Below are 144179 nucleotides of genomic sequence, written 5' to 3' on the forward strand. Positions count from 1 at the left end.
TGTTAATGGCTACTTAAAAGGGATAGATACCATCTGCTATATAGTAATAAATAATGTGATTAACAGGGGCACTCGTAAGTACAGGGGTGTAACTGGCTGAACAGGACTTCACAGAGTTGGATGTGAGAGTCACATGATCAATGAATCTCCCAGCCAATCGCTATAAATATTGGGATGAGACCAGTGGGTTCCATCTGTAAGTGCAATATGTTCTGTATACTTGTCTTTTCTGTACAGTCATCCCTTTCTCTTTTCACTCACATGCTCTAAAAGCGACAAAACATTTGTATTCCGCCTCTCTGAAGCAGCCTGAGCGTAGCTTTGAGAAGGATTGCAGACTTGCAACATTTAGTACACTATGAATTGGTCATGCATGGCCCTTTTCCAAAGCCTGGACCGTATCGAACGTGAAGAACGAAAAGCAAAGAATTACAATGTTTCAGCCAGAGGAAAGAAGGCAGAGAGAGGATAGAAAGAAGTTACTTTCTACATAAATACTTTGTTTCAAACTTTTCCTGATGTTCTAGGCAAAAATGTCACGTTTTGCAGTTAGTCGTGTTTGTCAATATGTAATGTGTGTTTTATTTATTATTCATCAAGTTAATAATTTGATTATGGCGCAAGGAAACAAAGTTTGATAAAAAATAGAATTTAGAATTAATGGCACAGGAGGAAGAAATCTTTGTATAGAGAAGCTGATAATCGTCTTGAATTAAGTAGTGTAGAAGAAGACGATATATTTAACAAAACAAATAGCTCAGAAAGTGACCAGCTCTGGAATGAGCAGGAAGTATGTTATATTTATAGGTAATATGAAATACTATTAATTCATACAATGTTAATTCATGGAGACAGCTGCACTTTAAGCAAATTAACTTCAAGAAACCGTTATCTGTATAACACAACTTACACAGACATACTGGACACATGAGAATAGCCAATAAGATCACTACGCTATAAAATCACAACGAAGCAATGACATTACTGTCATCTGTCTTCAATTATCCATATTCCGATCACCCTATTTCTACACAATGTAATACTGTAATGAGCTGTCATATAGTATCTGGACAGTGTTATTAATCAATGTCAAAGTCACATTTATCATATAAAAGGTCATTAAATGCAGACACCAGTACAAGAAAAAAATCAAATGAATACAAACGTATTCATAAATACATATTCATATTCGTAACCAAACAGTAATCTTCTTTCCTGAATACACTAATGAATAAAGTAATCAGTGGGAGGGGTCAAGCTACAACCAGCCAATGAGAAGTGGTTAGCTGGTGCTGCTTATCATCATAATCATCATCATTGCGTCTTGTTGCACCAGGGCCTCCAGTACACACAAGGGGTAGGTCCGCTGATAGGTATATGTACATGTCTGCATCCAGGTGTACTGCAGTAGCAAATATGTGACAACGCTCTTACCGTACTGGCATACGCTTGTCCGCCCACCTTGTCACTCCCCTGTTCTTCCTCTCTAAGGGTAGGATGCGACTCAATCTGCATACATACTGTCGAATCTAAATCAGATTGTTCCCCTGTAAGTGTCAGTTTATCAGTTATGAGCTCATCAGCTGGAGAGAATTAAATACACTCCATAGTTCGCGTGTACAATTAGCTCTGCTTTATTAGTTACAAGTCCATATCTATATAGCAAAAATCACGTATTACTGAAAACTACGCCCCAAAAGGTTTTAACCACTCATGCTTCCTCTACACAGATGTTGATACATTCTGCCATTTTCACACAGGAATACTCCCCAGGGGGGAGTTGGTTTATCTCCTGTTTCTGCTATATTCAAGGTCATGGCCAGTTTATTGCAAATAATGAATTACTATTACAAACTAGCTGTATCTAATCTGTATTTAAGCTATAAGAGAACAAAATGGCTATAAGGCAACAAGATGGCGTCAGCTTAGCAAAATCACATTTCTCAATACGTATATATTTTTTATGGGGGTGCACATGTGCAAATGACTGTAAATAAATGACTGCAATTAAAGTAAAAAAAGAACATCTTGTTGCATAGAGGCCAAGTACAGGCTGGTGTTGTGTTTCTGTGTTTTAATGCTAGTAAGGACCAATGAATGTGCGTGTCACATGTTTGATATGAATTAGTTACTGGTATATTTATTAGTGCTTGGAGCACCCTCTAGGTTTCCCCGATGCATTAAACCGTAACTCTGCAGCACCACTAGTAACAGTGGCAGTGGGCGTGGTTTAACGTGTCACTCTTATTTACAGGCATTCTACTAGCAATAAAATACTAGTAACATGAATAGAATTAGTCCCAGTGGGTATGAGACTGAAGCGAGAAACACACATCTCTTTTGTAAAAAAATTGTTTTGCTATAAATAATGTCCCTCCCACAGTGGCACCGAGAGGGGGGTGGCAGTTAAAAAGTACCCAGGTCCAAGTCTCCACTTCGGTGGCGGCGACCAAGGCTTCTATCCGCAGCCCCGTCAGAGCCGGAGGAGAGTGACTGTGGGACGAACAGCTTCCTTCTCTCTGCTTATAACAGAAAGAGAACATGATCTCCTGGACCCAGAGATGTTATAGGCTGTATGTTTAAAGTGATATCAGTGACTGTAATGTGATAGGTTGCTTAATAGCCTATCATTTTTCAATGGATCTGACTCACTAAAGAACATAAATGGCGATACATGCCGTATTTTGCGTAAAATCACTTTGCACATGCTCAGAACCGGACTATACACCAGAGAGCAACATCAAAGTCATCTTCAAGCGCAAAAGGACCCTTACTACAGCCTATGATTTTATGGGTCGAGCAGGGGGGACTGGGCCTATGCACGTAGTCAATATACAGTAGCGGCGTACCAAGCTGGAGCGCACACCAGAACATGTGATTCAACTTTGGCATCTCTCAGGTAAGTTTTTTTCTGTCCTATCGCTTGCACCCGCTACAGGTCAGGTGTCAGCGCTAATTACTAGTGTTGACGGCTGTGTATACATGCTAGAACATGTGTTTGCAATCAAGAGCAACTATGCAAATAACTGGTGATGATGATTATGATAATAATGTATTTTAAGTACAGTAGCCAATAAGACCATCATAATCAATGTTTTGGAGTGAAAAAAAAATATATTTTTAAATCATTTTGTCGTTAAAACTATATTATTAACAGGTGACAATCATTGAATACTTTTATTTTTTTTTCTGTACGTTCTTTTGGGACTTTATATTCCACAGATGTATTGGACGTATCCTGCAGTGTGTTGTCTGTCAGAACAGAGCGCCCGCGCATGCGCAGCAGCTCCGTTTCGGCAGCGCTGTCCTATACAGCAGCCGTGGCGCTGTCAAAAAAGCGTCCGCGGCAGTGCTGTATTCAATACAGCAACACCGTGGACGCTTCTTTGACAGCGCCGCGGCTGCTGTATAGGGCAGTGCCGCTATGGTGGGCACTAAGTTAGCGCAGGGGGGGTTTCTGGAGACTCAGAAACCCCCCATGCGTGCGCCACTGTATATACAATGTTTATTTTTATTGTTCTTTCTCTAGTTTTGCAGTCACATACACATCTTCCTTTCTTAATTACATTTCTTGACATGTATCGTTTTCAATTACCAGACCACATGCATTGCAATTCCGATAAACAATAACAGACCAGTTAATGCTGATACCTTTTTAGTTTCCAATAGGATTGTTTAATAATGTTCATTACAAAAAGCTAATTACTGCTCTCTAATAAAAAGAGAAACAACAACAACAATTCTTAGTAACACAAGATGTATTTGATGTTATGTTATAAGTGACTACCATGAATTGTAAGATCGGGACCAAATCTGAGGTAGGACGAGGGTGACCTTGACAAGGTCAAAAGAAGCCATTCCTCCCCTGGCACGTACTGTATGGTTCTCAAGATTTTAAACTCTACTTACGAAAATAGCCAGTTATTTTCCTCACTCCGACAAGTGATTAGACAACTGCGAAATAAAAAAATAAATAAAAAAAGCTTCAATGTTTCATTAGCAGGAGATATAAAACTGCAACTACACTACAGGCAGCTCTTCAGAATAATTAATTTTGATGAAGCTATATAAAATCGGATCTGAAACAAGGCAGCTCCCTATTATATCCATTCCAAGAACGTTTTCTATCAGAACCACTAATTAACGTCTACCATTGGAAAACCAGCTTGTTTCCTTTTCTTAAAGCAAAAGGAACAATGGTGAATGTAAAAAATAAAATACTTGTCTTTATTTAATCCTGGCTTTTATGTTCCATAAACTATAGTATAACTGAACTGAGAGTTAAATTTCCTTGTCTGTCTTTTAAAAGAAGATTGAACGGGTTCTTTCATAACTCTCTGAATACCAACTGAGGACCGCGGTCTTCGCCGTTACCATTTCCTACACATTTATAGTCTTTCTTTCAAATCTTCCAAGCGGTTTAATTGTTGGAATATGTCTGACGGATTTCCTCTCAGTTAGAGGTATGCAAATCAGCTGTATTTCAAAAGAAAACCCAATATTTGAAATAGAAGTAGAAAAAGATTTTGTATATATTAGTAAGGAAATAGATAAAAAAAAAAAAAAAAAAAATTAAAAAAAAAAAAAAGAAGTTTTAAGGTTATAATAATGTGTTCTAGATTATTGTTATTTGTCCAATTGTATGACGTCAACACATTCTGCGGTCTTGTATAAGCAGGGAAAAACACATTGCACGTACAGGGCCTGATTTATAAAGCAACGTGAATGTCGATATGTGCCGTATTGGACATAAAATCGATCTGCACATGACAGGGACTAACTAGACAACCAGAGAACGCAGCAACGACCAATTCAAGTTTGAGCGCAAAGGACACTCACTACAGGGGTGGAACAGAGCAGGGACTGGGCGTATGCATGTAGTCAATGTACAGTAAGGGCTTCCCAAGCTCGAGCAGAAACCTTTATGGACTTCTCCATATGATTTAGGAGTTGTGGTGTGGCCCTGAGGATCCCATCCCGCTAAAACATCTAAGGTCTTCCTTTTCAGGATGTGGGAGTGCAGGGCAGAAGATTTTGTACTAGGGGTTAGAAAGCTCCTCAGAACCCATGGTAAAAGCCTTGCAGTAAAGGGGTTCAGAAGTCCCTTGCCTCTGATGGTTGGAGGAGCCCCTCCTCTTTAGAGGAGGTCCTGAGCTTCCGCACGCCTGTGCACTTTTTATGTTTGCACTTTTGTATTTTTTCTTTTTTTTGCACTGGGTGATTGATAGCACCATGTTAGTCTATCAATAGGTAAACTTAAAAATCTTTTTCTGGAAGAAATTGGACAAGGGGTGCAGAACAATTCCAGCGTGAATTTTTTTTTTGACTGAGCCAAAGGTTGGGGCCATGTACACACATTACTAGTTATTTATTTATCTACCTCTTGTCTTGCTTAAAACGTCATTTGTTTATTTTTGTGGGAGTTTTTTTTAACTATGGATTGTGAGGGTGCGTTACACTATTATAGGCTCTGAGTCCCCAAGATCATTGGGAGTTGGCATGGTCCACCGGATCTCACCTACCCGATCTTCCTGAAGCTCCTCCATGATAGGCTGAAATTCATGATTCATGATTCATAATCTCTTGAGGCTGGCTTGAATCGACTGCACCTTGAGCATTTTTTGCATCATATAACATTTTTGGGTACATGTGCAGGAAAGCACCAATCCTGGGATTTTAAGCTAAAAAAAAATATTTTCAGAGAGGAGTCCAACAACCCCTGCCCCCCAAAGAGCTATCTGTTCTCAGACATCAGGGACAAAATGACCTTTTGATGCCCACTCCTCACTTGAGGAGTGGGACTCATTGACCACACTGCAGTCCACTTTTCGTGTTTTTGCACTTTTTGGTTTACTGGGTTTTCAAAAGCACAATCCCAGCTTTCAATTGAATAAAAATTGTCCTCAAAGGACTTTGACCGCCCTCTAATGGATAGGCTGCCCTGATTTGAAGGGACAGAGGTTGGTTACCAGGAAGCTCCATGGAGGACAAGGGTCTTAGAATTTGTCTCTGAGGCCAGAGGTGCTCTGTGTGCCCAAGCAGGTACAGACATCTAGAACCTGCTGACCTTGTAGAAGCACTGAACCGTTGGCACTAATGGGTCTGACGTATAGACTTTTTCTTTCCTTTTTTCTGGCCTTTTTGTCCCAACAGTAATCGTTTTTATAATTTATCTGAATATCTGGGACTTTCAAACCAGTGAATTATTTACTTTTTCACTATAGCATTTTCTTTATAATTTTCTGTTTCTTTGTCACGTTTGGTTGGGGATGAGGATAGGACCCCTTCTCCATAAGTTGTTGAAGGCTCCCTAGCTTAGAGAAGAGATGAATAATAATGTCCCTCAGCTGACCTTGGAAAAAATGTCCCAACCTGGCCTTGAGGCCAAGGTGGGCCACTGACGCTTGCCTCTTGATGGGTCCTGTAGCTCTAGGGTTCAGAAGCACAAGAAGCCACCCACTCTTGTCAAAGTGGGGCCCCAGGAGTCCCTTCGGTTTTAGGTGATGGAGAGTAAAAAAAGACCTTCCTCTTTTCAAAGACTTAGCACAAACTTTTTTAAGCAGTTTTGCACTGGGTAACTGATAGCACCCACCTTGGGCTTTCCAAAAAAACAAAAAAACAGATCTGTTTCTGGGTGGATGTTCTGTGTTAGCAAAAGCCTGTGGGTTAAATGCATTAACCTGATCTGATCACTGATATGAGACTTTTGGCTTTAATAAAATCGCCGTCTTGAATACACCCATCAAAATGGCTATAAATCGTTGATTTGATGAATAGGTTAATACATTTGCTCTCGTGTCTTACTCCAAAAGCCCAGTGATGGGGGCTGCGACTCAAAACGCCTACTTATAATTTATTTGGAAACAGAGAAGAGAAAACTAGTTTAGACATACCTGGAATATACATAAATATTATGCGTTGGCTAACAACGTCAATGTGTGACCTTCATTTGAGTTGAACGCTAAGAATGGTTTGAATTCATGTGCTCACTGATTTGTTTATTATCTTAAAATTTATATTGTTTTACACTGTTTGTTTTTTTTACCGGTTTTGCAGCTATATACAAGTTGGAGATTTAATTTGGAAGAATAAATTTAGCTTCTTCACAGATTCACAGATTCACTCACCTCTTATAAATTGATTACATGTGTCAGTATCAGTGGACTTTCTGCAATTGTGTTTTATTGATGACACTTTATAGAAAGGGATAGAAATCATCTCTTCCACAAGCACTAGGTAGATATCCTCCATTGAATCGCTGATCAGATAGAACGGCTTACTGTCAATTACTGCTTCCAAGAGCTGACCTTTCCACTTCCTGATGACAGAATAACAAACTCACCAAATAACACAGCCCAGAGTGCGTGTTGAAAACACGCGTGTCATATCTGCACATCGGGTATTTTCTGGTTAGTGGCTAGAATGGAATACATTTACAATATGTCTAATTAAAGTTCTATTTTACATAACAATGGAACTCTGGAGGGGGAGTTTGTTAAGATGTAATACGTTAAAACACACAAATAAATATATGTTAATTAAATCCTTGTATTTGGTTTATATTCCACCAGTGCCTTACAAAAAGAAACAGCATTGCATTTGCATGACCGGTAATGTATCATCCTTGAAAAGAAACGTTACTTAACCGTTCCTAGTAGGATGACAGGATTTCAATTGTTCTTTTCTGAAAAATGATTCATGATAAATAAATGTATGTGCCTCTAATATTTGTTTACACTGAGGGTAGTTACTGCAGTTACTTAGATTATGAATATAATATTTAGTTAACCACTTAATGACTGGAGGGGTTATAAGAATAAAAAATGATTTAATATTTTCTAGGAAATGTTTTTTCTATGCTTAGTCAATCCAAACACATTTTATATTGTTAACTTTACATAGGAAAAATGGACAATAAGACACTTTTTCATGATGGTTCCTAGGAAACTACTTTTAGGTAAATAATTTATTATCAATCTGCGCATTCTGCAAGTCTCAAATATTTGGCGACTTTGCAGGGCAATGTCTTTACAGGCAAGTGTTGCAGATTCTGTGTAGCTGACCACAGTCACTTGGTCCATTCAACATGTTCAAATTAAATCACGCAAGTTTATAGACCATGGCCACAGAAGAAGTGTACAACCTTTACTACTTTCTGAAGTCTTAATCCACAACTACTGTCTGTCACTTGCCCTGAAATTTGCCAACCGTACACATGACTTAAGGATAAAGACATAAGAGAGGCATTGGCTACCATTGCCTGGACGGGAGAGAGTTAGCAGGGGCAAACGCAGGATATGTAGAGGGGGGGTTCCACACCACACCGCCAGTGGGCGTGACCAGCATACACGGGGGCGTAGCTATAATTTTAGACAGTGCTTGGCTGCTCTCCAACTCTTCCTATCCCCATAATATACATGGACAATGCTGCGTGCACTACTATTAGGTGTATGCAGCTCTCTCCTTTCAAGCAGAGCCGTGTGAAGCGGGGGCAGGGTCCAGACACCTCAATTATACAGTGCCCAAGGCTTGGTGGGGGGTTTCCAGGCACCAGGAACCCCTTCCCCCCCTCAGTTTGCCTATGCTTAGGGCACATTCACATAGGCGGTTATCCTGCGCTGCGATTTGTTTCAGTCACATGACTGTTTGGAAAAATACTTGATGTAGCATAGATAGAAAAAAAATCTTCCAAAATCTATCTTTGCTCCATTAAACATTCTCCTCGTGTTACCCAGAATCTCCATGTCAATAACCTTTGTGATTGGCATAGAATCTTGTGATTAGACAACTTTAAACTCCTATCACAGCTTAATTCTTTGCTGTTCAATGCCAGTCAAGCGGCGTGCAATCAGAGGGGCAATGAGTGCCCCGTGTAAATGTACCCCAAGACTACTAAATCCAGAATCCAGTCAACTTTTTACTTTTCTGGCACTATATAGGCTCATAGGCAAACCAAGGCTCCTAGCGCCTGGAACCCCCCTCCAAGCCTCACACTGTATAATTGAGGTGGCTGGACCCTGCCCCTGCTTCACACGGCTCTGCTCGAAAAGAGCACACAGCATTGCCCATGTATACACACACAGTGGCCTAGTGGTTAGCACTTCTGCCTCACAGCACTGGGGTCATGAGTTCGATTCTCCACCATGGCCTTATTTGTGTGGAGTTTATATGTTCTCCCCGTGTTTGCGTGGGTTTCCTCCGGGTGCTCCGGTTTCCTCCCATACTCCAAAAACATACTGCTAGGTTAATTGGCTGCTATCAAAAATTGACCCTAGTCTCTGTCTGTCTGTCTCCCTGTCTGTCTATCTCCCTCTTTGTCTACTTTGTCTATCTGTGTCTGTGTGAGTGTGTCTCTATATTAGTGAATTTAGACTGTAAGCTCCAATGGGGCAGGGACTGATGTGAATGAGTTCTCTGTATAGCGCTGCGGAATTAGTGGCGCTATATAAATAATTGATGATGATGATATTATGGGGATAGGAAGAGTTGGAGAGCAGCCAACCACTCTCTAAAATTATAGCCACGCCCCCATGCATGCTGGTCACGCCCACTGGCGGCGTGGTGTGGAAACCCCTCTCTATACATATCCTGCGTTTGCCCCTTTTTATGTTTGGAAAACGCTCATAATGTGGGTGCTTCTGGTGGGCACAGAATTAAATACAGCAGGACCCTAATTTAGAGCTAGACATAAATCCAGATAAAGGTGCATATTTGTACCTGGAGAAACTATGTTGCAGTTTGTGTATACAGGGAAACTCCTGGCTGCTTCTCTGTGTAATACAAATATCCGGCTTCATTTTAACGCTGTGATTTAAATTTGAGCTACAATATGCCCTCTCACCCCTAAATCTAAATCTGTCCACAAGTTTTAAATATACCCTCATCCTGAAGCATCGCATGGCCTTGCCAAGGTACAAATAAGTCCCTTCTAGTTGAATTTACTTTAAACGAGGCCTGGCAGCGCGCAAAGATCACTTTTTACACCTTATATACTTTCTTCTAATTATTTTGTTCTCAGAAATCCAAACCTCAGCATCTTACCAATTCCCGGCCTTCAAGTGGCATTTAATTCTGCCGAGCTTCATCCATCAACGTCACTGTCACGGGCGTCCCAGTGTCAGGTGTGAGCCTCGTTTAAGTTTAACCCTTCTTAAATGAATTGCATTAGAGGCTGGATGCAAATGAGCCACGGGCAGACATATATATGCGTATTGCCTTGTCACGCTGCGCTTAATGTCGCTCCCCGTCCCCGTCTCTGGGCACTGACACTGTAGATGCGAGGTGACACTTTCAGGTCACGGACGCAAGTGATAAGTGTGTCGTTAGTCCTCTGAGAGCCTGGTAATGTGCTGGAACAGTCTGTACCTGCTCATCATTTCCAACCTAAACCAGGGTACTGTGTAAGAATAGGGGAACAAGGCGCAAATGTAGGAAGCAAGGGTACACCGTAAAGATTAGTGCCTACTGAACTAAATAACATACTTGTAATAATGGATGACTTTGGATGTAGCTAAATCTTTCCAGTATGATGTGTACTCTAGTAGTCTCCATTTTTTTAGACAACTGACATGCTATGATTTATCATTTTAGCTTTTTGTCCTATAATATATTACTTTCACTTTATATAGTGTTTTAGATCTGTGGGTTTGGCTGTCTGTGGATGTGTGAAGGAGGAGAAGTACTGAGATACACATTGGGGCCTGATGGAGACTTGGCCACAATTGAGCCCCAAATGGCGGGCCCAATCTGCGTTCTTTAAAATAAGCCGCATGAGCGACCACATGCAAGGCTACAACTTTAGAGACGTGGCGGTCGGCAACAGTAACTTGTGCGCTTGGTTTATGCCAGGAGCACGTCATATACATTGACGTCCTACTTATATAAATGTTTTTAACAATTTATATAATGTGCAACAAACGCATTCACTAATAGGCATTTAAAAAAAACTGCTACAATCTCTACAGTACATCAGAAACGACTTCCTGTCCCCGGGCAAGTGCAGAATCACGCAAATCTACATGGCCTTCCATGCATGCACCCACTTTTCAGGGCACGCAGAGAGCGATTTAACGCATGATACGCTACACACACTGCCATATTACTCACTCTGCAACAGGCCCATTAATTTTAAAAACGTCCATCGCTTTTTTGTTTTACTTTCCCAAACTGGTTAATGGTAAATCAGTAGTTTACAGTGCAGGGTAAACGTGTGAAAGTGTAAAGTATGCGATACATTGGTTATACATTGCTTGGCATCGAAAATGAGCTATATGGTCAGAATGCAATTTCGAAAAACGTGCTGATTCGGCGATAGCGGTATCCTTGTCAATTCGTTGTAGCCAAATTATTTCTACTGAATTTGCCGGAAGCAGCCAAATGTTGGCTGCAGAATGATCGTTAAATCAAATTACCCAGTAAAAACTTCTAAACTAAGCTTCTCCCAGATATGCTGGTATGTATATCAATGGCAACTGTGTATGTGTAACAAAGGCACCGAGATCAAGTGAGCGGTGAGCAGTAGTCAATGTGGAAATGTAGAAGCCGTGGTATATAAAATGTAAGTGACTGTAATGTGATAGGGTTACAATGTAGCAGTAGTAGAAGTGGCAACATGACCCTGTATGCCCCCCACTTCCACCACTATATATATATATATATATATATATATATATATATATATATATATATATAATATAAGTGACTGTAGTGTGACAGTGTTACAATGTAGCAGTAGTAGAACCAGCAGTATGATATACCCTGTATACCCCCCACTTCCACCACTCTGTATATATATATATAATATAAGTGACTGTAATGTGACAGTGTTACAATGTAGCAGTAGTAGAACCAGCGGTATGATATACCCTGTATACCCCCCACTTCCACCACTCTGTATATATATATATATATATATAATATAAGTGACTGTAATGTGACAGTGTTACAATGTAGCAGTAGTAGAACCAGCGGTATGATATACCCTGTATACCCCCCACTTCCACCACTCTGTATATATATATATAATATAAGTGACTGTAATGTGACAGTGTTACAATGTAGCAGTAGTAGAACCAGCGGTATGATATACCCTGTATACCCCCCACTTCCACCACTCTGTATATATATATATAATATAAGTGACTGTAATGTGACAGTGTTACAATGTAGCAGTAGTAGAACCAGCGGTATGATATACCCTGTATACCCCCCACTTCCACCACTGGTTATGAAAAAAACATAGACATTGATGGAACAATAGTTACATTTTCATACACATTTCACACAAAACTTATTTTACTGGTTTAAACAAAATATTTTTTTTAACAAGTATGCAGTACAAAAATGCTATTACTACTATTGCTACTACTAATAGTAATAATAATAATAATAATAATAATAATAATAATAATTTGTATAATTTTGAAAAAAAGAACAGAAAACATATTTTTAAAGATATTTTGGAATTGTTCAATTTTCATCTGTGAATCACTGAAATTCGTGGAAATTCGGAAACTCTTTTGTCTAAAACAATAATGGATTTTTTTGTAGCAGTTCATATTTTACTTAGAAAACGTTTCTCATTATAAAAGATTTACATGTATGTTAGAAGCAAAGCAGGGTCCATGGGAAGAACAAGTTTGTTTTTCAGATAAGTCCTATTTCAGTTCTGTTTTATTTGGGAGATTTATTATGATATATTATGGTGCGTTTTCTTCTTATTTCTGTACACCTCATAATCCTTTGTAGAACGGCTATAGAGTGAAAGTATCTCCCACATTTCCCTTTCTATGAGTCTGTAGAGAGCAGAGCCGCTAGTAACGTTGCCTAATCAGAGTCAATTACACTTTTTTTTTCTCTAATCAAGTGAAATTATGGGGAACTTTTTGAAGTAAGATAAATGGCTTTCCTGGCTCTATGTGTCCCACAGCATCAATGCGTATTTAAAGTTTCCAAATCTAAGACTTTTCTCGTCTCCTTCAGTTTTGTATCGTCGAGGTTAACTGAGGACAGAGCAGTTAAGCTCTTTATTGATTTTCTCATAGACCAGTAGTAGCTTAATCAATGCTGGAAGCTATAAAGGGTTAACGTGGTGACTGATTATTCTGATATTTGATTTATGGTCACGTGGGCGCTCATCAGGCTGAGACATCTCTTTTCTGTTTCTAGTTTGCAATAATATTGTGTCTTGTGCATAATTTTTTTAAGGACCAGTAAATCTTACTAATAGCGGGGCCGCTATTATATCACTGCAACACAGATATCTGGTTCCTCGACAGCCCCCCTGAAATTGCAAGTTCGGGTTACTGTGAATTAATAACTCGTGATATTAAAGCTGTCAACCAAGTGTTTCGTTTAATTTTGTCAAGAATAAAATGCAAAGAGTAAATAAAAAGTGATCGTTAGTTGCTAATAAATGCTCCAGTAAGTATGTTCAGTCACTGATGATTCTAGGGCCCCATCTTTCTGATAAGAAAAATAGAATAAACAAACGTTAAACAAACAACAAAAAGTACTCAACACCCCTGCAGTGGTCCGAGCGAGAAGCGGAGTTATGTCGCAGTTATCTAGCTTTTGTTAACCAGAAAAACAAGGGTCCTAGAAATCACTTACATATAAGGTATAAATATGATTTTTATGACTTTTTACTGGTACACTACTGATAAGAAGCTTGCACATGTGCAGTAAGGTATAAACATGATTTGTATGACTTTTTACTTGGTACACTACTGATAAGAAGCTTGCACATGTGCAGTAAGCTCAGAAACAATGCCCTACTAAAGTATGTGATATGTGGAGACATCTCTGGTTTTGCCTTCATTATATAAGCTTTGTGAAATACCTTTGTTATATAAGTGTTCAAATTAATACACACATGAAAGTTCAAAACATCAAAATGGAGTCCAGCAGCCATTTTGTTACTCCTACCACAATCCATCCTCACTTTCATGGGTGTATTATGTAAGTAGGTACTTGGTAGAGTTCACAAGGCACTCTTTTCATAGGTAACACTTTTCAGTTTGTTACAAGACTTGGAGAAACACACTTTTATACATACGTAAATGGATAAACAGATAATAAGGATTCCACTGAACCAACCTCCTATTCCAGTAAACCAATTATCCTGGCCTTGATGTTTGCTGGCAAAATTTGTTTTCAACTCCTCAATTTCATGCATTTGCGGATTTATAACTCTTTCATCAGTCAGGATCATCAGTGTCATTGGTGTAAAATGGACAGCTCTGTACACAAAGCTAGGGGTACTACCATAGTGTATGTATATGGCAGTAAACATGCTAAAGTACAATTTCCATATACTCCACAGGGGAGCCATTTAAATGCCCCTTTTCCACACACATAATATACACCAGGTGGTAATATATATGGTAGGTTGTACAGTTTTTGCACATTATGTTTAACATATGTGTATATTTTTCCAGTCTCATGTAAGATCACATTTCATTTTAATGCATGGCAAAGAAAGTCTCAGGGGTATATTTACTAAACTGCGGGTTTGAAAAAGTGGAGATGTTGCCTATAGCAACCAGTCGGATTCTAGTTATCATTTATTTAGTACATTCTACAACATGACAGCTAGAATCTGATTGGTTGCTATAGGCAACATCTCCACTTTTTCAAACCCGCAGATTAGTAAATCTAGCCCTCAGTCTCGTTCAAAGTCAGTATCTCCGCAGTCGTCAGACAGTTATGCATTTAGACGAGTGCATCACTAGTCCCTGATGTACATCAGCCTAGTCCCTGATGTAGTAAGGCACCGTAAGGGATAAACAGGCTCGAGATCCACATAAAGGACTTCAACCTTCTCAACAGTTCATGCTGAAAAAGGGAAGAGAAAATAGGGTGAGTCTCAACATCTATTACTACATAACAAATGTCCTATAGTTGTAATTTCCCATTTCTCTCTCAATGTGTTTGCCATGCAGCAAAATCCACTCCTTTACTCCTGATACCTATAATCCTGCTAAAGTAACAATATACATTTACTTTACATGTACTGCAAATCTCTGGTTCTAATACTTTGTATATTACTTTAAATATTTCTTCGAAACAATTTGGCAACAAAATGGTCTCTTAAGATATCATTGGTAAACAATAAATTATACAAAAAGGTAAAAACAAAACAAAAAATTGCCATAAGGGCCATTTCTGACATCTGTCTCACATGAAACATGGAAACATTAGACATTATCCACATGCTCCCGGCTAGTTCAGAACCACCGGTATTATCCCACCGCACTAGGGAATGAAGTCTTATATTTGCCAGTTTGCATAAACCAACAAACATTTTCAGCAGTGTCCTACAATTAGTAAATACTGAATATATATAAATATTTTGTGTTTGCTTGTGAATCCCACATGACCTCCCTGTGTGTTCTTCTTCATAGTGAGACTATATTATTTATATTTTTTTTTCTCCTATATTTATTTAGTCTATTTAATCCTGGTCACGGGAAATAAATACATAGTCCACCGTCATATCAAGTGCAAACGGTAGAGGTAGTATTTTTTAATTGAACCAATATTTTCGAGACTGGAAGGAACCAGTATCATCAGTGAGGCTTTTGTGCCTCATGTCTCAACAAAATGCCTCCGCTGAGTATAGGCATGCTTGGCAACTTGTTGTAGTTGGCGTCCCGGAGCTTCCGGGGGGAGGTGGGCGTGCGGGGGGGCGGGGACCCAAAAATTGCGTCATTTCGGAACCCTGTGATGTAATGACGCAAACGTGTCATTTTACAGCAGGACGGGGCAGGGCCAAATGCAGCGAATACTGGAGAATCGCGGCATTTTGGACCTAATTCTAGGATTGCGGGAGATTGCCACACACTCCCGGGAGTCCGGGAGATCCACCACGAATCCGGGAGTCTCCCGAAAATTCTGGGAGAGTTTGCAAGTATGAGTATAGGTGAGAGATGCACTTTAATTACAGCAGTCTCTGAGTTTTAATTGTGATGGCTTAGATCATTGAAATTTCTATCTTATAAAGACTAATAGGGGAATTACCTGTGTGCAATGTGCAGAGGGACTGGTGTGATATGCATCAGCCAGAGGTTTTTATATGCAGCAAGCCCTAACCAAGCTCTATAAAAGGATTCACAGACTGACGCCTTCTGTTCGGTGTCCTGCCGAGAGTTGAATGGCCTAGAAGATGTGCTTAGCTAAGCTAGGACACCAACCTGGCTGTTTAGATAGGAAACAAACGGCTTCTTCCCTGAATACAAGCTATTATGCTCACTCAGACAGAACATTTAAACATACAAGTGTGTCAGCTTCTGCCACTCCTGTCCTCTTCCCTAAATTGATGGTGATTAAGCATACCTGGGGATCGATTTATCCAACTGCGCGGAGATTCTCTACGTACAGGAATTCATTGGATAAATTGGTCCGGGGGTAATATATGGTCTGCAGGTGACATAATGCATTCAAATAATGTCTCCCAACTCTGCAATCGATGCAGAAAGGAATTATGATATGTCTGATCTGCTCCTGCTGTAGTTGTGGCCAAGACTGGTACAGATTGGGGAGTTTGTTTTTCGGGTATATGGAATGTTTTTGAAAAGTTTAGACATGAAAAGGTAATAAAGGGAAAATAGCTAAAATAGAGTGAACAGGGCACTGGTACAGGATAATTATTTGCTTTGTAAAACAATGTTGCAAAGGCATCATCTTACCATATGAAATGAAGCTGCTTTATGTCTGAGAGTTACTTTGTTTAAAAGTTTTAAAAGTAAAGCCAAACAAGTATAATACCAGAGTTCTAGTGGGGATAGGCTGTTTTATATATTGGTAACATGAGAACTCTATTAAAATGTGATTTTGCTAATCAGAGCTGTCTTAATGCATGGGCACACTGGGAAGCTGCCCGGGGGCCCCACGAGAGTAGGGGCCCCATAGCCTTGTCAACTTTTCGGTTTATTATTCCGGGAGATTTATTCAGAACCTTAAAACCCTCTTTATTAATAACTTTTAGGTGGACTAATCACCTCAGTATCAGCTGTTATCTGTACATGCAAACTTGATGTTGTGAATTCATATCTTGACCTTTGACAAAAACAACATATATGTACTAACTGTACATAAGTGAGACAAAATCAACACACGTCATTTTTTGAAGCAATTTTTGAAGCAATTGTCTGCAAAGAAATTTTGCAAATGTTTGTGTTGAACACTTAAATAATAATAAACAATTCATAGTAATTTCACACAGTGCCATCTCCGTCTGTATGATTTACCAACTGAGTACCATTGATATGTTGAATTTCTTATTTTTCAACTTCAAGGATCATGTTATATTGTCCAAACGTTTGTGTGGATGAATCTCTGCTGTACAGGATGTTTGTTAATGTTTAAACACTGATTTTGTTGGAGGTACCAATAAATATGAGCTTGATTTTATCGATAATTTACATTTTTATTCCTGAGAGTGGTAGTGTAAGTAGGGCCCCAGTGCACTGCTTTGCCTGGAGAACCTATAGTCAAGTGTTATAAAAAGCATCACTGGCATACTTGTGAACTTTGGCAAGGACTCCTCCGGGAGATCAAGGGGAAGTGGGCGTGTTGGGGGCGGGGCCCGATGGAGCACATCATTTGATTGCACCCCCAAAACATCAATCACTGTTTCTAGCCAATTACAGCAGGGGGCGTGGGCCATGATGCGTGATTCATAACCTAAGCCCCACCCCCTACCACTTTACTATTGTGGCGATTAGGAACCGGGAGGTTGCCTCGCTCTCCTGGGAGTCTGGGAGGACTCCCGGACTTTCCAGGAGATTAGGCAACTATGATCATTGGACTTGAACATACAGACAATAATATTCACAGATGATATACTGGGACTTTGGCTTGTTAATGACTTTACTCTGAAGTTTATTGTCCTTTTGAAGTGTCTCTGTGGAGTACAGTTTAAACATCCCTCTAACTTTTAACATGGTCTCTGTGAGACTATACATATGTGAAGCACTTGGCATGCTGACCAAAGCCCATCCTGCACTGATGAGTCCGAACAAGGATGAAGCAAGTTGTCTTTGGGTGAATATTTTGCATTCTTGATAAACCTTTTCTAAAAAATTGTTGGATAAAACATTGACTCACAGTGCTGCTCAGTAAATGGTATTTCCCAAGGCTCTATTCACCTTTTGCATTTGATTATTGACATACTGCCCTAGGGAATGTAAATTAAAAATTTCTCATTTGAAATCTATCCCGTCATTCTCATTATTTTAGTAATAATCAACATTAACTTAATATGATTAATATAGGGCAGGGACAGATGTGAATGAGTTCTCTGTACAGCGCTGCGGAATCAGTGGCGCTATATAAATAAATGGTGATGATGATGATGATGATAATATAATAAGAGTGATTATGTGAGTTTAATATGATATGTAGCTTTCATGTATGTAAGGTGTGTATGTTTCTATGTGATTATAAAATATCACTATATCTACTGCCAGTAAATTCTTTAAGTAGTAATAGCGAATCTAATTCTTTATCTCTCTGCTTAGTACATAGTTGACAGGTCCACCTTAAATCATATTAATGTATGACACACTTAGCATATAGCGAGCGTATACATTGTCTAACCTGTTTGTTCTTTGTTACATTGTAACATTGCTTAGGGAATGGCAGATTTCATACAAAGTCTCCAAATTGATCTTTCCCTGTCCTGATACAATGATCTCTGGAAGAATATAGCAGGAATTGATTAGATGTCATGGGCTGGGGGAGACAGCTCCGTCTTGTGAAGAGGACATCAAAGTTTAAAATGAGATATGAGCACAGAACAAGTCTCAGCTGATTGGTGTTTGCTGCTGTCACAAAAAGTCACCTTCCACTACTGCAGATAATATGTATCATTTATACAGACATATAATTACATAAACACTTCCTAGAATATATGTTTGTTGCTTGCTCAGATATTGGGTGTATATGATAACACAGGCAAATGAGATCTATATTATTGGATATATCTTTATTATAACTTTAAAACCACTTTTATATTGCCACATAATCTTCCATTCACATGAGACTTGCATCACTGCTCTGTGCTGTTGGGGGACTATATTCTTTCCTCTAAATAAATTGTCTATTCCTCACATCATGTCACTGCCCCTGTTACATGCAGCCCTGTCCTCCCTGACACATCACTCATCTCCTGATATACTCTGTGCTGCTGGGGGCCCTGCTCCTTCCACTATATTACTCTCAGTCTGTGGCTTCCTGCTGCCTCCATTCCCCTCCTCACATCATCCCACTGTCCCTGTCACATGTAACCCTGTCCTCACTAACACATCACTCATCTCCTGATATACTCTGTGCTGCTGGGGGACCCTGCTCCTTTCACTATATAACTCTCAGTCTGTGGCTTCCTGCTGCCTCCATTCTCCTCCTCACATCATGTCACTGCCCCTGTCACATGCAGCCCTGTCCTCACTGACACATCACTCATCTCCTGTTATACTCTGTGCTGCTGGGGACCCAGCTCCTTCCACTATATAACTCTCAGTCTGTGGCTTCCTGCTGCCTCCATTCCCCTCCTCACATCATCCCACTGTCCCTGTCACATGTAACCCTGTCCTCACTAACACATCACTCATCTCCTGATATACTCTGTGCTGCTGGGGTACCCTGCTCCTTCCACTATCTAACTCTCAGTCTGTGGCTTCCTGCTGCCTCCATTCCCCTCCTCACATCATGTCACTGCTCCTGTCATATGCAGCCCTGTTCTCACTAATATATCACTCATCTCCTGATATACTCTGTGCTGCTGGGGGACCCTGCTCCTTCCACTATCTAACTCTCAGTCTGTGGCTTCCTGCTGCCTCCATTCCCCTCCTCACATCATGTCACTGTCCCTGTCACATGCAGCCCTGTCCTCACTAACACATCACTCATCTCCTGATATACTCTGTGCTGCTGGGGGACCCTGCTCCTTCCACTATCTAACTCTCAGTCTGTGGCTTCCTGCTGCCTCCATTCCCCTCCTCACATCATCCCACTGTCCCTGTCACATGCAGTTCTTTCCTCACTGGCACAATCACATGACTAGAAAGGTCACTGCCTTCCCTAATATCAGCTCACTCATCTACTGAAATTAAATTATCTGGTATGCCCAGCTACAGATTTGTTTGATTTCTAAACCCGGTCCCCCAGTTTACTTTAAAACAATCTTTGAGCCTCTGCAACGATTTCATGCTTCATGTGTTAAACACTTTTTTTGCATTGTTTTACAATACCATTCCATTCCATAATTCAATCAACATCGTGTGATGAATCCAATGTATCAAATGGATTAATATTATTATAATCTTTTATTTATAAGGTGCCACAAAGGGTCCGCAGCGCTGTACATGACATATACAGAAAGCAGTGATCAATAACATGATATATAAAGAACAAAATACAAAGACCGGACATAATGAATGAAGAAATATACAGATAACACGGTTATGTAGATCAAATTATATGAGGGACAGTGAGTGAGAGTGATGTAGTAATCAGCGGGAAGTATGACGGAGCTTAAGAAAACAGAGCTAGGGAAGCAGCCTAGAGGTACAGAGGGTGATGGGATCATAAAAGGAGAACACAAGGAAAGAGGGCCCAACTTACATCCTATAGGAAAGGGGGAGATACAAATAGGGTGGTACCGACTGGGGCAGAAAGCTGGGCCAAGGGAGTTAGGAGAAAGACTGATAGACTTGAATAAAGAATTGAGTCTTAAGGGCTTGAAGCCTTGGAGAGTAAATGCTAACCTGATGGAGCGTGGGAGATTGTTCCACAGCTAGGGAGCAGCCCGGGCAAAGTCCTGGAGGCAGGAGTGGGAAGAGGTGATCAGTGAAGCAGTGAGGCGGCGGTCATTGGCCGACTAGAGGGGGCGGTGATGAGTGTAGATAGAGTAGAGGTTGGAGATGTGGGGGAGGGGTGTTGATTGAGAGCTTTGAAGATGAGGGGGAGGAGTATAAACTTTATTATATAGGCCATGGGGAGCCAATGTAGGGACTGGTAGGGGGCAGCAGAGATAGGACCGAAAAATGAGGCAGCCAGCATTGAGGATTGACCTAAGTGGTACAAGATGAGGTCAGGAAGGCCAGAGAGAAGGAGGTTACAGTAGTCAAGGCGGGAGATTACAAGAGAGTGAATAAGAGTTTTGCTCATACTTGCCAACTCTCCCTGAAATAGGGGTGATCTCCCTCACTCCCTGAAGAGTCTGGCATTCTCCCTGATGCTGAGCCAGTACAAGACGTGGTTGGCTTCACCATCTGTGGCATGATGACACAGTTCAGAAATTGTGTCCTATGTCCATGTATTGATGCCTATGGAGGTGGCCATTTTCATGTAGACCAAGATATAATAAAAGACTGACAGGTAAGACAACATGACTTCAGTAATGGAGCCAGAAATGTAAAAGACACTTCAGTCTCTAGATTCATTAGATTCATTTTTTTTAAAGTATAGTTGCCTACGCTCCCGGAATGTCCGGGAGACTCCCGCATTTCTGGGAGACCTCCCGAGAGAGCAGGGCAACCTCCCGGTTCTCGCCCCTGCAATAGATAAGTGGCGGGAGGCAGGGCTTAATGAAGAAAATATTGCGTCATCTTAGTAAAAATGATGCGATTTGTCAAGCCCCGCCCCCGCACACCCACCTCCCCCGAAATCTCCCTGAAGTTCAACGAGGAAAAGTTGGCAAGTATGGTTTTGCTGGGTTCCGTGGGGAGAAGGCTGTATCTTGTATATATTCCTTATATCCATGAATAATTAAGTGTATGTAACTTTACCTTCACTGTTTGCAGTTTTTAGAATGTTATCATTATAAGGTTCCTAATATTCAGAAATAGAAAACGTTAGATCTCTATTATAAAACAGAACCACAGAATATTAATAGCAGATAAGCACACACTTCTGGGAAAACAAGGAAGCACAATAAGTTAAAGATGTCAAGTTTCTGAACGGTTTACAGGGGAGGCTTCTGGGGACAGTAAACCTTAATTCAATTATTTTACAGCACATTTTTGCATTCTGTGGCGTCTACATGTTATGCTGAAGTCAATCGATAAACCTTGATGAAATCCAAGTCTTATTTATCAATATAAGCCTGAAGCCAGAGAGTAGAGATTGTCTCATTGAACAGCTATTGTTATAAACATGAGATTGGAGCAAACAAATTGTCAAGGACTATGATATTTTTAAAAAAAAAAAAAATGGGGATTGAGAAATGTTCTTGAAAGGCAATGAATAGATATTATGATTTGAGAAAGTTATATAAGGATTTGCCATATAAATTTCTTTAAACGGTTGCAGACTGTTAGTCAGTAGGGAATACAAGGCAGAACAGGTATGACACACTGTATAATATTCACAATAACGATGAAGGCTCTTGGTGACAATGTTACCGTCCATGACATTGTCAAGTAGCAGCGCAATTGTTTATTTTTTATCTTGCTGGTGTTTTGAGCATTCTGACTAATGGGTTTCTGCATGAAAGCAGAGAAGAGCTAGATGTTGTCCTTATTTCATTTCTGCATTTCTTTCTATGTAAGTTTTCAGGCATAAGTAGATATTATCTGTAATTATCATTTTATAATTTTATTATTTTGTAATTTAACGTTTTTCCCTTTTGTTCCTATTTTTCATCTATTCCCCCCTTTCATAAATTGGAAAGAAAAATTAGCTTTTTGGAGCTAGATATTTGCTTTGTGGAAGGAGAGATTAGATAAAAAATAGGAACAAAATGGAAAAACTATATGTTAATTACAGTAAAGATCTGTCCTATAGATTGTAAGCTTGCGAGCAGGGTTCTCTGTCTGTCTGTATTACCCTGTATTGTCATATTAATGTTTGTTCCCAATTGTAAAGCGCTATGGAATTTGTTGGCGCTATATAAATAAATGCCAATGATACCTAATAGTTTAAGGATGACTCTAGTAACAGAATTTATGTCCTCCATAAATATAGTGACACTTGTTGTGGGAGAGAACCCAATTAAACTGCTTTGGAATGGTATAATCTACTGGTAGAAATAATTTCATAAATAACATATCAACTGCGGAGAAGAATTTTTATTCTTTACATAATTATGTTTAGCTTACTAATATATTATGTAATACGTTATAGATCGTTGCTGTCTGTGCATTGTATACTACTGTGAATTTCATGTAGGGCGCTGTAGCCCTTTTGTAGCGTCTTAGAAATAAAAGATAATAACAATAATTCATTTTCATTGTCAACTCCTTGAGGCCTCCGACAACTCAGAATAGAACAAAGACTATCTTACAGTTCGGTTTGGATCACTATTTAGGAAATTCGGTCAATAGCTCAATTTTTGAAAAATCCATTTAGCGATCTCTTATGTTCAAACATAAAAAAAGTAAATAAAAAATGTTTTTTTGGGGAAAATTATATAAATTCAGATGTATCAAATAGACTTTATTACTTTTCGGAAGCAGTCTTATTCCTCGGAAATGCTGCTGACCGAATCCCGAATTGAATCTGGATCCTTTTAAGTAAGTTCAAACTATGCTAAAATGAGGGGAAAAGCTTTGGTGCTAAGCTAAAATAAAGTGATAAAACAATTATACTTATTAGCTAGTTATACAGCTGGTTTGAAAGCAAAATGTTATTTTTTGTTTAAGGTTATTAGTATAATTGTAATTTGTATTGTTATTAGTTTGAAAGGTGCCACAGTGCTCCAAAGTGCTGGACAGCTGGGTAATACAAGATAAGTAAAGATTTAGGGCCTGATTCAGTAAGTTAAATCATAAGTTAAATACTGCCTATTTTTTCATGTAGCACATAAATATCAACTTTAAATGTCAGTGTACAAATAAGCTATCAAGTATTTGTGTGCTACATGAAAAAATAGGCAGTATTTAACTTATGTGCAAAACAGAATACTAATTTGCCCCCCTTGCATTGTAACATGGTTTTGTCCAGGAGACTGAAATAAGAAGTTTCTCAAGTTAAGATCCTTAATGAATCAGGCCCTTAGATAGTATTAAGAGTGTACCAGTGTGTGTACTATAGGTGGGTGTAGGGTAGGTGTGAGGGTGTGCCAGTGTGAGTAGAATAGGTGGGAGTAGGTTAGGTGTGAGGGTGTACCAGTGTGAGTAGTATAGGTGGTAGTAGGGTAGGTGTGAGGGTATACCAGTGTGAGTAGTATAGATGAGAGTAGGGTAGGTGTGAGGGTGTACCAGTGTGTGTACTATAGGTGGGTGTAGGGTAGGTGTGAGGGTGTGCCAGTGTGAGTAGAATAGGTGGGAGTAGGGTAGGTGTGAGGGTGTACCAGTGTGAGTAGTATAGGTGGGAGTAAGGTAGGTGTGAGGGTGCACCAGTATGAGTAGTATAGGTGGGAGTAGGGTAGGTGTGAGGGTGTACCAGTATGAGTAGTATAGATAGGAGTAGGTTAGGTGTGAGGGTGTACCAGTGTGAGTAGTATAGGTGGGAGTAGGGTAGGTGTGAGGGTGTACCAGTATGAGTAGTATAGGTGGGAGTAGGGTAGGTGTGAGGGTGTACCAGTGTGAGTAGTATAGGTGGGAGTAGGGTATTTGTGAGGTGTACCAGTATGAGTAGTATAGATAGGAGTAGGTTAGGTGTGAGGGTGTACCAGTGTGAGTAGTATAGGTGGGAGTAGGGTAGGTGTGAGGGTGTACCAGTATGAGTAGTATAGGTGGGAGTAGGGTAGGTGTGAGGGTGTACCAGTGTGAGTAGTATAGGTGGGAGTAGGGTAGGTGTGAGGGTGTACCAGTGTGAGTAGTATAGGTGGGAGTAGGGTAGGTGTGAGGTGTACCAGTGTGAGTAGTATAGGTGGGAGTAGGGTAGGTGTGAGGGTGTACCAGTGTGAGTAGTATAGGTGGGAGTAGGGTAGGTGTAAGGTGTACCAGTGTGAGTAGTATAGGTGAGAGTAGGGTAGGTGTGAGGGTGTACCAGTATGAGTAGTATAGGTGGGAGTAGGGTAGGTGTGAGGGTGTACCAGTGTGAGTAGTATAGGTGGGAGTAGGGTAGGTGTGAGGGTGTACCAGTATGAGTAGTATAGGTGGGAGTAGGGTAGGTGTGATGGTGTACCAGTATGAGTAGTATAGGTGGGAGTAGGGTAGGTGTGAGGGTGTACCAGTATGAGTAGTATAGATGGGAGTAGGGTAGGTGTGAGGGTGTACTAGTGTGAGTAGTATAGGTGGGAGTAGGGTAGGTGTGAGGGTGTACCAGTGTGAGTAGGGTAGGTGGGAGTAGGGTAGGTGTGAGGGTGTACCAGTGTGAGCAGTATAGGTGGGAGAAGGGTAGGTGTGAGGGTGTACTAGTGTGAGTAGTATAGGTGGGAGTAGGGTAGGTGTGATGGTGTACCAGTGTGAGTAGTATAGGTGGGAGTAGGGTAGGTGTGAGGGTGTACCTGTGCTTAAATGTTTCTGTCGAGTAGAAGGAACTACATCCCATGACAATGTGACACTCCACCAGGAGAGACTCCTTTCATTGATTTTCCATGTAATCAGAGGTGAAATGTGTGTGAATATCCCTCAATGTTTATTAGAGATGCATAAATATAATAATCTGCTGAATACTTATTCCTGTTACGAAAGAGTTTGCTGAAACCTGAACCAAATCTCAGTCAGATCACTTTAACCAATGTGATACAAACAGTAATTGTTACTTGCTACCTGTCAGTATATTTATGGCTCTGCAGCTACCAAGCATCTCTTGCAGTTATTGACAGCTAAAAAAAAAATCAGGATTTAAACTAGTGAAAAGTATCTGTTTAGTTGCAGACAAATAAGAGTCGTCCATTCTTTTTCTTTTATTCCTCTGTCGTTCATAGCCCCAGAGACTTGTGTTCAGCAGAAGCAACAAATTTAATTTAAATTGTTTTGATGCACTTGTGTCATTATGACATTTATTGAGTGCATTAGCAGAAGGGAATGCAGATAATTGCAGTGTTATTGGCTCAAGTCATCCACAGACTTCAGACTGTTCTCTACCTGCCCCAGGTATCCGCGTTCCCTTCATCTGACCTCAATGACCAGGATATTACTGGATACCGTTATTTAAATAATGGAAATCCCATTACCCAGCAATAGCCATTACACACTACCTGATATTTACAAATACAATTTATTCATTTGAATTTTCTGCCTTTGCCGGCGGAGCCTAATGAGAAAAAATTATATCCCAGTCTTGTATCACTTAACGACGAGTTTAGTGAAGCCTATTTACATGTAAATCAACATTTACCTGACTCTCACAATTACTCGGTGAGATAAAGCATAACATTGTACAGACAAGCGACGCGGCTAATGTAAAAATGTCTTGAGAAGCGACCAGACACGGATTTTCAATAAATATTCATTAAGGAAGAAGGCCAGACTTTTGTCTTTCTGCCCTTATCACGCTGGGTGACAGTAGGACATTAAGTAGCCAATGTCAAAGTGTATAGAAACCGTTCTCTTGCTTTACTCTTAAGCGGTAAACAAGGATGTGCCTATAGTGTTAAGGGAATTTAGTCTAATTTTCTCAATGCAAAGGTTCTTGACGCTGGTGGTAATGTTTACCACAAACAACATTTGCCATCTAAAGTACACACAACACGTATACAAATGTCCCGGCAGGAAGGTTACTATACGTTCTGGAAGCACCCTGAGTTTTAGACAACATATATGTTATGTATTTAGTTTTTAGATACCTATGATTTGGGTCAGAGCACCTATCACATTCATTTCCACAGAGGTTACATACGGACTTGTGGGAGATGAATTAATAGATACCAGAGTTATATCTAGATAATCAGAGCACTAGAATAGCATCACAGTAGTTTAGGTCCTGTTTATCCATGTGTAGGCGTTACCTGTCCGTCTGACCACTCCCACATGTAGGCGTTACCTGTCCGTTTGACCACTCCCACATGTAGGCGTTACCTGCCCGCCTGACCACTCCCACATGTAGGCGGTACCTGTCCGTCTGACCACTCCCACATGTAGTGGTTACCTGTCTGCCTGACCACTCCCACATGTAGGTGTTACCTGTCCACCTGACCACTCCCACATGTAGGCGTTACCTGCCCGTCTGACCACTCCCACATGTGGGCGTTACCTGCCCATCTGACCACTCCCACATGTAGGCGTTACCTGTCGTCGGACCACTCCCACATGCAGGCGTTACCTGCCCATCTGACCACTCCCATATGTAGGCGTTACCTGCCCATCTGACCACTCCCACATGTAGGCATTACCTGTCCACCTGACCACTCCCACTTTAATCTTGGCTTGGCTTCGGCGCAGGTTTTAAATCCTTCTAAGTCAGCTGCACGGTGGTCTTCGAAAGTGGTCTGGTCCGGTCACTTTAAATAGGTGTATAACGGCAAGTCTATGGTGTGGGGATAGGTGCTATATGTTTTATATCTGGTACATGTTTAATTGGCTGTTTTATGTTGCCTCTTCTTATTAGATCAAGATGCAACTTAGCTGGGTCCTCCCAAAAAATACATTAACAAGTGAATCATTTATAATCCTTTACTGATGACACAAAACAGAGCAGCTAGTTCAGGGATAATGCCCACAATCAATGCAATGTACAACAACAAACCAAGTGAACAGTGCTGTGTTTGTGTAATCAAACTAATAATTGTAAATAATATAAATAATAAAACGTAAGGTAAATTTATCCTAATGGAAGGTTTTAGAGCACAATCAAGGAATTGGCCTTAGATGCAAGAAAAACAAATGTATTATTTATTTTTGGTGGACACCTAAAGAACCAACATTTTCCAGATTTTGGTTGATGTCTTGAACCCCAGACTTTGGGAACATAGCTAGGTACTTAGATAGATAGATAGATAGATAGATAGATAGATAGATAGATAGATAGATATGAGATAAATAGATAGATAGATAGATAGATAGATAGATAGATATGAGATAAATAGATAGATAGATATGAGATAAATAGATAGATATGAGATAGATAGATATGAGATAGATAGATAGATAGATATGAGATATATAGATATGAGATAGATAGATAGACATAGATATGAGATAGATAGATAGATAGATAGATAGATAGATAGATAGATATATAGATATGAGATAGATATGAGATAGATAGATAGATAGATAGATAGATATGAGATAGATATGAGATAGATAGATAGATAGATAGATAGATAGATAGATAGATAGATATGAGATAGATATGAGATAGATAGACATAGATATGAGATAGATATATAGATAGATAGATATGAGATAGATAGATAGATAGATGTGAGATAGATAGACATAGATATGAGATAGATAGATAGATAGATAGACATAGATATGAGATAGATAGATAGATAGATAGATAGATAGATAGATAGATAGATAGATAGATAGATATGAGATAGATAGACATAGATATAGATAGATAGATAGATATGAGATAGATATGAGATAGATAGACATAGATATAGATATATAGATAGATAGATAGATAGATAGATATGATATAGATAGATAGATAGATATGAGATAAATAGATAGATAGATATGAGATAAATAGATAGATAGATATGAGATAGATAGATATGAGATAGATAGATAGATATGAGATATATAGATATGAGATAGATAGATAGATAGATAGATATGAGATAGATAGACATAGATATGAGATAGATAGATAGATAGATATGAGATAGATAGACATAGATATAGATAGATAGATAGATAGGTATGAGATAGATAGACATAGATATGAGATAGATAGATAGATAGATAGATAGATATGAGATAGATAGATAGATAGATAGATATGAGATAGATAGACATAGATATAGATAGATAGATAGATATGATATAGATAGATAGATATGAGATAGATAGACATAGATATGAGATAGATAGACATAGATATAGATAGATAGATATGAGATAGATAGACATAGATAGACATATATATGATATAGATAGATAGATAGATAGATATGAGATAGATAGACATAGATATGAGATAGATAGACATAGATATAGATAGATAGATATGAGATAGATAGACATAGATAGACATAGATATGAGATAGATAGATAAATAGATATGAGATAGATAGACATAGATATGAGATAGATAGATAGATAGATAGATATGAGATAGATAGATAGATATATGTCACGGGCACTAGGAGTCTTTACCCAGGGATCACCAGGTGGTAGGCTTACCAGAGCAATGTAGATGGTAATAGGGTACTCTGGTAGCTGGGTGATCACGGACCAGGAAGCAGCAGATGATGAGATGCTCAGGGAAGTCTATGACTAGCAGCACTGGTAATATGGAGGTAATAGTACACGAGGAACTGTAGGACAAGGACACGTAAAGGTAGTCAGTGGTCTGCGGTAGCAAGTTGTACCACTGCTATAGTGAGGAGGAATGTCCAACAGAAACGAGGAGGTGATGAGAGTCAGCGGTCTGCAGATAGCAAGTGGTACCGCTGTCTGAGTGAAGGAGTGGAATCCAAGTGGAGGTATCCGGGGAGTCAGTGGTCTGCGATAGCAAGTTGTACCACTGCTAGGTGAGAGGATACTGGAACAGGTGATACTGGAAACAGGGATCAGTGGTCTGCTACCAGCAAGTTGTACCACTGAATATATATGTGAGGAGGTGCACGGGGAGAGACTGCAACACAGGATATACACAGGCACCTTATATACGATCCACAGTAACATGCACAATATATATAAATGACTGAACAGGTCTGCAAATATAGAAAGTCTCTTGAAGTAGTCCAGCACAAGTTAACACAGTCAATGATGGCAATAGACTCAGCGGATAGTAGACTCCAGAGGAGAACCAACACAGTCCAGCAAGATATGCAATACACCAGCACAGTCAATGAGAAGTATGCATACCGTGGTTCAGAAGCAGGCAGTCAGATAGAAGTGCAGGGATACCTGAGCGGCAGGAGACCGGCTGGATGAGAAGTCCCAGGATAGCTGAGGCAGCGGTCAGTAGGTGCAGCGCACAGATAAGTAGACCAACAGGGACACGAATCCACAGGAATCAGTAACACGTGGAACTGGACTCAAGGAGGACCCAGGAGAGTGGAGATGATCCAGCAGAGGAGTAGTTGATGAGATATAAATCCAATGCTGACAGGAGGGTAGACCTGCGGGACACGTGAAGGCGTGGAGAGCGGATCAGCAGTAGATGGGTGATAGCGCGGTCAGCAGCAGCAGGACTCTGCGGTACACGGAGGTAACCAGTAGCAACCAATAGTTGTCAGTAGCGATGGAACACGGGAGAGCAGAGTAGACCAGGAGCTGTTGATCACAGAGAGTAGCAAATGGCAATGAGAGCAGCAGTCTCGAGGAAACACAGGAGAGCTGAGAAGGGACTGCAGTGCACAGGGGCAGCGGATAGGAATCAGCTAACTTGGCACGATGATGAACACAGGCGAGTTGTAGGCTGGAGGCTGTAGTGCACGGAAGCAGCGGATAGACATCAGCTAACAGTCACGATGATGAACACAGGCGAGTTGTAGGCTGGAGGCTGTAGTGCACGGAAGCAGCGGATAGACAACAGCTAACAGTCACGATAATGAACACAGGCGAGTTGTAGGCTGGAGGCTGTAGTGCACGGAGGCAGCGGATAGGAATCAGCTCACGGACTTGATGAGGAACAGGTGAGTGGATGTAAAGTAACGGTTGGAGTGCACAGAGGCAGCGGGTAGGAACCAGCAAACAGTCACAGTGAAATATAATAGCGTGATGTGGATTAGAGGACTGTAGTGCACGGAGGCAGCGGATAGGAATCAGCAAACAGTCACAATGATAAGTAATAGCGTTGAAGTGGTTTGGAAGACTGTAGTGCACGGAGGCAGCGGATAGGAATCAGCAAACAATCACGATGATACAGTTGATGGTAGAAGTGGTATGGGAACCACAGTAGTAGAAGTGGTTTGGAAACCACAGAGGTAGAAGTGGTTTGGAAACCACAGGAATCAGCAGCGCTGAAAACACGAGGAATACAGGAACACCTTCAGAGACTCATAGGAAATGAGACTCCAAGATCAGGCAACGTGGTGTTGACCACAGGTGCTTAATATAGGGAGTGTTGCCTGATCTGCCAATTGAGTTAAAGGGACATGCACTGAAGAATAGGAAAGGGCTGCGCATGCGCAGACCCTCAGGATGGAGGACGGCCACGGTTCCTAAATGTCCGGGAAGAGGCACTCACGGTCCGGTGAGTGACAATATATATGAGATAGATAGACATAGATATAGATAGATAGATAGATAGATATGAGATAGATAGACATAGATATAGATAGATAGATAGATAGATAGATAGATAGATATGAGATAGATAGTTATAGATATAGATAGATATGATATAGATAGATAGATAGATAGATAGATAGATAGATAGATAGATAGATAGATATGAAGCACAGAAACTAATGAGCTGAGAATCCAATGTTCCTAGTGATATCTTTCTGATTCCACGGTTGAGGAAGGAACAATGTTTAGCAGAATTGATGCCATCATTACACGCTCACATAGTAAGATCCTCATCGTACAGCTCCTACAGGTGAGTGTAATAAATGGTTTTACAGATGAGCTTTTAATGTCTTCTTCATATGGTCCAATAATGGATTAAGTAGGTTAATCGTGGTTAGATAATTATAATTCCTCAAGAATAATAGGATTGCTGCCACCAGTCTATAGTGTCACCCTGATGAGCTATTAACTGATATTAATGGAAAAACTGTATAATTACATGAACTGGCTGGTGACGAGAGAAGCCATCAGTAGGAAGACTTTCTGGACAATGTTAAAGAGAAAAAGATAAAATCTAATGCAGATTTAAGAAATTATGATATAGCAGCCAACATGTTTAAGGAAGAGTCCTACCCCAAACTTCGGATCTCATTACCCCTATCCAGTACCACCACCCCCTAGGGCTCCTATTGTCCAGCGACGTGATCTTCTCTCCTACTACTGGTTGTGTGGCTTAAAGAGGCAGGGGTGTTGACTTGTCCCTCTCTTTGGGCAAATGGCACATTCCTTTGAAAATGACCCATCTTAGTAGGAGAGAGGGCAATTGGAGCCCTTACGGTGGTCTGCTATAATGGGGTTTTGTGGTATGTAGAATTTATTGTTTTATTTTACCCGTCGGGGTTAGCCTTTAAGGGGAAATGTATATTGTTTCAAAGTAGAGATATTTATTTTACCGACGTACATTGTAAAATGCTTTTAATGCAAAAGATCATTGCACATTGTAATGGCCACTTACATGCCCTTGTGATGTTATGAAAGTCTTTCTTTAAGGACAACACTCATATTTATATTAAATTTCCATGGATGTGCAGAGCAAAATTCGTATCAAGTAACTTTTGCGCAGAGTAATAGATTGCAAGCTTGCGAGCAGCACTCTCTTGCTTCTTTGTCTGTCAGTCACTACCCAGTCTTGTTCTATGACTGCGTTCCATGGAATATGCTGACGTTATATAAATAAATTTAATATCCCTCATTGACAATTCTTTGTGGACATGCTCACAAGTGTCTCTCTATGTATTTTTGCATTACGGAACATGATATATAGGTTAGATAGCAATTCTTGCCCCAATCTTGTAAATGCTGTGAATTATGTACAGTTGTGCTACTTCATATCTTCTTATTTGACTCTAAGTTTCCATTTAGTACAGAAGAATAATATTTCTATTTAAGCCCTGGTAACAATCAGTATCTATGCTGGATTCCATGTACTGGTTAATACTGACAGTCTGTCGGATGGAAATGATCAGCGCAATGTTATCGAGCAGATGTTCTGTAGTACAATGTAATCTCCTTCCCATGTCAGTCTTTTTCCAGATGTCCAAAATATCCTGATGTTCAAATGGTTCTGGATTAACAGACTTTTGTAGAATCCGGAACTATTTTAATTCTCCCCAGACGCCCATCTTTATGGCTCCTGCACAAATCAACTTTCAATTGTGAAAGTTATTTCACCAGGAACTTTTTCTGTCAGTACAACGAATATGGAATGTGCAGATCAGGCCAAGAGACCAGCTGAGATATAATATGTGTTCACTTCAAATGTAACCTAGACATGAATATAAAACCAAAATAGAATGGAAGCACTTTTATCACTTTTACCAGGAATTACAATCAGGAACAGACTGTCAATGCATGCTGGGACTTGTAGTTAAAACACCACAGGTTGGCCATTGTACGCCATGTAAATGGTTGGACACATTATTTGAGAGACATGAACTAATCTATTTTGCGCTAAAGAAGAAAGTATTTGCCTGAAGGCAGATATGTTACAAATATACAAATAAATACTGGTATAAAATTGTGGTATATATTAGATGGAGGACCTCAGGGATGGAGGTTGTTGGGACTGGGCCACAAACGTACCTTCAAAGGCTGCACTCAGTCCTAAGCCTCCATTGTAGCAGCCCTGACTTCAAAAACATCTCTCAGACTAACATGCTAAATAGCCCGGCCAGGATGTTAATCAACCAGGCTAACATGCTAAAAAGCCCGGCCATTATGTTAATCAACACAGTCTGTAACCCAGTGGCGGTGGCAGTCATTATCATGATGCTGAAAACAACGACATTGCATAGCCCAACATGATCAGACCAAAGGTGTCATTGACAACGGGGTGGTAACAAGTCACAGCTTGAAAAGGAGACTTCAAACAGTTCCAACGAATGAAGATCCCGGCAGCCTACAATGACGTCAGTTTCAAGGGCCCCACTATGGTTTGTGCTGTTAACCAGAAAATGTAAGGAGGCACCGGTTGTACAATATTTTCTTTACAAAGCCTAAAACATCTTACAGCCGGCGCTTCCTTAAATTTTACCACTATTGCCACTCTGTCGTGAATGACACCTTCGGTCTCATCATGTCGGCCTATGCAATGTCGTCGTTTTCACCATCATGATAAGGTACCCAAACCCCAGTGGTTCTATGAAAAAAAGATAATGGAAAACCACCCATTAATCCTATATTTCCAAAACAAAGAGATTGTTAAAGGTTAAATAACCTAGACCATACTTGCCAGCTTTGACAGCAAGATCTCTGGGAGGGGGCTCCGTCTTGGCCACACGAATCGGGTTGTTAGGCCCCACCCCTCTGCTAAACTTTGGCCTATTACAGCAGGGGGCGGGGTCAGGATGATGTATTTAGCCCCGTCCCCACCCATATCACCAACAAAGAGAGCAGGGTGCGGAGTGTTTCCAGCTCTCCTGGGGTCCCGGACATTCTGGGGAGGAAACAACTATGACCTAAAGTTACAGTACGATCAGCAATTACAGCTAGACTATACAAGTTCCTATATAGAATTAGCTTCAGAAACAGAGTTATTTAAGAACTGCGGATCTAGGTATGACTTGCTCTGTACAAGGGATTGTTCATTGGCCAATTCAAGCAAAATAGGGACATTTCCAGGGACAGATCTTTAAAACCTGAGACTGTCTCTGGGAATTTGGGACTTTTGCAAGTTATGTATATAATGTTTATGTACATGGTATCTCCATATTAAATTATATTTTTGTATATTGAAATAAATTGAAATTGTAACACTTTGGTGAAAGGGGGATTTGCACTTACTCCTGCACGAGCCTCTAAACTCCTCGTCCTGGTTGACAATTTAAGTAAAATTTTCATGGAAACTATTGAAATATAGTGTTATGGGGAAAGAAGAATAACAATAATAATATTAATGATAATAATAATATTAATAACGCTGCCCGAGCACAGTCAGCTTGTGTTTGCATAATTGTGAATATTTGCAGACTGGGATACAAATGCATATATTGCACAGAAAGCCGTATTATGTGTGGGTGGTGGAGGGTAGGCACAAATATTGGATGATGGTGAATGGTAGCCAGCAATAGCGAACCGCTTGTGATTGGCTGCTTGCGAATGCTCTGCAGATGTTGAAAGCTGCTTTCTTCGCTGAATGTGCATATATTATCAGGTGGCTCAGTGGTTAGCACTTCTGCCTCACAGCACCGGGGTCATAAGTTTGATTCCCGACCATGGCCTTATTTGTGTGGAGTTTGCATGTTCTCCCCGTGTTTGTGTGGGTTTCCTCCGGGTGCTCCGGTTTCCTCCCACACTCCAAAAACATACTGGTAGGTTAATTGGCTGCTAACAAATTGACCCTAGTCTGTGTGTGTGAGTGTTAGGGAATTTAGACGGTAAGCTCCAATGGGGCAGGGACTGATGTGAGGGAGTTCTCTGTACAGCGCTGCGGAATTGGTGGCGCTATATAAAAAACTGCTGCTGATGATATTAGGCTATTCTGAGACAGGGGGTTGGTTCCCCTGTATTACAGAGGTTTTTGAAGACTTATTGATGCCTAATTTTGAAAACAAAGCAAATGGTTATAACATGTGCCTTAATATCCAACGTACTGGCCAGAAATCTTCAGTTCATTGATGTTGTTATTATTCATATTTATTTAGTTTTTGTTACACTTTCTTATCTATAGCTGCTTTTTTTCTTCCTTTCACATTTGTTTGTGATTTGGTGGCTACAGTTACGTGGCCATTTTAAATCCGTATATTAAACAGTCTTTAGTACATCCAGTTCTGACACCTTTAAGTAAAAATGAGATTGTCAGAGGTTAATTGCTTTAAATACTGATTACAAAGCACTCGGAGAAATCTTTATTTGAAGGAATAACCTCAGGTTAATACTCTGAGCTACTGACTTACAAACCTCCCTGTATCCCGCACACCAAATCTGTCCGCCGCGGTCTCCACCAGCATGGCGTATTAATCGCTTCTGATCGCTCCCGTGTATTAACCCTTGGATTCAGGATGTACTGCTGTGGATAATCCTGACATACAAAGCGTGGCTGTATCTGACGGACTGCTGTTGCTTTTGCTTGTAGAAATGCCAGTGCAAGTCAAAAGCTGTCACGTTTCACATGTGTTTGATGCTAGCGTTTGTTAATAGAATTTCGGAGGTCATTGGAAGACGTATTCTGCCACAATGCATTTATTTGCAGAATCTGAAAGTGAAAGGAAAGGCCCCAAAACCAGAATTCGATCGTGAAGAGAAGAGATTGTACAATATTTGTATACACTTCACTCATTTATTTCTTAAATACTCATTACATTCAGGATGTTCAAGTACATTTTTAATGCAACTTAACAGAACTTATTAGGTAGAGTTTCATAAAGTGCAAGTTCCCGTAAGGAGCGGCTACACCTGACTTTCTGATTGAAACAATTGTGCGACCACTGTTGCTACATACTTTCCCGGAATTTTCGGTAGGCTTCCAAATTTTGGGATTTGTCTCAGACTCTCGGAAGAGAAGGCACCCTCCTGGATCTGCGGGGAAGGCGGGGCTTAATGATAAGAATTGTGTCAACTCATGCAGCACAATGCCACAACATAAACAGTAGGCGGGGCTACGGTGACGCAATGGGTGACCACGCCCTCTCCCACCCATTCCTCCTGACCTACAAGAATCTAGAAGTTATCAAGTATGTTTTACTATTGCAAAGTGACTTGTGCTGATTCATATTGTAGGGCAGTGTAATGTATGTATGATGTTTGTATATACATACCATATGTAGTATTTGCAGAGTATGTATGTACATCTAATATAAATATTGTGCTTAAAGGCAAATTTGTAATACCTCTTTCGATATTCTGCCCTTGCCCCTGAGATTTGTAGTTCAAAGACATTCACGGGTTGGTTACTTGAATGAGAAGAACATGCAATATTATTACTGATCCACCCAATTAAATTCATTCTTCTGTGTATGATTAAAAGAGATGTCCACACAATGTAGCTTTTCTGCTCTCCAGTAGAAATCTAACAATATATACAAGTTCTCTCTAACCTATCTACTTTTGAGCTGGAGATTTCAGCAGACATGTATCAAGTATGTTTGCAGAGACAGTAGTTCGAGCCCCTACACCCTGATATTCATTGCACTAGTGCTTGCCAGGCAGATACCACGGTTGTGTTTAAATTGGATTTTGTATGGTTAATCATTTGAGATTATTGCCCACTTCCAAAAACCTTCCTGTACTCTCTATTTCAAATTAGTCCAAAAACTTTCAAGCCTAAACCCCAACAGCGATTTTGCAGTTGCTCAATTAAACTTTGTGCAATTAGTTGCTTGAGAAAATACAGTAAGAATGATTTTATGTAATTGATCACATGGGATTCGTTGTCCAGCAAAAACATAACAATGTCTCTATTACAACGAGCGTTTTCTCCCCAGGATCGGCTAGGATTTAAGCTCCACTTCTGACTTTTAGTTGTATGTAACTAATTACATAAGACACATTGCATGATCTGTAATCCACCGGTCTCTCTGGGACGAGCTGCACCGTTAAACATTTCCTTGTGTACCTGGTGGCAACTTATACAATTTCTCCCATGATTAATCTCATGGAGCCACTAAAAGTCGCAAGTCTGGCCTCCAGTAAGGCTGGCGTCTCTTGGCATCAGCAATTTAATTGTCTATCCCATTACACTGCACGGATGAGGTTAAATGAAGCTCACGCGAGGACATTAAATTGTGGCGTTGATCAGTAATTGTGATCACAGAGAATCAGAATCACATGTGTAGCTAACCACATTGGATACAATTAGTTACAAAAGGTTCCATCGGTGTTGTGTGATGAATCGTCTGTTCGTAAGTTGGAAGTAGAGAGGAGGCTTCACGTCAGACACTGATAAAAGATATAGTACAGCGAGGAAGGGTTTGACTTTGTCAGTCATGACAGCTGAGTTTGGAAGGATAACTCTAGGACAGAACTATAGTGAATGCAGGGGGTATGACTGCTATGGGGCCCGATGGCAGAGGGGCCCATATGCCCAGCCCCCAGCTCTCTGTGAAAGCCAAATATTTTAATTTCCATTTGTGAGTGCGCTCTTGTCAGGGAGGGTGTGCTGTTGGGAATACTGCCAGTGACTCTGCCCACAACTTCACCCACCCATACAGGAAATAATTCTGGACTTGCTCCCTGGCGCCCTCTCTGTTAGGAGACGGAGCTAAAATATAAAATATTTGCCGACGTGCATCCTAGTGGGTCTAGAAACTGGTGAGAGGGTTTTCGCTTAGGAACAATGTATACACCACCGGGGTAAGATGGTGTATTGGGTCGATTGATCATTAATAATGGAGATCACCGAGATGTCAGTGAAAGATGATGTGATAATTATGGGAAATGTCCATACTGCTGATGTGAGCTGGATCTAGCCATTGATAAATCAGCCGGCATCGGCCACATTCTGGATTGATGGCCGTGGGGCGTCTCTCAAGCAGTTAGTTTTGGAGCCAACACACAAGGAAGCGAGCTAGATATAATTCTCACATATAGAGACATAGGGGTATGTTTACTAAAATTTTGGGAATTTATGTGCAGTGTTGACAATTCCTGAAGACCAGGCTGCATGTGGATCTCATGTTTTTAAACAGCATGTTTTCAAACCGCCATCTTAATTCTTGAAATGGCAATTATACAAACAGTGCGGTGTATGAACCAATCAAACCGCCAGAAAAATGTCAGATGTTTTTAGTCCTGGGTCTGCATCCTGTCTGAGCTATGCTGTCTGTTAAAATAAAATAAAGGTAAATAAAACTACCTTCCATTTTTTTTTTAAAAGGCCAGATTACCCAGCATGTGGTTCAATGTTCTAAGGGGAGGCCTGAAAATACAAATGGGCCCCACACCTGAAACAGCACAGGACCTGTACCAGGATTAACATGTTCAAATATATTGCCCAGTTCCGTGGCACTACAAGTGTCAGCATGCACTGGTGCACTAGCCGCAAGACACTATTAATAAAATACGTCCTTTTTTTAAAATAATGAAATTATTATTGACGCCTTAAATAAAAGAATAGTATGACTCCATGAGTTTTATGTCAAATGTTTCTCTAATATATATTTTCCGAATATCTTCTTCTCTTCTTGTTCCAACATAATCTATTTGGGCATTAAAAAAAAACCCCACAAGACGGATCGCACGCTAGTGATTACCGGAACGCTATTAGTACATCTCTCTGGTGAGCACGCCTACTTACTAGCTGGCCAGCCAATCAGGAGGTCTCTTAGACATGATTGGCTAAGAATAGGTTTTAGAAGCAGGAGGGAGGGGGTGGTGTTATATTGTCGAATACCTTGTTCAGTTCTGAAGGCAATATCTCCAAAATGACATAAATAACATTAAAATCAGCAACAGTGATATAAAACAAGTTCAAATATAAAGTTATTCATCATCATCTATTTATTTATATAGCACCACTAATTCAGCAGCGGTGTACATAGAACTCTTTCACGTCAGTCCCTGCCCAATTGGAGCTTGCAATCTAAATCCCCTAACATACACAGACCGAGAGAGACTAAGAGCAGTTTAATGCCGGAGCACCCGGAGGAAACCCACGCAAACACGGGGAGAACATACAAACTCCACACAGATAAGGCCATGGTCGGGAATCGAACTCATGACCCCAGTGCTGTGAGGCAGAAGTGCTAACCACTGAGCCACTGTGCTGCCCAGTTATTAACAGAGTTGCATAAGGCGGTATTATAGCCTCAGAATGGCCACAGAGTTGGTAGAACAAATGTAAATCAATATATATATATAAAATCAACCACTGCTTATTTCACCTTCGAAAATGTTGTTGCGAAGAGTAAAAGATATGAAAATATGAACACAAGGATGATACATTATAGTCTGCAATTAAGGAGCCTGTTTTCAGGTACATTAAGCCTTAAAGCTTCTACACAGACTAAGCAGATCTCAAGGTCTAACTACTTCCACAGTCCATATATCCTTCAGTCCTTCATTCAAAACACGAGAACATTCATAATACGCAAGATCAACTCCTAAATTATTATTAATGTCTGCCAGGCGGAACATTTTTTTATTTACTTCCAAAGCCCCCACAAGAATATTATATTCATGCTGTACTTTTTGCAATATCCATCACGTTGTCGTAATAACGTACCACGCTCTAGATTCCCATGACCCATCTTCTCTGATATTTTGCTTCAGAAACGGATCTGTGAAGCATCAAAGCATTTTTGTAACCTACCCAAATATTTTGCAGTTTTGTCAGCGTTTTTCCCTCCGTCGATGAAGATGTGCAAAGCAGGATGTGTTAGAAGTGTGGAAATTCATTCATTTTTCAAAAGTATTTATTTTCGTTAAGTCAAGAAGAACGAGGAACTGGATTATCCCACCGGCCTTGATTGTTTCACCTGAAATAGATGCAATGCCCAGTGGAGATAATAGGATACGCAATAAATGAGATGAATACAATTCTGCATCCTTTCCTATCTGATTTAGTTGGAAATAACTAAGTTGGGAAAATGTATTATTGGAGCAACGGAGATTGGAGCAGAGTTGTCCTATGCATTTATAAGGCTTAATTTGCAGGCTGATTGTTTATTAAACTTGCTCCCTTCTCCTTTCTTATGAATTTGAAATCAGATAAAGGACCTAAATGGCTCTTCTTCTATTTCCAGTTAGCTAGCAGTGATTAAATTGTTATTTATAAAGGACTTTTTTCCTTCAACAGCAGAATAGTGATGTTTGTGAGATCTTTAGAGGCTGTTGAACTACAAATCTCAACATCGGGGGCAAAGGAAGAATTCAGGAAGGCAGAGCATTTAGTTAGAAACAATTCCGCCTATTGTATCGCACAATGTATACACATAGCTGGAATTCTCCGATCTGCATTTTCATCATCCTATTGAACAAATATAAGTACTGATATATTACCATGTACACAATATATATAAATGTTTACTCCTCAACATTTTTGCTTTATTTAATTTATTTTATTTTTAGGTTAGTTAACCACAGGCGTTAAATAAAAGATAGTGACACTGTATACAAAGCGAAATTGCACTTGACATGCTGGGCCTCATTCATCAAGAGGATACGTGCCATATTTGGCGTTAAATTTCACAGCACAGGGCCAGAAATGCACCATATGGAAGTGAACACAGGAACATCCAATTCATCTTTAAGCACAAAGAACATGAGTTCAATTCCCAACCATGGTCTGATCTGTGTGGAGTTTGTATGTTCTCCCCATGTTTGTGTGGGTTTCCTCCAGGTGCTCCAGTTTCCTCCCACAATCCAAAAACATACTGGTAGGTTAATTGGCTGATATCAAATTGACCCTAATCTGTCTGTTTGTCTCCCTGTCTGTGTGTGTTAGGATATTTAGACTGCAAGCTCCAATGGGGCAGGGACTGATGTGAGTGAGTTTGCCATTCGGAATGTTCGCAGCATAGTCACTCATAGATTTTTAATGTATCCAGCAGCACAGATTATTTCAGGATATGCCCTGTGCTGGTCATGTGATTTCATGTCTGTAATGAGGGAACATTGTCTATTCTATGAAACAAAGTTCTTACATCCATTGTGCTTCTTCTGAAAAAAAAATCATCTTCTTTGACCCTGCATCATATAACAGATGCAAATAAAAGGAAAATATTTAACTACAATTAGTCATATTACATCAATATTATATATTATCACTGTTAAATTTTTATTTGTCATAATTTTATGTCATCGTCAGCGCTGTACATTGAGGGGATTACGATTCAAATAAATTACATATAATGACTTGAAACAGAAGGGAAAGATGGCCCTGCCCAAAGGAGCTTGCAATCTATTGTACTATGTAACATCTACACACATGAATGGGAACATGGTGGGCAGCACGGTGGCTAAGTGGTTAGCACTTCTGCCTCACAGCACTGGGGTCATGAGTTCAATTCCCAACCATGGTCTTATCTATGTGGAGTTTGTATGTTCTCCCTGTGTTTGCATGGGTTTCCTCCAGGTGCTCCGGTTTCCTCCCACACTCCAAAACATACTGGTAGGTTAATTGGTTGCTATCAAAATTGACCCTAGTCTCTCTGTCTGTCTGTATGTGTGTTTTAGGGAATTTAGACTGTAAGCCCCAATGGGGCAGGGACTGATGTGAGTGAGTTCTCTGTACAGCGCTGCGGAATCAGTGGTGCTATATAAATAAATGATGATGATGTTGATGAATGTGCTTGACATATAGAGACTCAGGCCCTGAGTCATTAAGGAACTTAGGCAAGACATTTCTTACTTAAGTCTCCTGGACAAAACCATTTTAAAATGCAAGGGGTGCAAATTAGTTTTCTGTTTTGCACATACTGACTGTTTTTTCATGTAGCACACAAATACTTGATAGCTTATTTGTACACTGAAATTTAAAGTCGATATCTGTGTGCTACATGAAAAAACAGTCAGTATTTAACGTATGTGCAAAATAGAAAACTAATTTGCATCCCTTGCATTGTAACATGGTTTTGTCCAGGAAACTTAAGTAAGAAATTTCTTGCCTAAGTTCCTCAGTGCTCTCCTTGGCGTAAGTCAAGAACAATATGCCACGTAAATTTACTTAAGTTCTTTAATGAATCAGGCCCACAAGGATCATCCTAATTTCCCCAGTTTATTTGGAATACAGAGTGTGTGTAGTCCTGGCCATAAAATCCTATAATAATTCACCTCTGTCTTCTATATCCTCCCCTGGTCCAGATTAGATTGTAAGCTCCGGAGCCTCCTCCCCGACTGTCTCATTGTTATAAATGTATCTCTGCTTTATCGCTGTACTGCACAGCGCCACAGCACGTGTTGGCAACTTCTAAATAAATAATAGGACTGATAATAATGAACCGAGCTCATCTGTTTGTAACATCAGGGACACCTCAACCATCTCCACACAGACACAGCGTGTCCCGTCCGATGCTCGGAGAAAGCCTATAAAACATTTAAATTCCCAAGTCAGTAATACTAAATACTTAAAACAAGTACGGATAGACTCAGAGCTCTAAAGCGCTTCAACGTTGACAGGAAAATGTAGTATTGGCTCGGCGTTGCCAGTGCAAACATACAGTAGGAGTACATTTGCTTTGATAAAAACGTTTATCAGAGCGGCCGGGTGCATAAATTGGATTTATACATGAAGCCGGTGCCTCTGCAGAATGCAGATGTGTTTTAGGTGTAAGAAGCCACGTCCTATATTACATTGTCCCAACATTTCCCTCCCGCTTTGATCGGAGACTATTGTACATTTCAGATCTTGCCTGTAACGTGGTTATCTGCGCGCTCGTTGGCTGCCCGTCAAACCATCTACTTTCTGACGTGGTACGACAATGGCAATATGGGGCTGTGTAGTCTATTAACAAAATATATTATTAAAACATAAGGGGGTATTCAATTGTGCGTGAAGTGCCACCGACCATCGCAGCTGCACATATTTCTGGGCACAACAGCGAAGTTTTGTTAGCGCACCTATATGTGGTGCGAGGAGAAATTCATGATGTTACATTGGCGTGGAGTGCCTGCAAGACCGTTCCGGACTCCGCAGACAATTGAATGCTCTAACATTGTAGCGTTCCCCTATTTGAGTGGCAATGGAGAACTCCGCAAGTGGGGGGGGGGGGCAAGGTGGAAGTTAATGGTGGGACTTGTGTCAGAACACTCTGCCCGCGGCAGTTGGCTGATGCATATTGCGTTTTCATGCAGCGGTGGGTGGAGCCTGATGTTGCGATTGGTGTCCTCAAGCTGGGCTCAACCCACAGCGTCTTGATCTTGTCAGAATATAAACTACAAATTTAAGAGCAGGCAAACATGTTTTAAAATGTTTAAGAAAAAGTTATAAATTAATTAAACGTACATAGTATGTATGTTTAAAGCTAGGTTTCTGCTTTTTAAAAAAAAAAAAAAATGTGGTTATTACGCGCACACACTTTTACCCATTAATATTTGTGTTTGTAGTTACATTGCACTACTACAATGTTTTGTGACTCACAAATGTTAAAAAATATATAGTTAATAAAAAAAACGGAAATAGTGACAAAATGTAATTTCATGTAATAATTAAGGTTTCTAATATTTTTCTTTTTAGTTAAAATATACTTAATTGTGTTGCATGCAAAAAATACATTAGGCTTTTTAAAAGGTTGGGGAAAGCTTCAAAAAACAGGTATTATAAATAGATCCAAAGAATGTGTTTCACGGGTGGTTTTTGGTGGTAAAAGAAACACCTTGGGCTAGATTTACTAACCTGCGGTTTTGAAAAGTGGAGATGTTGCCTATAGCAACCAATCAGATTCTAGCTGTCATTTATTTAGTACAATCTGCAAAGTGAAATCTAGAATCTGATTGGTTGCTATAGGCAACATCTCCACTTTTCAAACCCGCAGGTTAGTAAATATACCTCAATGTGTCTATCTGGGGAGTTAAGTCAGCTTGTGTGATTTTGGAATGGATCTAAGTTCATAGAGACGCATCAAAAGTGCTTAAAAAATGTTTCTTAGATGCTGACAAAGTGCTTTTCTGTATTCATGGTCATGGGGTGCTGTTCAGGTATAAGCTTCATTTTACACACACAATAAATGCATCTAAATTCACATATTCAACTTGTTACAACATTTTTTTTTTTTAAAGAGTTTGTTTTTTTGGTAATAATTTCTTATGATATTATTCTACTAAGTAATCTCCAATCCACGTTGTCTTCCTTCCCCAAACAGCGCTGCTAATACAAACAGGCCATAATACTGTCTCATTAGCCTCTACACATAATCGTTTGTGTTATTTGAACTAATAGCAGTTTGGGTGTCGTCTGTTGTACAATATCTATGTTGGGACATCGCGTCGTGCTGTCATTCACCTAAAGTAGATTGTCAATTGCATTCTGGTATTACAGTTATTATCATTATAATTATTATTATTATTACCAGCCGTTTCGGTTTATAGAGCCCCGTCATGTTATGTAGCAATGGGGAAACATGTTACATTAAAATAGAATCAGACAATGAAACAAAGAGGCAATTACAGCCCTGCTGAAATGAGTTTACAGTCTACGGGCCTGATGCGGAGTTTATCAACACAAAAAGCCTTTTGGCCAAGGATCCGCCTCAGTCCGGTTCTCCGACGGAGACCTCTCTGCGCTTAGAGCGGTGGAACGGGGAAGCTAGTGGGCGAGCCTAGCAATGTACATGCTCTGCCGAGTTGCGAGCAGCCGCAGATAGGTCTCTAGGAGATGTGTATTTTGCGGGTGCTTTTTGCTGGTACAAAAATATGTAAAAAAAAAACAAAACTCAATTTTAAAAAAATAGGTGTAGACCCCCTCCTCACCATACAGCTTAACCAACCCCTGTGCTGTTTGTGGGGGGAGAAGCACCATTTTTTTTTCATTAATTCACCTGCTTTACAGAGCCGCAGTGACTGATACACTTAAGTGTATCATTCACTCCGTCCCCTAAGGCATATAAAGAGGTGTGTTTGTGCAATCTGCATAATATTCTAAAAGCTCCGTGCGACTTGGAATCCTCGGTAAATTACAGGCTGCAATCAGTTCTAAGACAGGGGCGCACGGAGCACTTTTAAGGGGGGGTTTCCCCTCCACCGAAAAAAAAAGCGAGAGAGGTGCCACGCCTGCGCAGCAGCTCAGTTTAAGCAGCACTGTACTATACAGCAGCCTCGGCGCTGTCAAAGAAGCGTATACAGCACCGCCGCGGATGCTTCTTTGACAGCGCCGCGACTGCTGTATAGTACAGTGCCGCTATATAGGGCAATTTTTTAGTGGAGGGGAGGGAAACCCCCCTGCTTGCACCACTGTAAGAGGAGTGACTGTACAAAGAGGGCAACGCAGATTTTAGCCTGCGCCACTGTTAGTGCAGGAAATATAACTTACTCTTGTGTCACAGTTAAAAACCAAAGCAAAATCTAACTGGGGTCCAAAGCATTCATGTTTATTTTCTTAAAACCCATGCTTCGTTGCCCAACACCCCCTCAAATAAATAATTACAGGTAAAAACTGATCAGTAAGAGACATCAACTAGCGGGCTGCTGCCTTCTATGCCTCACCCAAGAACAGCTCTGCATGGGCAAACTGAGGGAGGGTTTCCTAGTGCCTGGAAACCCCGCCCCCCCCCTCCAACCCTGGGACACTGTATAATTTAGTTGGCTGGACCCTGCCCCCGCGTCACACGGCTCTGCTTGAAAAGGGAGAGCTGCGTGCACCTAACAGTAGTCCACGCAGCATTGCCCATGTATATTATGGGGATAGAGTTGGAGAGCAGCCAACCACTGTCTAAAATTATAGCCACGTCCCTATGCATGCTGGTCACGCCCACTGGCGGCGTGGTGTGGAACCCCCCCCCCCCCTCTTCAAATCCTGCGCTTGCCCTGCTCTGCCTGACGCTTAACGTACCCCAGAAAAACATAATTACTATATACTGGCAATATCAAACGCATTACACAGTGCTGAACTTACATACACAATTTCCTTTACAAATGAATTGACACATTAGCTCTCTGATACTTTTATGTTACTTTTTTCCCCTATTAAGTCACTAATTATCATCCCCTGGTTTTCTCCTTTATGGAATTTCACTAGACCACCCTATCTTACATCTTAACGTTAAATAATACCTGCAAAATAGCTTTCCAATCGCCTGCAGCACAAATGAGTAGCATTTAAGGACAGATAATAATTTAGTGTAATCTATATTTCTGCGTTAACTATGTGTTTGCTGCAGTGGAGTACAGCGGGTAAATTGAGACAGCTTTTTGTTGAATATCTGGTACCGCATTATATGTCATTAGTCTTTTATGTGCATTCTTTTTGATGTTCTTTAAAAATCCTCCGATGTGTAAAGAATTGAGATTTTTTTTTCTCCTTCATTAGAACATAGGCAGGCAGGCCTTGCTGGAAATGGTACCAGCTCCCCAGATGTCATTATTATCCGTACGGCTTCAGCCAATGGCAGCCACAGAAAGATGTTGCAGCTGCGAGCCCTCGTCAAGCAGGAAGCCCGGCTCGCTGGGTACAAAACAATAAAACAAATTAGTGTAATTAGTTTCTTTGAAAAGACTCAGCCCCCTTTAAAGTAATAAGTTTAATTATATATTTACTGCCAGAAATGCTGTTTCTGCTCTTTTTGTGTTGAAATAAAAAGTCTACCTTGAACTTATAACCGTTTCCCTGCCGGAAGGAACCGGGCGATTTTTGATGCGCTGGTAACGAGAAAATTACGTTTAACAGAAATATTCACAGTTGAATAGTAGAAAGAAAAAAAAAGTTAAAAAATAATGAAGTTTGGGGTTCGTGGATAAATCCTGTCTCTTATATATACATATATGGATGTATGTTGGCACCCCCCCTATTGTCATTCAATTTCCACCACACTCCCCTGTATCATCATCACCATTTATTTATATATCGCCACTGATTCCACAGCGCTGTACAGAGATCTCATTCACATCAGTCCCTGCTCCATAGGAGCTTACAGTCTAAATTCCCTAACATACACGCACACACACACAGACACACAGACACACAGAGAGAGAGAGAGAGAGAGAGACTAAGGTCAATTTTGATAGCAGCTAATTAACCTACCAGTATGTTTTTGGAGTATGGGAGGAAACCGGAGCACCCGGAGGAAACCCACGCAATTACGGGGGGGGGGGGGGGGGGGGGAAACATACAAACGCCACACAGATAAGGCCATTGTCAGAAATTGAACTCAAGACCCCAGCGCTGTGAGGCAGAAGTGCTAACCACTGAGCCACCTTGCTGCCCAATAATTAAATACACACACATCCGCCCCATTGTCAGCCAATGAAGAATGGGATGTGCTTAATTTCAATGCTTGGCCAACTGTCCGTCCATAAGGGAGCACTTTGGGGAAAATAAAAACACGGAATGACATTACGTCACCCCCGAACCTTTGCGCTTTAGTGGTAGAGCCATCCCTGTATGTGAACTAACCTGTCTCAAAATGAGTGATGTCACTTGATTTTGCCTCAGCGTCTCTTTGGCGCCTACGGGATGTCAGAAAGATCACACAGATGCGCCAAAATAAATACAATGCAAAATGCGTGTGGTTAATGGATCATGGGCCTGACCAATGAGAATCTGGAGAGTTTCTGGTCACATGGTTGAATTGAGGAAGTCTGCGGTCAAAACATATGAGTGATATACAAATATGCTTCATTTGTACTGTTCACAGATTTTATTTAAAATGCATTTTGAGATTTTAGAATAACTTTGTTTGCTCAGAAAAGTAAAACCTGGATATGCCCAGAACTATGAACTTAAACTAATATCTGCTGTTGTCCAGTCGGCAGCTTTAGTGTATGTAACTATCTTGCAAATCCTGTAGTTCTTTAAGTAATCCATAGGCACAACAAGCAAACAGTTTTAGGGCTAGATTTACTAAACTGCGGGTTTGAAAAAGTGGGGATGTTGCCTATAGCAACCAATCAGATTCTAGCTTTCATTTATTTAGTACTTTCTACAAAATGACAGCTAGAATCTGATTGGTTGCTATAGGCAACATCCCCACTTTTTCAAACCCGCAGCTTAGTAAATATAGCCCTTAATGTTGAAACCTACTTAATGGAGTAAATTATAACACTATTTAAATATTAAAAAAATAGTTATTGCAAAAAAGAGAGACGCCCTCCTAGTATTTTCAAACAATCTCTGGTCAAGTAAATGATGCAAAATAGCCTGGTGCCAAGAGAATAATAAAAACAGGTCTATCTGAGGTTACACTTATAGGTGATTTGTGTTCTCTCCTGAATGTGTGGATGACATCTCCTTACAAACAGGGATGGACATGGGGAAAACTAACAAAACATATAGTATAGTAAGGTCATAATAAACGTTAGTGAGATACAAAGTAGGTAGTATGAGGACACCAAATAATTAATAAAACAGCTTATTTGAATTCTCGTCCACCGTGACGCTCAGTCCAATAGTTAATCCTACCCAATTCAAGAGATCAGAAAGGTGTCCACAGTGTAAACATAAACCAACGCGTTTCGCCTGTAAATAACCTTCCTCAAGGAGACTTTATGGAGTGGAGTTGTTTTGCTTGAGTGTCTTGTGCCATCGCTTCAATATTCTATTGCTGCACTATTTAAATACTATAAACATTTTGTAAATGTTATCAGATCTCTAGTAGACATTCCCTTTAACTAAAAAGTACACCTAGTATTAAGAGTGAAGACCAATTCTGTATTATGTCTGAAAACTAGTAATTCATGATAATGATATTATTGAATGTCTAAGAATAAGAAAAACATGTTAAGCTAGAACTATATAAATGTTATATTGTTAATGGCAACTGTAAAAAAAAATGATTTCTTTTCTCTTTTTGTCTTGTAGGTAAGTCTGATTCCTCTGTTCCTTTTCCATTGCGTCCCAGCAGACGGGTAAGAGTTAAGTTTGTCTCCTAATGCCATATTTACCGCAGCCCTAGCACCTACCAATCCACAGAATGGATATTAATAAGTCATTTACTGTATGATTCATTACATGCAATAAGCGGCAGAGGTGTTATTTCATTGGTAGAAATCTATCTTGCTTCTGCCACTTTCAAATGTCACAGCTGAGACGTCCACATGAAGGTTAATGCCAGCCAGGGAGTATGTATTTGTTTGGAAAAGATTAAAGGATATATAATGGCAAAGTAGGTCTCTCTGTTAACCTTTACAGGTCTAGCGCAGCGTTCACCTCATTCCATAAAATTCAAATGATCAGCAAAATATTGTATTTTAAAATGTTATGGATAATTGCATGCAGCGGGATGCTGGCATATATCTGATGTATTTCATAGCACCGTCTCTAGTATTGTGGCTGTAGTGATGACTGTGACCTGAAGGGGTCACTGTTAGCATTTGGCAGACCGAGCTTTGCTGCAGAACCGGAGATGTTTTCTGGTGGACTCTGGTGGTGAATTTGTTCTGCTGTGTGGTGTGATTGGGGCTTAAGAATCCCCCCCCCCCACGTCACCCTGCACTGGTGAATAGTGCAAATCTTGCACCCAAAGGCAAACTGAGGCAAATTTTTCAAAGACCAATTTTGAAAATTTTGCTCATCTGTGCTCCAGACTTAGGGGCCGATTCAATTCTGCCACGAATAGCACGGTTAGCAGTATTAGCGTTATTACGGTAGAACTGCACATAATTACCCTTAATACAGTAATTTCGACGCTGGATTTTTACTTGCGGTTCCCTGAGCCGCAAGATGAAATCCAAGTTAAAATTACCGCATTAACGGTAATACTGTTAACGCCACGTTATTTGCGGCAGAATTGAATCGTCCCCTAATGACATACTAAAGAGGTTGAACTCGGATCACTTGAGAAAATGTTTGTAACCAAATACATTGAAAAGTTCAATTAGGTCTTATTTAAGTAAAAATAAGATATTGGATGACTGTTTTTATCTGAATGACCCATTAGTATCTCTGTCAATGTAATGAGAGAGAATCTGTAGGAGAGATGCATAAACATTGGAGAGATGAAACGGGTCAATTCTGCTGTCAAAATTTGATGAATGAAAGTTATATAACGTTTGCACTAAAAATTCAACTGCAAAATCTTATCAAGTATCTGACAAAAGATAACAGGGGTGAGTTATGTGGAGATTTTGGTACTAAAGCTCAGAGATGTTTTTTTTAGTGCAGTAACCATTGTAGACCATCAATATAATCATTGTTATTATTATTTTTTGTGGAGGACAACAATGGGCACAATCTTCAATCCATCATTGCTCCCAGCGCAATCATTACAAGAGCACATTAATTGCTCAGTCAGACTTCTGCAGCAGATAGTTGTAACAGATGAAGGCTTTCTCTACCAGCTATATATCTATAGGAACTGTTCCATTAGTCTATGACCCCAAAGGGGGCGTGGTCTATCTGCAAGGGCACACATTTGCTAGGAACTGGGTTTTGAAAAATTAGGATTATTTTGCCCTGGTGTCGCTTTTCCTTACATTTTTGAGGTATGGAACGTTCTCACAGTATGGGCTATAGCTATGAAATAGAGGAAAGTCATATATCAAGCGAAGATAGGAGTTTTCACCACATTTAGATCTTCTCCCTATTTATGAAGCTCTATCGGCCAGTGATAGATATCTCCGGTGATTGCTATTGACGGATCTGGTAAGCTCTGTCCTGCTACTGCGATCTCAGGATGGTGATAGTCTAGGGGTACTATAAGGTAAAGAATGCTTCATTAGTAAAATAAAACATATTTCCTCTTTTTTTTTTTTTTTTTAAGTTATTTTTTTAAAAAAACCAAAACATTATTATTATTTTATTTGATCGAATCTGGAACTCAGGGGCAAACGCAGGATTTTAAATAAATAGATAGAGCTGCTGCGCATGCGGCCGCACATGCGCAGCAGCTCCATTTCGGCGATGCTGAATTGTACAGCAGCCGCGTTTCTGTCAAAGAAGCTTCCGCAGCAGTGCTGTATTGCAGCACAATACAGCACCGCCGCGGACACTTCATTGACAGCGCCGCGGGTGCTGTACAGTACAGTGCTGCTGTGTAGGGGCAATGTTTAGCGCCCGTTCGTTCGCAGAGGGGAGGGGTTTCTGGATAACCAGAAAACCCCCCCTGCGTGCGCCCCTGGAACTGGAATCCCAAATATAGACAAGATCCAGTGCAAGCCAGCTCACACATACACAGAGGTACCGTGCACGGACTTGGCGTTTGATAAGACGCCGCTGCCAAGCTGGTAGATCATTTCTTCCTAAATTGGGGGATAGAAGACTCCTCAATATCCCTATTGATAAACAGGGGTCTGTGTTGCGATATAAATGTGTTTACACTGTTTTCCGCAGCGCTCATCTGCGGTATCCGCGTCAGCGCCAGGAACATTGCGTTTGCACGGCCTTGTACGTCAAGGCATAAAAATAGAATAAATACCGGTTTCCTGGCTGCAAAAAGTGGTGTAAATAAAGCTCTCTGGTAAAGAGCAGATATTTTTCGTTTAAGGCACAAACACTTGACGGGTGAACAGGGATAATACCTGCGCCGCGATGACTCCTCATACACTCGTTGGCGTGGGCCGAGTGATTGCACCGAGGACACCCATTGATTCGCTGAGCGTACGGCTTAACCTTCTACTTGATGCTTCACTCTCAGAAAACAAAAAGCTGTGATCTGTGCATCAAGCCAAGAGAACGATTTTATTTTCTTTCTTTTCCCTGAGACGCATCCATTTACTTATTTCAGATCAGCTCTCTGTCGCTGACGGGACCTTGATGGAACTGATAGTCAGGAACCAGCCAGAAACGAGTTTGTGATGCGCTGACAAGCGGGAGAGAAACCGTTATCTCTGTCTTCTATTTACCACCAGAACAAAGATATTTTCTTCATATACATTTAAAAAAAAAAAAATTGGAAACATGGTGACATTATTATCAGCCAGACTTAAAAATGGAACAATAGTCCAGAGAAAGAAATCATAACCGACCTGAAATAAAACGCAGCTCATGTAAAACAATGTAAATATATCTTTGCTGTTGTATCTATCTTTTCCTCCTTTATTAGTCAGGAAGGACTAAGTCATATATTTGTAACTTTTTATTTACCATTTATCTGCAAGCGTACAGGTTGTCTGTCTTTATTAATTGTACACGTATCTATATTGTAATTAGAATCTGCTTTTATGGTACTTTTCCAAAACCAATGGGGGGTCTATGTATTAACGCAAACATGGTGTCACATTCTCACTCTTTCTACCGTATTTGATTCCTCTGCAGCTTTTGCGCACTTACTGAATATGTGTCGCTTTAAAAGGGGAGCACAACCCATATATATGACCAGGAGAGGGCTGGCAAATTTTAGCCCGGGGGGCAAGACTCCACTCAGTAGCTTATTTTAATGAAAAGAAAATGTAGGCAACCAGTGATCCAGCCCAAGGTAGCCCACTATGGGACCAGCCTGGGGAAGGGGTGGGGGGGCAGATGGAATTGGTTTTATTAAAGTTTAAGAGAAAATATACTGTTCTAAGTCATTCAGATTTTGACCTTTGGGAAAGAAGACTAGAAAATGTCAAGGTCAAGGAAAAGTTATGCTGTAGTCTCCCTCATTCATATTCTAACGCTGGTCCATAAAAAGGCTTAACATGTGTTAAAATGAAATGGTTAAATCAATCTATGTAAAAAGACAATACTTTTGTGCAGTTATGAGAAAGGACCGGTGGTGGGGGGGGGGGGGGGTAACTTTGAATTTTTATCCCTGAAACTTCAATTGCTGAAAATATATTTGTACTTAAACTACCAGAATTTCCACTGAATCTGTCTTACTTTCTATTTGCATAGGCTGTTTGTCACAAAGGCCCAGCCTGTCCCAGATACAGCAATCTGAGCAGCTGGCCGTGACTGGTGTTACCTTAGTCACTTGGCAATGAATACACCTTTTCTGCCACCACAAAGGATATATTATGGTGTCCTTACGTTCACCAAAACCACTTATTAATGTTTTACACTTAAATCATATACACATGTAGCATGAGCCTCCCTGGACTTCGTAAGTTCACAAAGAATCATGGAGAACACACTAGATTAACTGGTATTTAATCTGAAAAATGTTTCCAAGGCTTAATTACAAAAAGAGTTAATAACAAGACATACAATATGTTTGCACAAATAAGTTTCACAAATAGGAAATATTGAGACCTGGTGTGTAAGGGAACACAATTGAGAATATGGGACATTTCAGTCTTGATAGACCCCCTCATGAAAATGCACACATTATTGTCTAAGGCAGAAGATTTTAAACCTTTTTTCCACATAGCTCTCACCCTTCAGCTTTGGAGTTTAGCTGTCAATGAGGACAGAGTGATCTCCCAAATGTCACAGGGCTTTCGAAGCTAGCTAGGGATGTCCTGAGATCAGGAATATTCACAGGACCTTGAATTCTCACCTCTGCTCATTCTGCTTGGCTAGATGGTTTACAACTTTGGGGATTCAAACTCCTCAGATCCTTATCTATCCCAGGACTAGTTAGTTTCAAAAGACTTGCATAACTTCAAACTCATGTAATCTACGCGTTGAGATTACATTACAAGGTTACATAAATAGTCACATTGTCGTTAGGATGAAACAAAGTAACAATTTGCAGAGTGGGACTGTTTAAAAAAAAAGTCCTGCCACATTGCGGTCGCCCTCCCCACCACACTCATACTGGATTTAAAGCATGCTTGCCAACTCTCCCAGAATGTCTGGGAGACTCCAGAATTTCGGGTAGGTCTCCCGGACTCCCAGGACAGTAGGACATCCTCCCGCATCTACCCACTTCTGAGTGACGCCATTATGGCTCGGGGGCTGGGGGAAAAGTTTGCCGAGCCCCGTCCCCCACATGCCCACCTCTTCCCTCGGATCTCCCGGAAGCCAACATTCCAAAGTTGGCAAGTATGATTAAAAAGCAACCGTGAGGTGTATAAATCAGTGTTATGTGAGTGTACACTTGGGGCCAGAGGAAATTAGTTTATGGTAAGCAAGGTATTTACCAGACAACGTCTTTGTGCTGGATATAAGCAAGCTTAGGGAGCTTTTCTTGTTCACAATTTCCAGATCTTGTTCAGTTTAGTCATTTACATGTTATTTTGGCCGGTTTGGGACCAATTTAAAAACGACAAAACTGGTCATAATTTGGTCTACTAAAATTAAATTACATGTACGCATGTATTTCCATACATATGTGCGACATAATGGGCCACGTATACAGTTGAACGTAATTTCCATCTAAATCACTGGTGGAAATTGGACCAAAAATAAGACTCATATTACAGGGTTATGTTGAGCTGAACGCACCTAAGCTGAGCGTCATCGCTATCAGATCGTCAGAGTCTCAGTCTACAAACGTCGCATTTGCTCCACCACGTCCTTACCCCCTCCTTTCCCCATTCTGCCTCCTCAATTGTATGCAGCCAAAAGAGCTTAATGCGACTCAGTCGACATATGGCTGCAAATCAACTAGTTCTTTGTGATCACGCACAGAAATAAATAAGCGGATTATACGCTGAAAAAGTAATTTGCGCTTAACTCTCATTCAGTGCAATACATGACGAAATTGACAAGGCAGCCTCCATTTATATCATACCTCCCAAATTGTCTGTCGCCGGAGGCGGGACATGGGGAACGGCCAAGGGTAGCGACAGGAGAGTGGCCACATCACGACGGGTGGATAGTCACGTGCTATAAAGTTCTAGGCTGCCCATTACATACCTGCCTTTCCCCTAACAATCCCACCAGCGCCCTAAAATCGGGACTGTCCCCCTGAAATCGGGACAGTTGGGAGGTATGCTTATATTGTTAAATACCAAATGACATCAGCGGATCGAGATGTGTCGCACGAAACACAGCGTTTCACAATGCTGTTCTTCATTTCTCGGATCCACGGATATAAAACGTTTATTTCCCTCTTCAGAGTAATCTATGTGATTACAAAACTAATTAAACTTCCCAGGCAGTGTGCTTTCATTTGTCACCAAAATTCCCATCAATCCGGAAAAAATGGTTTATGTGTTCAATAAAAAAATAACAAACCAGCAAAAACAACACTACCTAGAGGATTTCATCTTATTATTTCTACATCTGCGATTTTAAACATATCAATTAAACCACTTAACCCCAACACTCAGACGTAATAACAAACTTTACGAAAAAGCTGCAGCTGAAAGTGTTGCCGGATTTAACTAAACACATTTATTCCAAATTGAAACTTTATTCATTGCTAGATGAGTGTAATCTGTGGATTCCGGGACGTGAGTACTCATGTCAGTCACATTCATTTTATCTCTATGATAATATTTATATATTTTTTTTATCCAAACAGATATTTTAATATCAGTAGCTTCATCTTAAATGAGTTTTCTACCTTCATTTTACTTGATTATTTGTTTGTAAATGCCTTGCTGCAACTTTTACTAAATATATTGCTTTATCTATGCAACTTCTGTGTCTTTTACTGGTATTTCCTTTCCTTGTTTGTGGTCAGTTCCATTCTTCTTATAAGTCTAGGACATGCACAGACCAACATATATATGCTTCTTAAAGTGACAGGTGTCTGTAAAAGTCCTTCAATTAGTCGACTGTTATAGGTTTTGCTTCCCGACCTTTGTGCTGTTGAACAATTGCATTACTGTTTCTGACATCTGCTGCCTGCCCTGACCTTAGTGCCTACTTTGACCTTGTTTTTTTTGCCTTCCGATTTTATATCGCTTCAGTCCGCTTGTGTATGACTTAGCCTACCTGACATGGATGTTATATTATTATTCCATTACTGTTGCTGACCTACGCTTTGTTCCTGAATCCTTGCTGCCTGCCCTGACCTTGTTTATTACTGTTACATTTATATTATCAGACAGAGCTGTTTATTTTCATTTCTGGATACAATTGTATCCAGTGCAGAGTGCACAGCAGACCTGAATTGTACCTATAACAATGGAAATATATAACTCTACCTAAAGTCACAACTATCACCTAGAGAGATTACGTAATCTATTTGGTAAAAGTTGCATGTGGGCATGTTCAAGCCAATGAATTTAAGTTATCTGAAAGTGCACAACCCCTTTAAAAGTAAATTATTTCCAACTTATAACCTGGATTTTTTTGCTACTTTATTTTGCCTACAAATTTTTGAGATTAGATCTGTGATATACCATATACGAAATATCAGACTGGTCAACACCAGCCACCGTGGCCAGATCTACGTCCACTTGGCCACACAATCCGATTGGATAGATCTGTCCGTCGCAAGGCTTCACAGTGAAAAACGGATCCTAATAGTTCTTTTAATACTGACAGACGTCCTCTCGTTATGAGGTCAACCTCCAAATGCATTTTCTCCCATTGCCCTTCAGAATTGAGGGTCATTTTAAGCTTTTTTATTATAAAACAACATTTTTTATTAAAATATATGTTTCAGAAAAGGACGTATCGTTGTTTAGTTCCCTTAGAAGGAGTTTGATAAAGCTAAGTAAGTCAAATTTTAAAATAATTATCCTTTTAAAGAAGCAGCCTACGTATGTAGAAACATTTTATTTTCTTAATAATTGCATGCAGCAGACCCTAAGGCTCTAGTGCAGAATTGCATCCAAAATGTGCAATTAAAATGTATGCCACAAAAATGGTGCATTTACGCAGTTGCTGCTGAGTGCGCTGCAGAAGCCGCAACCAGCACCAGATTATGACAGGAGGGGCAGGTGACACAAGGAATCCGGCCACGGAAAAAATGAGGCCCACTTCTAGGAAAAAGCAGCCCAGTAATGAAAGCATTGGAGTTTTTCCCAGAACCCTTGGCTGATGGGTATTGCGGTAATAAAGGTTTTAAGTGAAAGAATTGCATTTTCTTAGATGGCTACACTGGTACAGCCAAGCGCTGGCAGACATGAACCTCTTGTAGAACTACAAATACCAGCATACTTTGGGTTTGCCGTGTGACCAGCAATATTTTTATTTGGTACATTAGAATAATGTACAATGTATGGGCAGCACGGTGGTTAAGTGGTTAGCACTTCTGCCTCACAGCACTGGGGTCATGAGTTCAATTCCCGACCATGGCCTTATCTGTGAGGAGTTTGTATGTTCTCCCCGTGTTTGTGTGGGTTTCCTCTGGGTGCTCCGGTTTCCTCCCACACTCCAAAAACATACTAGTAGGTTAATTGTCTGTTATCAAAATTGACCCTAGTCTCTGTCTGTCTGTGTGTGTGTGTGTGTGTGTATGTTAAGGAATTTAGACTGTAAGCTCCAATGGGGCAGGGACTGATGTGAATGAGTTCTCTGTACAGCGCTGCGGAATTAGTGGCGCTATATAAATAAATGGTGATGATGATGATTAGAATAAGGGGCAATGTTGATCATTTATGATCAGTCCCATTGGCGCATGCATATTTTGCATTGAAGAGAAGTGTTAATCCTAACCACTACCGCCAGTATTTGATGAATCGTGGTCACAATGGATTTTTTTACCTCCCCAATAAGAGCCAATAAAAAAAAAAAAAAAAAATCCTTATTGCAGAAATAAACAACCTATTGATCATTTAAAGTTTGGAGACAACACGTGAGCGCCAGGTCTATAAATCTCTCTGCGTAGTTTTAGCGTGCACGGTAGAAGACGCGGTACCTTTCTGATTTCTTAGTCCTGTCTTCGCTGGAGATCATGGCTTGTGTGCGCCCGATGTTAGCTGTAATTTATAAGGCATACAGGAGCTGATAGCTTTCTGAAAGTGCATTTCTGATCGGTTATTTCTCAGACTCGCACACTGCATCTCTCTAACCTAGTTATCCGTTTTGTAGATAAAGACTTATAGCCGGCACTCACAGCCTAATGTGGTTATAAAGTATCACTACATATTATTTCCATTTCTTTGCTTAGCATAATCCCTCAGCGGAATGTGCTCTGTGGTCTCATAAACAACCTTTTGTAATATCAGGAAACCACCTCTCCGGTTATTTGTCAGAACTTTCGTTAGAGGGAAATGACTTTAAATGATGAGGAACTTTTTGTTTTCATTTCTCAATTTCAAATCAGTGAACTGTTTGCGTTGCATGAAATTTTAAAATTATCAGTGTGTAACGAATAAGTTGTCTAGCGGTGGATCTCGCATTAACTTTTACCTGAACGCCCTTATCAAGAGCTATCTTACCTAATAAATAAAGACACTTGTTTGGCAAAGAAAGGTCACAACATTTTATTGAAATTAGTAGGAGTTCAATTTCAGGTTATGCAGCAGAAGAGGTCAAGAAAAGTCTGCAGTGATATAACAGATATTTATTATTGATCGTAAATCAACTGCTGTGTGACACTATTGTGACCGCAACATCACATACACATCTCTACCAGGCCAGAGCTTGAATTTGAGCCGCGGTCCGCGGAGGTAATCTATATAATGCACCTCATCATCACCACGAAACGCGTTGGGTTTGCACCAGTAGATGGTCTGACTGGCACACATTAAGGTCCACGCCTGCCCTCTGCTCTTAATAGATGCCACCATGGAGTAGAAGCACGGCTAGATGTCTGTAGAGGCAGAAACATCTTTAAAAATTTAAAAGTCAGTTCAATGTCACTGAAACGCCCCCCTCCCTTCATTGCATTTTTGTTTTTCTCACCAATTGCTGTTCAATTGAGCCATTACTTATGTCTTATATCAGTCATGAGTGGAGACGATTTGAAGTAACCTCCAGCTTCAGTTGACTTTTCTCTTTCTCTCCCAATATATTGGACCAACATGTGTTTCTAATAACTCCTGTAAGAAAGGGGTGTGAGCAGATCTAGTGTGGGGTGAGCGGCAGATCTGGTACGATCGGAAATGTTTCATAGGCGGTGATGATCTAGGCTGCAAACACTTTTATTGTACAGGACAAGAACTGTCCGTTATCAGGAAGAGATGGAGATCGGAGCTATTCCTGATTTGCTCTAGAGCTTTTTACTTGAAACTTCAACCTGTTCGAGGAGGCTGAAATCAGTACTTTTCCAACTATTTCAAGTAAATCCCTTACGCACATCCGTATTCAACAAGAAGCGGATGTAAAGATACGTCTGGTGATGAATACGGGTCTAGGTCCACTCTGCTCTAACAGACAATACACTGCAGGATACGTCCAATACATACGTGGAATATAAAGTCACAAAAGAAGGCACAGAAAATAAAAAACAACTGTTCAACAAATGTCACCTGTTATTAATATACTCATAAGTGAAAAAACATTCAAAAGCAAAAATATTTTTCAGTGCCCCCCATAAAAAACATTTATGAGGATGTCATTAATGTCTACTGTACATAAAAGACACTTCTACAGTTGCTCCTGATACAAACACATGTTGTAGCTGTATACACAGCTGTCATCATTAGTAATTAGCGCTTACACCTGACCTGTAGTTGGAGTAAGTGACATGATAGAAAATCACGTACCTTAGAGATGCCAAAATCTTGAATTGGACGGTGCTGCGTAAGCTTGACCCTGGCACGCCCTTACTGTACATTGACTAAGTGCATACGCCCAGTCCCCTCCCTGTTCTGCCCCTGACCCTGAAATCGTAGAGAATTGGACGTTGCTGTGTTCTCTGAGGTATGCTCAGTCCTAGGAATGCACAAACCGATTTTACGCAAAATACACAATGTCCCATACACAACGTATCGGCCTGTACGCTCCTTAATGAATCAGGCCCATAAATAGTTCTTAACGTTTAGCTCATCATTTAATACATGCAATTAGTTTGAGTCCCCATGAATGATATCTTTCCTTTGAATGGATCCCACCGAGAACGGAGCACGTTGCAGGGATCCCGCGATAGAGAGGTCAGCGCGGACACTTTAAGTGTTTTTGCAGCTCCCAAGTGTTCCAATGTCTCCTGCAACTCCCAAGGAGATAACATTGATTTTTTTTCATGTCTACGTCTCATATTCTGCTCTGAGCAGGTTGAATCCTTTCTAGTCTGTACGGTCCAAGAGCTCCCACAGACCAATCAATCAAGGTCTAGTCATCTCCATTCTTGCTGTTCAATGGAAGCGACGTAACAGGATTAAGATGTGATACTAAACAAAAGGATTTTTATCCGTGTAACTCTAAGAACAGCGCGGTGATAACTATCCCAGAGAGAAAACACACACACCGAGGCCAAATTACACCCATCTGGATGTTAAAGTATCCAGATCACATGATTTTAGCCACTACACCCCACTGGTATTCTTAAGTGTGTTCAACAATAATATCTGGGAAAATGTCATACTTTTAACTACATAATACATATCCGTTATGATGCACCCTATCCGAACCTCTAGCCGGAAACAAGAGCAGTTGAGGAAAATTTGGGGTGAGTTGAGTTTGGCAGCAGAAGGGGCCATTATGCACATTTGCTCAGTTCCCCTGATTCAAACTGTGACTTCTTCAGTTACTTCGCCATTCCGCACTGTATTTGTAACTGCGCACTTTTGTGTAATGGAGGTGGAGCTGCGATGGTTAAATCATTCTGTGGTTTGGTGTGGATGGAGTGGGACTGGGAACAGGTCAGGTCAATTCCGAGTTTCTTCAAATATATTGGTCAGTTGTTTTTCATTTATGTCTCATATTGATCATGAGAGTGGGGGAACATTGTGAAAGTTTATTACAATTGTCACTGTTATACGTTGAATTTTCTTTTTTACATTTGTCCAAATACACTTAGATATGTGCTTTAATCCCATATGTATTCCCGCGCTGGTCTGCTTCGGCCACATTTGCGCGACCGCTGTACCCGTCCTACGTTAGGCTGCCACTTCCCCATCCCGTTCCACCTCTCCAGTTTTTAGGAACGAGTGTCAGATCCGTACAACCCTGCTTGTGCATCTGTGTGTGCGCAGTGCAAATTTCCGTAATTTTTGCTACGTAAACTGGCGCATGTTCAACCCGACATCAGGACCAATATTATTATATTGTATTTTTTAGTAAAACAGGAAAAAACAAATGGTTACTTTAAAGGTAAATAAGGCAACAAGTCTGTTACACAGAACAAATCAACAAGGGTTAAATTTCAGGTTGGTCGCAAGTGACGTTCCAAATTACAATATTTTCCTAATTGAAATGAAAAGCTTGACCTAGGTTAATAATAAAGTGTGCTCACAAATTAATTTAATTAGAGATTGATTGAAGTGGTATAAAAAATAGCAAATTAATTCCCAATTAAAGAGATGGAAAAAAAAAATAATATCTTGCTGGTTTTACTTCACAGTGCGTTTCCCTACAGTAGTTCAGCATTTCGGAATTCGGGCAACATTAGCCTTAGACTCATGTCACACTGCTAGCCTAAAAACAGTGACATGACCCGTCCTGTGCACAGAAAGCAACTTTTACCCGAAGATGGGTGTCAGACAAGAACGCAGACACCTAGGCCCTGATTTATTAAGGAACGCAAATTGACCGTACTTTGCATTTACAAAAAACGCCCGCAATTTGAACGCCTGTACGTTCGTAAAAATGTTTTCATCAAAATGTTTTCATCAAATACATTGGGATGTTCTCAATGTCTAGTGAACATAAAATACATTTTTACAGATTCTCCTAACTGCAAACACATGTTCTAGCTGTATACACAGCCGTCATCACTAGTAATCGGTATTTACGCCTGACCTGTAGCTGGAGCAAGTGATACGGCTGAAAAACACGTACCTGAGAGATGTCCAAAGCTTTAACTGACTTTGCTGGGTGCGCTCCAGCTTGGCACGTCCTTGCTATATATTGCCTACGTTAGTCCTTGCCATTCACATTGTAGGGAGTCGGAAATGTCATTTACATGCGAACATGAATTGCGTTTTTTGGCGCAAATCTGATTTTTCGTGTAGCCGACAAATACTTGATAGCTTATTTGTACACTGAAATTTAAAGTCGATATTTGTGTGCTACATGAAAAACAGACAGTATTTAACTTAAATAGAAAACTAATTTGCACCCATTGCATTGTAACATGGTTTTGTCCAGGAGACTACTTACTAATTTTTTTTTTACTTAACTTTCCCTAATGAATCAGGCCCTAAAAGGCATATTTAAAATGTACTTGTACACACTGTCTATTTAGTGACCAGAAACATTATTCGTGAAGACGCAGTCTATTCGTTCACTGGGAACTAGTAACTATTATCAAGTTTTCATTTAAGTCCTAAACCTGTAAAGATCCTACAGTAAGTCTCAAAAACATCACATTTTTCTCAGCTCTAAGGGGAATTTCTGTGCTAGGCCGAGCAAAACAAATTGCTAGTTAAATCTGGCGCCAGCCTTGTCTGCGCTGTACAGCTGACCGAATCGCTTCTCTCTAAGGTCATTTCATTCACCTCACCACCTAACTGCCCAGCAATAACTGGATTCAAGGTCACCCCCCCAACTTCCTTTGTCCTCAAGGGAAATCTCTGCGCCCAGGACTGTTAATTACACTAAAACCCGTGCAAATTATATTGCTTTGGTCGTCTCTTGATGGATATCTCAACGCTGTCCTCATAAGGGGATATTAATAGTAGTTTTATTAACTGATGACCTGTTGACTGGTATTAGAATATAGATTGCCTCTGTAAACCAGGTCAGTGAATGGAAGATATAATTAAGGAGCAATTTGCTTTCTCCAGCCTCTGTGGGTTTTAATCAGGCCGGGCCGAGACACTTCGTGAGCCCACAAACATTTTTGAAGGAGCAAAATAAGATGGAGCCTTGACAAGAAAGCACGTTTGTGTTTTATATCTTTCGGAGTCGGGGGTCTGACCCTCTGCTTACAGACAGACTATTTAATTGCAGGTCAATGTGAAAGGTGTTTTTTTTTTTTTTCCTTGGCTCAGATAACTCCCGGGGGCCCTGTTAACACCAGGCTGCATAACAGTTGTTCTGAAATCGGCGCTTCGGGGGTTTGTGTGAGTCATGGATGTGTTTGTTATCACTTTGAATTATTATTATTGTTATTTGTTTTTTTTAATGGTAAACTTGTTTTCTCTTTGATGAAAATAAAAATATTGACTTATTGTTCAGGAAACAAGTTCTAAATAACAATTTTACACATTCTGTAGCATAACTCTGTGTTTGTGGCCGTACTTATTGTATCTGGGTGTTTATGTTATGTTGTGGGGTACAGATGTTTATTGGCAGGCAGTGGTTAAAATATATAAAATGTACATTGATGGATAAAAGCTGTCTTATGTAACACAACGCCCAAGTTTACATGTAGCTGTTGATTGTTTTTACAGTCTAATAAGAGGCTGGCTGGAAATTAATACAAAATAAATATTTATAAAAATGTAAACTATAAAAAACACTGTTTCAAAATGAAGTCATAAACAGGACAGGTCCAAAACAAATTCAAATGCATAATCACATATACAGCATGTCCCTAATAACCTCATTTATCAGCATTACACCTGTTAATTCTAGTTCATGTCCTCATGTGCAAAATATTCACTTGTTTGTTCAGTTTCTCGTTCCAGACTGGATGGCAGGTTTTCATTCTAGACCAAGTGGCAGCTTTTAATTTTCGACCCAGTGGCAGCTTTGCATTCTAGATCCGGTGGCAGCTTTTCATTTTATATCCAGTGGCAGCTTTTCATTCTCGATCCGGTGGCAGCTTTTCATTTTATATCCAGTGGCAGCTTTTCATTCTAGACACAGTGACAGCTTTTCATTTTCGACCCAGTGACAGCTTTGCATTCTAGATCCGGTGGCAGCTTTTCATTCTAGACCCAGTGGCAGCTTTTCATTCTAGACCAAGTGGCATCTTTTCATTCTAGATCCAGTGGCAGCTGTTCATTCTAGGTCCAGTGGCAGCTTTTCATTCTAGACCCAGTGGCAGGTTTTCATTCTAGATCCAGTGACAGATTTTCATTCTAGATCCAGTGACAGCTGTTCATTCTAGATCCAGTGGCAGCTTTTCATTCTAGACCCAGTTGCAGGTTTTCATTCTAGATCCAGTGACAGTTTTTCATTGTAGACCCAGTGGCAGCTTTTCATTCTAGACCCAGTGGCAGGTTTTCATTCTAGATCCAGTGACAGATTTTCATTCTAGATCCAGTGGCAGCTGTTCATTCTAGATCCAGTGGCAGCTTTTCATTCTAGACCCAGTGGCAGGTTTTCATTCTAGATCCAGTGACAGTTTTTCATTGTAGACCCAGTGGTAGCTTTTAATTCTAGACCCAGTGGCAGCTTTTCATTCTAGACCCAGTGGCAGCATTTTATTCTAGACCCAGTGGCAGCTTTTCATTCTAGATCCAGTGGCAGCTTTTCATTCTTGACCTAGTGTAAGGAGAGGACATTACTCATTTTGCAGGAGGACACACAGCCTTTTCCTATCCGCTACAGGACATGAATTTTCCAGAACCTCAGTATTGTCAGAGATCAGGTCTATACCTCCAATAGGACGCAATTTGTACCTTCCGATTGCACTTTTGTGTGACATGCAAATTCTAGGCTCACTGTAGGTGCAACGTAATAACACCTTTCAGACACACAAAAGTCACACAAATAATAAAGACAGTCCGTAGTCCCTTCACTCTCAGGATTACTTCAAGACATTGATCAGTATTTTAAGAGAAAATCACAAAACTTTGAACTAATGAAGGAGCACTTTGATTTTCTAGAGGCGAGCGTACACCTTGAAATGGGCTCTGCAGAGTAGACACACTTATAGATGCTTTGTGAGTTCACACTTTTTCCTGTAGATAAATAATCCTTATAGTTGATGTATCAAACCTTCTAAAAAGGAAAAGTGGAGATGTTGCCTATAGCAACCAATCAGATTCTGGCTGTCATTTGTAGACTGTACTAGATAAATGATAGTTAGAATCTGATTGGTTGCTATAGGCAACATCTCCACTTTTTCTTTTTAGAATGCTTGATACATTTACAATTTAATCTAGAAGCAGTGACTGTCATTCCGCCCTTACCTCACACTCATCTTGTAACTATTATCTCTCTTGTTATTATTTACCTGTGAATAGAGGAACACATTTAAATTTACCATGGGCCCTTGGTCATAATCTAATCTAATAATTAACACTCATTCTCATTATCTAATTAAGCAGCCACAATTAGCCAAGCAAAACAGCCTTAGGGCACACATCCAAGTTGCCAATTAACCTGTATGGGCATAACCTCAGTTTAAAGTCTTATTTTATTTATTTTTTTCAAACGTAAATAACAGTACTAAACATATTTCAAAGTACTCGGTTGCCACAGAAACACTAATGATTATAATTGCATAATGGTGACATTAATTTCTTGCACGCAGATGGTATTGCACACAAGGACTCGCTCAGTATGACATTGACCTTGATGGTCTTAAAGAGACAGTGATGCCAAACAACAGGAAAAGAATAGGCATTGTCAACAAGCGCTGTTGTCTGATACAATGTTATTATTAAAACTTATTAATTATTAATGAAGATTTTTTGATAATGTTTACTGATCCCCCTGGGGTTACAGCTATTTCCCTTCCTACTCTATTCTTATTTTATCAGGATACTTTCAGGGCCTCCAAAAAAAAGGGGGGGGGGGTACAAATTACTGGGCCCGGGGCTTGCTTGGGGGGTCCAGGGCATGCAGCCATGTAACAAATTATTTTTTTTAAATTACTTTCTATATTATTACTTTTTTTTTACAGCGCCCACCCGCGAATAGTGCGGGGGAGGGTTAACGGGGAGGGAGGGAGTGGCTCCCAGACCCCCAGTCACTGTCTCAGCAGCTGCAGAGCAATGGGGAGGACAACCACCTCTGCCTGCCCTAATAACATTCCGAGGGGTACCAGCACAGCGTAGGTAGGTGTGTTGGATTGGTGGGGGAGGGGGAATGATTTGTCTGGGGGGATTGTGATATGATGTCTAAGGGGGTGGTGTGATGTGTCAGGGGGGTAGATATAGATATATAGAGAGATATATATGTATATATATATATATATATATATATATATATATATATATATATATATATATTATTAAAGGTGTGCACATCATATTTCTAGGGATGCTCAGGCATGTTTTTTTTCGCTATCAAAATAAATGTTAAACAGCTTTTCTTGTGCCCCGTTTGGGTGTAAGTGTACCTAGGTATAAGTACGCCTGATGTTAACCTGGCACATGAAATACCGGTGCGGAGCTGGATGCATCCTTGCCTGTAGTCACCTGTATGGGTCTCAGTTGGTAACATGCAGAGCTTGCAATCACCGGAGAGTAGTAACGCTCATGCTGAGACTTATAGTGCACCAAGTCTGACAGTGTCAGTTTGTTAAGTGAGCGCAGAGACAGGTTACCAGAGCCCAAGTACCTGTGGACTGAAGAGAGATAGAGAGAGAGAGAGAGAGAGAGAGAGAGAACAGGTGATAAAGAGAGACAGTTTGGATGTGACGAGTTGGAAAGACAGTCCCCAGGGCGAGTGAGTGTCAGCTCTTATGTCAACCTGTGAACTACTGTCACCATTGTTTGTTACTTGCAACTAAAGTGAAGTGCTTGAGGACTGAATACAAGGGAGTAGTTTCACTGAGAGATGATCTGGAGCCCCATTTTCTAACATCTATATATTGTACTGCTACTATGACAAGAGAGTCACTGAAGCCAAACGTATACGTTTGTGCCCACATACACTCAACACTTACCTGCAAGGGTTAAGTTTTTCCTGCTGTTCCCAGATAGCCAATGGCATCTGGCGGGGGAGTGCCCCCTGGGTTTGATGTGTATATAAACCCTCTCTTGCTGCTGTTTCTGCCTCATTTCTTCTACACAAAAATTACCGCCCTCCCACCCTGGGTAAATGACTGATTGGCTTAGGGTTGTTCCTGACTAACCTTGGTTTCTTTCCCCTTTGTGACAGAGCAGGCACAGTTTGGCCGGAATGCACTGCGATCAGCGACTGATACATACGGCGCTATCGCTGATAAGTCGCAGGTTGCTGCCCCCTTCGAGGTAAAGGTGGCTGCTGGTCATTTTGTGAGAAGGACCCCTTGACCTGTTTTGTGTGGGCACGTCATTGTGAGTCTAGAGGGGATGTAGTCACATTTAGCCATTTAGTGAGGGATTTTACCCTTGGTTAAGTGGATTCAGCACCATTTGGCCATCCACTAGTTTGGTGGTTAGCTGTTTCGCAGTTTGTGTTCTCTGTCACCAATTTACTTTAATAAACTGTCATCATCATCATCACCATTTATTTATATAGCGCCACTAATTCCGCAGCGTTGTACAGAGAACTCATTCACATCAGTCCCTGCCCTATTGGAGCTTACAGTCTAAATTCCCTAACACATACACAGAGAGAAAGACAGACTAGGGTCAATTTGTTAGCAGCCAATTAACCTACTAGTATGTTTTTTTATGGAATGTGGGAGGAAACTGGAGCACCCAGGGGAAACCCACGCAAACACGGGGAGAACATACAAACCCCTCACAGATAAGGCCATGGTCAGGAATCAAACTCATGACCCCAGTGCTGTGAGGCAGAAGTGCTAACCACTGGGCCACTGTGCTGCCCATGCCAAGCTAAACCGGGGCAGGGTTGTTATTTCAATTAGAGTATTTAAGGTATAACTGTGAAGGGAAAATCAACTATATGCAGTTTTACACCTGTGTCATCCCAACTACTGAACTGGTTATTAAGCACCCCCAACACCAGTGTGAGTACACTTCTAAATATTGCGTAAAATGAATTAGAATTAAGTGTTGCAATTTAATTTCATGAGTCTGCTGCATCTTTAAATCTCATTTTGGATCATTTATTCACGACTTTCCAGGCTGAAGAGACAAACAACGAAGTTGATGAAGGTCAAGAGCTCGCAGCCCTCTTTTAATTTACTAAGTAATAACTTCTCATGACTAATTACAGAGACTGTGGCATACATTTAATAGCATCTTAATCATAAATATTCATGCCCAACGCAGAATTATTTTTTACCATATATTATAATAATTTATATTTAGATACTGTCAGACAGGTCGCCGGCACAGCGGAAAGGACAATTTAGTTGTGCGTTGACCTTAGCATCAGGCTTAAGGCGCTGTAAGTACAGAAAGGTGAAGAGGGATGGGACTTTTACCCAGAGATCAATGCTCTCGTGCTCACAAGAGCATAAATTACCGAAATGGATGTGATTCAGTAATTGAATTGATCAAAAAATATTTAGGAGTCTAATGAAATCCCAAGGCACAGTGGATTAGCCGTGGCGCAGACGAGCACAGCTTCACTGCCGTCCTGGCTGAAATATAGTGTTTATTTTATACAAATCTCAAGAGGAGTCAATGGCAATCTATGCTCCAGATATTAGTCACAGTTATGCTGGATACATTTGAAGTTATAGTACCAAGTCAGCAAATCCACTGATGATTCTGCAAGACAGTGAGAAGAAAACAGGAGTGATTCGGCTGAAACTTTACATGTCCTCTGCGGCCGTTTTGTCTGCATTTCTGTGAAAGCAGCCTGTCAATTTGCAAGGAGCAAGTGACATCACAGAGACAGATAGTATTATCATTTAAAATCACTTCAGGTCAAAGGTTAAAGACATTCTAATGGAACACAAAACAAACAATCCCACAAGGGGTTAATGGCGCACATTATGGAATGGAAAGATATAAATAAGTGTGTATATATATATATATATATATATATATATATATATGCAAAATGTATACATATCATCATCATCATCATTTATTTATATAGCGCCACTGATTCCGCAGCGCTGTACAGAGAACTATAAAAAATATATATTTTACAATGGACAGGAATGCACTAGTCTCTCGCTGCTGCAAACCCGTCGTCTATTGAATATAAATCACCATCAAATATTTGTCAAACAAGAGAAGACAAACATCCGGATCCCGGATAATCTTTGGCCATGGACAAAATTCTGGACTTACATTCCAGTGTTCCGTTTAGAAAATGCTTCCTCAAATCTATAACTTGCTGACTGCGCCATTGTTACACTACCTCCCAACAAAAAGGCGGGGACACATAAGGGTGGGGGGGTGCAGCTTCACCTCTGGGGGAGTGTCTAGTGCTTTTGAAGCGATAAGTGACTGGGACATAGACCTTCCACCACCGACTTTCTGTGGGACAAAGATGTTCAAGGGCGGCAGGGCTGAGCCCTGAAATCAGTACTGTCCTGCCTAAATCAGGACAGTTGTGAGGTATATTATTATTATTATTATTATTATTATTATTTTTATTAGTATCTTTTATGTTTTGAGGCGACACAAAGGGTCCCCAGCGTGGTACATAGAGCTGGGGATAACAGTACAGAGTGACAATACATATTATACAATACATGGCATACAAATGTTGTTACTAAACTTCTTATTGGTTAGACAGTTGAAGATGCATAATGTAAAATCTGGCTATATATCAGTATAAAAGACCACTAAAGCTAAAATGCAATTATTATATGCCTGTATAGTCTCTCTTGTACAGAAACCAGTTATTCCAAATGTTTGACGGAGGTTTGATAGGGAAATGCAGAGCGTGCTACTCCGAGGAAGAAACCATCAGTGCCGGAAGCGAGGGGAGGACGTAGTGGTGTATACTGCAGACTGGCATCCCATGTATAACGCTGACAAATCACCAATCACTGTTAGAGAAGAGAGGCGAAGGCTGACATACGATCTCCAGCTCTCTAATTCTGGGCGGAGGGACTTTCTACACACATTAGCGAGGCGATAAACGCTATAGAAGGATTTGATAGAAGTAGAAGAGAGAGATAAAAGTTGGAAAAAAGAAATGAGTTAGAAATGACAGTGCAGAGAGGACAAAACCCGATTTCGCTATGGAATCAGGAAAAAAATCGATCTCTGCTATAAGGACGACACTCCTTGTAATTTGTAACTTTTTCTCCAAACTTATTCCTCCCCAGTGCATCATTTATGCTGTCAATTAATCATGAGTGCGAGGGGACATTAGATCTGGCTTTATCACATGTTCCAGTACATGTTACACACCAATCCTGTGTGCTTCTCTATAACAGAGAGGGAGGATCCCTCTCCTGACTTCATGCTTTCATCCAGCGCTCTCCTAATGCAGCGACTGCAGGAGGAAGAGCAGGTGATTGGTGTCACACTGCAATGCCTCCTGCAAGCAATTATTACAGAGTGCTGGCTGGAGGTCTGGGGACGTAGGCCAATAGCCAAATGACAAGGAGGGAACCACTCCTAGCTTTGTGCTACCTGAGAGGAAGTTCTCCCTCCCCCTCCTGCCTGTTATGTATCTTCTAGCTGCAATGTGCACATACATAATTTTCTTTTAAGTAGCTTGCAAAATCATTTCTTCCTAAAGGCACAAAGCTGCAGTTAGGAGCAGTAGGAGCAAAACTCATCTCTGATGGTACAATGCAAGGGCAAACACAGGATTTGTAGAGGGGGGTTTCCACACCATGCCGCCAGTGGGCATGACCAGCATGCATGGGGGCGTGGCTATAATATTAGACAGTGCTTGGCTGCTCTCCAACTCTTCCTATCCCCATAATATACATGGGCAATGCTGCGTGCACTACTGTTAGGTGCACACAGCTCTCTCTTTTCAAGTAGAGCTGTGTGAAGCGGGAGCAGGGTCCAGCCACCTCAATTATACAGTGCCCCAGGCTTGGAGGGGGGTTTCCAGGCACTAGGAACCCCCCCCCCCCCTCCCTCAGTTTGCCTATGCAATGACATCTAGGCTGTAGGTCTGTCTCTGGGAAGATCTGTCAGTCCATCTGTACCCGGCAGAGCCTGCACCACACTATCATCCTCATCACCATCTTTTATTTATATAGCGCCAGAAAATTGCTGGAGCGCTTTACAATTGGGAACAAACACAGCAATAAAACAATACTGGGTAATACATACAGAAAAAGAGCTAAGAGGGCCCGGCTGACAAGCTTACAATCTATGGGATTTGATTAAACTGCAGCCAAACTAAAAGATATGAAAAGTCAGATCTCCGGGGATCTCCTTGTTCTGACAGGTAGAGTAGTAGGAATCGGTGATGAAAGAGACAAGGTGCTGGAGCTTTGTGAAGGGAATGAACATTGATTTGTAGATGCACACTAGTGGGGAAGCAGAACACCCTCCGAAATATAGATCCTTTAGATGGCAGACTTTAATGTCTTCCTAACTTCAGCTCCTGGCAATAAGGAATATGATTACTCAGAGCTTCAAAAATGCTGTATAGAGCGTCATATTATTCAGACTAAAGGTCATCCCAGACTATAGGCTGATTGAAAGGATTCCAGCTGCAGTGAGTTAAAAGTTTGGGACAAAGTGGAACTAACAAGGGTCACTCTAGCTGACTAATGAGATGAGGTGAAGTACATGGAAATGATTCTTCTGTTCTGGCTGAAGACAACTCAGCCTCACGGAGCCCTTTGTCACACACGGAACTGTGCTAAATTCTAATAGTATATTTCAGTATAGACTTCAACTTAATTGGGTAACAAATTAATATGTGTCTGGATTCTGGACAACAGAAGAGCTATATGTGACCAAAGATAGGAGAATGGTGATACAGAGCTCTGCATGTGCTCTAATGTGCGCTAATATCGAAGGAGACACATATACAAGACAGTTATAGCCCAAAATTAACATTTGAATATAGGAAGCATAAAAGCAAAATGTTCAGTGTAACCTCAACATCTTACTCAGGGGCAAATGCATGATTTGTAGAGAGGGGTTTCCACGCCACGCCGCCAGTGGGCGTGACCAGCATGCATGGGGGCGTGGCTAAACTTTTAGACAGTGTTTGGCTGCTCTCCAACTTTTCCTATCCCCATCATATACACGGGCAATTCTGTGTGCACTACTGTTAGGTGCACGCAGCTCTCCCTTTTCTGGCAGAGATGTGTGAATTGGGACAAACCTCCCAACAGTCCCTACAATCAAGACAAAGTTCTGTTGGCAGAATGTCCTGCTCTCTCCTACCTGTTCTTGCTGCTTTCACTACTTGCTGGTGCTCGTGTCCTAAGCTCAATTGCTGCTTGTCTGGATCCTGGAATGTTGGGTCCCTGTTTGGAAAAAGGACAGGTACATGATATAGAAATCCCAGCAATCAGTGAACACAGTAGTTCTCCCTTCCCCAAAGCAGCCCGATATTAAATCAAAAGCACCCACCTTTAATAATTAGGCCTCCCAGCAACCAACCTGGATAGTGAATTAATGTCATTCACCTTTGATAAAAACATCCTTTTCCCCTCAAACAACCCAAACATTATATTAATAGTATTTACATTTAATAAATAAACCTATTTCCTCCCAAACATTAAATAATTAGCATTCACTTTTAAGAAATAGGTCTCCTTCTCCCCAAACTCAGCAACACATTCATTTAATAATGCCCAAACCACCCCAGCATTAAATTAATGTTCCCATCATCCCACCATTAATAGGTCCACCATAACCCCACTATTGCATTAAATATCCCCAAACTTCACCCCACCAATAAATTAAAACCTCCCACCCTCAACCTACTATGAAATTAATAATCACACCCCACCCACATCACATAAAATACCCCCCGTACACTTACATTAAAATCCCTTTTTCCGCCTCCCCCACACTTATATTAAAAGTCCCTCCAAGACTATGTTTACAGTGGAACTATTGTACTTATACATTAAATCCCCCCACTTACAATAAAAGCACATGAGAACCCCCCCCACACACACACACACACACACATGTACACACCCTCTTCATCGTCTTATGTCCTCCTGCTGCACACATGAGACACACAGCAGTGGTAGAGAGGGGCGGGGACACACAGCAGTGGGAGAGAGGGGCGGGGACACACAGCAGAAGAGAGAGGGGCGGGGACACAAAGCAGTGGGAGAGAGGGGCGGGGACACACAGCAGTGGGAGAGAGGGGCGGGGACACACAGCAGGGGGAGAGAGGGGCGGGGACACACAGCAGGAGAGAGGGGCGGGGACACACATCAGGGGAGAGAGGGGCGGGGACACACAGCAGAAGAGAGAGGGGCGGGGACACAAAGCAGTGGGAGAGAGGGGCGGGGACACACAGCAGTGGTAGAGAGGGGCGGGGACACACAGCAGTGGGAGCGAGGGGCGGGGACACACAGCAGTGGGAGCGAGGGGCGGGGACACACAGCAGTGGGAGAGAGGGGCGGGGACACACAGCAGTGGGAGAGAGGGGCGGGGACACACAGCAGGGGGAGAGAGGGGCGGGGACACACAGCAGGAGAGAGGGGCGGGGACACACAGTGGGTAGAGAGGGGCGGGGACACACATCAGGGGAGAGGGGCAGGGACACACAGTGAGTAGAGAGGGGCGGGGACACACATCAGGGGAGAGGGGCTGGGACACACAGCAGAAGAGAGAGGGGCGGGGACACAAAGCAGGGGAGAGAGGGGCGGGGACACACAGCAGGAGAGAGGGGCGGGGACACACAGTGGGTAGAGAGGAGTGGGGACACACAGCAGGGTAGAGAGGGGCGGGGACACACAGCAGGAGAGAGGGGCGGGGACACACATCAGGGGAGAGAGGGGCGGGGACACACAGCAGAAGAGAGAGGGGCGGGGACACAAAGCAGTGGGAGAGAGGGGCGGGGACACACAGCAGTGGTAGAGAGGGGCGGGGACACACAGCAGTGGGAGCGAGGGGCGGGCACACACAGCAGTGGGAGCGAGGGGCGGGGACACACAGCAGTGGGAGAGAGGGGCGGGGACACACAGCAGTGGGAGAGAGGGGCGGGGACACACAGCAGGGGGAGAGAGGGGCGGGGACACACAGCAGGAGAGAGGGGCGGGGACACACAGTGGGTAGAGAGGGGCGGGGACACACATCAGGGGAGAGGGGCAGGGACACACAGTGAGTAGAGAGGGGCGGGGACACACATCAGGGGAGAGGGGCTGGGACACACAGCAGAAGAGAGAGGGGCGGGGACACAAAGCAGGGGAGAGAGGGGCGGGGACACACAGCAGGAGAGAGGGGCGGGGACACACAGTGGGTAGAGAGGGGCGGGGACACACATCAGGGGAGAGGGGCAGGGACACACAGTGGGTAGAGAGGGGCGGGGACACACATCAGGGGAGAGGGGCGGGGACACACAGCAGAAGAGAGAGGGGCGGGGACACAAAGCAGGGGAGAGAGGGGCGGGGACACACAGCAGGAGAGAGGGGCGGGGACACACAGCAGGGGAGAGAGGGGCGGGGACACACAGTGGGTAGAGAGGAGTGGGGACACACAGCAGGGGAGAGAGGGGCGGGGACACACAGCAGGAGAGAGGGGCGGGGACACACAGCAGGGTAGAGAGGGGCGGGGACACACAGCAGGAGAGAGAGGGGCGGGGGCACACAGTGGGTAGAGAGGGGCGGGGACACACAGCAGGGTAGAGAGGGGCGGGGACACACAGCGGGGTAGAGAGGGGCGGGGGCACACAGCAGGGGATAGAGGGGCGGGGACACACAGCAGGGTAGAGAGGGGCAGGGACACACAGTGGGTAGAGAGGGGCGGGGACACACAGTGGGTAGAGAGGGGCGGGGACACACAGCAGGGGAGAGAGGGGCGGGGACACACAGCAGGGGAGAGAGGGGCGGGGACACACATCAGGGGAGAGAGGGGCGGGGACACACATCAGGGGAGAGAGGACTGTGAACAGTGCAGACAGAAACAATCTGCACACAAGTTGCAAAGTAGCTGGTCATGGGGGTGGGTATCACGCCACCTCGAGCATACAGTGCCCCAGGCCGTGAGGGGGGTTTCCAGGTACTAGTAACTCCCCGCCCTGGGTTTGCCTATGTAACTGTTGGTCTGTTGAAAAGTACAGGGTAATTGAGAGGTTCCTTAGTGCAACCTTACAGACAAATAAAGCCACAACCATTTGTTATCTTACAGACACTGTTCTAAGTAGACCGCATACAGGCAAAAGGGTTAGGAAGCAAAGCAGGCATGTCAGTTACTGCGCCGCAACAGCACAGCCCTTGACGATGTGTATAAATGCATCAATCTGCAGTCTATTCAGAGAATTTATGTTATCTTGGAAAACTAGACAGACACTCACACAATATCTCTTTTTCCCCAGTTCCAGAATAATGATAGAATATATCACATCAGATATTACTTACTACTTATTTCAGTAGTAAACATACTTTCATATATATTTATATCAAAACATATTTGTACTTGCTCTTCAATGTGTTTTAATTGAAGATCCTGTTTCTGAATCTTCTCCTGTTCAGATAGTTTTACTGTGAATTTTAGAGATGGCTGTTTTCATGCCTGCCCGCAGTCTATGATTTCACCTCAAAGAGGAGACCATCGCATACACCATCTGTTCAACCATTTGATACCAACTCCAATCTCTCACAATGCGCTTTCGGATCTCAGACATCAAACCCTACGCATTTCGTGATAAAGCAGTATGGAAATTCTACTAACTAATACTGCTTGCTGTATATGTTCCTCAATCAGAGACAGGAAAAATCGTTGTAATTCATGTCAAAGAGAGAGTCCGAGTCACATAGCGCAATGGTTACTTCGGTTCCTCAGGAACTGAACACACCCAAACTTAAGGGATCCGAGTACCGAGCTGAGTCGTCTCGGTACTTTCGTGCTTTTTCGGAATCGAAAACGAGCCAAAACATCATCGTTACATTGTTGGATCTCGTGAGTTTTGGAATCTATAAATACCGCTCTCCGCAGCGATTTGGCGCCACTTGTAAGAGCGACAGAGAAGGGGTAGCATAGAGTATAGAGCAGTTGGGCAGGCAAATAGCTAGAATTGAAAGATGAGGGTGGTAGCAGTGTTCAGCAAAGTCTACAGTGACATTCAGGTAATTCTCATTGCAGAAAAATACAAATACTAGTGCTGTCAGGGTTGGTGTAATTCTGCAGTCAAATTCTACTGTGTTATATAGGTAACACACAAAAAGGAGAGCTGGGTTTGTAATTCTCATTGCAGAAAAATACAAATACTAGGCCTTGCAGGCTTTTCTTCTGACTTTGCAGTAAAATTGTATTGTGTTATATAGGTTACACACAAAGAGAAGAGCTCCATTGCTCAATTGCTAATTGTCATTGCTGAAATACAAATACTAGGCCTTGCAGGCTTTTCTTCTGAATTTTCTTTTCTGCCACTGCTGTGTGCCAATGTGTCCTAGATGTGCTAGGAACTGCCGTGTGTTTGTGCCATTGCTCTGTCGCTTACCATCCAGCCAGGTCGCTGCAGTATTTGTGCGAAAGTGTATGAAAATAATATTGTGATCTGTGAGGTGGTCAAAATTGACTGCAAATGACTTGAAATTAGTGTTATTGAGGTTAATAATAATGTAGGATCAAAAAAACAATGTGACTTTAGCATATTTTAGCAATTTTTCTAAAAAAAATACAAAACCAAAACACAAAGCTAATCCAGATCCAAAACCAAAACCAAAACCACTTCACGGGGGTCAGTGAGCATCTCTACTTATAAATGTATATAACAGAACTGAAGAACATAGAAACTAAGAATAAAAGGATATTCATGAAGCAATTAAAAATGAATGTACATAAAACATTCTGTGGCTTTATTAATCACGTTAACTGCAATCACATTCTTAATTAGTAGATGACTTTAGATTGTAAGCTCTCCTTCCTCACCTTTCCACCCTCCCCCCTCTTCCCTACTTACTTCCTACCCCGCTCTTGTCACTTTCGGATGCCCTTGCCATACTTGTAATTGCCTAAAAACTGCCCTGTGCGATATGACTTTTACTCGTGCTACTAATAGTTTTTGTTGCCCACGCTTCTCAGTTCTACTTGTGCTATATAAATGTTTGTGACCTTTTCTTTGTTTGTGTAATCTATGTCTACTTTGCTTTTACTACAACTATGCAGAGCGCTGCGGAACTCTGTGGCTTCCTATAAATAAACAGCGATAATAACAATAACATAGATTTATATTAATATGTGCTGGAATGTAAAAGTTCTTCATAAACAGAAATATATTAACTTTCATTGTATATATTGAAATATAATAAATAGATAAAAATGTATAAAAAATGTGATGAATTAAATCACTGAATACTAAATGAATGGCTGAAAAATAAAAGTATCCAGCTTTTTGAATTGCCAAATAAGGTGGAGTGGGACAGAATTTTAGGATTTGAAAGAGGGTGTATTTTCTGTATCACATAACTGTAGATATATTCTGGTTATGTGGTGTTGTGTAGTCGACCTATAGATGGTACAAGTGATAGGACAGAAAAACTCATAAATGAGAGATGCCCAAAGCTTGAATGGGACACTGCTGAGTGCGCTCCCTTACTGTACAGTAGGGCAGCACAGTGGCTTAGTGGTTAGCACTTCTGCTTCACAGCACTGGGGTCACGAGTTCGATTCCTTATCTGTGTGGAGTTTGTATGTTCTCCCTGTGTTTGCTTGTGTTTCCTCCGGGTGCTCCGGTTTCCTCCCACACTCCAAATACACACTGGTAGGTTAATTGGCTGCTATCAAATTGACCTTAATCTCTCTTTGTGCATGTTAGAAAATTTAGACTGTAAGTTCCAATGGGGCAGGGACCAATGTGAGTGAGTTCTCAGTACAGAGCTTGGTAATTAGTGGCGCTATATAAATAACTGGTGATGATGATGATGATGATGATGACTACATGCATACGCCCAGTCCCCTCCCTGTTCTGCACATAAATTTGTAGGCTGTAGTGCGGGTCGGAGATGAACTGAACGTTTCTGCGTTCTCAGGCGTATGGTTTGCTTATGATTATGAGCAGAGCGATTTTGCGCAAATACAGGATATAACGGCTTTTACGTTCCTTAATGAATCAGGCCCTGTATGTTTTATATATATTTTACATTATGTTTTGTTGTAATAGCAAGGTAATGTTAAATTTCGGCAATTCGCTTTGCACGACATATTACTTTACAGGAAAACTTTCGCCATTTGCAGTGCGTTACATACTGGTTGCCTAATTTCATGCTCCTGTTGCACTCCAATGTAAAACATTAATTTCGGTGCCAAAGTAAAACTTTCTCAGTTGTTTGCGCCCAGCACTAATTGTACCTCTTAGTCTGCCGGCGTTCCCAATCATCTCACTTATACCAGGTCTGAAAAATGCGCACTTGAAAAAAAAATGACAGCTAAGCACTAACACAACCCCAAAACATGTCATTTGTGATTAATATTCAAAAGCACAAGAGACAAAGCCTTTGGTTGCCAAGCCAATTAGATAACCAAGATAATTAGATTGTTAAATTATTTTCAAAAGGCTGTCCTAGCTGTTTGCCTGATATATGTGATTACATTTTAATTATGCAAGTCGCTGTTTATTATTCTTATTTTCCCCTCTTTTGAGGCAATTGACATTTTTGTAGCTTTTCACTGAGCCATGAATACTAGACCCAAACTGCTTTAATGAAATAATATGCTCAGCGCGTTCTGTCTGGGAGCGATAGAAGGGGATGGAAAGACAGTTCTAAAGTATAACATATAACAGTCATATAGCGGCCACTACTGTTCATCCTCTAGTACTGCAGGCATGAACATTGATGTTAGTGAAGTTATGGCAGCTATGGCATTTGTAGGTTGGCCCAGCTGCCACCCCTATTTTCTGAGTGGGTTTATGGTTCAAGATGCGCCTCCATTCTCTTCTTCCCTTGAGACTAGGGCGTCTACTGATTATATGAAGAAAGCCCCTTAATCTGGAGAAAATGGGATTTCTTCCGGATTTCGGGTCTCTTCCTATTTTATTTGCCGGTTATCGCCTTCGCTAGGTTTTGCCGCTGTCCACCTATAGTTTCTCAGGATTACGATGGCAGAGAGGGGAAAATTTATTTATAGAAAGAGTTTCTTTGGATCACAATGATCCGATGTCAATGATTTTTTTAAATTTATTTTTTAAACATTTTATTTAATCTTTTAAATATTTTTATTTTTGTAGCAAGTCTAGAACTCGAAATTCAAGTCCCGGCTTCCAGATCTAGTGCGTATTGCGGAACTCAATCACGCATGCGCAGATGGACCAAAGACTGGCGATAAGCGTCCGCTCAGCAGCAGAGCAAGATATTCTATTGCTGCGATAAACAGGGGTAGGAACTGCTGCTGGATCAAAAATAGACCCCTAGAGCCACAAGGATAGGAGATTATACAGTAGAGACACTTAATTCAGTCTTTTTAATTCAGTAGACATCAGTGATATAGTCAGACATTGTTCTCAAATGGGAAAGACTCCAACTAGTTACCTTGGTGTTCCATGATCATGGAATTCAGAAAGGAGGAAAAGTGAGTTGGAGGAAAGGGGGATAAGTTGTACAGACAACAGTGCTGGGGTTGGAAACAAAACACCTCCCAGCATTATAATTTTCCAAATCAGGACATTGTAAGCAGTGCATGACCATATCTTGAGGGGTGTGGTCACGTCACAATGGGGCGTGGTCTACCCACGTTTCTGATGTCTAGGCGGCCCCCAACCACTCTCCCCTTCTTTAAAAACACCCCTACATTGCTTTGTAAACCCACTGAGTGGGTAGAGTTCCATAAGTAAACATAAATTCAGAATACTACTTAGCAAAATATAAGTGAAATATGCTCGCAACTCCACAACATTTTTAGGGAATCAGCTGTACAGCAATAAAAATATCCTACGTGACTACACAAAGAGTAACAGTCGTAAAGCGTTGTGTTATAAACTGGCGCGAGATTATATTGTAAAATTATATTATAATATTAACTGTCAGAGCTTATCCTTGCCAGTACAATCTCACTATATCCAGCTTAATAGAAATTTAAGCTCACAACCCCGGCTACTGTCTGGCCAGTCATTAACAGATTATTTTAGGTGTGATTTAAAAAACAACCTTCTCGTCAGGTTTTAGCCTTCAAAGTAGTTGAGTTGGGTGTACTTGTAACTTTCAGTGAAGCCTAAAGCATAGATGTAAGTGAAGGGACTCACAAAAAATGAAGACCCTTGACTTTGGATTGTGAGTATAAAGCAAGACTATCAAAATATTTTCATCATTTTATCCCTTTTCCTAGTCGGTGCCCTGGGCAGGGGGGGGGGGGGACTACATGCAGACGGTTTTCTTTGGACCACCCCCGATCTTCTAACAGTCCTGGTCGAAAACCATAGGGCAGTGGGGATGTAATTGGATTGACCATTCTGCACTGTATTTGTAAACTCACATTTTGCAGAATTAATAGCCTACGCATAAAGCTGGGATGACGGAGGTCACTGCATTGGGCTGTGCGGTGAGGTTGGTATAAGACGGGGAGCATTTAAGGCCAAACTCCACAGTCAAACTTGCAAATAGTTGTGTCCAACTGTGGAATTTGGATATTATTAATTCAAGGAACGGTTTGTACATATACATGCTCTAACTGCCGTGAAATTATATCAAAATAAGCCAAATAATCAACTGGATTTATTGCCATGATTCCTCATTTCCTCTCATGTACAGAGTCATAAATAAGAGACGTTAGAAATATTATTTCATTTGCTTGTTCTGTGCGACTTATTCTGGTGCAGACTGAAACAGATTGAATGGGCAGCCGAGACGTGTTACCGAGATGATAACGTCCTCTGTTTCCTAATGCCGTCTTTTAAGTAAAATGACCATTTTTAATTTTCAAATCCACTGAATCTGTCCTATGATCCACAGTAAATTATCCAGTGAAAAAAAACATTTGCTTTGCTTCGCGTTTGGCTGGAAACTTTGCATGTTTTGCTGCCGAATTTAGTACGAAGTTCTCCCAAGGGTAGTTTGATTAAAAATTATTATTAAAGAAAAAAGAAAAGTGGAGATGTTGCCCATAGCAAGCAATCAGATTCTAGCTCACATTTATCTATTATGTTCTAGGCAGCTAGCAAAGACTGTAGTACAGTTATAATATCTTGGAGCATTATATCGCATCTCATAAAAATTGAAACTCATAGGGCTAGATTTACTAAGCTGCGGGTTTGAAAAAGTGGGGATGTTGCCTATAGCAACCAATCAGATTCTAGCTTTCATTAATTAACCTTCTACAAAATGACAGCTAGAATCTGATTGGTTGCTATAGGCAACATCCCCACTTTTTCAAAGCCGCAGCTTAGTAAATCTAGCCCATAGTGTATGTTTTAAAACCATCCTTGTAGGCCATTAGTTCATTAGTTTAGAATCTGGAGGAAATAATAATGTAATGGATGGTTAAGGTTGACCAGGTTGGGTAGCAACTGTTTGACCATCCTGATCAAGCATAAAATAGTTGCAACTGTACAGTCCATCGAGAGTATTATTGGGCCCTAATGAGGCCATTTATTGGGGCCCTCCCTAAGTGGTGTGTGCAGCCTATTGGGGTGTTGTCACGAGCCATTCCACCAGGTTGCACAAGAATCTTTGGCAAAAGCCAAATAGGAGATTGACCATGCAAACCAGTAGGAAGTTATTGGTTCAGCCTCTAATCTGGGGCCAAAGCCTCCACCTTGATTACCAAAGTCACAGCCTCGCACCACCCCACATCATCTCTGAAACATCAAACTTATATACATATGGAACATTCCCAAATTCCCTGTGCTGGAAAGTAACACACAGTAGTCTGACTGATATTGCGTTATACAGAATTCTTCTTTTCAATCCGTCCATCGAATGCTCTGCATTCCGTGTCTCTAGAGGCTGCTAACTGTGTTATTTCATCTCTCCTATCAATTTCTGCTTAGCATGACCCCAATTCTGCCATTATAATGAGGCCGGGCTAATTCCTGCTTATAAGTTTTCCTAAAGAACGGAGAGAGGTGGCTGAATATCTTTCAGGGCTCCTGCTCAAAAAGTCTAATCAATTAGTTTTGCCCTCACTGTCCTGCAGAATCCATCCAGCAAAATAACTCGTGTGCGGATGGGGGGGGAGAGAAGGAGAGGGGGCCGCATGGAAAAATGTCAGGGAGAGGAATCACTCATTACTTAGATTAAAATGAATTTTACAGTAACAGCCAATTAGATGCCACCTTCTGTAGTACTACACACCCTGACCCAAAATCCTCAAGGTTCTCTTGGCTGAATACTCTCAAATCCATTGGGTAGCATGTGACCCTGCTGGGGTGTAGAATCCCCTGAAGAGCTGACACTCACCAGCTACTCCCGTATACGGTGAAATCAAGTATTTGGACTTTTCACAAATTCGAACACAGTTATAGAACCCATGAACAAAGGACAGTTGTATTTGTATCTTTTTGTTTACCAGGTGGAGAATCTAATGAGTTAGATGAGACTCTGTTGGGTGTCCCAAAGGAAAGCACTAACCGATAAACTGGATTGGTAATTTCTGACATAGTAGATACGGTTACAGAAGCATCAGATGACAATGACTCCTTCAGTTCTGGAGGACAGTAGAGAGACAGATGGAGGCCAGACGCGACTTATGTTAAATAAATAACAACTAGTGAAGTATCTGTTCATTAACTGGAAGTAGTAAAAAAATCTTGAGGGTAAGGTGCAGTTATTAGGTAAATATATAGAGACTAATGGTGAGCCCGCTTACCTCGTTAAGGTGTACACAGTTAAGCGGCTTCCTAATTACATGTGTGAGATGTGATGTGTATTGAAGTATGTTGTATATAGTGTATGAGATGATTTGAAAAAGTATCATAGTGGATTACTTGTGATAACGTTATTTAAAGCTACACTACTACATACAGGAAAACTTTTTCTAAAGTGTGCCAAAGCCCCTCCCCTCTCACCAAATCCCCTCCCCTCTAGCCAAAGCCCCTCCCCTCTAGCCAGTACCCTTCCCCTCTAGCCAGAACCCTTCCCCTCTAGCCAAAACTCTTCCCCTCTAGCAGGAACCCCTCCACCTATCTAGAGTAAATGTGGGAGAAGGGTTAGGAGAGAGACTCCTCTGCATCCCTTCCAACTGTCCCGATTTGCGGGACGTAAAAGGGATTGGGCTTAAAAGAAAGTAGGTGGCATTTTGTACACATATGGCTGTTTGTGGGCGGGGTTTGGGTGGAACAGGGGCGTGTCTCATTTTGTCCCGCTTTTGCGTTTCTAAATTTTGGCAGGTTTATATCTGTTCATCTTAAATCAAGAGATTGTATCTTGTGATTGGTTCTCACACTCCCTCTGCTGCCATTTTAAAGTGGCAAACTAATTTAATTTGCTGGTTCTGTATTACAGGAAAAATATGAAATAATCTTTGGGACTCCAACTAGACTAAGGAGCACGTTCATATTATCTTTTCCATATATGGTAGCTCAGCTATAAGTTGTACCAGTGCATTATGTATTCCATTCTATTCTACTCTAGTACTAGCTGAAGTACCCACCTGTGCCCAAATCTTCAAGCTACTAAGTTATCAATGAGTTGGATGTATCTGTCAACGTCTTAAAAATAATTAGCTGATGTCATCCAAATCCATCCAGTGCAAGGCCCAGGACAGGCTCCCGGGTCAATGTTCTGCCCAGCATACACCAACGGACTGTTTGACCGGGACACTAACACCCCTAAAACCTGGCCAGGATCCAACTGGACCACCTTGCGTTGGTTTCATTCCAATCGGTGCAGGGGTGTCTGAATGCATAATTCGACAAACAAACAAACAGACCAATGATTTTTATATATAAGATTATTCTAAAAATTATCCTTCTGCGTGACATACTTATCAATTTTATTTTAAAGTTATACTTTCACTTAAAAAATGCAATAGTCGCAAGATTTGTTGCTTTGTCGCATTGTCATTATGTCATCCTGCTTCCTTCCACCAGTCAAACAGTTGTTTAGAACTAAAAAAAATTTGTTTTCAATATTTGTCGCTGTGTCGCTTTGTTTCATTGTCGTGTTGTCATTATGTGGTCTAAGAGCTTACTTTTTTGGTACTAAATAACTATGTAGGATTTGGCAGCTGTTCCTTGAGAGCTGTGGAAGATATTCACCAATAAACAAAGAAACAAAGAAACTTCTTCTTTTATATATATATAGTTTTCAGAGTGGACAATATTTTTTTGTGTAATTGTCCCCATTATATAGCAGGTAGAAGTTTTCTGGGTTGCCTATTCGGGGCATAGATGTTCCCCATATGAGAACTTAGGCTTGGAACTTCAACATCTCTGTAAGGGTTTGCATTGTGATTTGTTTATTGTCCTAGTGAAATTTAATTTGATTGGCAATTTTAGAATTTATAGTAGACATTGGCTGGAATAAGCGATATGTGTGTTCTACTGACTCGTGAATGTCACAGGTACTATCGGGGTTTGTTATGAGCCACTTAGTCTAAACGATTATACTGAAATTAAATTATTTTTATTATTATTACAAATTGAAAGGTCAACAGAAAAAAGCAAAACATTGTCCTCTGCTGACTTTAACTGTATTGATATAAATGGTGACAATGAAACTAATGTTTCCAGCAAAGGAAGATGATATTTAGTTATGTTAAAGCACAATTACCATCGCCAAAATCCAACTATATATCGCAAGCTCTCCTGGTGCTCGGTGCTATATAACAGAATGTTGTCTCTAATTTACAGGTGAGAGGGCATTTAGAGAATATTAATGACAATTAATGGTATGTCACCCTCCAGAAAATCTGTTGATTTAGCCAAATTAAAATTTTCTAGTGAATTGTCGATTTGCTTCATTTTGATGCAGCTCGTTAGTCCCAGTGTCAACTTCCTATCAGCCATCTACCATCTCTGTTAGAGGAATGGGCATCAAAATGGGAATGGATGTAGCCACAGCTTTTGCCTACAGTTGTTTTAAGTGGGGTTAGTGTAGGGGCTGTAGTCTAACAAATTAAGGACTTCTCTTACATTACTAATGGTAGAACCACAGAACTGAAATGTTTCGATAGGAACCTTTAAAGTAACAGTGGTTAGCACTTCTCCCTCACAGCGCTGGGGTCATGAGTTCAATTCCTGACCATGGCCTTATCTGTGAGGAGTTTGTATGTTCTCCCCAAGTTTGCTTGAGTTTCCTCTGGGTGCTCCGGTTTCCTCCCACATTCCAAAAAAACATACTGGTAGGGTAATTGGTTGCTATCATAATTGAACCTAGTCTCTCTCTCTCTCTCTCTCTCTCTCTGTGTGTGGTAGCAAATTTAGACTGTAAGCTCCAATGGGGCAGGGACTGATGTGAGTGAGTTCTCTGTACAGCGCTGCAGAATCAGTGGTGCTATATAAATAAATAGTGATGATGATGATGATACATTGTTTAGTGTTAACCTGATTTTATAGGCAAATTACATCCCTACTGCATTACAGATAGCTGAAGGAAGAGTGTGTGCGATCTTATACTGATCGAAAAGCTGAGAATGCAGTCATTCAAGCTACTGTGACATCAGTAGTCCCGCCCACATGTGAGTCCATCATTACACACAGTGCATTTTTACAAAGTAGTCACATTATTCAGCTCATTCTTCTTGTTCCACCACAGCGGAGACCTGATATGGGACACAACCAGAGGTAGGCAATCCATTGTGGTACAAGAAATTTCTGCATGTCCTGATTGCCTTAGCCAGCATCAGCCACCTATAGTATTCACAGAACAGCACCCTAAGCATTAAATCACTGGGATGATGTATATGTCATTGCCATGGCTTACACCAGTGGTCAGGGAACAGGGGTAAATTACCCCAAATGGGGTAAAAATGAAATTCCTGGGGGTAATGCTGCCGATGCATATGCTGTCAGTTGGATTGTAGACTACGTTAAATGTGAAATTGCTGTTGTACCAGAAGCGCCTCCAGGGTTGGCAGAGGCACTACTTGACCTTCGATGCAATAATGAAGCACGTTTTGCATTTGAAAACAAATCAGATCTGTCATATTTTTGGATGTCAACAGCTGCAAAGGCATCAAAATTGCACACGAGGAGGCAGTCAAAAAGTTGCTGCCTTTTGCAACAACCTACCTTTGCGAACAATGATTTTCCACTCTAATGAACATAAAAACAAAGCAGAGAAATCAATTGGACGCTGAAGACTGTATCCAAATTGCTCTCACGTCAAAATTCCCCAATATTGATGCTCTCGTATCAAAAATGAAGCAACATCAATTCTACAAAACCTGAAGTTTTGAAGTTGAAGCTTTCAAATAAATTTTGAATAGATTCAATAAAAATTTGCATTCTAATTATTAATAATATATGATTTCCTTCCTTTCAAATCAAGGGGGTAACGTCGGCGTATCTAAACATATTTTGGGGTAAAAGGTAAAAAAGATCCCTGACCCCTGGCTTATACTATTACACTATTACACTAAACATCTTTTTGTGTAGCCCACACAGACTGGTAGAATCATCACCACTTTTCCCCCTGTCATTCATCTACCTTCATTTAATATTTGTTTGTAATTGGCATCTGATAATGGAGATAACCGAGTGCTCACTGGCACATGTCAGGGAGTGGGGGGGTAGTGTGATCATTTTATAATCAAGCAGCTTAAATTTTGCACTTTCCTAATCCTCTGACGGTGGCTTTATAATGTAGTCACTGAGCAAACACGACTGTTCTGGGAGTGTTATGAAGCAACGTGGAACTGCTCTGTCTAATACATTATAACGGTCTTACAAATGAAATCACAGTCGTTTAATGTTGGATGAAAAGAATAGGTATTAAAAAAGGAATTACCCATGATAAGTGATAAGAATACAATATGAAGGGACTGTTTCTTTTAAATCATAGATCTAATATATGGGATGCCACGTCCATCGATTCACTGACAAAATGACTATTAGACCGTTAGGTCCACGAACGGAACCACTGATCTGTAGCTGAAAGAAAAAGCAATAGAAAAAAATAAATTATTATATAAAAGTAATATTATTATCTTATAAAAAAAGAGGCCACCAGCAGGATGTCCCAGTTTTTCTGCTGTCACCTGTTAAAAAATACCAAGAAGCATATATTAAAGATGTTACTAAGCTCTTTGAGCTGGGGATCGTCAGCAGACATACATTGTATGAAGTGAGTGTGAAAAGACAGTAGACTGAGAACTTGGCAGGCAGCCAGAGCCGCATTGTTGTTGTTTTTTAAAATTTGTTGCAACAATGTTGCAAATAGGTAACTGATATTATTTGTATTTTACTGAATGTATTTTTTTTATTAAGGTAAGGGAGAAAAAATATAAGAATGACTATTTGCAAGAATTGTTTTTATCAATTTGTGCGATATGAATTCATTTCAATAACAATGCGTGGACATCTGTTTAAAATGATAGGACGTACAAGAACATATGTAAATGACTGTTCTGTGGAATTAACCAGGAACAAAATCAAAGCTTTAAATAAAAAATAAAAAATGTATTACATGTCTTAGTCAGGCGACTAAATTCAGTCATATGGTGGTTAAGTAGTAATGTGTTAATAAAGATCGATATTAATGGCTCCACCGCACTGTCTGTCTGAGTTACGGTGAGGAACAGGACAAGGGTCAAGGCGGAAAAGGATGACGACCTTTCCAGGCTAAGCCACGTAAATAGTCTCTTTATTCTCTCTGGACCTTTTCCTGTTAATGTCAGATCTGGCATTTATTTATCCCATTCTCTGGCTGTATTCACTGTTTATTTTTTGTCTTGAGATAATAGCTTTCAGAGTGGAGAAGACACGTCTGTTGACTGCTATTGAACCAGAGATTTCCTTGCAGTCTAACACAGCAATCCTGTTATTTCATGAACCATATGCCGGGAATAATTCAGCCATTATGGTGTCTAGACCTCTCCTCTTTACAGTCATCATTAATGTATTTATATTATTTAATGTTACGTACAAGAAGTGAAAAAGAGTTTATAAAAACGTCTAGTTACTCAATGATCCAAAGTCCCTAGTTCTTAACCCTTTTGTGTAAAGATCAGGATCACTTTAACCAGCAACCCATCATCCTGTGTATATAAGCAAAACATCGCTACTCTACAGTTAAAAAACACTGCAAGAATGTGTTGCTGCCGCACGCTATGGGGCTGATTCATGTCTAAACCTAATTTGCGCGTAAGTTGCGTCTTTAAAAAAGAGCAGGGACTTGAGTGTAGTTCTGGCCATATTGAAATCTAAAACTTTCTCAAGATATGTTTCCATTTACTTGTGGGTGTAGGTACGAGCTGCTGAAACAGTATCTGCCATACGTAGACAGATTTGTCAGACACAGGCAAACCGAAGGGGGGTTTCCTAGTGCCTGGAAACCCCCATCCAAGCTTGAGGGCACTGTATAATTGAGGTGGCTGGACCCTGCTCCCGCTTCACATGGCTCTGCTTGAAAAGGGAGAGCTGCGTGCACCTAACAGTAGTGCACACAGCATTGCCCATGTATGTTATGGGGATAGGAAGAGTTAGAGAGCAGCCAAGCACTGTCTAATATTATAGCCATGCCCCCATGCATGCTGGTCACGCCCACTGGTGGCGTTGTGTGGAAACCCCCCCTCTACAAATCCTGTGCTGGCCCCTGACAGACTACTGTATATGCACATGTGTAAGTACAATAAAAGGTCGCATCAGAACGCATAAAACTTTTATTTTAGCAAAATTAAAATAACAACTGCTAATAGTATATTCATTTATATGTATGTGTGTGTATTCATTACTGACTGACACATTGTTGTATATCCACACGTTTAACTAATTATTTCACTTGTGACCTGCAAAACCTGCACCGTTAGAGGGCGCTGACGACTGGCTTTGCAAAACCCCGACTTTGACATATGAAGGCTGATTCATTAAATGAATGTAAGTCCCATTCCTTGAAGTATTTTGCATGAAACTGCTCTGTGCATGCTCAGAAAAGGACTTTACGCCACTGAATGCAAGAAGAGCGGGAAGGGAACAGGTGTATTTACGTAGGCAATGTACAGTAAGGGCGCGTCGAGGTAGAGCACCTGCAGACCCATCCGATTCAAGCTTTGGGCATCTCTCTGGTACGTGATTTTTAGTCGTATCACTTTCACCATCTACAGGTCAGGTGTAAGTGCGGAGTGATAGTGATGACGACTGTGTATGTATGCTAGAACATGTGTTTGCAGTTAAGACAAACTATAAAAATTAATTTTAAGTACAGTAGACATTAATGACATTCTATTAAATGTATTTCATGTTAAAAAAAATATATAGTTGTTTTACATTTTAAATTAATTTTTATCCCTCATTGTAGCATTAAAAGGTGTTAATGTGTGTAATATTTTAAAGAATGTTTAGTCTGTGCATTCCAATAGAACTATTGCACATATGCATTGTATGTATCTTGCACTGTGTTGTGTTTGGCTTGCTGCAAATACTGTATAGCCAGAGTGTACTTATACCTGTATTCAAAAGGAAATATATCTATAGACCCATTTTTACTTGCTCATAACAGTACGCGCGTTCAATTTCCATCCGATCTTCAAAAACGCAAATTTTGTTCTCTTTGCGTTCCAAGGCGAATCAGGCCAACAATATTTTGACACTAGCAGTATTGGCACCCGGCTACATTCTTATAATAGTGTCTTCTGAAATAAGTTTCACGTGATAATTTATAACAAGCTCCGCTTTCTCGGTTCTAAGCATTTAAGACCAGTCTGCTTTTCAACAGAGGCGATAAAAATTCCGCAAGGGTTGCTAATTTAAGATGTATTGTTCTCCTTTAACATATACTGAAGTATTAAAAACATCCATCTCTCTCGTTATGATGCATTTAATTTATATTTAATTATGAATTTATTTGTTAATTACATTACTCAAGTGCCTGGAAGCGTTTATGTGCAATGAAAACCGCACGGTACATAAATATGCTTCTTTCCCATGTCCAGTAACTGTGAGGAAGTTGTCATATAAAATGAAAGGCAATTTAAACAGAAAATCTGCAATGCAAAAGACGTTAATGAGACCGAAGGCCGCTGGGAGATGGTGTCGTTGACATGCTTTGATCAATTGCACTGCTGCCTTTTCACTTAATTATCCGATTCATTGGTAAATGGTATGTCGTTAGGTGGGCTAGACTTTTAGAGCAAGAGCTGAGTTGGGGGGCGAGTGGGGATCCAGTCCTTATAGATTATCAAACAGCAGAAGGTACTTACTAGATAGCCACAGCTGCCGGCGCAATCCCATCAAATGCAAACTCCCAGTAATAAATGTAATATAGTCCATGATTAATTCATGTCGCTTCTGACATTCAGATTGATATGTGAAGACTGTTTAATCTCCCGTGCATGACGTTTTTTTCTGGGACTTGCTAGAGAAGTACATTTGGCCAACAAATTCTGCCTCTCCTGTGAAAAATGTTACTGTATAATCATTTTGGGAAGATTTTTTCACTGACTGCAAAGAAAGTCTTGGACACTCATTTCCTTAGCAGTCCCATTTTTCTAAGACATGTCGGAGGGGGGGGGGGGGGGGTTCGGTGATCTTGTGATTTGGAGTTGTGGGCAATTGGATAGGGGATGTGGCACTAGCTATCCCAGATATTAGGTTACCTGGAGATAGCCTAGAGGGCAAAGTTATTAATACTTAAAGATGGAGCAAATTACTTTTGGATAAATGGCACAATCTGGTACCCACTGAAAAGCGATTGATTATGCAGCTATTATCAAACATCTTTCTTTTAAATATTTAAACAGTGGTGAGGTTGAGTCAGACACAAACTGAGCGATTGATGAACCGTTGCCACATCTAGCCATTGATTACCTCTTCCCACTCCTACCTCCAAGACTTCTCTTGTGCTGCACCCCTCCATTGGAAACCATTCCCTTGCCCGATCAGACTACCACCAGTCTCCAAGGCATCAAATGTGCCCTAAAAACTCATCTTTTCATCAAAGCCTACCAACCTTCCTCCTAATCTCATTCTCCACTAACCCCCACCCCACACCAACTCCTCCTAGCTCATCCACTAGTGCCCCCATACATAATCACCTACTCATTGTCACCCTTTGTGCTTGTCACTCTCCTCTAGATTGTAAGCTCGCCCGAGCAGGTATCTTGCCAACACTATCCTATTTAACGCCACATCGTTGCTCGCTTTCTAAGAACTATGGCCACACACATGGGCAGCACAGTGGCCTAGTGGTTAGCACTTCTGCCTCACAGCACTGGGGTCATGAGTTCGATTCCCGACCACGGCCTTATCTGTGTGGAGCTTGTATGTTCTCCCCGTGTTTGCGTGGGTTTCCTCCGGGTGCTCCGGTTTCCTCCCACACTCCAAAAACATACTGGTAGGTTAATTGGCTGCTAACAAATTGACCCTAGTCTCTCTCTCTCTCTCTATGTGTGTGTGTGTATGTTAGAGAATTTAGACTGTAAGCTCCAATGGTGCAGGGACTGATGTGAGTAAGTTCTCTGTACAGCGCTGCGGAATTAATGGCGCTCTATAAATAACTGATGATGATGATGATGGGCACACGCTTGCTTCATTCTAGTATGCTCTCTGTCTTGTCCTCATCCTTCTCTGCACCCAATTCCCGCCTGGAGTGTGCAGCTCGTTACCTTCAACTTATTGTCTAATTTGTCGCTGTTTCTCTTCAACTATTCACTGCTGTTTGTTCATTATATAATTTTGTAGTTTGTTCTAACCCCCATCGTAATAAATTATAATAATAATAATAATATTAATAATAATAATAATAATAATAATAAAGACATTAGCTTCATTTGTCTATTGGTCCTGGTTCTTTCACTCCTACTAGATGAAGCTAACGAACCCAACGCGTTTCAGCAAAGTTTGAGTTGCTACGATTTTTAGTGCTTTGCAATTGTCAAATTGGTTCACAAAGGAGGCGATGAAAGAAATTTAGCCATTTAAATCACAGTTACCGTTAAAAATGTCATTTCTGAACATCAAATACTAGAACTAAATAAAAATATTCTTGAAACAAACTTACAAAAAAACCAAGTATTGGCCAAATATCATTCTGAAAAAAGATACAACGTTGCAGGTGCTCCTTTCATGTTTAACTATTGTCACAAAGAAAATAAGTTACTGTCTAATTCAGTGATGGATGCATCAAATACAATATTAAAGGTGTTACGTTGAATAAAAAGGTAAGTGCTTTGTTGATGTATGTTAAGGGGGTCGCCCCTTTATGGATTTCCAGTACCCAGGAAGATTTGTTTGTTTTGCTAACCTTAGAGATGAAAACAATTCTGCTGCGTAAAAACCGACCGTGCGTGATGAGCAGAGAGAGTCATATCCAGAGGCAGCGAAAATAAAATAAAATAAACCCTGCCCGGATAATAGACTTTCTGAAGACTGAGTTCTCTCTTAAACTACAAAGCAACATCAACTCCTCTCTCTTGTACTTTAACCCCTTACTTATTGTATGTTGGTTACCCAATTACCGCAGGCTCAGAGTCCCAGATCTGCTAAAGGATGCACTGACAGATAGACTTTGTGATTTTACCCTTGAAGAGATGTTAAATAGCAAGAAAGCTTCAAATAAAAAGGACAATATTCCACCAGGGACTAGATAATAGAATTTCTAAACCCATTGATTTTATGGCATTAAGAATCTGGATTATACGGCTGCACATGTATACTTACCAGCGGAATCTTTACCTGTTTAAGTCTCCTATCTTCTTAGAGAAATTGATGTAAAATGTAGCGGTGGTGTGTTTATTACAGAGGTACGGTGGGAAATAGATTTTATTCAAAGACTGTTAATGGCCGGCAATAATAACTATTCAGTGACACACTGGATTTCATTCTACGAAGGGAAAAAATGTGCGCTCTGCTCTAAATAGCTTTTAAAACACTGCACACCTTGATTAGCGCCAATACACCTGGATTTCTGCAAGTGCGCATCGTGTTAAGGAGCACGATTGTCGCATTTTGCGCAGAAACAAACATTTGCCAAGACAGAAGGAAGGAGTGCATCCCGGCACCGCGGTTCTGGAGCAGTACGGATACAATATGTCATTCTGCGGAGGGAGATTTTTCTAATAAGATAAATAAATGGGGTGGGCGTGGTTTCATGCGGGCGCTCTGCGACGTTGATGCCCATCCCCTTCCCCCCTTCCTGCATCAAAAGACTGTATTTCCGCTCAGAGCTGGCAGATTTGGGGACCTTCATCATCATCATCATCATCAACATTTATTTATATAGCGCCAGCAAATTCCGTAGCACTTTACAATTGGAAACAAACAATAATAAAACAATACTGAGAAAAACATACAGATAGAGAAGTAAGGGAACCCTGCTCGCAAGCTTACAATCTATGGATCTTGTATTAATCTTTTATTTCATTGTACCAAAACAGTAACAAAACAAAAAAAAATTAAACATACCGGGGGGTATTCAATTGACGGCGGGATCGCCGAAAATCCTGCGCTCAAAGAAAATTACCGTTAATACGGTAAACCTGCACGCAAATACCGTTAATACGGTAATTTACTCGCTGGATTTCAGCCCGAAGATCAGGGAGCTGCGAGCTGAAATCCAGCAAATAATTACCGTATTAAGGGTAATATTCTTTGAGCACGGGATTTTCGGTGATCCCGCCGTCAATTGAATACCCCCCACAGAGTTTTAAAATAATCTTTAATTGAATAGACGACTCCTCAAAACCTTTACCCATCCCTTTGTTAAAATAAAAGATAAAATGTTTTCTTCTTTCTTTATAAGTCACAGCCCCAAAGGGAAAGAAAAAACATTAAATACCCATGAAAACAACCCACCTGCACACTGCAAACGACAGACGCAAAATGATCTAAGTTGGGATTGTCCAGGACTCCTCATCACTTCCAGCCAATCACAAAGGCGTTCTCACGCTGGCTGCTTGTAATTGGCTTTATGTCAAGGTGATTCTAGGGTACTGCCCCCTAAGAGTTATTTCACATCTGTCGTTCGTAGTGAGGGGGTGGGGTTGTATCTTGTGGGGATTTCTCATGTCTTGGGGTATGGGTAGGAATTTTGGGGTAATGGAGGTAGCTAATGGGCAGCCTAGCCCTTTGAAGCGCTAGGCAGCCCTCTGGGGCATGGCCACCCCACCATCATGATGTGACCCCGCCCCCTGTCCCACTGCAGAAGTTTGAAGGTATGACAAATACAGTCTCCATGTCCCCTTACTCTCATGATTAAGATAAAAATGAAGCTAAATCAAGCAATATTATAGGAGAAAAAGTGAAAATGTCATTTAATTAATAGGGGTAAGAATTTATATGTTAATTTTATGTTTAATTTTTGCACAGTGCAGCCAGGGCCATGTGGGAGTGTGTGACTGGGCTGTGACATCATAGCTCAGCGCCATACACCCTGCCCAATAGCAACAGGGAGCTGTCGGCATCACCACAGAGGAGAAGCTGGCAGCAGCTGCCCTCTCCTCAGGGTAAATAAGAACACTGAATGAGTGACATTATGTAAAGAAGCACTTGACGGAGTAGCAGAGCTTTGCGCCTGCCAAGGAGAGCAGTTGGGCCCAGTGAGGGTGGTGATTGCTAAGTAGGTGCAGTGGTTCCATTTTGGGGAGCGAGATTATTGAAATGAGATAAAGGGGTGTAAAGGGCTGATTTTAGTGGTGTTCATGGCTGTCTGGAGGGGTGCATGGCTATTTTCACTCTGCAAAAGCTCAGATCTGGGCCATCTTTGGGTCTCGTCCTACAATTGTAATTATGAGACTCATTTTGCGTCTTCACCTTGTTCTTTGGTAGAGAAGAACATTTAAAGGCATGTCCCAAGCAACACAACCATGACACATGTAATATAAACACTCCCATGGTCCCTTCACGCTCAGGATTGAAAAAAAAGTTGGTATTTGGGCGTATTGGTGCTGTTCATACTTTTGCACATTCCTCCTCTCCTCATACCTGGAAGCACTTCTGGAATTTCCGAGAGTGGAGTCGTCAGACACGTTGAAGTGTATTAACCAGCCTACCTGCTTCCTCTACCCTTCCACCACCTTTCCACTCTACTCTGTCCTTCCACCAACCCTTCTATTATCCCTTCTCTGTTTTATCCACTCCTCCTATCACCTCAGTCCTTCCAGCTTCCCTCCTCTATCCTTCCATCATCCATCCTCTGTTTTCCACCATCCCTCCTTTCTATTCCCTCTATCCTTCCACATCCTCCTTTGTCCTCGATCCTTCCAGCAATCCTTCATTTATCCTTACTCTGTTTCATCCACTTCTCTTATCTTCTGTCTTTAGACATTTCTTACTCTACCCCTGTCTAATCCATCGTCTTTCTTTTCACCATCCCTCCTTTTTGTTCCCTCTAATCTTCCACATTCCATCTTTGTCTTCTATTCTCCCACCCTTCTTCTTCTATCCTTCCACTATCCAACTTCTGTCTTTTTTACCATCCCTCCTTTCTCTTATTCTATCCTTCCATAGTCCTCCTTTATCCTTCTGCTATCTTTCCACCACCCCTACATTCGCCTCTATCCGTCCACCAAACCTCCTTTATTCTTCCTGTATCATTCCATCATTACTTCTACCCATACCCCCATGCTTCATCTATCCATCCTCTCTTTTATACTATTCCTCCTTTCTTCTCTATCTATTCAGTATCCCTTTGCTCTCTATCCCCCCATCCTCTATTCTCCTTTGTCCTTGAATTTTGAGTATACAAGTAGAAATGATTCTGCATATAGTGTGGAGTCATAACAATAATTTTGCTGGCTTCCTTCCATATCTTATCTCCAGCTCTACCTATCACCGAGAGAAGAACAGAATCAGCATTTAAAAGTCTGGTGTCTTCTGAAGTCTCCTCTGACATCATTTTTGAAGCACCATCCAGCCCACTCGTTGGTTCTTGAATGATGCCTGGAGTGTGAGGTCACTTAGTCCACTACTTTTAAAAGTTTATACATTCCAGATTACTTTCCTAATGCATATTCATGCTCATCCCGCTGTGAGAAGTAGACGTCTCTCTGTTGAAATCCAAGTGATTCCTTTAAAATTCGCTCTTAGTGGGTACCTGGACTCTGACATCTCTGCAGTGCATTTGCACATGAAAACTGCTCTGCTGAATTATACATTTTGCCTCTTATCGCATGTAATCCTGACTTCAGAGAGCATTGGCTCAGTCTCCCGCCGCCGCCGTACTCTTATCCGGGCTGACAGGGCTGGAGATGAGGTTGATGTGCTTACCTGCCTTTCCCATAAACCCATATTGCTAAAACCTAGCTGTGAAGCTATCTAGCACGAATTACTCTTTACTGTAAGTGATAAAGGACGGCAGATAGATCAGGCAGGCCTGGCGAGGATTGTAATGATTTCTCTCTGCTTTTTTAGAGATGTTTTTTTTTTCCCAGGCATTTACTCTAAATGATTACATAGCTCTGCAGTTATGCTCGCTGAACTATGTATTATTCCATAACAAACAGCCCACAGGTCATAGGTATTTATTACATTGCCTACGGGTGCCAAATTCCCTGAGTGCCGGCTGACGCACCTTTATAACCATGGATGGGTCTATTTAAAATGCTTGGTCTTGTTTATTGTGCAGTTTCAGTGGAACACAATTGCAATTGATTTTCTTCTGTGTAATCCGAAATTATTTCATGCATAGCTTACAAAATGATTTTATTTTCAGCCAGATATATAGCTGGTTAAAGAAAAGTCTTTAGACTACTTGGGCTTTAGTGAAAGTATTGTCATAACTTAATTAGAGATGAGCGGGCTCGAATTTCGCTAATCCGAGCCCACCTGAACAGTGCGGATCCGACGGGATCCGAGCACTGTTCGGGTACTTCCGGGCGCCAAATGAAGCCAAACCGAGGCTATGACATCCAAGTCTCGCGTCGGATCTCGCGAGACTCGGATCTCATAAATGCCCCGCTCGCGGCCGCCATCTTCATTCTCCCTGTGGTTAGTGAAGAGGGAGGTTGATGTGCTCTGTCCTGCTGATAACTTTACTAAAGTGGTGCTTTGTCCTGCTGAGTGAATTCGTACTTTGTCCAGTGCTCTGTCCTGCTGATTTATTTAGTCAAGTGGTGCTTTGTCCTGCTGAGTGCAGTAGTACTTTTTCCAGTGCTCTGTCCTGCTGATTCCAGTGGTGCTTTGGCCAGTGTCTGTGCTGCTGAGTCCAGTGGTGATTTTGTCCTGTATTTGTTTCTGATAAGTCCATAGCAATTTGTTAATCAGCCAAAAATCTTTTAAAAAAAAAAAAAATCTCTAAAAAATATAAAAAAATAATTGAAAAAGTATAAAAAATATTATAGAGCAATAAATTCTTGCAGTCCAAAAAAAGAGGACCTGCCATTTTTATTACTACGTTCATTATTTCTGTAGTTCCAAAAAATAGGAACTGCCAGTTCTATTACTACGTTCATTGTTTCTGTAGCTCCCAAAAAGAGGAACTGCTAGTTCTATTACTACGTTCATTATTTCCGTAGTTCCAAAAAATAGGAACTGCCAGTTCTATTACTACATTCATTGTTTCTGTAGTTCCCAAAAAGAGGAACTGCCATTTCTATTACTACATTCATTATTTCTGTAGTTCCAAAAAATAGGAACTGCCAGTTCTATTACTACGGTCATTGTTTGTGTAGTTCAAAAAAATAGGAACTGCCAGTTCTATTACTACGTTCATTCTTTCTGTAGTTCCAAAAAATAGGAACTGCCAGTTCTATTACTACGTTCATTGTTTCTGTAGTTCCCAAAAAGAGGAACTGCTAGTTCTATTACTATGTTCATTATTTCCGTAGTTCCAAAAAATAGGAACTGCCAGTTCTATTACTACGGTCATTGTTTGTGTAGTTCAAAAAAATAGGAACTGCCAGTTCTATTACTACGTTCATTCTTTCTGTCGTTTACAAAAAATAAGAACTGCTAGTTCTATTACTACGGTCATTGTTTGTGTAGTTCCCAAAAAGAGGAACTGCCATTTCTATTACTACGTTCATTATTTCTGTAGTTCCAAAAAATAGGAACTGCCAGTTCTATTACTACGGTCATTGTTTGTGTAGTTCCAAAAAATAGGAACTGCCAGTTCTATTACTACGTTCATTCTTTCTGTAGTTCCAAAAAATAGGAACTGCCAGTTCTATTACTATGGTCATTGTTTGTGTAGTTCCAAAAAATAGGAACTGCCAGTTCTATTACTACGGTCATTGTTTGTGTAGTTCCAAAAAATAGGAACTGCCAGTTCTATTACTACGTTCATTCTTTCTGTAGTTCCAAAAAATAGGAACTGCCAGTTCTATTACTACGGTCATTGTTTGTGTAGTTCCAAAAAATAGGAACTGCCAGCTCTATTACTACGGTCATTGTTTGTGTAGTTCCAAAAAAGAGGAACTGCCATTTCTAATACTATGTTCTTTGTTTTAATCTGTGCAGTGGAATTTAGACCAGTTAGAGGAGGTATTGTGTACCGGGGCCACTCCACTACGCAGTCCAGATAGATGCGTATCAAATATTAAACTACATTCAGTGTTGGGGCCAAATCCAAAATTAATGAAAATGACCTGTCATCGTCAAAAACAAGAGGTATTGACGCGCTCGAACTACACCCTGTATATGCTGCAGAGGATGTAGGAGCAGGCAGCTGTGCAGTGGAATTCAGACCAGTTGAGGGTGATATATTGTGGCCCCGGTACCAAATTGGGTACCGGGGCCACTCCACTACGCAGTCCAGATAGATGCGTATCAGATATTAAAAAACGTTGACTGTTGCTGCCAAATCCAAAATGAATGAAAATGACCTGTCATCGTCAAAAACAAGAGGTATTGACGCGCTCGAACTACACCCTGTATATGCTGCAGAGGATGTAGGAGCAGGCAGCTGTGCAGTGGAATTGGGACCATTTGAAGGCGGAGGTATTGTGGCCCCGGCACCAAATTGGGTACCGGGCCCACTCCACTATGCAGTCCAGAAAGCTACCTCGGTGCAACGTTTTGGACTAAAAACAATATTGTGAGGTGTGAGGTGTTCAGAATAGACTGGAAATTAGTGGAAATGATTGTTATTGAATGTTATTGAGGTTAATAATAGCGTAGGAGTGAAAAACAACAAAAAAACAGGATTTTAGCGCTTTTTATGCTTTTTAAAAAATAAATCAGAACCCAAAACCCGAAATCAGAACCAAAACCTTTCGTCAGGTGTTCTGGCAAAACAAATCAGAACCCAAAACCTCAAGCTAATCAGAACCCAAAACCCAAAACACTAAAAGTGCCCGGTGCACACCCCTAAACTTAATCAACAGCAGCAGTGACATAAATAGCCCCACGCATTGGGCTTGATTCGTCAAGGGACATAAACAGCGCTTTTTGTGCGAACAATTCGCAAAATCACTCTGAGTGTGCCCTGAATCGGTTCATATGCCACAGAACGCAGCCATGTTCAATTCATCTTTGAGCATAATGGACATTTACTACAGTTTACGATTTCAGGGAGGGAAAGGGGCGGGGAGGGAGTGTTTGACTGTAGTCAATGTACAATAGGGGCGTGCCAAATGCAAGCGCACGCAGCCGCGTCCGTATCAAGCACTGGGCATCTCAAAGTTACTTCTTTTTTAGCTGCATCTCTTGCTCCAACTACAGGGCGAGTCTAATTACAGATTAGTAGTGATGACGGCTGTGCATGCATGCTATAACATGTGTTTGCAAACAGTAGTAACTGTAAAAATGTATTTTATATTCAGTAGACATTCATAACATCCTAATAAATGGATTACATGGGGGAAAATAATTTTTAAAAAACTTTTTTACATTTTTTTTAATGTTGTGTCATTATGACTATTTATCACCAGATGACATTAATTCAATATTTTTATTTCTTCTTTCTCTTCTTCTTTTGAGAATTTATAATCCACATAGGTATTGGATGTATCCTGCAGTGTCCTGTGTAGTATAGTAGAGCTGACCTGCACCCGAATTCATCAGCGCATGTATCTTCAGATTCACTCCTTGTTAAAATTGCATGCGCAGACCCGAATTACGTGCATTCTGAAACAAACGCACATTGCCCTCAGTATGTATGCTTTGCTAAATCCGCCCCATTGTTTTGTAACAATGCTGAAAAACTGGATCAGTGAGCAATGTCATCACATGCTTGGATGGGCAGTTTGCGCTGATCTGTTGGTTCCGACGATGGGATGAAAAACGTAGACATGGGCTCTTATGCTTCAGGGCTGAAATATGTACTTTGTAGCCGCCATTGAGCTGATGGCTTCATTTGCTATTCCAAACCAAGTCTTGCACTCATCTTTCCATGGGTTTTGCTCACCTTTAATTGATTCAGTCATAAATGTAAGCAATTGTCCCCTGTTACCAACCATTTAAGGCTGTAAAAGACTTTTGCAGTGTCCTGTCTGCTACGGTACACCGGAATCATGTTTAGTCATTTCCACCTTATATGCACTAATTCTCCTGTGTGTTCTACTCCTCTCTCTCCATTTTTTGGACTGCCTTTTCGGCTTTGATTAATTATTGAGCTATAGTTATAGAAGCTGCTTCTCTCCTCATTACTAATGCCTAGCGGCCCGGGATGCTTCCTCATGCAACCTTGACAAGACCCAGCTTATTTACTCTGCCGCCTTTCAGGATGGCAGAAATGACAGGGACCTAGTTGAGCATTGCTGATCCGAACCGGGCAGGAGATGAAAGCTGGCTGCCTTACTTTATTTCTGTGGTCTATCCGGGCTTGTGCTTCTACCTCTGCAGCACAGGTATTGCTAGATTCTCATGGCAGCCAGGCTTCTAACATCTGTAGTTCTCCTTTCTCCTATAATGCACTGTATGAAGTTACAGGTGACATTGACAATATTATTATTATTATTATTTTCTGTTATTGATACAATGCAACAATTTAAGCACAACATAACCTGGTATAAATAAATCTAACATACTAAAAATAAAAACAATTGAAAGACGTCTGGGTCTCTGTATATTTGTCAACATCCCTGGTACACAGAACTCTTAAGGGGAGATTCCACGCCCCATTAGAGGTAAAGGTGAAGGTTTAGATGTAAGATACTAAATCTGAGACAAGTAAAGCTTCGTTAAGGAGGATCCCACCTCGGTTTTTCACCAAAAAGTTTTTTATTGTCACGTACATGAATAATACTCTACTAATATTCTATTAATATTACATACTATTTACACTTGGGAGGGGAGTTAATTAAACGAATGTATCAGTCCACGGAGACACATTGTGTCGATGTTGAGTCGCTCATTTTTTTACGGAGATTCCTTACGGTAATGGCCGGAAATATGCGCAGCCGGACATCGTGGTGATGACCGCTGGCACATCGCTGGCATTTAAATCTCTCCCATAGTTGGTAATTGTCCCTAATTTTCATGGACACTCCCAAGTATTAAAGCTTTGTCCCTAAAAATCTCCCTATTTTCCAGTATCTACTGCACAATAACGTTCCTTCTTTTTCTGCAGACTGCCTGACGTTCTCACCATCTATACTAATTCTGTAGGCTTTAGAAGGAGTATATAAAATGCAGGAAAGTGCAGTATTATCCCTTTCTGTAAACATGACATCATGGGAGTTGTAGTCCTCCAAGGTCCCCCGCACAGTGTCACAAGTAAGCTGCGTGGAGGCACTGACTCAGCGGCAGAGTAACCCTGGAAAATAGTTGGCAACTGTGTCTATAAGGACAAAAATTATATGGAAAAAAGTACGGATTTGTTTTTAATATTTTAACAGTCTTTATGTTCTATAGGGGAAATTCTGGCCACCCATACCACCGATATGCCCCCCCCCCCCTACTTGTGTTTGCCTCTGTAGTCAGCTGTTTTCTCATCCAGCTTTTCCTTCTTGTGCCTATGGCTCATTCACACAATTACGTTTACCAATGCAGCGTTCCACACAGATCATGACATTAGCAAACTGCTCTGACAATTGTGCAGACATGTCCCGCGTCCCTCTTATCAGATTAGTGCAGATCCTGGATTACAGCAAAACACGCCATATTGTGCATGTACGATCTTCCGGCGTTTGAGGCTGCAGTTTATACTGGCACTTGTCTGAGCCACAGAGGCATGGATCAATGATCCCAGGTCCTGCCCACATTTCAGCGCAGCTCGCCCCCTACCGAAATACTTTTGGAACACGCTGTGCACAAATTCCTTGAATGAGCCCTTATTGTGCTATTTCTCCGAGCCAGTGGTTTCTTACATTCCCACCATGGCTGGCGTCTGGGTACTAATAAATAGTAAATATATAATAAGATGATGATGTTACATCTTGTTTTCCAGCAAGGGACACTTGTAACATTTTGCATAATATAAAACTGTGGCCAATCCCATTTCCAGAATTCGCACATATCTCACGCAAGACACTGCAAAAACCTTAATTCATGCACTTATCATCTCCCGCATCGACTATTGCAATTCCCTCCTAACTGGTCTTCCCCAAAGCAGACTCAAACCCCTACAATCTATTTTGAATGCAGCAGCAAGACTGATTTTCCTTGAAAATCGTTATTCCTCTGCTGAATCACTCTGTATGTCTTTACACTGGTTGCCTGTTTTCTACCGAATCCAATATAAAATACTTTTACTAACCTACAAGGCCATCAACAAAGCTGCACCAACATACATCTCCTCTCTTGTCTCAAAATATCTCCCAACTTGGCAACTCCGTTCTGCACAAGATCTGCGTCTCTCATCCACACTCATTACATCCTCCCATTCCCGGTTACAGGACTTTTTTCGGGCTGCACCCACTCTATGGAATTCTCTCCCTCGCACAATAAGACTCTCCTCTGGTCTATAAACTTTCAAGTGTTCTCTGAAAACCCACCTCTTCAGACAAGCTTATAATATTCCTCAACCACCCTCTTAACCTCACTACATTACCCTATTACCATCCGTTACACAATTTCACACAAGACAACTACCCCCTGACCAACATTGTTGTGTGACAGAATCATTTAGCTTATGAGTCATTTTACCTTTGCAGTTTGGCTGGGCCGAAATACAAAATGTAGACTTAACCTAATGTATCAAACTCCCATTGTCCTATAGATTTGTAAGCTTGCAAGCAGGGCCTTCTCACCTCTTTGTCTGTTTTACCCAGTTTGTTTATTAGTTTACTGTGTTTGTCCCCAATTGTAAAGCGCTACAGAATATGTTGGCGCTATAAAAATATATGATGATGATGATCCCTGTCACTCCCAAAGCCGAGTCTAGTGTCATTAGTCATTAACCCCGGACGCTGGAGTGTTTTATTCCCTGCAGTTGTAACTAATCTAATAATCAACATATTGCTGGTCCAAAAAATGAGGGTTCAGCAAAGGAGAAACTCTGCGTTTGTAGACGGCTTCAATATATATATATTTGTGATGTGTCAGATATAAAAACTCCTTATTTCACGATAGATGTGAAGTATAAATTCATCCTTTATTACGATGATGCCTTAATGTTATCATCAATGAGATGTAGAGAATGCAGACTTCAAATCCAAAATGGGTTTCTCTCCGCACAGTCTCCTTAGGAATTGTTACATTTAATATTTAATGGACGCAGTGTGAACTCTTTCAAATTGCGGCTCCCTGTCGGTGCTCCAAGAGAGATTTCACATTTCAGCATTTTATCCCCACACTTAGAAAATATACAGTGCGGTGTTTGGACTTTGCAGGGCTTCTGTTTCTCTTTAATTGGTCCTGGAAAGTCGAGAGAAAAAAATGATGAAAGGCTGTGTGTGGCAAAGGTTTATACTGTAGTAAGTTATTATAGTGCGGTGGTAATATTCCAACATGCTGAAGCCACGTGTGCTCACGTTGAACAGGCCCGATCGACATTAATTAATGTCATTAGATGCAAAAGCATCCGTTACACCTTAATGATGTCAAAAAATGTATATGTGTACTAACGACAGACAGCTGTAAGCAATGATATATTTATGTTATTAATACTTATTTACGCAAGGCCTGGCCAACCTGTGGTTCTCCAGGAGTTGTGAAACTACATACCACAGCATGCTTTGCTCGTAGATTGCAGGCCGTTTGCTCGTAAAGCATGCTGGGACTTAGTTTAACAACAACTGGAGAGGCACAAGTTGGCCAGGCCTCCATAACCCACAAAATAGTGCACCTTCAGATGGGGTGTGGAAAATACACGGATGAGGTATGGGCAACATGCTGAGAGCAGGGTTAGAGCTTAAATGCCCCTTTCTAAACCTAGGATATGCTAAGATATGTATTCTCAGCAGAATCGCTGTGGAGTTGTGACATCACTGGTTCATGAGGCATTTTGTGCCTCGTGCCTTATTGAGGTCACTCGTTCCTGCTGGATTAATGGGCTAAATATTAGCTTAGATGACAATACGGGTGTCTCCACGGAGTACCGGTGACAGGTCCATCCTTGGAAACTTTTGGAACCTCAATGGGCAAGTGCAGGGGGCATGACAATGCAATTATTCATGTGGGGAATTATGATGACGCAAATCTCATTATTCCAACCCATCCTTAGAGGCTTGGCGATGCGTCATCAAGCCCTCTCTTTAGAAGAAGATCAGCAAGATTATGGAGGGTGACCTACTCACCCGAGAGTCCGAGAGAACACCCAGGAACACCTGAAATTCCGGAAGAGTTGGCAAGTCTGACTTTAAAGCAACAGTATATAAGATCAATACAGAATAATGGTGCTTATATATAAAACATTAACAATGCACATTGATGTGCAATAATTTTAAAGACACAAAGTCAGTAACAGCTATACCCTCCTGACAGCTGTGGTTAAACGTAAATCCAAATTAAACATCATTTTGATCCGAGTGTCCCTTTAAGGCCGCTCTTCCCCCTGTAATGAAAACAGTTCTAATCTAAACTGCATGTTTTGCCTGGCTTTATGCAGATTAGAAATCCTTGCAGCTGCCTTAGTTACGCAGCAGAAAGAGGAAGGAGAAAAGGAAAAAAGAAGCTCTTAATCCAAAATGAATATTAATTAAGGCGCCTTTTTTTTTCTCTTACCACCCAAGCGATTAATCTCTCCCCTGCAAAACCTGTTACTCATCTGCAAAACAGGGCAGAGAGGAGGAATAACTAGACCGGTTCTGTCTGAGCTGACAAACATTGTCTGACAGGCCCCGCAGACTCCGCAGTCGCTGTGTGTGTCTGTGACACTACTGAACACTCCAGGCTACATGGAATTGCTCTTTGCACCAACCAGCCACTGCCCCCCCGGAGGGGACTGGAGATTTATTAAACACGCAGCTTCTCTAGGGCAGCATTTGTGTGCCCATCTCTGGAATGATTATAAATAGAGCTATCAGCATTCTCTTAATGAGATTTAGATTGTAATCTGCTGATTCTGAATAGGGATAATGCGCTTGTGTTGATAATGTGTGCAGATATATTGAGCCTGTTGGACGACATGTGTTCTGCACAACTGCATCCTGATTTAAGTGCTGGGAGCGATGTAAGGGATGGGTTTTGGTGGCTCTCTATGTTATAATAAAACTGAATGGAAGTACAGACGTTAAAGCTCTGTAACTCACGTCGACACTATAGCTATGGTTCATGTGGATGCATGGTATCTGTCCCTGTGCCCATCATGTTTAGAGATGCTCAGGCTTGGTTCCTCGAGAACCGAACACACCCGAACTTAGGGGATCCGAGTACCGAGCCGAGCCGGCTCAGAATCGAAAACGAGGCAAAACGTCATTGTGACGTCGTCGGATCTCATGAGCTTTGGATTCCTTTTAAAGATCCAACGTCACAGAGGTTGGGAGGGAGGGCGGACCCCCATTTTTCTTTTCTGCCACTGCTGTGTACCAATTTGTCCTAGATGTGCTAGGAACTGCCGTGTGTTTGTGTCATTGCTCTGTCGCTTACCAACCAGCCAGGTTGCTGCAGTATTTGTCCGAAAGTGTATGAAAATAATATTGTGACCTGTGAGGTGGTCTAAATTCACTGCAAATGACTTGAAATTAGTGTTATTGAGGTTAATAATAATGTAGGAACAAAAAAAGAGCAAAAATATGTGATTTTAGCATATTTTCCTAAAAAATCCAAAACCAAAACCAAAACACACAAGGGTGGTTTTGCCAAAACCAAAACCAAAACACAAAGCTAATCCAGATCCAAAACAGTACATCCCGATGGATATGTTTTTCTCTTTTCAAAAAAAGTAATACGCTTTTTTTTTTTAAATTTCACGCTGCATTTAGGAGCCTAAAAAATTAGACAGTCCTGATTCTCATAGGCATTGTAGGCATGATTCAGCTTTAAACGCAATTTGAATAAAAACCACGTGTACGCCCGTACGCCCGTATTCAAATCCAAGCAGATGTCAAAATACGTTTCATATGATTCTGGGTGTAAGTACGCCCTGGCTATACGTTACTTACAGTATGTAGACAGACAGAACAGTGCAGGATACACACAAGAATATATGCAATAAAAAGTACCTTCATAACGCATGCAAGAAAAAAATATTTTGTTAAATAAATCAGCAACTCTTAAAATGAAAATCATTATTAAAATATGTGTTTAAAAATATATATATTTATTTGCATTTTTAATTATGTTCTTAGTGCATAGCGTACATAAAATGCATTTCTATAGTTTTTGTTATAGCAAACACATGTTCTAGCAATGCATACCTGTAGTCATCGCTATCAGTTGGTACTTACACCTGACCTGCAGATGGTGTAAATGATATGGCTAAAACAAAACGTACGTACAAGATGCCCCAAACTTGAATCAGCCCCTTACTGTACATTACCCTTGTCCGTTCGCCCCATCCCACATCCGTTTCGCCCTTCAAATCATAGGCAGATGTAAGTGTCATTTGCATTCGGACATGAATTCCATGCAATTGTGTTCACTGGCGTAAGTCCCGTTTTGGTGCATGAATGAAGCTTTTTCACGCAAGATGCGACACGCGAAGAAACTCAAGTTGTGTTTGAACATTTTTTTAGAATTCAAGTGGAGGGCGTTTTATGGGTATCTCTGCAGCAGCAACGCACATCAGGCTGGGCGCAGACTTACAGGTTGATCTGCGATTGGCTGATTTTATTGACATAGATTGAAACTTCTTACCTCTGATATTCTGCATAGTATTACATTGGCTGATCGGAGGTAGCATGTGAGGGCGGAGGCAGGGCTTATCATTGCAGGTATTGAATCATATAACATCTGTCACGATAATCCCCCCTCTCCTGCTGGGTGCTGTAATTACTTTACAATCCCAGCCTCCTATCAGACAGCGTAATACTCTGCAGAAATCTCTGGCTCAGGCGCTAGAGGTTCCAATGCCAACTTTTTCTAGTGATTGGGCCCAGGAGACATTTGCAGAGGGTTTAAGGGCACATTGGGCATAACTCACAACTGTCCCCATTTAGGTGAGATAGCCTTAATTTTAGGGGACTGTCCCACTATCTCGACAATCAGGACTTTTTCTCTGACTTCTGGAACTGTGGGTCGGTATGTCCCGGTCACTGCCGGTCTGCCATTGTATTTAAAGAATAGGAGGAGTATTCGGAGAGCTTTAAAGCACTAGTGTGATACAATCTCACCTCGGGCATGAGGTGACCTTGTCATTTTTGGCAGTGAGCATGTGAGACAAAGTAGAGCCTCTCTCCAAACCCCACTTCCCCCAACCTACATGTTTCTCTAGAGCCTGGTTGCTATCATAGCCGTGCTCACTAAGTAAAGACATCCTTTAATGTAAATATAATTGTATTTATAAAGTGTTGTTTAATAATAATAACAATGTGTACTAATGTGATGCATCCGAGAACCAATCAGATGATTGCTGTCACTTTTGTAGTGTGAAACAAAATATGTCATTGGCTGCAACAAATTACATTCTAGAATCACTTTACTAAATAAACCCCAATGTTGTCCTCAGGTAGAGGCAGTCAGTTAGAAAGGCGTATGTTTTGTACAAAATAATATTAACTCTTTAGTAAAGACATAAGATTCAAAGTCAATAATTACACCTCTATAATAACAGGATCATTAAGCAAAACCCTGTGTAATATGTGACTATGGGGCACATTTATCATTAATCGGCAAAAGTGAGAAATGGTTATCAATCCTTATCGCAAGGATAAGGATTGAACTATTTCTCAAATTTATTAAAAAGGGAACACAGATACAGCAGTTCCGAAAAACTGCTGTTTCTGTGATAGAAATAATCACACTTACCCCCCTCTTCAGGATGCGCTGTCTCGGGATCTCCTCTTCGTTCCTCTTCTTCCTTCAATTGCGCATGTGCAGTGCACGTGCGCACAAAGTCCCCACTCTGTCTCTGCAACGATAGTTGCAGAGAGAGCGCGCTGAGTGACAGGGAGGGATCATGTGATCCCTCCACACATGCGCTGTCCAGCTCTGCTCTTCGGAGCAGAGCTGACAGCAGTGGATTTCTTCAATTCTGATAATGTACGCCAGCGGGACTTGTTAGATTGCGGCCAGGAGCAGTCACCATTCTGTTGAATGGTGACTGCTCGCAAAAACGATCAGGAGTGCAAAGCAGCAGATATCCATGATATCTGCTGCGATGCACAAATTTGCATAAATTTGCGGAGGGCACATCGGGACTTTAATTCCACGGTAAGTGCACAATAGTGCACTACCGTGATTTGTTAAATATGCCCCTATATTTTTCAGAAGCAGGACAATAAGAGGTGCAGGTGTGGGGCAATGATGTGCCAATACCCCCCCACCGCGTTCCAGGGCCCATGCTATCCCCTGAGGCCCCTGCTTTGAACTCCCCTGGTCAGAAGTCTGTCACAATAGAGGGGATTATTAAACGTGTCTGGTCTGTAATATAGAGGTAAAGTCAGATTACTGATCTCACAGACACTTCGGGGGTTAAGTGAACCCCTCCCTCCCACCACTTAGGAGCCTTTTCACAGAAGACCACAATAAGCCATGCATGGAAGATTGCATTTCAACCACGTTGTGAATACTCAATCGGCCTTCACGATGCCTCGGGGTGACAGTGGCCGTCTCAGCCCCCCTTCCATGATAACACGAAATGAAATAAAGAAAGAGACGGCGGCCAAATCCGAGCACAAAATTGGATTAAGGGGTTTGCTTAAAAAGCAACATTGTCGGCTTTCATTTGAAAGTCAATGTTAGTGAAAGATTCCATTGGTATTCGGAATGAGCAAAGCAATTTCCCTGGCAGCCTCGCAGCCGCCTCTTCAGTCTTATCAGCAGCGGGATCACAGCAGCGCAGAGAGAATTTATTTCTCGGCCGCACAGCTGATGCGATAAGACGGCCATGGATATATACCAGCTGCAGAGTGTATTGGAGGCTGGGCGCACTTGCTGACATAAACACGGGATCTGTTCCTGGACCCACACAAGGAGAGAGCATGGACACTGCAGACTGCATGGATTGCCGCAGAACAATGACACATCTTATATATACACAGGCACAAAATAAAATACATCCAGGGCTCAATTACTGGCTTGTATAATACAAGTAAAAAGCTGGGCTAGAGCTCCAACTAAACCTATTTAAGGTGTTTTAAGATAAGGTCACAAATCCTTTTTGCATTCAATCTTCATCTGGCTCATCTATGTGTTTTGTAGAGGGTGGGAATAGAACAAGCCGCTGCCAATCATATTATCAGAATGTTCACAGCAGCAAAGAGTGTTTCAGGAAAAAGGGCTTTGTTGATATTTAGTGAGGACAGGGCTGCATGTGACAGGGGCAGTGACATGATGTGAGGAGGGGAATGGAGGCAGCAGGAAGCCACAGACTGAGAGTTATATAGAGGAAGGAGCAGGGTCCCCCAGCAGCACAGTATATCAGGAGATGAGTGATGTGTTAGTGAGGACAGAGCTGCATGTGACATGATGTGAGGAGGGGAATGGAGGCAGCAGGAAGCCACAGACTGAGAGTTATATAGAGGAAGGAGCAGGGTCCCCCAGCAGCACAGTATATCAGGAGATGAGTGATGTGTTAGTGAGGACAGAGCTGCATCTGACAGGGGCAGTGACATGATGTGAGGTGGGGAATGGAGGCAGCAGAAAGCCACAGACTGAGAGTTATATAGTGGAAGGAGCAGGGTCCCCCAGCAGCACAGAGTATATCAGGAGATGAGTGATGTGTTAGTGAGGACAGAGCTGTGTGTGACAGGGGCAGTGACATGATGTGAGGAGGGGAATAGAGGCAGCTGGAAGTCACAGACTGAGAGTTATATAGTGGAAGGAGCAGGGTCCCCAGCAGAACAGAGTATATCAGGAGATGAGTGATGTGTTAGTGAGGACAGAGGTGCATGTGACATGATGTGAGGAGGGGAATGGAGGCAGCAGGAAGCCACAGACTGAGAGTTATATAGAGGAAGGAGCAGGGTCCCCCAGCAGCACAGTATATCAGGAGATGAGTGATGTGTTAGTGAGGACAGAGCTGCATCTGACAGGGGCAGTGACATGATGTGAGGAGGGGAATGGAGGCAGCAGGAAGCCACAGACTGAGAGTTATATAGAGGAAGGAGCAGGGTCCCCCAGCAGCACAGTATATCAGGAGATGAGTGATGTGTTAGTGAGGACAGAGCTGCATGTGACAGGGGCAGTGACATGATGTGAGGAGGGGAATGGAGGCAGCAGGAAGCCACAGACTGAGAGTTATATAGTGGAAGGAGCAGTGTCCCCCAGCAGCATAGAGTAGTAATTTCAGGCTTCTTCACACTGATGCAAGAAGATTGTGGTGTCAAATGCACCTGTACATAAAATGAAACTCATATATCTAATTGGCACACTTACCTTTATGTGCCTGTCTTTGGCAGCTTTTCATCCTGCTTTCCATAGTCCAAGAGTCAAGAAAGAGGGAAACTGTTGTAACAATGAAGGAAATCTTATACCTTATAATCTTATATCTTATACCTGACAAAAGTTACAACCTAAACCACATTCCGCATACTATACATACAAATAAGGTGGATACATGAGCTTTGTTACACTGAGACATACACCTGTTTGCAACCTGTATATGACGGGCAGCACAGTGGCCTAGTGGTTAGCACCTCTGCCTAACAGCACTGGGGTCATGAGTTTGATTCCTAACCATGGCCTTATCTGTGTGAGTTTGTATGTTCCCCCCGTGTTTGCGTGGGTTCCCTCTGGGTGCTCCGGTTTCCTCCCACACTCCAAAAACATACTGGTAGGTTAATTGGCTGCTATTACATTTACCTTAATCTCTCTCTCTCTGTGGGATTTAGGGGATTTAGACTGTAAGCTCCAATGGGGCAGGGGCTGATGTGAATGATTTCTCTGTACAACGCTGCAAAATTAGTGGCACTATATAAATAGATGATGATGAGGATACCTATCACACAGGTTGTAGACCTACTGAATCACCCCTAAACACAAATGTAAATGCAAGCACACACAGCTTGTTAATCAAATGTATCAACAAATCACACATTGGCATTCAAAGGGTTAACTTGGCTGAGCTATATTCCTCTTAACAGGCTACAGGATTCCTTAGAGCATCAAAGATGCCACTTATTAAATTATAGATTTAATATACAAAAGTACAGGGCATACAGATATAAAAAATAAATAATAAACAATTAACAGATTGATATAACATACACAAGCAAAGCAGTTTAAAATAAAAGGGGTTACATTCAGAGTATCACTTACATGAATTGCATTCTCTGGCCAAGGGAAGTTGGCTTGGAAGATGGACAGCTTCTCAATGTGAATTGATTTCCCAAAAATTCTGGCAACTTGTCCTTTCCCAACACAGGTTTTTAAGCAAAATGAAATGGGACGGCATTCACAGGGACAGTGTGGATGTTTGTGTGGGGGGCGGAAATGTCCCCTGGGTGTCACCTAGGGTTTGTTTAAAACATTTCCTAAAGTTTTGACCTTTGGTAGCTTCTCTCAGATATATCCCAGAGACATAATTCCCCCTTCAATAAACCGGTCATAATTTTCCGCACAATTAAATACCACACATGATGGAATTATGACAATGTGACATACCTTTTTCAAAGATATGTGATTATAGCTGTTCCCAGATACCGCCAGTACCTGTCATTCACAACCCTGGTATGATTTCTGCTGGTATTGAGTGGCACCCATATTTCCCAAAATATGAACTATGAAGATATTTTCCTTTGAAGCCCTTATTTCTATATATATGTATAGGCTTTCAAATTTGGCTTTTGTCTTCAAGATTCTCACCTAGGCATATGGCTCTCTCTCATTTACATTTAGTGGTTCTTTGTGTTTACACTACCTCTGCAAAGGAAGTCAATTAGGAAGTGGAATACATGATCAAAAACAATGGATGTCTGTGATCTGCATATCTTAAGCAGGTCTCCTCACAAAAGGGTTTGCTCAACCTAATTACCTCCTACTGGGCTAATTGTTTCCGTTTTAAAAAACATTTGGTCCAACATTTATCTGAGTTGAAAATCAGATTAATTTATGTATCAATGCAATATTTTATTTGGGCCCTGGCATTTAGTATTCTATTTCATCATATCAGATTTATGCTCTCATCCTGACAAAGTGTAACTCTAGGGCTTGGTTCGTCAAGCTATTTGTGATTTTATTCCAATAGTTTAGTTTTCAGATAACTGATCAATAAATCTTTCTATAAACTGTACAATCGTAATTTAAAATACATTTTAAAGGAACCAGACTTTATTCATCATGGACATGTGCTCAGTTTGTTATTTTTGACTTTTATTCTAATTGAATTTAAAGTGGAAAAAAAACCCGACATTTCAAAAGTCATTTTAAATCCCAAAACTTTTCTCAGCGTGACCTTCACAAACCGATTCTACAGCTGCGAATCGCTCGTGTTCGCTGAAGCTTGAAATTTGCTACCTGCCCCCTGTTAATAAAAGATAACTCCATCCCAAAAAAAAAATATATATTATTGGTTGGAGTTCAATGAGTTAATATAAAATACATACTCATATGATATGAATTCCGTGAGGAGGAAACAGAAAATATAAGACAAAAATAATTGCAGGCCATGGGGTTCTGGGCAAGATAAGGTTTGGGGCTTCCTTCCATCCCTCTGTTTGCCAACAAACAACACATGCTAAGGTAGTCTGAGGCCATCAGTGCCCAGCAAGCCCTTGGCAAGAATTTAGATTTCCCGATGGATGACCAGCTCTGAGTGTAGCCCCTCGTTACAGGTATAAGGGGTGTCAGATGCCAGTTGCTCGTGCACAACCTCCTAGTCAGAGTAGCTCAATCTCTTGACAAAACCCATTTTTTTTTAACATCTTTAGCACATACTTAGTAGTTGTAATAACAATTGACAGATTTCTAAGATGTTGTACAAGAGCTGACACTCCATACTATATCTCTTACTCTTGTCCTCTACACTGTCCTTATCTCCCAGTGTCAGTGTTGTTCTCACATGACATTAAATATTCCTTGTGTCTTTGTCTTTAGACAAGGACACTACACAAGCTACAGGTAACCAGGCTCGGTTCCTATGCACAGGCTCCTTAGTATCGCATATTGCGCACTCAATGGGTTGAATAGACAGCTTCGGGCCTGGCGCACTAGTGATCTCATCATGGCACTAACCTACTCAGTGGGGCAAATGTGTCAGATTTCTGTGGTGGTTACAATCCCCCGTACATCACCATCAAGTTTAGTGCTCCAAACCGCTGTATTTACAAATGGGAGGTTTGAGGGTTCAATGTAAAACCGCCGGTGATGTTTAGCGGATTAAAAACCCCCCAAACTGACAGTGGTTTAGTCAAAACGACTGCAAAACAGCCAGAGAGAAGACAGCTTATTTAAATATCTGCTTCTGATTGGCTAGTTAGCTCAAACACGCTGTTAGAGCAATCTTGTATTATAAGAGGAGAGACCAATGATTTATGAATTATTGTGCCAATCATTACTGAATGGGGGACAAAATTAATTTATAATTAACTTATGCAATTTTTATTGTTTATTATATTAAGGGGACAATAATACGGTATTATAATATTAAGGGGCAATACTATTTGATTGTTAATGTGGATAATAATTAGTTATGATGGGAGCAATTCTTATTGCATTCCACTACGAGAGCCACCATACACTTGTGCACATGTGCATGCTGCTACTTGTAGTGCCACATGTGGACGATATTAACAGTGCACATGAAATAATAAGTGTTGCCCCCATGATAAATAATTATTGTCCCTGTTAGCAATCAAATATTATTACGGGCTGTAGCCGTACATGCGCATTTTATTTGTAGCATTTGCCGGCAGCACTTGGCTGCCGGTGAATAGTCTAAATATTACGTAGGATTGGAGGGTCCTCACAGGAGTAGCCGGGAATAGTAAATATCTGCTATACAACATTATGTATCTCAACAATAGGCAGCAAAACATAATATTACCTATCGCTGTGTAATCAGCATAAGTAGTAAATAGACCCAACAGTGTATTTAGTTTCCACTACCCGGTGACAGCTGAATACAGGTTTGAGAATATGACAATGTATATAACAACGTAGCGTATGACAATGTATATAACAACACAGCATATGACAATGTATATAACAACATAGCGTATGACAATGTATATAACAACACAGCATATGACAATGTATATAACAACACAGCATATGACAATGTATATAACAACATAGCGTATGACAATGTATATAACAACATAGCGTATGACAATGTATATAACAACACAGCATATGACAATGTATATAACAAAGTAGCGTATGACAATGTATATAACAAAGTAGCGTATGACAATGTATATAACAAAGTAGCGTATGACAATGGATGGTGGAAGTATTTCACAGAGCCGAGACGCGGGGACAATACATTTTGTTCTGACGCTCGTGAAGTGCAATCTACTGTCTTGAGATAAAAATAATACACAATTCCTGGAACAATATGAAAGCTCAACTTACACAGAGACCAAATCACAAACATTAAAAAGTCATTTATTCCTGCACTGCATGTTCCTTAAACAGATTGCATGAGATGGGTCCTTCAGTGCATAACGTACACCTATCTGTATGCAAAACAATATACACCTATCCATTTCCCAACACCGACTGTACTTATCTGTATGCAAAGCAATAGAGATCTATTCTGATTTAACTCTTCTATTTCCAGTCAGGTCTGGAAACCTCCAAAGAGCAGATGTTGCACTAGTTGTCTGACGCCTAATAGGAGTAATTTACGACAGCACCAAAAGCTCAGTGCGCACGACCAGTTGTGACATCACAGTCATATTTATGCACATATAGAAATCCTCTGCATTTTTGCAGCTTCATATTTTCGTAAATGAAGCTGTTGTCAAGAGAGGTAATGTCTGGGAAATGGATCCAAGAGTTGTCATTAAGGATTTACATTCACAGAATACAGTTCACTGCCCTCCTCCCAACAAGATACTGACATGAAAGTGATTTATTCCACAATGCTAGGTTTCAGTCAATACCCAGAAAAGGGCTGTTATTGGACCAAGCATCACCTGGGCTCGTGTTCCTCCCCAGATATCTATTTCCCGTTTTCACTGTGCATTCCCTATACTGAGGCAGAGGATGTGTGACGGTCACTTCATTCACTGACCAATCACCATAACCCTGCTCATGTAATAAAGTGAGATTAACCTATGAGCAGCAGTTTAGAAGCTCCCAACAAGAGCTTTAGAAGTCAAGGTCATATGACAGTCAAAAAAATTTTCAGGCAGTTGGTGATAACAGGCACTGTGCTAACTAGTGGTTCCAGACAGTTGGTAACTACAGGCTTTGTGCTAGTTCCTGATTCCAGACAGATGGTACCTACAGGCACTGTGCTAGTTTCTGGCTCCAGACAGTTAGTACTTACAAGTATAGAGCTAGTTTCAAGCTCCAGACAATTGGTGATTACAAATACAGTGCTTCCTGCTGGCTCCAGGCAATTGGTGATTACAGGCACTGTGCTAGTTCCTCACTCACGGCAGTTGATAGTTGCAGATACAGCACTAGTTCCTGGTTCCAGGCAGTTGGTAATTGCATATACAGCATTAGCTCCTGGCTCCAGGCAGATGGTGATTACAGACAATGTGCTAGTTCCTGGCTGCAGGCAGTTGGTTATTACAGGCACTGTGCTAGTTCCTGGCTGCAGACAGTTGGATATTACAGGCACTGTGCTAGTTCCTGGCTGCAGACAGTCGGTTATTACAGGCACTGTGCTAGTTCCTGGCTGCAGGCAGTTGGATATTACAGGCACTGTGCTAGGTCCTGGCTGCAGACAGTTGGATATTACAGGCACTGTGCTAGTTCCTGGCTGCAGACAGTTGGATATTACAGGCACTGTGCTAGTTCCTGGCTGCAGACAGTTGGATATTACAGGCACTGTGCTAGTTCCTGGCTGCAGACAGTTGGATATTACAGGCACTGTGCTAGTTCCTGGCTGCAGACAGTTGGATATTACAGGCACTGTGCTAGTTCCTGGCTGCAGACAGTTGGATATTACAGGCACTGTGCTAGTTCCTGGCTGCAGACAGTTGGATATTACAGGCACTGTGCTAGGTCCTGGCTGCAGACAGTTAGATATTACAGGCACTGTGCTAGTTCCTGGCTGCAGACAGTTGGATATTACAGGCACTGTGCTAGTTCCTGGCTGCAGACAGTTGGATATTACAGGCACTGTGCTAGTTCCTGGCTGCAGGCAGGTGGTTATTACAGGCACCGTGCTAGTTCCTGGCTGCAGACAGTTGGATATTACAGGCACTGTGCTAGTTCCTGGCTCACGGCAGTTGGTAATTGCAGATAAAGCGTTAGGCACTGTGCTAGTATAAATAATATCCCCTGTTGCCGCCATATTATAGTTTATGTCCAGAGATGAGTGGATCAGAAAAATCCCTAGTCCAGCTTTGTCAATGAACATAGCAAATGACAGTTTCCACGTCTACAGTATTTTTTTCAAAAGCCCTTTCAGGGCTTCTGTGTCTTCAGAAGAAATTTATATAATTACAAAAATCAAGCTAGCTGTGTACTTTTGCTTCTGCATAACATTTTATAAACAAGACAAACTCTTTTGTTGCAAATTTACAACAGATGTATTTGTCATGATTATGGCCTAATCAAGAGTTAATAAAAATATAAAATATATAAATGATTACTCCCCCACGTGGTATTAGAATGTGAATTCATAGTGTTCAAATAAGGAAGGTTAATTTATTTATATTAACAATCAATCGCTTCATGCTGTGGTCACTGTCCTGTCTAAAAGGGATGTCTTACAATTAAAGAGACTGACTGTCTTTTCTCACCGCCTGTAAGATAACATTTAGGGCCAGTTTAACAGCGTTAATCAGATGTAAGGTACCTTTGAAGTCAGACAATGATACCAGCTGTAATGTATCACATGTCTTATGTAATCATATAGGAAAAGCAATACATCAAATAAACAGTGTTCATAATTCATTCTGGCATAGGTGTCTGTATGTATTTATAACCAGTGAAGATAGATTCATGACATATGTCAAAATAAAATTATGGCTCGTAGGGCAAACTACAGTTAACAAATATCGTCCTAAATCATGGGCCTAATATTGTCATGTTTCATATGCATTTCTACAGGAGCTCCCAACTTGATGACTGAATGTGAAATCATTTTTCTCTAATGCTCTAATGAAAAATATATTCCATTTATAAAATATTATTGACTAAAGTATTTGGAACAACAGAGTCCCCCCAGGGTCATAAACTCATCAACCTTCCACCACACATCTTTCAGTGTTGTCATAAAGCAGATAGGGGAGAATATCAATGTTTAAAGATGAGAATGTGATATAAGACAATTGTTTATTTTTGGGGATCAATGTGCTATTGCGGATCTGGTCCATATTTTATGCTTGCCCCATCAACAAAAATCAAGAAATGGCGTGAGTTTTTTTTCTGTTTCTTGACTTCTCCTTTTTATTTTAAGAAGCTTGTTTGCATATTTGTATTTTACTGTATGTAATCGTATTATTAATATCTTTCTTATCTTGCGCACTGTGCCATTTTAAACTCAAATTAATAACATTCTGTCTTTGTGATCTGAAGCTTTCATGTGCTAGATATCTCAGTTACTAAAAAAAGCTACAAAGCTGAAATACAGGGGATTGTTTGGTTTATCAAAGCTCTGGTCAATGTAATATTAATTGTAGTGAGCCGAAGAACTTCCACAAAGTGTTAGCTTTGGAATCGAATCTTAGAGAGGTGCCAGTTAATGGTGAATGTGAGGTATAAATGAAGCAGTATTTTAATAATTTTAAGACAGTCCAGGAGGTTGTGTCATGATTAACCTGTTGTCATATACATGCAGGCTCAGCTAAGTGCTGGATGTGACAATGGCCTTAACAGGGAGTACTGAAACCAATGTTTATTTCAAGTCTTTAGGTATCTCTCACTGGAGATTATGCAAAGGGGTGGAGTCTGGGTGTTACAATATGCAGAGGCAGCAATATGTGGGTAGCACGGTGGCTCAGTGGTTAGCATTTCTGCGTCACAGCACTGGGGTCATGAGTTCAATTCCTGACCATGGACTTATCTGTGTGGAGTTTGTATGTTCTCCCCGTTTTTGCGTGGGTTTCCTCCGGGTGCTCTTGTTTCCACCCACACTCCAAAAACATACTGGTAGGTTAATTGGCTGCTATCAAATTCACCCTAGTCTCTGTGTGTGTGTGTGTGTGTGTTAGGAAATTTAGACTGTAAGCTCCAATGGGGCAGGGACTGATGTGAGTGAGTTCTCTGTCCAGCGCTGCAGAATTAGTGGCGCTATATGAATAAATGATGATGATGATGATGAGGCAGGTATTAGTATGGGAAAATGTCCCTGAGTTGATATCTCCTTTAAATAGTTTTTTATTCTGGATGAAAACCAACAACATTGTGCACAAAAGCTTTGATCTCTGTGATATTTGCCATGTGAAAGATCCCATCATTCACTATCCAGAATTCCAGAAGAGACAGTTACTATGATCTACAATAACCACAGATGAGGTCATTGTCCCTCTGGATTTTAACAGCCGCCCCCTTCGACATCTGAACAATCTCGTTCCTATGTTCACCGGGATCAGTAATCTCTTTGGGCTCATAAATGCTGTAATCCAATTAGGTGTAAAACAGCCAAGCAAAATTGCAACGTAATGAGCATCTTACTTGCTGAGTACTCGCCTATACCACAGTACAGAGTAAAGGCACACACCGTAAAATGTTACGTATCTTACGTCATGTCTTTTTATTGAAATTATTATACATATTTGTCATTGTCACAAGATGACAATTCATACTGGATAACATTCTGGATTTAACAAATCGACTAACGTGTACTAATTAAAGTGCGCTGTTGTATCTCTGCGTCATGAAATGCATTAGATTATTAAAAAAATAAATGCTTAAATACATAAACGAATCATTAATAAATAAATGTATCCAAGGCCAACAATGAATAAAGGGTTCACATCATGATAATGATTTAATGACATGTACATTGAAAAGAAAAATGAAAACAAACATTGTAAACAAAGTTGCTGTAAGGCAGCCAGGAGTTTAGGAACCAGAGATTGCCAAAATGTATAAAGTCTAAATGAAGGGGGCATCTATAAACACTGAAAAGCCCTCCGGTTCTGTTCCAGTATCTAGCTCGCCATATGCTTGTAATGCAACCAGTGTGAGGGGGGGCAGAAGAAAGGGGGTAAATAATAAGAGTTTTATCTCTCTATGAACTGCCGATAAACCTCACAGGGCTCTAAATATCCAGAGGGCGTCTTTGTAATTAACAGACGAGCTTCTTGGCAGACCTGCCCTGATCTGCGCATATTGAGAGGTTTAGGGAACCAGGGATGGTTTGAGGCAGATTATTTCACTCAGTTGTTGATTTTTTTTTTTAGTTATTAACCCTTTGATATCTGCAATGTGGGGAGGAGAAAAAGAAGCCCCCTCAAAGGGTTAAAAAGAAGCTCATTGACCAGGTGGCGGTCACTTTCAATCTACGTATACAATGTGGTTGTCATAGGGACCATTGAGCTAAAGGAACAGGAAACGGACATATGGTTCGGGACACGTGATGGGACTCCGCTCATTTGGAACATCTTGTTTTATTGTTTTCATAGTTTGTATATAAATAATTATTTACATTTCATAAGTATTTAGCCATAGGCTCAGTTAAAGTGGAAAAAAAAAAAGTATTCCTTTTATGCAGATGAGATGCAATGGGGGTTGGCACCATAGAAGAGTAACGGTGGTAGGAGGTGGTGTGGGATGGCACAGAAAAAGTAGTCTAGTGACCCAGGAATTGAATTGTGTCTGTTTTATACTTTGATCACTAATTGCGCTCACAAGAGGTGGGATACACGTGTGTATCATCCCGTGTGTTGTCACTTAGTGATTCCCAGATGTACCGCATGGTCTTTGATATTCATTCACACATTCAGCTGACCTTCACCATCCTGTATCATTGTGTGTGGTTAGGGTTCGGTGACCTCTGACCTGCAGATATCTTATAACACTTGGGGGGGGCAACATCTTCACCCAGCACAATGAGACAGGGCGGCTGAAATAAGCTGACCACATATTTTATTTAAATTTTTAGCAATTGTAGATTGGGAAAGTTCCTTAAGCTGTATCATTTAGTGGTGGGCAATCCTTCACCTGTGGCCAACATCTGTCCGCTTGTGATCGGACTTGTTTTCGTCTTTGTTATAAAGCGGAGAATAAGATTGACCTCTGCATCAAGTGACCTCCTCTGCATAATGCATGGAGGCCATGACTTGTCCCATGTATATATACCAGTGCACTGTGTTCTCCTTCCTTCCTCTGTGGCAGGAGGGAGAAGAGTACCTAGGAGAGATGGATAGGGATGTCTGATGGGCATGTAGGAAGGTCTGATGAGCATGTGGGTGAAGATTAATGGGCACGTGGAGCAGTCTGATGGGCATGTGAGGGGAATATGAGAAGGTCTAATGGGCGTGAGGGAAGGACTGATGGACATGTGGGAAGGACTGATGAGCATATGAGTGGCATATGAGGAGGTCTGATGGACATGTGAGGGGATTATGTGTGATGGGCATGTGGGAAGGTCCGATAGACATGTCATCATCATCATCATCATCAACATTTATTTATATAGCGCCAGAAAATTCCGTAGCGCTTTACAGTTGGGAACAAACATTGATAAGACAATACTGGGTAAATGTGGGAAGGTTTCATGGGCATGTGGGGGAAGATTAATGGGCATGGGGAGCAGTCTGATGGGCATGTGAGAGGCTTGTGGGGACGTCTGGTGAGCATGTAATGGGCATATGTGAAGGTCTGATGGACATGTGATGGGAATATGAGAAAGTGTAATGGGCATGTGGGAAGGTCTGATAGACATGTGGGAAGGTCTGATGGGTATGTGAGGGGCATATGAGGAGGTCTGGGGCACGAGGGAAGGACTGATGGACATGTGGGAAGGTCTGATAGGCATGTGAGGGGCATATGGTGAAGTCTAATGGGTACATACCCATTAGACTTCACCTTGAAGGTCTGATAGATATGTAAAAGGCTTGTGGGGAGGTCTGATGGGCATATGAGTGGCATATGAGGAGGTCTGGGGCATGAGGGAAGGACTGATGGACATGTGGGAAGGTCTGATGGGCATGTGAGTGGCATATGAGGAGGTCTGATGGGCATGTAATGGGCATATGCAGAGGTCTGGTGGGCATGTTGAGAAGATGGATGAGAATTTGGGGACATATGGAGAGTTTTGAGGGGCAGGTGGGTAGCATGTGTGTCCCTTTACAAGGTTGGAGGGCAGCAAATCTTGCCCTTGAGATGTATCAGGTTGCTCTTCACTGCTAACTGATATTATATGTTATTTTTGTTATTTTGCCATTATATAAACTTCACCTTGTCTACATATCCATATCTTACATTTTGTACAGTTTCCGAGCTTCTTCTCCCTCATCTGGGATTCTCTTTCCATGCTAAATAAATAAATATATAAATGAATGTCAGATAATTTCTCAATGCTGCTCACTGGCTGGACCTATTATGCCAAAGACACAGATCACATCCCTGGGTAACATCAGGGAACAATCTGGACCACAGAATGAATAACATCTTTTTTGATTTTGCTGATGGTTTTAGAGCATGATTAAAATTATTGCATTTTTATATAAGTAAGAGATGGTCAGTTCCAGCATTAGAATCATCATCATCATCATCACAATTTATTTATATAGCGCTGTACAGAGAACTCACTCACATCAATCCCTGCCCCACTGGAGCTTACAGTCTAAATTCCCTAACACACACACAGCCTGAGAGAGACTAAGGTCAATTTGATAGCAGCCAATTAACCTACTTGTATGTTTTTGGAATGTGGGAGGAAACCGGAGCACCTGGAGGAAACCCACGCAAACATGGGGAGAGAATACAAACTCCACACAGATAAGGCCATGCTCGGGAATTGAACTCATGACCCCAATGCTGTGAGGCAGACGTGCTAACCAATGAGCTTCCGTGCTGCTTTATCTGTGCTGAATTATCTGGAAGTCAAGGAGTTAAAAGGAGTTAAGGGCTGTATTGATAATCCACTTTATTTGGGCTAAAAAGTGGAAGTAAACTCTGGAAAAATATAACAAACTATCTAATTATTTATCCAAGTGAAGTTAATGCTTCATCTGTAATTTTATACATTTATTGTAAGATTGTACTTTCCTCAATATCTTTCTATAAAGTTACTTTGTGCTGTGCTCAGCCAGTCAGTTACCCAGTTCCTCTGCTATCAGGATTCTTAGCAAACTATTATTCTTCACCTAATTTACCTTAACAAGGAATCCTGCACAGCCCTGCCTGAGTCTCCAATCAAATTTACAGTCCGAAAGCCGTTTTAAAATAGATTTTCCCTTAATTTCATATCGTATTATTGTTTCCAGAAAGGTATTTAATGTAATAAGGTGCCATTTAAATTTTGATGTGAAGCTTTTGGTATACAGAGACCTGAGTTGTAATATTCTCATTAGATCAAAGTGTTTGCTAAGTGCCGCAGGGCCAGAAAGGGATAGCACAGCTATGCTCTATTCAATGAAGAGGAAACCAGAGCGCGAGTCAAATAAAAAGGATTCAGATCATAAATTAAGCTTTTATCCGAGCAGGTATATTAAGAAGATAATGGGAAAAAACACACTTTTAAAAACAGTTCAACTTCTCGTGGGAATAACGCAGCAAAGTAAAAGTAGAGTTATGGAATGTGGGGCAAAGCTTTATTGGAACAGTATAAATGACTATTATAGAGTATAGGAAATTATAGAAAGCTAAGGAAATGCTGACTGATGGTAATGGTCAGACAGAAGGCAACAGCCGGTGGAAGCGTGATTAGTGTAATCAGGTTCAGCCACATGGTCAGTAGCAGGTGGGAGACAAATAACAAAGTCAGGTCCAGTCACAGGGTCAGTAGCAGGTGGTAGACAAATAACAAAATCAGGTTTAGTCACATGTCAGCAGCAGGTGGTAGACAAATAACAAAGTCAGGTCCAGTCACAGGGTCAGTAGCAGGTAGTAGACAAATATCATCGTCAGGTCCAGTCACAGGGTCAGTAGCAGATGGTAGACAAATAACAAAGTCACGTCCAGTCACAGGGTCAGTAGCAGATGGTAGACAAATATAAAAAAAATGTCGGGTCCAGTCACAGCGTCAGTAGCAGGTGGTAGACAAATAAAGTCAGGTCCAGTCACAGGGTCAGTAGCAGGTGGTAGACAAATAACATAGTCACATCCAGTCACAGCGTCAGTAGCAGGTGGTAGACAAATAAAGTCAGGTCCAGTCACAGGGTCAGTAGCAGGTGGTAGACAAATAACATAGTCACATCCAGTCACAGCGTCAGTAGCAGGTGGTAGACAAATAAAGTCAGGTCCAGTCACAGGGTCAGTAGCAGGTGGTAGACAAATAACATAGTCACATCCAGTCACAGGGTCAGTAGCAGGTGGTAGACAAATAACAAAGTCACATCCAGTCACAGGGTCAGTAGCAGGTGGTAGACAAATAACAAAGTCACATCCAGTCACAGGGTCAGTAGCAGGTGGTAGACAAATAACATAGTCAGGCCCAAGCACAGGAATAGTAACAGTGGCCAAATGAAAACACACCAGGAGACAGTAACCAGGAACAGAAACTGTAACCAGCACAGAGTAATAAAATCACAGCACGGATCCACTCATTACTGGATGATGTTAACTGTCGCATTGCTCAAATGGCAAAAGTTCAGCACACATTGACACCTCAGGTGGAAATATGTTACTGCACCAATGGTGTAGAATTACAGAGACCAGGGGGTTAATATATCAAGCTATGAGGTTTTTTTTCAGCAATTTCAAATCACTCGAGATCAACAGCGTTTTTATGTTTATAAGTCACCATATGTATTAACCTGCAATTTTGACTTTCCAAAATCCAATCTCTGGCGATGTGCGGTGATTTTAAACCACCTATCCCATTTAATCAATCTCGCCGGAGATTCAACAGAAACAGAATAAAGCATTCTGTAAGAGCTATCTGGCCAAGATAAGAGCACAGGTGTGTGCATGCTGCCACTTGTAGTGCCACAAGTATGTACTTTAAATGTCCCCATCTGTAAATATTAAGTGTTTTTACATCAGAAACAAATTATTATTGTCCCACTGGTGATAAATTAGTATGCCACAATAATATAATAAAATACATTTCCCTTACATATAGTCATTAATAAATGGCCACTAATTTACTTGTTATTTGGCCCCTGTAAGATAATTAATAATAATTTATGCCACTCTAAACAAGAAATAATGATTATCCTCATAATTAAAACTATTATTGTGCCTCCTGTTATGTTAACATTGGGCAGCAGTGGAGAGCTGATGTGTTTGGTAATCTCGCCTATCCAAAGCAGCGTGTTGATTCTGGCGGTTTTCACAGCGATCTCAGGCGACTTTGCAAAATCGCAGCTTCAAACACATGACGACTTGTATTTTTAGAATGGCCAAAAGCAGGGATGGCGATTTGTAGCGTATCGATTTTGGGCACATCACTTTACTGGCAATTTACTATCAACTCGCACTTTCATGCGGGTTCAAACCCGTGCGAGAAAAACGCTGGAAAAGGCAAATCGCAGCTTGATACATTTGTCTCTAAGTCCTGACGACAGTCCTGTGATATGAACCAACCAGTTTAATGGTTGCATTAGCTTAAGGTGCATGATGTTAAAGCTGTTACTGCAGAGCAGCGGTGCAGCCACTTTAAACAAATCAATTTTAAAATTGGTCTCTAGTAGAAAATAATTTTTGCATTCAAAAGATGCAGCCTTTTCCCACAATACCAATCCACTAGTCCTCCAAACGTTGTATACATCTAGTGCAGAACAAGGACAACTTGTGAATCGCTTCAAAACTTTATTCTTAGGGTCATCTGGCTGACAGATATCCAATACATTCTACTATGAGCCACCTTTTATTGGGTCTGAAAGCAATGACACACTGACATTTGGGGTCCCAGAACAATGACACACTGACATTTGGGGTCCCAAAACAATGACACACTGACACTTGGGGTCCCAGAACAATGACACGCTGACATTTGGGGTCCCAGAACAATGACACACTGACATTTGGGGTCCCAAAACAATGACACACTGACACTTGGGGTCCCAGAACAATGGCACACTGACACTTGGGGTCCCAGAACAATGACACACTGACACTTGGGGTCCCAGAACAATGACACACTGACACTTGGGGTCCCAGAACAATGACACACTGACACTGGGAGTCCCAGAACAATGACATTCTGACACTGGGGGTCACAGAACAATGACACACTGACACTTGGGGTCACAGAACAATGACACACTGACACTTGGGGTCCCAGAACAATGACACACTGACACTGGGAGTCCCAGAACAATGACACTCTGACACTGGGGGTCACAGAACAATGACACACTGACACTGGGAGTCCCAGAACAATGACATTCTGACACTGGGGGTCACAGAACAATGATACACTGACACTGGGGGTCCCAGAACAATGACACACTGACACTTGGGGTCCCAGAACAATGGCACACTGACACTTGGGGTCCCAGAACAATGACACACTAACACTTGGGGTCCCAGAACAATGACACACTGACAATTGGGGTCCCAGAACAATGACACACTGACACTGGGGGTCCCAGAACAATGACACACTGACACTTGGGGTCTCAGAACATGACACACTGACATTTGGAGTCACAGAACAATGATACACTGACTCTTGGGGTCCCAGAACAATGACACACTGACACTTGGGGTCTCAGAACATGACACACTGACATTTGGAGTCACAGAACAATGATACACTGACACTTGGGGTTCCAGAACATGACACACTGACACTTGGAGTCACAGAACAATGACACACTGACTCTTGGGGTCCCAGAACAATGGCACACTGACAGTTCGGGTACCAGAAAAATAGCACACTGATTTTTGGGGTACCAGAACAAGTGTACATTGACACTTGGGATCCCAGCTAGTGCACACCATTGTTGATTTGGAAAACCTTTAGAAGTTTGTGATGTTGTAGCAAAATGTATGTTCAATATCCAACATTCTAGACTTTAAATTATATTTTCTATAGAAGTACAAATAGTTCAACTATTTAACTCTGTATCTCCATCCATGCATTGGAGAACAGGGAGGAACAGATTTTACACAAATGAACAAAATTAGCTCCAGATCTCCAGGAACTCAGTGATCTAAATACACAAAGTTTGGGGGTGAATCCATGTTACTAAGTATGATATTTCCTGCTTAAAGTTATCATTGGGTATGTGTCAATTACTTGTTGGTCATCTCTAGAAAGCTTCATGCAACAAATTGTTATTATTTAGTGCAAAATAGTAACATTCTGCAAAATAGTAACATTTAGCTTCTGCCTGATAGAAGTCTGTAAGTTGATTGATTTGATTCCAGTAAAAATACAATAATTATACAATAAGAAATGAAAGCTGCATATTGCATGGACAACTCTGTATAAGGCACGTTGCAAATATTGACCGATTCTTTAGATAACGGATTCATATGAAGTGAGATCATATTTCATTGTAACTGTCTTAGTTATTTTTTCCCAGTTGCACCTTAATTATGTTCTTATGCATCACAGCATGAAATCTTCTGATCTTAACCTGCCCACTAATTGAATTGTAATCTCTTGCTGGAGAATACATAATAGATTTTCCCATGAAGATTAATAAAAAGAAGTCTTCTTACAGAGCGTATAGGTGACAAGCAAACCCCTCCCCCCTCTCCCCCCGTCTTGTTTCCTGACGACCACCCCACAAACTTCCCTGACCTGGATTACAAGGCCCTCGGCCTACTTTCCTGCCATTGGGGAAATCAAAATCTACAAGTATGAAATTGCCTATTTAAGAGCAAACATGGCCCTTCAATTAAAAGGTCAATCCATGAGAGAACGATGGATCTATTCCTCCCTCCCCTTGGGACTTGGGGACAAGTAAAATAGAAAGATCCATCTATATTGCAGGTAATTCTAATTAACCGTCTCCAACAAATCCGTGTTCCACTTAATCACAAACAAACACACCAAGGGATACAATGTCCTCTGATTGCCTTTTTTTGTTTAACCTCGTCAGCACCAGACGATACGTTTGGACAACGTGACCAGTGGACTAGTTGCTGTGCATGCATTCTGCTCACAGTACCCACAGTACCATGTGGATAATGTCAGTATTATCCAGGCACACTTATATGTATTACTTCTTAAAGTCAACTTGTTACCTACACACTGTTGGTTATTTATGACCTAGCAGCACAATGCAAGAGGCGCATTAGCACATTGTGACATCATTACATTTTGTGGAATGAGCGCCTATTTTATGGAGCCAATCATGGAAATGTTCCGTCTATTACAGAGTGAGAAAATGTTTTGTAGGATCATAGATGACGGTGTTCCTACCATCTGTAGGATCGGTGCAATGATACCTGGCCTACGCACTGGATCCAGTAAAGTAAGATTTTGTAGACAGAACTAATTGAAGAGCCTCAGCGATCTCTGGTTCCTTACGAATGGATAGGCTGTAACATTGGTTCAGCGCACAAAGTGACTGCCTCAATCAATATTGGCATAATAACTTTTACCCAGGACCCAATATGACAAAAAACTTAATCTGCTAGACAGGGTGGTCATAAGATGCCCAAACATTGACAGATCTGGACCTTCATTCCAAGCACTTGTCTGGATATAACCATGTGGCCTACTTGATGATTAAGTGAAAGGGCCGGACCCTACAGGCGATACTTACAGGTTCTCTGCTCCCATCTGCCTATTCATGGTCCCATTTGAGCTAGATTATGTAAAAGTGATTGCGGGGCCCAAGAGCTTCCTCCTAGGATGTATGCATGGTACTAGATTTTGCCATAGCTTCGCACGTAGCCTAGGACTGGTCCACAATAAACGGTTCTGCTGGGTAGCGACTTTGCCCTCGGCCATCCTGGGCACAGTTAGTGCGATAGGGCCAATGTCTTCACACCAGGTGAAATGAGGACATCATTTGAGCATGTTTTCCAAGAGCACCAGGACGATCCCGATCAGACATTAAATTGGGGTAAATGCACTTTTGGGGCACATACATGCTTTGATTTGTGGCACATTACATCAAAACTTACCTAACTAGCCTGCAGATTTACAGGCACCTTACCAGGGCCATCTTTTCCATTGGGCACGATGGGCAGCTGCCCGGGGGCCCCACGGGCAAGGGGGCCCCATAGGCATGGCTCTTAATGAGAATAAATAATCCTGCAAGAATAAAACCTGCAAAAAAAACCTACAAGGGTCACTGAGCAAGTACATCTATCTATCTCTATATCTATATATCTATATCTATATCTGTATCTGTATCTGTATACATCTATATATCTATATCTATATCTATATCTAGGGGCCCCGGTGCACTGCTTTGCCCGGGGGCCCATAATGTTTTTAAGATGGCCCTGCACCTTACTGGCTACATGCAGACATATCTGGTCATTCTATTAGAGATCTGATTGGTGAAATGTAGTCATGCACATGATGGGCCAAATTGCATCAATGTAATATTCTTACCAGATCATAGGGGCCCCACGCAGTATAGTCCTCACACACATAAGCTAATGTGGTCGTCAGATTATCAGATTTATCAGACAGTCCATTAACAATCTGATCAGCTCCCCAAACTTGCCAATCAGACCAGGGGGTAAATGAATCAAGGTGCTATTCTGCAAATCCAGCGATTTTCTTGGGACAGTTGAAACTCGCAGATGTATGAACCTGAGATTTCATGTCAAAATCACTATTTCCAAAATCGATAGAGATCAAAGTCCCAACTGTTTGCCACTGCAGCTATACAAGTCTCGTTGTATAAAGCTGCGATTAAGCAAACTCTTCTGAGTTTGCTTTAAAAATCGCTACATACAACACGCTGCATTCTAGCAGCGTGATTAGTAATCACATCACTGTTACACTTTCAGACTATATAGCCGGAGGTCCCGGCAGCAGTCAAATGTGTAAAATCAGATAAAAGATAAAAAAAAAAAGTGTGGAGTCCCCAAGCCCGGCCAACCCTAGTTCTGGCAGCCTACTGCTGGTTACGTGAAAATCGGAGGGAAAAATTTGCAGAGTTCCCCCGATTTTCACTTAAACAGCACTAGGCAAACCAGCCTGGGGTGGGTGGCACTATAGCAGGGGGACACGCGGCAGGGGTTGCCCTGCCATAATGACAAACCAACCCCAGGCTGATCAGCGCTGGGCTGGATTTCCTAGGGAGTGGGGTCCGCCCAAAAAAACGAACAGACCTCCTCTCTAGGGCCCTCGCTAAGTCCAAAACTACTTGTAGTTCCAAAGTCCCTGCTTGAAATGTCCAAAAGTATTTGTAACTCCAAAGCCCTGTTTGTAAATGTCTTCTGATCTTCTTGGCCAGAAGGGCCCCGTAGTTGCTTGTAGTCTTCAGCCAGAAGGGCCCCATATTTGTAATCCAATCCGGAACATGCTTGGTTAAATAAATTTAAACAAGAACAGACACCGCAAAACAGCTTCTATGCTGTAGAAGCTCCGATACGCAATGAACTTAGCTCTTGCGCGAGGTCTTTTTATAGTATAAGGGATTTCCCAGGCTGTGTCAGGTACACAGGTCATTAAAAGGCAATGGCCATTGCTACAATGTTGAATTTAGGATAAGAAGTAATGAATTTAGCACAGACCAGGACAATGAGAATTGTTTACTAACCAAATGCAATGTTGAATGTAGAATAGTGAGAGGCAATAAACAAAATTTGAATTCCCAAGGTAATGTTGAATCTGGACATGGACTCAGTTAATTAATATTGGTACAGTTTAAGTATATCTAATGTCTAAAGTTAGTATTGCATCGGTATTGATTGCTTTTGAGCAAAACCCACTTAAATGGGAAAGCAATTATCATTACCTCTTTGATGAATGGAAGTCCCGCCATTCACAATGCCTATGCATATACTAATACACAATGAGTCTCTATAGGAATATGATGGAACAGTGATATTAATATAATGTGGTTACATTTTGCCGCTACAAAGCAATTGCACATGACCGCATGCAATTGCTTGTCACACAGGGAAAATAATTTATAAGCATTTCAGATGGTTTGATTTAACCAATACTTGAATTTATCTTTAACATTGCAGAAGTGTTTCATTATCTCATTTATATCACAGTCCCATGTACCAGAGACACATTATTTCATATAGTCACTATTATGAGACTAATGTGTCACATGACTTGTGTTATCAGCTGAGAAATGTAATGTTTAGACAATTAATCTCAGCCTTATAAAATACTAATTATGTTTACTCATCTTTGTAACAAAATAAAACTATCAAATCCGCCATGGAGGGTCAGCTATCATTATGTTTCCTCATTACTCCCTGAGTAATTTACTTGTAAAGAATCTCTGTGATACCTATGAGAAACGTCAGTAGCACACCAAATAGTTCAGCAACAGACTTAGTAAGTCAATACCGCTGGCTCTTGGGGACTCCATTGAATTTATATTGATCAGCTGTTCAAATATTATTCTGAGCTCTTGAATCAGATTTCTTGGCCAGTGATACAAATTGTATAAATTGTTTAAGAATCGCTGGCTTGGGTTCTCATACCGAGTCCGCAGATATTGCAACAGTCTTTAAAGACATCACTTGTAATGTTTTCTTCAATAAATCTTTGTGTTCTGTGTTTCATATTACACATTGAAATCTTCTATATCTGAGGAGTGGCAGATGCACACAGCCAGAGATTTACCAGCTCTGTCCCTGGACACCTCTAGATGTGCAAATCTCACCAACAATTCATCAATTCTTTTATTTTGTTTATGCTGGATTTAGTTTACAGTATCTGTGCTGAGATTGTATTTATGGATGTCTGCAGGGTATAACTTCTTGTTCAGTAGGCTGACAGCACTTTCCAGTACATGTTCTTAGTCTGTATGTACTGTGTAACGCACATATTTAATATTGTTGTTCGGTATGTATATTTCGGCAACTGCACAGTGCTGCTTCTAATCTCAAGTGTACTGACTATAATAGTTCTGTATGTTGTGTGGAATTCTTAGTATATGCTATTATCCTTACTCTATGGATAAATGCACAGTACCACTTCTCCTATTATATATGCTGAATTTGACCGGTATTATATTTCTCCACAGTACCTCTTCTCTTTTGGGGGCAATACTCTATAATATAAAATAATCAATACTTTTGCTCATCTCCCTATATACTCCCTCCTGCCCTCTTCGGTCGGTCAATGACCGCCGTGTTTCATCCCCTCTGGTAACCACATCTAACTCCCTTATCCAAGATTTTTCCTGTGTTGCCCCCCATCAATGGGATGATCTCCCCTGTTCTATCAGATTATTTCCGGCCTAGCCTGTATAGTTTCAAACGGTCATTGAAAATCCACCTGTATATAAAAGCCTATCAATCCTCCACTTCCTCCCTCTCTCCCACTCTTGCTTCTTGCCCTCATATCCCTTTACACACCCCCATGTGCCAACCGTTTGTCTGCCCCTTCCCCTTTAGATTGTAAGCTCTAGTGAGCAGGGCCCTCTTTCCACCTGTTCTTATTAGCTATAACGTTTGCTCACCAGCTACACTGCTCACCTCCTCCCTGTGCTCTCTGCCCACTGGCTCCACTTCTCCATTGTCTTTGAACCTCACGCTCTAAACCTGTTAGCTGCACCCACTCTAATGGGCACAGGTTTCAGCCTGCGCTGAATATACCCCTTGCACCCCAGTAGCTGTGTTGAGAGTTGTAGTGTTATATATTTACTGTACTGTACTGTTATACCATGTACTGTCTTGTTTTCACTCTGTATAGCGCTGTGGACCTCAGGTGGCGCTCTATAAATTAAAAATTATTAATATAATAGTAATAATACAAATAATATTCAATACTCGTTGTCGTTCGGTTTGTGTAGGACTATACTGTATATACATGTATACAGTTGCACAGTACTTATTCTAATCTTATTTGTGATTATACGTCCCAGCATCTGTTTTTACTTTGTATGTACGTTTTAAATGCACAGTAAAACCTCTTTGTTCATTATTTTGGATACAAAGGCCAATATTTATTGTCATTCAGTACGTATATGGATCACTGCGCAGTACTGCTTCCAGTGTGTAATGTGCCGACTATAGTTCCTAGGGGTAAATGGATGAAGCTGCGAGTTTCGGGCAGGTTTGAAACTGGAAATGTTGCCTATAGCAACCAATCAGATTCTAGTTATCATTTTGTAGAATGTACTAAATAAATAATAACTAGAATCTGATTGGTTGCTATAGGCAACATCTCCATTTTTCAAACTCTCTGAAAATGTGCAGCTTGATATATTTACCCCCTAGTATTTGTTCTTATTTCAATATATTGACAACGGCATAGTATCATCACTCTTTGGTTGTTTTGATGTAATTATTAGTATCTTTTATTATTTTATATTTACATTGACAACAATTAGGTAAGAATGATACACACCCTTTTTACAATGTGATAATAGTCTGCTTCTGCTTTTCACACTTATTTTCTATGTGTAATAACCGGGGCTGAATGATGTAAACCCCATTTTACTTAGTTTACTATTAGAGGCATCGAGGGACCCACCAATCTCATTCTAATTGTACCCCAAACTACATTTCTGGCGGAATTATCCTGTCATGCAAGATGAGATGCAGAAATTGTGGGAAGTTCCCTGCAAAGTTTTCCGGTATCAGTGTCAGGCAACAGAGTCACTGCAGTGAGGTTGCAAACTTTATTACTAACATATAGCCTCCGAATGTTGGAGCTTTTTATACTTCTACTGTGAAAGAAAGGATGGCGGCATGATTGATTGATTTGCTCTGCTCCTGAATAGTTTTTCATTTGTTTCTTCTGTGAAGAAAAAAAAAAGATTGTTTTTCTTTTTTCTCAAAGGCCATTTAATAAAAATATCAGGTAGAAATGGGGCCAACCTCAGCTTTCATTGTGTGTCTTTGGCAATTTTCTCTCCGCAAGAGGAAAAAAAATGAGATCGGCAATCAGAGCCAACCTTAGATATTAAGCGTTTTTCTTTCCAAAATTAACAGTTATTTCTTGGGAGATTAATGCTTATACTCACATGTGTGTTTATCGGTAATGTTTGTCTCTTCGGAGCTGTTGTCTGTAATCCTGGGATTTGGCGGCTTTACCAGCAAATCCTGTATTTGTGACTCAGCCGCTGGCTGTACGATACACACAGCACAAATAGCAGTATAGACGGAGCCAGCCATGATGTCACTCTACAAACATGTTGTTGCTTAACCCCCATTGAGATGATGCTGCAAAACATTTAGGTAAACCTACAACAACATTCTCAATGGGGGGAAACACATCTGCCCGTGTTGTGTTTATAGATGTGTCTAAATATCGAAATATAGAACAAGCCACAAACAGGCTTCCACAAGAGGTACACACTGGCCCGTTGATTGCAAGAAAAAAACTCCAATCAGCCGACTTCCGACCTCCTGGTCAGATATCGTGTGTACAGTGACACGATGATCTAAAGTGGTCCCAAAGTGCCGATCATCGCTTCATTTGGTTGGTCGTACTGTTTAATATTTTCCGACTAATCACCCACCGATCATGTAGTGTGTGCGCGCTCATGCTCACGATCTCCATAGAGTTTACAGAGTCGTGTATGAATGAATATTGTGCTGTCATTCTCTGAAGACTAGAGGACCAGATGAAGAGCACAGATCTGAATCGTGTCGGTGTGTATGGATGAATCGCCAGACTGATCGGACCTTCAGTCGTAGGTACAATCGTTTGTGATGACACGTCGGTCAGAAAATTCTTCATTGTGTACCTAGCCTATCTTAGAAGCTGACAGCAGTATCAGAACATATGTCAATTTATATTATTACCTTATATAGTCAGTCAGTCATCGTCCAGAAAACTTCTGTGTAGGAATGTTGGATTGGGTACCTAATCCCGATGCTGGAAACGCCGGCATTGGATACCCCGACATGATGAGACCAAAGGCGGCATTCCCAACAGAGTGGTAACAGTGACCGCTTGTGTTGAGCTGTTAAACTGCTAATTTAAGGAGGTGCCGCCTGTACAATGTTATTTGCAAAGCCTAGAACATTGTACAGCTGGCGCCTCCTTAAATTAGCAGCTTAACAGCACGAATCATAGTGTGGGCTTTCAAAGTGACGCCATTGTAGGCCGCCAGGATCTTCATTCGTTGGAACTGTTTGACGTTTTCAGGCTGTCACTGTTACCACTCTGTCTGCAAATGCTCTGTGATGACCCTTCCTTCAATCATGCCATGGCAAGACCACCATTCCTCTGCACCACGCCCGCACAGTGTGCCAGCAACTGGTGAATGGGTATGGAGGGATGAATGAGTTTAATTGAGGGAAGGTTCCTAATAAGGGGTTTAGTTGTTTATGTGGGTGATCTTAATGATTTAAATTATGACAAAGGGGTTATTTGACGAGACTGAGAGATGTAATGAGGGGGTTAATGCATATGAATTATGCAGGGATTATTTAATAATACTTAATTATGTTGAATTGGGTTGCTATGATGAAGCAAAAGGAGTTAATGACTTTGAGGAGTGGTTGATTAGTGTATGAGTGGGATGATATTGTATGGCGGTCACAAAAATACTCTTTGTATTACATGGCGGTCACTAAGATGCTCTCTGTATTGTATTGTGGTTCCTAGGTTGCTCTCTGTATTGTATGGCGATCATAAGTATGCTCTTTGTATTACATGGCAATCCCTAGGATGCTCTCTGTGTTGTATGGTGGTCCCTAGGTTGCTTTCTGTATTGCATGGAGCTCACTTGGATGCTATCTTGAATATTGGTTATTATTATGCTCTCTGCATTGTATATCAGTTACTAGGTTGCTATCTGTATTATATGGCAGTCACCAGGATGCCATCTTTATTGTATAGCAGGCATAGGATGCTCTCTGTATTGTATATCAATCACTAATACTGTACAAAATACTATAATATAATACTGGTTTATCTTGCAATATATTTTTCATGACACATCCATTGTAATATTTTTGTTTAATTTGAACAAAAGAAAGCGTTATTTGAATTGCTGATGCTAGTGTTTACAAGTAATCACAATTATATTTTAAAAGTATGTTTTTTATTTGTTATCTTTGAAAGCCATTCCTGCCCCCAAGAAGAGGTACATAGGGCGTGGGGAGGGTGGAACCTCAGGTTTGTGTACAGGTAGGCAGATGTAATATGATTTTCTACTGCTAGGGGGATTCTAGAACTGATGGGAGACTGACAGTGGATGAGTCCTTAGTTAGAATGATTTAAAGGTGGCCAGGCTTCATGCAACAGCAAGAACTTCCCAGACCCATCTACAATCACAGTAATGTCAACCTTGGGAACTACCTGATGCTATTTAATCTGCCCCACTGACTCCACCCACTGGTGTGCTGACTCCTCCCACTGGTGTGCTGACTCCTCCCACTGGTGTGCTGACCCTGCCTACTTATGTCTGCTCCACCTATCAGGTCAATGCTGTGCCTACTTGGGTGTTAGGTCCATCTAACATTGCACATTTATATTATTGCCAATATAAAACAAATAATGGTAAATGATACCGTAATCTGAAGCTGTATACGTGTAGTAGGTGCACTTAAATAGAATTTCTGCAAAGCATCAAAAATCTAATGTATGCTATATATATGTGACATTGTCACAACGGTCCTAAATTGTCATCTCGTCAGTATTCTAAAAAAAGATACATGATTCTAAAAGGATCTGGGACCACTCTGTGTGTCTTAATCCTCTCACAAGTTAACAGACTATAAAAATCTAATAAGATTACAAAGGCCCATTACCCCCACGTCAGTGTTCTGCACAACCCTACAGGGTACAGTAAGTGCTATTTCATGTAGCAAAAAAAAAATTAGGTTTACTCCTTGGGAGGAACATGCTGTCAAGGATACTGGTAGCAGTCCTCTATAATATTCCCCTAGATGTTATGAATCCCTCCCCTATCAGAACAATAATTCACTCTCTAATGATGCTCTATGCTGTGCGCTAAAGTCATTTACTTCAAGAGTGAATATAAGTACAAGTATCCTGCTTGTTAATGTTTCACTAACCTAGAATTGTCACATCTGGCTGTAAATGTTGTATTGAAAGTATATGCTAATCAATATAAGTGCAGCGCTACTAAAATGTGCATGGTCTAATAAGACTTCAGAACAGTGACTAGTTTTTATTCTGTACAAAATAGTTAAAGGTCAATGACCTGAAAAAATATTATATTACAAAACAAAAGAATAACTCTCAACAGTATAATCATTACTAAAATTATGGGCTTTTTAAGATTAAATACATAAATTAAGATGATTTCAATGCATTCTGTACATACAATGCATTTTTATAGTCTAACTTACTTGCATACACATGTTCTGTGGTAGGTAGTGGTACAGATGTGTGAAGTTTTTAAATCAAGTACTATGATGTGTCAGTCATCACTATCGGGACTGACACCTGCCCTGTAGCTGAGGCAAATGATACGATTGACACCAAGCGAGCCCACCAGATAAGGTCCACTTCTTAGACATGTTATGTGGACCCGAGCGGGTCTCCTCACCTTTGTTGATTGACCAAGGTGACCCAGAAATTTGTTGGGTTAAATTAAAAATACTAATCTTAAGCTAAATCCTTACCCTTATACACACGCATGTCGTTCAAGTCCTACATTTGAACCTACCACAAAACTCTAAAGCTAGCATGAGCTAAATCCTAAAACCAAGCCTTATTCCTAACCAGAAGCTTACATTAAACTTTAAAACCGGTTTTTAATTTTTGGAAATGTAAAACATCCTCATAGAAAACAATAACATGTTATGCCTTGTACTACTCTCTCGAGAAAACTAAGTACACAACTCAATATCGTGGCAAGTTAACCAACGCATTTCGCAGTCTAGTATGCGTACCCACTATTGGGGTCATTGTGCTGGGCTACACGCACTCTGATATAGGGTATCTAGAGGCTTCTCTGTATCTATTTGGACAATTAAGAAATGGGCATATGCGAACCTGTACCTCTGTGCGTTGTCACTAGCGGTTGGAAATGCACACATCAAAAGCTACCAAAGCTGGGTCCTGATCCCCCAAACTACATCCAGATATGTACTAGCTACGCCCAATTTTGGTAAATACACAATGAATTCTAAATTGATATCCACCATCCCTTTTAGATCCTCAAAAATTGTTACGCCTGAGGAGTAGATGTGAAATAGTGACAGGGAGAAGACACTTCTGTAATGAGTAAAAAGGTAAAATAGCTGGATAAATGGCTGCCAAGCCTGAAATACCAACAGATACAAAAAGCACATATTGTATCATTCAATTATATATGTTGAATATATCATACTATGACAGGAGTTTGAATTTGACATAGTATATTACCTTATTATCTACAATTACCACTCCAAGCAATATTTACGCATTTCGCTATTGGATTTATTCTTTAATGTTTGTGTTGAATTCCTCCCCTCCTCCCTCTCTGAATATACCTCAACCATACCACAGAGTAGAATTAATTGACAGTGTGAATGTCCCAGGTCTGTTTATAGATAAAAAATTCAATGAAATGCAAAAGCTCTACACTCGTTTGTGAAACTTGGATAGCGCAGTATTGCTGCATTTTCACTCATCTCCACTTGAAGTTATTTAGCTAAAGTATTATTATTGTATAATTATATTGAACTGCTGTCCCACGCCGGGTTCCCGCTGTGTCCCCCAGGGACCCGGCGTGCGCTTCCAGTGCTCTCCTGCCCCGTTCCCCACCAACCTGTCTTACCTGATCAGCGGCGGCAGTCCTGTCTCCTTCCAGCGCTGTCTTCTACTGTCTTCCGGCGGTCGGCAGTTCTGCACATGCGCAGAAACTCCAAGACTTTTTCATGCCTTCTACTGCTCTCTATTGGTTGTCCTAGTTAGTACAGCCCTATATCTTGTTCTTCTACTCTAGATTCAGGGCTGGTTCTTTCAGTCAGTCCCTGACCTTAGTACTGGAAACAGCTCCTTTATTCTCCTGGGAAGTTCTTACCCTGCGTTTAAGTATACCGGCTCCTCCAAGCTCCTACGCAGCTATCTTTCCAGGAAAATCTCCTCTAAGCGGCTACGCCGCAGAAGTTACCTGTAAACCGCTTCCAAGAGGCTACCAGGGGCGGGCTGGACCGGAGGGCAGGGGGGCAGCGGGCACCCGGGCCGCTCAGTCTAACGGCTGCTTGGGCCGGCCGCCTCCCCCCGTCCCCCGCCGTGGATGCAATCATTTTTTTACATTACCGGCGGCCATCATTATGACGCGGCCGCATCGTGTGTCATGTGATGCGGCCGCCTGAGCGCCCCCCCCGGGCTGATACCTCCCAGCCTGCACCTGGTGGCGACGCTACTCTATCCCTGAAAACCGCCTCCCAAGTGGCAACGCTGCAGAACTTTCTTGCTAAATACCACTCCCAAGTGGCAACGCTGCAGAACATCCCTGCTAATCACCACTCCCAAGTGGCAACGCTGCAGAACATCCCTGCTAATTACCACTCCCAAGTGGCAATGCTGCAGAAAATCCCTGCTAATCACCACTACCGAGTGGCAAGGCTACTTTCTACCTAATACCACGCTCCTTCTTTTGTGGTTCGTTGGGAACGTCCCTAGGGGGCCGCGACCTGCAAGTGGAAGCCGCAAAGCCCACATTCCCTTGCGGGAATCACTGGTGAACACCTTCACTTGTTAGATCCCGCGCCCCTAGCTGAAGTCATGCCAATCCCAGCTGAACTACCAGGATCCAGTTGTCCCTCCTTGGTAACGTGACAACCTCCATATTATGCAACACTGTACAGAGAGCATTAAGCATAATCATCAGTCCTTGTCCTGTTGGAGCTTACAGTCTAAATTCCTTACCACATTTTGGCAGAAGCCAATTAACCTACCAGCATGTTTTTGGAGTGTGCTGCCCATGCAAACATGGGAACAACATATAAAGTTCACACACAAATAGGACCTTGGTTGGAATCAAATCCATGACCCCAGTTCTGTGAGCAAGGCCTGATTGAGGGTCACAGCCGCCCTAGGCTACTACACTGGTTACCGCCCCCCCCCGCACCAATGTGTGGGTAAATAAAAAAAAAATATATATCTATCTATCTATATATATATATATATATATATATATATATAAACAAAATTGTAAAACATTAATTAATACTAGGGATGAGCGCACTCGGATTTATGAAATCCGAGCCCACCCGAACGTTGCGGATCCGAGTCGGATCCGAGACAGATCCGGGTATTGGCGCCAAATTCAAAAGTGAAACTGAGGCTCTGACTCATAATCCCGTTGTCGGATCTCGCGATACTCGGATCCTATAAATTCCCCGCTAGTCGCTGCAATCTTCACTCGGGCATTGATCAGGGTAGAGGGAGGGTGTGTTAGGTGGTCCTCTGTCCTGGTAGATCTCGTGCTGTGCTGTTTAGTTCTGTGCTGTTTAGTTCTGTGCTGTTTAGTTCTGTGCTGTTTAGTGCTGTGCTGTGCTGTGCTGTTTAGTGCTGTGCTGTGCTGTGCTGTGTTCTGCAGTATCAGTCCAGTGGTGCTGTGTGCTGTGCTCTGTCCTTCTGAGGTCAGTGGTGCTGCTGGGTCCTGTGCTGTGTCCTGTTCAGTCCAGTGGTGCTGTGTCCTGTGCTCTGTGCTTCTAAGGGCATAGTTATTTCCCCAATATTCCCCTGTGTTTAAAAAAATAAAAAAAAGTTTTTTTAAAAAATACCAAAAACTACTTTAATATTTTTTAATTACCACAAAATTTTCACAACCAATCCTGCAGTATAAGCCCATTGGTACTGCAATATTACCAAGTTCACACATTCAGCAGTAAAAGTCCAGTGGTACTGCAATATTACAAAGTTTACACATTCTGCAGTATCAGTCCAGTGGTGCTGTGTCCTGTGCTCTGTCCTGCTGAGTTCCGTAGTGCTGCTGGGTCCTGTGCCGTGTCCTGTTCAGTCCAGTGGTGCTGTGTCCTGTGCTCTGTGCTTCTAAGGGCATAGTTATTTCCCCATTATTCCCAAGTTTTTAAAAAATAAAAAAAAAGTAAAAAAAAATAAAAAATTTTAAAAAAAAAAAAATATATAATAATTATAACCAAATTTGCAAAACCAATCCAGCATTATAAGTCCATTGGTACTGCAATATTACCAAGTTCACACATTCTGCAGTATCAGTCCAGTGGTGCTGTGTCCTGTGCTCTGTCCTGCTGAGTTCCGTAGTGCTGCTGGGTCCTGTGCCGTGTCCTGTTCAGTCCAGTGGTGCTGTGTCCTGTGCTCTGTGCTTCTAAGGGCATAGTTATTTCCCCATTATTCCCAAGTTTTTAAAAAATAAAAAAAAAGTAAAAAAAAATAAAAAATTTAAAAAAAAAAAAAATATATAATAATTATAACCAAATTTGCAAAACCAATCCAGCATTATAAGTCCATTGGTACTGCAATATTACCAAGTTCACACATTCTGCAGTATCAGTCCAGTGGTGCTGTGTCCTGTGCTCTGTCCTGCTGAGTTCCGTAGTGCTGCTGGGTCCTGTGCCGTGTCCTGTTTAGTCCAGTGGTGCTGTGTCCTGTGCTCTGTGCTTCTAAGGGCATAGTTATTTCCCCACTATTCCCAAGTTTTTTAAAAATAAGAAAAAAGTAAAAAAAAATAAAAAATTTAAAAAAAAAATAAAAAATAATAATTATAACCAAATTTGCAAAACCAATCCAGCAGTATAAGTCCATTGGTACTGCAATATTACCAAGTTCACACATTCTGCAGTATCTTGTGCTACATATAATGGAGACCAAAAATTTGGAGGATAAAGTAGGGAAAGATCAAGACCCACTTCCTCCTAATGCTGAAGCTGCTGCCACTAGTCATGACATAGACGATGAAATGCCATCAACGTCGTCTTCCAAGCCCGATGCCCAATCTCGTAGTACCGGGCATGTAAAATCCAAAAAGCCCAAGTTAAGAAAAAGTAGCAAAAAGAGAAACTTAAAATCATCTGAGGAGAAACGTAAAGTTGCCAATATGCCATTTACGACACGGAGTGGCAAGGAACGGCTTAGGCCCTGGCCCGTGTTCATGACTAGTGGTTCAGCTTCACCCACGGATCTTAGCCCTCCTCCTCCTCCCCCCCCCCTACAAAAAATTGAAGAGAGTTATGCTGTCAGCAACAAAACAGCAAACAACTCTGCCTTCTAAAGAGAAATTATCACAAATCCCCAAGGCGAGTCCAAGGGTGTTGGTGGTTGTCAAGCCTGACCTTCCCATCACTGTACGGGAAGAGGTGGCTCGGGAGGAGGCTATTGATGATGTAGCTGGCGCTGTGGAGGAACTTGATGATGAGGATGGTGATGTGGTTATTGTAAATGAGGCACCAGGGGGGGAAACAGCTGATGTCCATGGGATGAAAAAGCCCATCGTCATGCCTGGTCAGAAGACCAAAAAATGCACCTCTTCGGTGTGGAGTTATTTTTATCCAAATCCAGACAACCAATGTATGGCAATATGTAGCTTATGTAAAGCTCAAATAAGCAGGGGTAAGGATCTTGCCCACCTAGGAACATCCTCCCTTATACGTCACCTGAATAACCTTCATAGTTCAGTGGTTAGTTCAGGAACTGGGGCTAGGACCCTCATCGGTACAGGGACACCTAAATCCCGTGGTCCAGTTGGATACACACCAGCAACACCCTCCTCGTCAACTTCCTCCACAATCTCCATCAGATTCAGTCCTGCAGCCCAAGTCAGCAGCCAGACTGAGTCCTCCTCAATACGGGATTCATCCGAGGAATCCTGCAGCGGTACGCCTACTACTGCCACTGCTGCTGTTGCTGCTGTTAGTCGGTCATCTTCCCAGAGGGGAAGTCGTAAGACCGCTAAGTCTTTCACCAAACAATTGACCGTCCAACAGTCGTTTGCCATGACCACCAAATACGATAGTAGTCACCCTATTGCAAAGCGTATAACTGCGGCTGTAACTGCAATGTTGGTGTTAGACGTGCGCCCGGTGTCCGCCATCAGTGGAGTGGGATTTAGAGGGTTGATGGAGGTATTGTGTCCCCGGTACCAAATCCCCTCGAGATTCCACTTCACTAGGCAGGCGATACCAAAAATGTACAGAGAAGTACGATCAAGTGTCCTCAGTGCTCTTAAAAATGCGGTTGTACCCACTGTCCACTTAACCACGGACATGTGGACAAGTGGTTCTGGGCAAACGAAGGACTATATGACTGTGACAGCCCACTGGGTAGATGCATCCCCTTCCGCAGCAACAGCAACAGCTGCATCAGTAGCAGCATCTACAAAATGGCTGCTCATGCAAAGGCAGGCAACATTGTGCATTACAGGCTTTAATAAGAGGCACAACGCTGACAACATATTAGAGAAAATGAGGGAAATTATCTCCCAGTGGCTTACCCCACTTAGACTCTCATGGGGATTTGTGGTGTCAGACAATGCCAGTAACATTGTGCGGGCATTAAATATGGGCAATTTCCAGCACGTCCCATGTTTTGCCCACACCATTAATTTGGTGGTGCAGCATTACCTCAAGAGTGACAGGGGTGTGCAGGAGATGCTTGCGGTGGCCCGCAAAATTGCTGGACACTTTCGGCATTCAGCCAGTGCCTACCGCAGACTAGAGGCACATCAAAAAAGCTTGAACCTGCCCTGCCATCACCTCAAACAAGAGGTTATGACGCGCTGGAACTCCACCCTCTATATGCTGCAGAGGATGGAGGAGCAGCAAAAGGCCATTCAGGCCTACACAGCCACCTACGACATAGGCAAAGGAGTGGGGATGCGCCTGAGTCAAGCGCAGTGGAGACTGATTTCCGTGTTGTGCAAGGTTCTGCAGCCATTTGAACTTGCCACACGAGAATTCAGTTCCGACACTGCCAGCTTGAGTCAGGTCATTCCCCTGATCAGGCTGTTGCAGAAGCAGCTGGAGAAAGTGAGGGAGGAGCTGGTAAGCCATTGCGATTACAGCAAGCATGTAGCTCTTGTGGATGTAGCCCTTTGTACGCTTTGCCAGGATCCGAGGGTGGTCACTCTTTTAAAGTCAGAGGAATACATTCTGGCCACCGTGCTCGATCCTCGGTTTAAAGCGTATGTTGTGTCTCTGTTTCCGGCGGACACAAGTCTACAGCGGTGCAAAGACCTGCTGGTCAGGAGATTGTCCTCTGAAGAGGACCGTGACATGCCAACAGCTCCACCCTCATTTTCTTCCACATCTATGGCTGCGAGGAAAAAGCTCAGTTTTCCCAAAAGAGGCACTGGCGGGGATGCTGATAACATCTGGTCCGGACTGAAGGACCTGCCAACCATTGCAGACATGTCTACTCTCGCTGCATTGGATGCTGTGACAATAGAAAAAATTGTGGATGATTACTTTGCTGACACCATCTAAGTAGACATGTCAGACAGTCCATATTGTTACTGGCAGGAAAAAAAGGCAGTTTGGAAGCCCCTGTACAAACTGGCTCTATTTTACCTGAGTTGTCCCCCCTCCAGTGTGTACTCGGAAAGAGTTTTTAGTGCAGCGGGGAACCTGGTCAGTGAGCGGCGAAGGAGGTTGCTTCC

This window comes from Mixophyes fleayi, chromosome 2 (genome assembly GCF_038048845.1).
Source record: "Mixophyes fleayi isolate aMixFle1 chromosome 2, aMixFle1.hap1, whole genome shotgun sequence".
Classification (NCBI taxonomy): domain Eukaryota; kingdom Metazoa; phylum Chordata; class Amphibia; order Anura; family Limnodynastidae; genus Mixophyes; species Mixophyes fleayi.